At 47.1% G+C, this 121,896-nt stretch overlaps 1 protein-coding gene across 2 annotated transcripts; it reads right to left on the bottom strand.

Moving 5' to 3' along the window:
- Positions 1-2,668: 2,668 nt before the first annotated feature.
- On the bottom strand, positions 2,669-82,396 carry STEAP3 (STEAP3 metalloreductase). 2 transcript variants are annotated; one of them, XM_060151534.1, is made up of 6 exons: positions 82,362-82,396; positions 59,525-60,024; positions 57,015-57,542; positions 51,591-51,755; positions 5,373-5,429; positions 2,669-2,730 (listed from the first exon to the last, which is right to left on the bottom strand). In XM_060151534.1, exons 2-5 carry the CDS (start codon positions 60,002-60,004, stop codon positions 5,391-5,393), a joined length of 1,212 nt encoding a protein of 403 aa, XP_060007517.1. In that variant the 5' UTR covers positions 60,005-60,024; positions 82,362-82,396; the 3' UTR covers positions 2,669-2,730; positions 5,373-5,390. The 2 variants fall into 2 exon arrangements, with proteins under 2 accessions (XP_060007517.1, XP_060007516.1); XM_060151533.1 differs by lacking the exons at positions 2,669-2,730; positions 5,373-5,429 and adding an exon at positions 40,394-43,097.
- Between the last annotated feature and the right edge of the window lie 39,500 nt (positions 82,397-121,896).

Genomic DNA, 121,896 nt, shown 5'->3' with positions numbered 1-121,896 from the left:
CCACAGCAGTGAGAGGCCCGCGTACAGCAAAAAAACAAACAAACAAACAAACAAACAAAAAAACCAATCAGGCAATTGCCATTAATATTTCAGCCTATTCCATCTAGGTTATTTTTTCTATGTATTTTTTTAATGTTTCTGATCTTTTGAGTGTGTTTTAAGTTATACAAGTAATATATGCTTGTTAAAAACAACTCAGGTAAAAGTAAAAATCCCCTTCAAAGGTCATTTTTTTGCATAACTTGGTGTTTATACTTTAGGAGCTTTTTCTTCTGCACACGTATCATTATTTAAATGTGCATTTTAAAGCATTATCATTTGATTATTTTAAAATATCATTCTCTTATATATAGAAGTCTCATTTTCTTTTTGAATCATCATTGTTTACCAGATATTGCATGTGTTTTATCCATTATTCAAGTTCTCGAGTTGGGTAGAGCTGTGAGTAGCCCCATCTGTGAAGTGGAGATGATGATGCCCACCTCACAGAGTCTTGGGGATCAAGTGAGACACTGCCTACATGGGACTTAGTAGGCAGGGCCTGGCATGAGGTAAGTGCTCATCAGATGTCTTATGATACTTATTATGAGCAGTGCAGCAGCATCAACTTCAATTTGGAGCCCCAAACCCTGATGCTCTCAGATGTTAAGCCACTTTCCCAAGGCCTAAAATCTGGAAAGTCAAAGAACGTTCTGCCACTCACTGAAAACAAGGGGTGTCGGGCACTTGGAGAAGCATGGTATGAAGGTTGTCAACCACGGGCCGAGAGACTGTATCCAATTTTTGTTGATTGTCACCCCTTCTCCAAGCATTTTTGCCATTCTCAGTTGAACTTACTTTCTCTTCTTGTGCCAAAGGAACATACAGGCCCTAGCCCCACTTAATAATCACCTAGTTTTATGGGAATCTGAGGAGCTTTTTGCCACAGCAAAGGTGTTTCATTCCCTTCCCTTTCTGCCTGTTCCAGATGCATGCGGGAGAGGTGGTGATGCTCCTGCCTATGCGGAACACTCAGAGAGATGGCCTGGCCTGGGCCGCTTGGGAAAACTGCTGCTCACTGCTGAGGAGGGTGGGCGAGGGGAGAGTGAGGCTTTCCCACTTCCTGCATGTGGTGGCAGGGGCTGGAGGAGCCTGAGGTTGCTGAGCTACATCTCTAGAGCACAGAGAAGTCCAAGTATGACGGTGTCCAAGGATCCAGACTCTGGTCCTCTTTTCTTTGCTGCGTGGGCATGCATGTGTGTTGGGGGAGGGGCTCTGATTATTGGTTACAGGTTGCTTCCCTTCATTTTACTCTTAAAAGGCTCTCATGGTTAATCAGATTAGCAAAGGTAACTGAAGTACGTGGCATAGTTTCTTACTTGGATTGAGGTGAACATTTTGAACTCCACTGTCGTGATGGGGGGGTCTTGGGTATCTGTGGCCCTGGAAAGTACCCATCTCTCATGTTGAACCCCCAGCATGAAGCTCATGGTCACTATCGACCTTTTCCCTCTGTACCTTCAGCATTTATGGGAAGTGAGGACATGGTAGAGGAGAGCACGGCTTTTGTCATTTCCCTCCGTCAAAGGAGATGTATTTATTCAATGAATCGGACTTGAGACCAGTCCCCCATCCCCAAGTGTGCATTTTGGGTTATAATACTAACACTGATTTTGTATAATGGCCTTTGGAGACTCATTTTTTGGTTGTTAGTGAGAGGATCATATAATGTATAATGATTTAAAAGAAACATACAGGGCTTCCCTGGTGGTCCAGTGGTTGAGACTCTGTGCTTCCACTGCCGGGGGCACAGGTTCGATCCCTGATTGGCATAGTTCCTTTTAAAGGAACTTCTCTAGGCGGGAAACACAAGAGAAGAAAAAGACCTACAAAAACAAACCCAAAACAGGGACTTCCCTGTGGAGGTCCAGTGGTTAAGACTTCACCTTCCAATGCAGGGGGTGGGTTCAATCCCTGGTTGGGGAGCTAATATCCCCCATGCCTTGTGGCCAAAAAACATAAAATGGAAGCAATACTGTAAGAAGTTCAATAAAGACTTTAAAAATGGTCTACATTAAAAAATCTTAAAAAAAAAGAAACCCAAAACAATTAAGAAAGTGGCAGTAGGAACATACATATCGATAGTTACCTTAAATGTAAATGGATTAAATGCTCCAACCAACAGACACAGACTGGCTGAATGGATACAAAAACAAGACCCGTGTATATGCTGTCTACAAGAGACCACTTCAGACCTAGGGACACATACAGACTAAGAGTGAGGGGATGGAAAAAGATATTCCATGCAAATGGAAATCAAAAGAAAGCTGGGGTAGCAATACTCATATCAGACAAAAAAAAAAATTAGACTTTAAAGACTGTTCCAAGAGACAAGCACACTACATGATGATCAATGGATCAATCCAAGAAGAAAACATAACAATTGTAAATATATATGCACCCAACATAGGTGCATCTCAATATACAAGGTAAATATTAACAGCCATAAAAGGGGAAATTGACAGTAACACAATAATAGTGGGGGACTTTGACACCCCACTTACACCAATGGATAGATCATCCAGACAGAAAATTAATAAGGGAACACAAGCCTTAAATAACACATTAGACCAGATAGACTTAATTGATACTTAATGGACATTCCATCCGAAAGCAGCCGAATACACTTTCTTCTCCAGTGCACGTGGAGCATTCTCCAAGATAGATCACAACTTGGGTCACAAATCAAGCCTAGGTAAATTTAAGAAAATTGAAATCATATCAAGCGTCTTTTCCAACCACAACGCTATGAGATTAGAAATCAGTTACAGGAAAAAAAACTGTAAAAAACACAAACACATGGAGGCTAAACAATATGTTACTAAATAATCAATGGATCACTGAAAAAATCAAAGAGGAAATTAAGAAATACCTAGAGAAAAGTGACAATGAAAACACAACAATCCAAAACCTATGGGACACAGCAAAAGCAGTTCTAAGAGGGAAGTTTATAGCAATACAATCCTATCTCAAGAAACAAGAAAAATCTCAAACAACCTATCCTTACACCTAAAGCAACTAGAGAGAGAAGAACAAACAAAACCCAAAGTTAGTAGAAGGAAAGAAATTGTAAAAATCAGAGCAGAAATAAATGAAATAGAGATGAAGAAAATAGCAAAGATCAATGAAACTAAAAGCTGGTTCTTTGAGAAGATAAACAAAATTGATAAACCATTAGCCAGACTCATCAAGAAAAAAAGGGAGAGGATTCAAATCAATAAAATTAGAAATGAAAAAGGAGAAGTTGCAATGGACACCACAGAAATGCAAAGAATCATAAGAGATTACTACAAGCAACTTTACACCAATAAAATGGACAACCTAGAAGAAATGGACAAATTCTTTGAAAGATGCAGCCTTCCAAGACTGAGCCAGGAAGAAATAGAAAATATGAACAGCTCAGTCACAAGTACTGAAGTTGAAACTGTGATTAAAAATCTTCCAACAGGAACCTCCCTGGTGGTGCAGGGAGGTTAAGAATCTGCCTGCCAATTCAGGGGACATGGGTTTGATCCCTGGTCCAGGAAGATCCCACATGACACCGAGCAACTAAGCCCATGTGCCACAACTACTGAGTCCGTGTGCCACACTACTGTAGGCCATGCGCCCTAGAGCCCATGCGCCACAACTACTGAGCCCATGTGCTGCAACTACTGAAGCCCACACGCATAGAGCCCGTGGCAAGAGAAGCCACTGCAATGAGAAAGCCCGTGCACAGCAATGAAGAGTAGCCCCTACTCGCCGCAACTAGAGCAATCCTGCGTGCAGCAACGAAGACCCAACGCAGCCAAAAAAATTTTTTTAAATCAATAAAAAAATAAAAATCTTCCAACAAACAGAAGTCCAGGGCCAGGTCGTTTCACAGGTGAATTCTATCAAACATTTAGAGAAGAGTTAATACCTACCCTTCTGAAACTCTTCCAAAGAATTACAGAGGAAGGAAGACTCCCAAACTCATTCTACAAGGCCACCATCGCCCTGATGCCAAAACCAGACAAAGATATCACGAAAAAAGAAAATTACAGGGCAATATCACTGATGAACATAGATGTGAAAATCCTCAACAAAATACTAGCAAACCAAATCCAACAGCACATTAAAAGGATCATACACCATGATCAAGTGGGATTTATCCCAGGGATATAAGGATTCTTCAATATCTGCAAATCAACCAATGTGATACACCACATTAACAAACTGAAGAATAAAAACTGTATGATCATCTCAATAGATGCAGAAAAAGCTTTTGACAAAGTTCAACACCCATTTATGATAAAAACTACGTCCAGAAAGTGGGCATAGAGGGAACCTACCTCAACATAATAAAGGCCATATAGGACAAACCTACAGCAAACATCAAAATAAGCAAATGGGACCTAATTAAACTTAAAAGCTTTTGCACAGCAAAGGAAAACATAAGAAAATGAAAAGACAGCCCTCAGAATGGGAGAAGATTTATGCAAATGAAGCAACCAACAAGTGATTAATCTCCAAAATATACAAACAGCTCATGCAGCTCAATATCAAAAAAACAACAAAAAAAAACAACCCAATCAAAAAATGGGCAGAAGACCTAAATAGACATTTCTCCAAAGAAGACATACAGATGGCCAACAAACACATGAAAGGATGCTTAATATCACTAATTATTAGAGAAATGCAAATCAAAACTACAATGAGGTATCACCTCACACTGGTCAGAATGGCCATCATCAAAAAAATCTACAAACAATAAATGCTGGAGAGGGTGCAGAGAAAAGGGAACCCTCTTGCACTGTTGGTGGGAAAGTAAATTGATAACAGCCACTATGGAGAACAGTATGGAAGTTCCTTAAAAAATGAAAAATAGAGCTACCATATGACCCAGAAATCCCACTCCTAGGCATATATGCAGAGAAAACCATAATTCAAAAAGATGCTTGCACCCCAATGTTCATTGCAGCACTATTTACAATAGCCAGGACATGGAAGCAACCTACATGTCCATCGACAGAGGAATGGATAAAGAAGATGTGGTACATATATACAATGGAATATTACTCAGCCATAAAAAGGAATAAAATAGTGCCCTTTGCAGACACGTGGATGGACCTAGAGATTGTCATACAGAGTGAAGTAAGAAAGAGAAAAACAAGTATCGTATAATATCGCTTATATGTGGAATCTAGAAAAATGGTACAGATGAACTTATTTGCAAAGCAGAAATAGAGTCACAGAGGTAGAGAACAAATTTATCGTTACTAAGGGGAGAAGAGGGGGTGGGAAGAATTGGGAGATTGGGATTGACATACATACACTACTATGTATAGCACAGATAACTAATGAGAACCTACTGTATAGCACAGGAAACTCTACTCAGTGCTCTGTGGTGACCTAAATGGGAAGGAAATCTAAAAAAAGAGTGAATATATGTATATGTATAACATTCACTTAGCTGTACAGCAGAAATGAACACAACATTGTAAAGCAACTATACTCCAATAAAAATTAAGAAATAAAAGGAATATGCAGGGTGTGTGTCATGGTGCTCTGCAATGTGGGTTTTTAGAGAGCAGTGACCCGACTCTATTCTGTGCTTCTGGTTCTTCACGTGAGTATTCAGTAAGTAATGTCATTCATAGGCAGCGAGATTTAAGATGGAGAAAATCCATTTCAGGTCCCAGGTGATGTCATACGACTCCTGAAATATGTGAAGGCAAACCGTTTGGAAAATGCTGGGAGTGTTGCCTTAGAGATTCAAGGCTTTGGTTTTAGCCTCCTTCCTATTAAGTCCAGTACACAGGAAAAACGCCACCCCCAACAATCATATTCTTGTGGTCCATGAGTGAGTAGAGTACGCTTGAGGCTCTGATTCTTTAACAGGACTAAGGCAAGTGATAAGGATAAGACTGTGGGTGCTTCTTCCCCCCATTTCTCACTTCTTGGGAAATGAGAGCCAGAAAGATCAAGGACTGTCATGTTCAATCCTTTTGTTGTTAAATCCTATGTAGTGAAATACAAGAATCCCATTTAATTTCCTGATCATTGCCCCTTCCTCCTCCACGTAACCCCCAGTTTTGTGCCTTATGCCATCAGACTGTACATCACCTGCCTCCCCGCCCCCTTGTTGTAGGGCCAGTGCCAGTCCCCCTTGTTCCTTGCAGACTCAGATCAGCTCCTGGCTTATGCCAATACTACTCCTGGCGTCATTTGGTATAGGCAAGCCTTCCAGTACCAGGGGCCTCGCAGTCACTGGCCAGCTCAGCGGTCTCAGCCACCTGCTCCTACAGTCAAACTTTAGCCATAGTTATCATCAGTAACCACATCCTCGTCCACGACTTCGTCTCGGCATCATGCCTCTCGTTCATCAACCACTGCTTACTGCCGTTCCCTTTCTCTCCCTCTGGTGCCCTCTCCCACAGCCCCTCAACCTCACAAGACTCCACCATCGTTGACTCCACTGTCTTCTCACTGTCCCTCCCCTAACCTAATTGAGATTTTCTGGTCCTCCATTATCATGCCTTTGTAGGACCCTCACCACCCCCAAGCCCCCAGGTTTAATTCCACGCTCTTCCTTTTCCACACCTGCCCTGAATAGCTGAATGACTGCCTGAGAACATGTTGACTGACAAAGCTTTAGTTCATGACTACTGAGCTCAAGTGAGTTCCTAACGCTGCCCTGCGGTTCTTAACCCTTCCCTGGTTCCATCGCTGTCCTTGGCCCTCAGTTCTAACACCTCCTCTCTTTCTAACTCTGAGCTGTTATCCTTGCTTCGTATTTCACTGAGAAAACAGTGGTCATCAGAAGATAGCTTGCTTCTGTTCCACCACAGTGACGGTGGTGAATGAGTCTGTCCTCTACTCGTGCATCCATCCTGCCTCTCGAGCTCCACCGTAGCAGTCAGCCTCTCCCTCTCCTGTGTCGTCTCACCTCCCCTCTCCACTGGATCATTCTCAGCAGCATGTAAACGTGCTGTAACGTCTCCCATCTTGACCATCCCACAGCAGTGGTCCCATTTTCCCTTTACAGCAAAGTTCCTTAACAGGGTTATACATACCCTCTTTTTTTTCCTGCTTTCTCTCTTCCCATTTTCCCTTGAACTCTCTCCAGTTGGGCTTCCATCCCCATTATTCTACTGAAACGGGTCTGGTCAGGATCACCAATGGTTTCCCTGTTGCCAAAGGAATATGATTCTCTGTCTTCAAATTACTTAACCTATCAGAAGCATTTGACACAGAGATTGACTTGGCACTCCTACTTGCAAACATGGTCTTCATTTAGCTTCCTCATGAGCCCCTGGCAACTCATCCTGATTTCCTTTGCTGATCCTTCCTCATCTTCTCAACCCTTCTACTCCCTCAATGACCTCATGCATCTCACAACTTTAAATGACTACTAGATGCTGTGGACTCCTGACTTTATACAACAGCCCAGATCTCGCCCATGAATCCTGCATGTGTACATCTAACTGGCTACTCTCCATTAAGATGGTTAATAGGCATCAACTAATAGATATCTCAGACTTTAACATGTCAGAAACCAAGCTTCTGAGCTTTCTCCCCAAACCTGGTCCCTCCTCAGTCTTCCCCAGCAAAGGAAAGAACTCTAGTTGTCCATGTGTTCGGGCCAAAAACTTTGGAGTCATCTCTCTTTCTCCTCTTATACTCCACATCCAGTCCATCAGCCAGCCCTGTTTGTTCCACCTTTAAGGTATATCCAGTGTCCAGTAGTAGCCTTTTTTGTTTTTTGGGGTTTTTTTTGTGGTATGTGGGCCTCTCACTGCTGTGGCCTCTCCCGTTGTGGAGCACAGGCTCCGGACGCGCAGGCTCAGCGGCCATGGCTCACGGGCCCAGCCGCTCCGCGGCATGTGGGATCTTCCTGGACCAGGGCACGAACCCGTGTCCCCTGCATCGGGAGGCGGACTCCCAACCACTGCGCCACCAGGGAAGCCCAGTAGTAGCCTTTTTCACTACTACCACCTGGTCCGAGGCACCAGCATCCCTCACCTGGATTATTGCAGTAGCCATCTAACTGGGTTCCCTGTTCCCACTCCTACCCCACTACAATTCTCCACCCAGCAGTCACAGTGATTCTTCTAGAACATAAGTCAAATCCTGTCATGCTTCAGCTTAAAAACCTCACTCAGAGAAAAAGCCAGTTTCCTGCTGAGGCATACAAGGCCCTAAGTGATCAGCCCCTGCCACCTCTGTGGCTTTATCTAACATCTCCCCTCATTCTGCAATAGCCACCTTGGTCTTGATTCTCTTCCTGATACATGCCAAACATACACCTCAGGGCCTTTGCACTTGCTCTTCCCACTGCTTGCAATGCCTTTTCTCCCAGTTATTTTTATGGGCTGCCCCCTCATTTTTGTCAGATATCTGCTCAAAAGCCATTAAAGAAGCCTTCTCTGCTCACCCTGTATAAAATAGCAAATGCCTGCCCCCTGCAGCACTCCCTGTCTCTCTAACTCTACTCTTAAAAAATCCTTTTCTAGTCAGTCTCCTAACAGGCTATCGGCAGTATGTAGAATTGTGCTGACACCTAATAGGCCAGCACAAATATTTCTTGAATGAAAGAATGACTTTAGGATTATATTTGAATCTTAAAGCAAAACTTTATAGATTCTTGAAGCTTATCCCTTAGCAAAGTAGACCAGATAAATTCTAGACGCTCTTTTACTTGAAGGGCAGTCATGTAGATTTGTCTACTAATATGGACTGGGCCCTGCGGTAATTGGCCAGCAGTCCTGAATGCATATGTGCTTCTAATGCAGTTGAGGAAATGAGATTAAAACTCTTGTTACAGTTGGTGTTTATTCGTCTGAAGCTGGTTGCTGCCACACCTGCCTAGGCATGCAGCTGACAGCTCTCTTCTCCGTGCAGTCCCTGTGTGTGCCTGGAGGCCATTGTGTACCTCGTGTGACGGCTTTTTTACCAGCTGGAAAAAAACGCGGTGGTGGGTATTCGCAATAGGCAAGATAAGTGTCCTAGATTGTCATCTGTTTCTGTTTGAACTGTCCCTGGAAAGCTGAGTAGAAAACTGCACAGCAAATTCTACAACTGTACAAATTACAGCAGGGCTTTTTCCCCACTTGCCTTAAAACAAAGTTAGTTGTTTTAAAAGTGATTTAGAAGTGAACTTGTGGTGACATTTAAAATTATACAAATCGAAAAAGGCAAATGGTGCACTTTTGCCTGCATCGGAATTATTTATCTTTCAATGTTTGCTTTAGGAAAGCATGAGGAGGAGGAAAGAGCATTGGCTCTGAAGTCAGACAGCCCTGGGTTGGAAGGACACACACACACTGTCACTGGCATGAAGGTGTAACCTTGGGCAAGCGGTTCGGCCTCTCCGAGTCTCAGTCTCTTGTCCTGTTAAATGGGGATAATAACACAGGATCGCTCTGAGCTTCGGTAAGATGGCCTAGCTCTGTGCCTGGCACACACATACTCTATTTTGGGAAGAACTATTGTGTTGCTATTTTCACAAAGGAGACTATTCGTCCCAATTAGGGACAATTTAGACAGATGAGATTATCCCGCATCAAACGTTGGGCAGTAGAGCCAAGCCTTTACAAGCCAGCTATTTCCTGCTGCTTGCCAATTCTCTCTGCTTGGCCTGTTGCTTCTAACAACACAGCCCAGCAATGTTCTTGGACCCAGGGAAGAATTCATTTTTCTTTTTTCCAAGAAATCTTCCCATCCCATTTCCTTTCCTGAGGAGCGTTGTCCCCGGATGCAGCTCACCCTTCGCACATTACCTGTCAAGAGTTTCGTGTGCATGTCCCCTTTCTTCTGGTTGGCATTGTTCCCAATTAGGACTGAGTTAATTAACAACAGCAGAACAATTTAAATTCCCTTTTGAAGAGAATGAGGCCAGCCCTTTCTCTGTTCTCTGGGTATAACTTGCTTAAAATGGGGAGGAGATCGGGAGTGGTAGAATGAATGGGTTCCACAGAGATGGATATAGATGATTTTCAAACAAATATCCTGTTTGGGAAAAGCAATCTTGCAAAAGCTGGTTTCACCATTTGAATTTTCTAGATACCTGCCTGGGCTTCGTTATTGGTGCTGATTAATGCCTGGCCATTAATATCCAGATCTTATAGAGCAGCTCTCCCTCTACTATAACACCTTTCCTGCTGTTTTAGCCAATATCCACTACACAGACCAGAAGTCCAGGCAGCGGGTCAGGAGGAGGAAACTCTGCTATGGACACCAGCAGGTGTCAGCAGAGGCTGCTGGGCCTCAGAGCCACCAGGGCAGAGAGGGCCGAGGCATCCGTCAATGACTGTGCTTAGTGGGGAGGTTCGTACACCTGTTGAGTCGGCCCTGCAGTCCGTCAGCTGAAAGTCAAAGCCTTCAACCAGTAAATGGTATGTTGTACTCATGTACAAAGTGACTGTGTGGTTTCTACTGCCTAAAATTTTGATTTGTTTCTGAAACCAGTGCCTAATTACAAAGCCAATGCCTTACCTTTAGTCAGCTATACCTTTATAATCTTGTTTATTTCTACAACGAATACCGATAATGTGTTAACGTTTCAGAAAATGCTCCTACTTATTTGTTGAGGAGGATTATTTTTTAAAGCTAAGGACTGAAAGGTGGCAAGCAAGTTTTAATAGAGGCTTTGTTGAAAGCTTCCAAGTACAGCAAGTCCCTCACATGCGAACGAGTTCCATTCTGAGAGCACGTTCATAAGTCCAATTTGTTCTTAAGTCCAACGAAGTTCGCCTAGGTACCCAACTAACACAATCGGCTGTATAGTACTGTACTGTAATAGGTTTATAATATTTTTCACACAAATAATACATAAAAAACAAACACCAAAAATAAAAATATTTTTAATCTTACAGTACAGTACCTTGAAAAGTACAGTCGTACAGTAGGACAGCTGTCATCCAGGGGCTGGCATCGAGTGAACAGGCCAGAAGAGTTACTGACTGGAGGAGGGAGAGGAGGTGGGAGATGGTAGAGCTGAAGGGTCATCAGCAATAGGAGATGGAGGGCAGGCTGCAATGTCACTCACGCCTGACGTGGATGGCACAGGTTCTGGTTCCTTGCTGGATTCACTTCTATCTACCCTCTTGAAAAAACGATCCAGTGATGTCTGGGTAGTAGCTCTTTTTTTCTCATCATAGATGACAGGGTAGCACTGGATTGCATTCTGAACGGCTGCTGCAACCTTCGTGTACTGTTTACGTTCAGGTCCTGTGCCTCAAAAACTAACAGGGCCTCCTCAAATAAAGAAAATCCCCTTGCCACTTCCTGCATCGTGAGTCTCTTCCGTTCTTCAGTTACCTCTTCCTCTTGTCTCTCTTCGTCCTTCCTCTGGGCCTCCAATTCCTGGCGCCTCTTAGCAGCACCAGCTACATCACTGCTGCTTTTACGCCTGCTTCAGGACATCCTGGGCTTGAAATAAAGATACTGTACTACTGTACTCTATACAGTACTGTACAGTAAAGTACACAAAAGCACAACCACTTGTAGAGAATGTACGCACGTGACAACGTATGCCAGACATGGTGCCTAACTTACGTGATTTGACAAGCGAACGCACTTTCGCATCTTTGAAAGTTTGCAACTTGAAGGTTCGTATGTAGGGGACTTACTGTATACTGCATTATATACAACTTCCTTTGTTTGGCTGAGGTGAGATACTTGAACCAATTCCTTCCCAAACCAGTGAGGTTTGTGCATACATTCCACTTGGTGGAAGGCCTTGGAAGCTCTCTTTTTGCGAGCCTTAAAGCAGTGCCCACAGCTCTGGGAGCAAAGACTCCCACCTCAAGGACACAGGAATTACTTTGCACGAGGGAGGTAGTGTCTCTCTTCCTTTCTGAAGGCTGGATGTTCTCACACATGATTAGGCAATGCCATTAACCCTGAATAGTTTACCAAAAACCCTGTGGTTTTTTTCTGAATTATTTAAAAAACTTTAAAACATCACTTTAAGTTAGTGAACAGAATTAAAATCCAATCTGCCGTGGTGCAGAATTGCCTCCGTGGGTTCTCTTCATGGTTTAGCTTCAGTCTGGCTATTAGAAGAAAACTTTTTGGGCAGACAGAGGGCTGAGGTGGTGCGAGGAGTGGGGCCTGAGAGTAGGTCTGAGGTAGCAGGGTCTCTTTACAGCTTTGGGGACCCTGTTGATGTCTAATTTCAGCCTCAGTGCTGTCAACGCCACTCAGCTCTTTAATGCATGTAGCACAGCTGGTAGATGCTTCCAGACTAAGATCCTGATGAAAGACTTGGTCAAGTGTAAGATGAAACACAGAGTCTGGAAAGGAGGAGAAGATTTGATGTAGGAGCTAGTCCAACACTTCCCCAGCTCTCCCTTTTCCAAATTCTTATAGCCCTGGGCTGAATGGGACTCCACTGACCCAGTGAGCATTCTACGGTCTTAGGTCTCCTATATTTGATGGAAATATGTTGGGACCTGTTGTGCAAAGGCATGGTGACTAGCCTTCCTCAGAGTCTCCAGCTCAAGAGGACAGAGTAGTATAGAGACAGGGATTTGTGTGTGGTCCTCTGTATTCTTCCCTCCACTCATTCCAAGGTAGTCGGACTCTTTGGTGTCCTAGCCCAGGGGTGCTTGAAGGGTTGAAAGCAGAAGCAACTTGAAGATAAATTCTTTAAGTCTTTCCTGAAAGCCTTAGCTGGTCAGGCAGATTTTGGAAGGGAGGGTGGGTGAGACTGGGGAGCTGGAGTGATTCCCCAAGGCAGGCGAGGATGGAGGCCTGTGGGTTCTACCATAAACAGGTGTCTGCATTCTCGCGGGGGTCTGGCCTCAGAGGCAAAGAGCTAGCCCTAAGCAGGGGCAGCACTCCAACTCCACCCAAGACCCCAGGCCTCCACTCTTCATGTGAGGAGCCAGGTTTCTCAGCCTTTCAGAACCACAGGGATTGAGACAACAGGCATTTCTGGGAAAGCCACTGTGAACTGAAGACTAAGAGTCTCTGGAATGCTTGGCCCCAGGACCTTTGCATACCCTCAGGCAGGAAGCTCATAAGGAAGCTCAATAATGACTGAGGTTGAATTTCAAGCCGGATAGGGACTTGGAATCGGACTTCAGAAAATCAAAAAAATATGAAATTTCTTTTACACATATGTTTGCAATTGCAGATTCATACACACTATACCAAGTTGGCCCAACCTAATATTTAAGGAAGGGCAATGTAGCCTCTTGGTTACCAACCAAAATGATAATTTAATAAAAATAGAAAACAGAATTAAATTCTACTCCCAAATTATCAAAAGAAACACCTCTCTTTTTTGGAGAATTAAAAAATATATTTATTTTATTTTTACCAAGTTAAAAAATTGTCCAGTGGTACTGAAAGCCTTACACTAGCTTCCCAACCTAACTCCTCTCCCTAGTCTCAAAACCCAAGAGCAACTATTTTAAACTCTTGTATTAGTTCCTTCTGCTGTCTATCTCCACAGTTCATCTTCTATGCTCCTATTCCTTTCCTTGATTTGTCCATTTGTGGAAGAATCTATTGACTCACCTATTATAGGTAGGTGAGGATTTAACTCTTTTATGCTACTCTCACATTTCTGCCCCCTGTTTTCACACTGTATTTGAACAGTTTTTAGTTAGATCAACATTCGGTGTTTACACTGTTATGATTGTATACCATGATTGTGCCTTTTCTTGGGAATTTGTAAATGCTTTCCATCTTCACGTGTGTAGTTGTCTATATACACATACATACGTTTCCCCATCAGATTGGTCTAAGCCTTTTGTAGTTTTTCCCAACTATTGAAGCACATCAGATAACCTCTTCTCCCTGGCCTGCTGCTTTCTGAGACCTCTGTCCTGCTCCAACCAGGATGGGCTGCTCCTTGGGTCTGCTGTAAAAATATTACAGGGGGCTTCCCACTGTCATCATCTGGGACTCCACTCCCTTGCTTTCTTGTCCTCTTTGTTCCCTGAATACTTTACTGTTTTCTTGTCTCACTTGTTGCGGTGTAGCACAGCTTCTAGTAGTTTCCTAAAAATGAGCACACAGAAGGTCCATGTTTTGAAATGTTTGAAAATGTCTTTGTTTTTCTCTCAGACACTGTTTGTGGGTATTGAAATCTAGGCTGAAACACTGATGCTCAGAAATTTGAAGGCATCGTCCCATTGCTTTTGGCTTATAGGAAGCTGTTGAGAGGACCCCTGCCATTCTAAGTCTTACTTTTTGTAGGTAAACCATTTTTTTCTCTCTAAAAGCTTTTAGAACATTCTCTTTATCCCAGGTGTGATAAAATCTCGCAACCTGGTGCTTGCGTTTTAAGGCTTTGGGTTGGGCATTTGGTGGACCATTTTAATCTAGAAACTTGTGTCTTTCAGTTTGGGGAAGTTTTCTTGTATAGGTTGATGATTTGTTTTTTTCTCTGTTTTCTCTGCTTCCCGGATTTCTCCTCTAAAGCCTTTATCTTTTGTCTTCTGATTTGCCTTTCTGGGAAATTTACGAAGTTTTATCTTCCTACTTTTCTATTGATTTTTAAAGATTTCTGCTCTCATGTTTTTGATTTTCAATTTTTTGTTTTCTATTTCCTTTCTATAGTGTCCTTTTCTTATTTTATGGGTGCAATATCTTCTCTTTTCTCTCTAAAGATGTTAGGTGTAGTTTTATTGAAATGTTTTATTCTGTTCCTTACATTGTTTCTGTTTCCTCTGGGTTCCTTTTCCCAGTTTGCTTTAGTTTCTTTCTTGTGTGGTAGAGGTATTCCTCAAATGTCTGTCCATTTATATTAAGCTTGAGGTGCTAAACAGCTTCTTAAAAGCACTCTGTGGGTGGATGGGACCTGCTGAATGGTGCTGCAGGACCCAGAGTCCAGAGGATAAATTTCCAGTCTCCTGCCTGGGGACAACCCGAGGTTCCCAGGGTCCAGAAAGGTAGTAAGCCAGCTTCTTATCACTTTCTGTGAGCACTTTACTCAGAGCTTCTTCATTCTGGCAATTCCTACTCCTCTATTCACTGTCCATCTTCAAAAATTGGATGAACTTTCTTAATCTCTTTGTCTTCATAGGCTTATACCTATGCTATTCCTTTATCCTCATTTTATTGGAGTTTCCAGAGGAGATGATATAATGAATATGGTTGGTCTATCATGTTTAACTGGAAATCTGCTTGCATGCTCTTTCCCTGTTTCGTTTTTAAAAATTGAAGTATAGGGCTTCCCTGGTGGCGCAGCGGTTGGGAGCCTGCCTGCCGATGCAGGGAACACGGGTTCGTGCCCTGGTCCGGGAGGATCCCGCATGCCGCGGAGCGGCTGGGCCCGTGAGCCATGGCCGCTGAGCCTGCGCGTCCGGAGCCTGTGCTCCGCAACGGGAGAGGCCGCAACGGTGAGAGGCCTGCGTAATGCAAAAAAAAAAAAAAAAAAAAAAAAAAATTGAAGTATAATTTACATATAGTAAAATGCAAAGACCGTAAGTGTACAGTTCCATGAGGTGTGACAAATGTGCAATCTATATCCCTACCTGTATCTTTACAGAACGTGCCCATCCCCCAGCAAGTTCCTTCATGCCCCTTTTCAGTTCCCTTCCTGCCTTTCCACCATCAAAAGCCACTGTTCTGATTTCTGTCACTATAGATAAGTTTGGGATCCTCATTTTTGAATGTTTGAGGGAAGTATTTATATTGTACAAATCATTCTCCCATTATTATCATTATTATCATTATCTAACTGAAGAACAACTCTATTATTATTATTATTATTATTATTATTATTATTATTATTATTTGCGGTACGCGGGCCTCTCACTGTCGTGGCCTCTCCCGTTGCGGAGCACAGGCTCCGGACGCATAGGCTCAGTGGCCATGGCTCACGGGCCCAGCCGCTCCGCGGCACGTGGGATCTTCCCGAACCGGGACACGAACCCGTGTCCCCTGCATCGGCAGGTGGACTCTCAACCACTGCGCCACCAGGGAAGCCCAGAACAACTCTATTATTACAAGAAATCGAACTATAAGTGAGAGCAATTCTGTTTTATTTAAAAAAAAAAAAAGCACAGAATTTTGTCCAAATCTAACATCCTTCTTCAGGAGTGAAGAGAGATTTATTGTTATCTAGAAAGGCTTTTGAGGAAATCAGTTTCCTCCATAACCAACAGAACTTCATATCACATGTTTAGTTAAAAACACAAGTAGTCAAAAATGATCCTTAATATCTTTGAACAAACATCATGCCCTCTTTCCGGATCTTCAAGGTCACACTCCCCTTTGTTCTTCTAAACAAAACCCAAGATCCCCCTTGTTTCCAAATGGATATCTGACCTCTTATCAAAACATATATGATTAGCCATCCTTTCAAATACCTTCTGAAGTGTGTGCACTTGTGGCACAAGGCCCTCAGGGCACGGGTGGCAGGGAGGGTGGATCTTGGGTGGTGTATGTAGAGGGGACCTGTGATAAGGACTGCGTTGTTCTAATTGCCTAGCTTCTGCCTGGTGGTTGTTCCCTTCATGTAGGCCTTCCATGAATGACAAAAGCCATATTTTAAAATGCTAAGTCTGAGTGTCTTTCCCACAACAAGAGTCAGCAACCTCTGTAGGACAAGCTAGGCCATCCGAAGAGAGACCCAGCAGCATTTAGTGAGTGCGACTAGATTGACGCCCTTAGTTACCCTGCTAGTAAGTGAGGTAGCTGGGGCTTAGAGCCTGCTCACAAGCAGCTGTCACAGTGTCTTTGTAAGGAAGCCAGGAGGGACTCTAAGGCTAAAAGAGAGGTTCCTTAGACTCACCAGCTGTACTAGAAAAATTTTCCTAATTGTAGCTGGAGCGAATGATATCCTTCTTTGCCTTTCACTGCTTTCTGATACCTCCTCAAGACGAGTCAGCTCAGAATTCCTGGAATTAACATTTCACGAGACCGCCCTCCCCTTCTCTTTCCACTTCCAGTGCCCTGCTTTGGGCCCTCGTCATTTTTTTTTTTTTGTGGTACGCGAGCCTCTCACTGTTGTGGCCTCTCCCGCTGAGGAGCACAGGCTCCGGATGCGCAGGCTCTGCGGCCATGGCTCACGGGCCCAGCCGCTCCGTGGCATGTGGGATCTTCCCGGACCGGGGCACGAACCCATGTCCCCTGCATCGGCAGGCGGACTCTCAACCAATGCACCACCAGGGAAGCCCCCTCGTCATTTTTATCTTGACCACAGAGACACTCTCCTGTCTGGTGTCCCTACCTGCAGACTCTTCTTGTCCATCGAGTCCATCTGTCACGTATGCTACCAGGTTAATCTCTTAAAAATGTTATGTCTGACTATGTCCAAGTCCACACTCTAGTGTGGCGCTGGGGACTTCTTGATTTAATCTCGTGGCACATCTCTAGAGCCTTCAAACCACAGCTACTGAGCCCACATGCCACAACTACTGAAACCCGTGTGCCTAGAGCCCGTGCTCCACAACAAGAGAAGCCACTGCAATGAGAAGCCCGCGCACTGCACAAAGAGTAGCCCCTGCTCGCCACAACTAGAGGAAGCCAGCACGCAGCAATGAAGACCCAACACAGCCAAAAATAAATAAATAAATAAGTAAATTTATTTAAAAATATATTAAAAAAAAAAGGGAGACAGGACAGAGCCTGTGGGGAAAAAGCCCCATTAAAGCCAATTACTAAGACTTTCCTCCAACGTCCCCAAAGATGTCTGCACATAGCCACAAAGAATCCATTCCGAGTTGCATGACCCTGATGAAGGTCTTCCTTCATCATATGATTTGTTGCAATAAGAATAAGGAAGGAACTTTGAAGCAGTCACTTTGTACTGAGACTATGGCACTCTATCATGTTAAATAAAACGTCAGTTGATAGTTATTGTGTCATTCTTTTCAAATGATTTTATGCACAGTAGATGGTTTTATTATATATGTATATATAGATGAATTGGATTTGACTATTGATTTTTAAGAATTTAGTAAGAATATGCGAACAAGTGTGTATATCTTATTTAAAGAAGCCCAAGAAGGAGACTACAAGAGTACAGATGTTCAGTGAAGGCTGTGATGGGTATTTTGGACATGAATAACCTTACTCGATCTTCTCCACAATCCTGGGACAATGATATTAAATCCCTTCCTTACAGAATAAAATACTGAAGCTCATTAAATTGCTGGAGGTCTCTACAGCCACTAACACATACCACCTATAGGTAGTTAAATCTAAATTCATTCATGTGAAATTCTGGGTTAAATTCTTTAGAAAATTGTCAGCCATAAGATTCTGTTGGCAAATACAGTATATTTATTTATTTTTTTTATCCAGGTATATGTTTTCTAAATTTAATTTAAAAAAATTTTATATAATTTTTACAGGTCACTTTCCATTTACAGTTATTACAAAACGTTGGCTATCTGCCTTGTGTTGTACAATACATCCTTTCCATGTATATGTTTTAAGTTTTAAACATGAAAAATATTTTAGCCATCAGGCTTCAAAAAAAAATGCATAGTATAGAAAATGCATGTGGGCTGATGTACGTCAGTATTTCCATATGGCAAAAGCCTGAGAAAACCTGGAGCAGTATTTTTGGGGTGGAGGTAATTTGACAGCATATACCTAAATCAATGTTACACAAACCCAATGACCCACTGAGGCCTCTTTGGCGATTCTATGTGACACAGTGGCACAATAGTTAAGATCAGAGGCTCTGGGGTCCATATGACTCTGGGAAGTTTACTTTGAGCCCCATTTTCCTCATCTGTAAAATTAGGCTAATGGTGCCTACTGCATGGTCCAGTGCTTAGCACGGTGCCTCTTGGTGTTGTGACTCGGCAAGCAGTAGGTAGCTCTTGTCATTGGCTGGAGATGCACTCTCCTTCACATCCGTTAGCGAGGTGCACTCTTCTGGCTATGCAGATTGAGAGGGTATGCAGAAACTGAGGTTGCTGCTGGGTAATTATGGAAGGCTTCTAGGAACTCCAGGAGGGAGCAAAGATGTCACTTGGAGGAGAAGTGAGCATGATGTCTGAAACCATTTTCATGGGTGAGCAGAAAGGCCAGTTTCTACCAAGAAGCCAACCCTGGATGTCTTAGTTGTGCTCCCAAATGTCTGTGGTCCTTTCACTGTGTAAATAGGGCTTGTATTCTGGACTTCCTGGGAAGTCTCAGTTTCCAAGATTCAGTCCTATTGTCAAAGCCCAATTTCTGAATTTTTGGTTTTGATAATATGGAACCTAGAAGTGGAAAAATCCTCCAATGTCAGTCTTTCAACACTATCAATTAGATTTGGGACATGGCAAAGAGAAACGGGAGCAGGTGGGAGGGGTACAGGAAGGACAGAGGGAGGAGAAAGGCAGGACCAGGGCAAACCCTGGGCTGGACACCCAGGAATGTTGGGAGAAGGGGTTGCTGCACTGGGGTCGGGTGAGCACATTACATAAACCAAAGACTGGGAGGGCAGGGTGATGCCAGCAGAGACTGCTGAGTGCTGACCCTTGTACCCTCCACTTGCCCCTGCTGCCCCTTGGTGCCTCCAGGGGCATCCAGCCTGAAGCCTCGAGGGAGGAGATCATCTCTCTGGAGCCCTGGCCTCCTGTGGAGAGATTTCCCAGGTTGGGAGGTGGGCCTATTAGGGCCTCACTCGACTGTGAATGCCCCGTTAATTATTAGAGACACTCACCTAAGGTGGCCAGCTTTCTGCCCCCTCCTGTGCTCATTCACAAAGAGAGAACCTCCGAAGTGGACACTCTTTCCGAGGGACTTGGAAGAATTCTCCCAAGGGCAGGAATGCCATCTCCTACCTCAGCCTTGATGTTTTAAAAGAGTGAAATGAGAGCATTTTGTGATTCTGGGCTTCACGCTTTTACCCTCTTCCCCATTTCATCACACTGCTCAGTCTCTGAAATATGGATTATTGTTTAATCTTCCTTTCCTACTTTTGCTGTTTTGGTATTGAACTGATTATGCAGAACTGCGTGTGGATGTCTCTTAGCACCTTGCCTCCAGGGATGGAGCTCTGCTTTCTAAACATCACCTCTAATCCTTTTATGGAGGAAGCCTGTACAAGGTGCTCACCCCATCCATCAGGGCCCATTGAGACTGACACTTTACAGGCCTTTGTAACCTGGCCCACACAGAACGGGAGATTCAGAGGTGCCAAGATCCCAAATCTATTGCTGCCCCTCTAGCCATCCATCTCAGGTGACACTGGTGATTAAAAGAATAAATACATGGAAATTAAGCCCGCTGTGCCTGCGAAAGAGAAGATAAAGCAAGTTGGCTGTAGGCTGTCACCTGGCATCACCTGCTGAGAGGTGCTGAGTCACCTCAAGACTAAGGATGGAGAGGAGGCTTGAGTGACAGTCCCACTGGTGGCACCTCGTACAACGAAGCTTCAGTTCAAAGTGAAAACAGATGCTCTGCATTGGAGCCAACCCACCAGTGTAAAATGTTTTACTCCCAATACGGGGATGTTTGTGATAAATAGATTGACAAGGAATACCCGCTTTCATTGTTCATTTATATGTTCTCCTCAGGGCACCTCTCACTTTCTATCTTAATGGCCTTTCCAGAACTTTCCAGAGCATATACAGCCTATTCCTGGTGCATATGGGGATGATTTCTGGTCATGGCACAGTGAGAAAGTTACTCTTGTTTCACTTCCCCTCCTGGTTGTCCGGTGGAGTGGAGAGGAGGCCTCACTCTGGTGTTGGGATGTCCTTAAGATTTCCCACGCCTCATTCCCTCTTGTCTGTTTTATATTTTTAAAGATACTAAGGCCACCCTACTAAGCATTTTAGCAGGTAGATATCTAGCTAGGCTTTAGTAAACCTATCTTGTTTTTAAGGTTTTATTTGTTTTAAGATTTTATGGCGGGTAATACTGGTTTTCCATTTACCTTAGAGGCATTTATTTAGCAAACACTCATATAGCACTTACTCTGTGGAAGGCCTTTTTCAAACACTTGACAAAGAGACAATCCTATGATTCTCACAACTTGATTATAAACCTCTGTGATAAGAACTATAATCACCCTCATCTTATAGATGGGGAAACCGAGGACCAAGAGGGTTAAATCAGCTTAGGCAGTGGGGGAAGCAGTGTTGAAACCAGGGCAGCTTGGCTCCAGACTTTGTGTTCTTAACCTCTGTGCACTGCTGTCTCTCCAAAATGAACATTTTAAAATTTGATGTATTCAACGAAAAAAATGAGTTGATTCGAAGAAAACATGGATATGAAGAAAATGAGGTTCACACACTGTTTGGAAATGGCAGAAATTGTGAAGGTGGACTAAAATGAACACAGCTGGTAGCTCCCCTGGCCTCTGCAGGATGAGGAAATGACGGGCTGACCAAGCACTGGACCTCAGACACAGACACTGCACACTGACCCAAAGGATCCCGGGAGCTGCAGGTAAAACTTCTTGCAGGTTGATTCTGTACTAGAGATGTCCTGCTGCAGCAGAGGATGCATTTGTAATAGTATGGATATACATCCACAGATACATGCACGTACACATGCACACGTACAGGTATAGGCACACTGCTGCTTTCACTGCTGTTATGTACCAGGAATGGAGCCACACAGCTTTATCAGCACCATTCTTTCTTTTCTTTTCTAATTGAAGTATAGTTGATTTACAATGTTGTGTTACAAAGACAAACAAAACAAAACAAACAAAAAATACAGTGTTGTGTTAGTTTCTGGTATAGAGCAAAGTGATTCAGTTATATAGATAGATAGATAGATAGATAGATAGATAGATAGATATACACATATATATGTATATATATATTCTTTTCCAGATCCTTTTCCATTACAGCTTATTACAAGACATTGAACATAGTTCCCTGTGCTATACAGTAGGTCCTTGTTGTTTATTTTATATACAGTAGTGTGTATATGTTAATCCCATACTCCCAATTTATCCCTCCCCACCCCTTTCCCCTTTGGTAACCATAAGTTTGTTTTCTATGTCTGTGAGTCTGTTTCTGTTTTATAAATAAGTTCATTTGTATCATTTTTTTAGATTCCACAAATAAGTGATATCATATATTTGTCTTTGTCTGATTTACTTCACTCAGTATGATAATCTCTAGGTCCATCCATGTTACTGCAAAAGGCATTATTTCATTCCTTTTTATGGCTGAGTAATATTCCATTGTATATGTATATCACATCTTCTTTATCCATTCATCTGTTGATGGACACTTAGGTTGCTTCCATGTCCTGGCTATTGTAAATAGTGCTGCTATGAACATTGGGGTGCAGGTATCTTTTCGAATTACAGTTTTCATCTTTTCCAGATATATTGGCAGCTTAATTTTAAAATGGCCTCTTTCAAGTGATGCTAAGAAGGTATCTCCCAGTTATCCTGAAATTGATTTTTCTGAGATTGTCCTGGCTCTTAGTTCTGTAGATTTTTAAAAAGCTGCTTCACACTCAGCACCATTTCCAGTGACGTGATAAGTCCTAGGAAGTTGTGAGCTGCAAGAGGAGAACAGCAGTATCTGTTTTGTTCCCTGCGCTGTCCTAGAACTTAGCACGGTGCCTGGCATAGAGTAGGTGCACAGGAACCGTTTGTTGAGTAACTGAATGAATGAACAAATGGTGGATGAAAGGGAGAATTACATTTTTAATTTTTTATTCTTTGTGTGCAGATCTGATAAACACTTCATATAAACATATTTGTAAATTAAGAAACAGTAATGGGAAGTACACTGTTAACCCACTACATAGCTTAAGATAAAAGCTTGTGGATACCTTCCCATCCTCCTTGCTTCCCTCTAAATAAAACCCACCCTGAATTTTGTGTTTCTCATTCCCTTGCTTTTTTTTTTTTGCGGTACGCGGGCCTCTCACTGTTGTGGCCTCTCCCGTTGCGGAGCACAGGCTCTGGACGCACAGGATCAGCGGCCACGGCTCACGGGCCCAGCTGCTCCACGGCATGTGGGATCTTCCCGGACCGGGGCACGAACCCGTGTCCCCTGCATCGGCAGGCAGACTCTCAACCACTGCACCACCAGGGAAGCCCTCCTTTGCTTTTTAAAACAGTAGTTTAAAAACATCACATATGTATGTATTCCATCCTAAATCTTATGTTTACCACCCTTACTTCCTTAAAATAGTTTTTTAAAATCACATATGTATGTATCCCTAAACAGTGTATTGTTTAGTTTTTGCTTGGTTTCTGAAGTTTATAAAAATGATATCATACAGCTTATTGTTTTTTGCTACTTGCTTTTTCACTCTACATTATGTTTCAAAGTTTCACTGGAGCAATAGGTGGTTTATTTTCATTGCTGAAAAATAGGACATCATTTGAACAGTACAATTTATTCATGCAGTCCCCTGTCAATGGAATTTAGGTTGTTTCTAGTTTGGGGCAATTATGAACAATACAGCTATGAACATTCTGGGTTTTTTTTTTGTGGTAGGCGGGCCTCTCACTGAGTGGCCTCTCCCATTGTGGAGCACAGGCTCCAGATGCGCAGGGTCAGGGGCCATGGCTCACGGGCCCAGCCGCTCCGCGGCATGTGGGATCCTCCCAGACCGGGGCACGAACCCATGTCCCCTGCATCGGCAGGCGGACTCTCAACCACTGAGCCACCAGGGAAGCCCCAGCTATGAACATTCTTAAAAAAATTTTTTAACTGTTAAAATAACATTATACACACATACATGTACATATAGCATAAAAAATGAAAAGTTCATGAATTAAAAAGTGAGCCCCTCTGAATACCACATGGCAAGGAGACTTGACTCTGACCGCAAAGCCGGCAATGCTCACAGTGCCCTCCCTCCTCCAGCCTGACTTGCGTGCTAATCAGCTCTTCACTTTTCTTTGTTGTACTGTCGCCATTCCTAAACACTACAATTTAGCTTTGCTTGTTCTTTTTTTCTTTCTTCAGATGTCTTCTTTAGATCTCTGTTTTTTTTTTTTTTTTTTTTTTTGGCGGTATGTGGGCCTCTCACTGTTGTGGCCTCTCCCGTTGCGGAGCACAGGGTCCGGACGCGCAGGCTCAGCGGCCATGGCTCACGGGCCCAGCCGCTCCACGGCACGTGGGATCTTCCCGGACCGGGGCACGAACCCGCGTCCCCTGCATCGGCAGGCGGACTCTCAACCACTGCGCCACCAGGGAAGCCCTAGATCTCTTTTAATCTGTAGGCCCCCTTTCCATCTCTTCTTCCTCTTGCCATGTTGAAATATTAGGCTATTGTTCTCATCTGTGCATTTCATCTGGCATGCTTTTATTATCTGCTGGGATGTTATTCTGCTCCTTAGTTTTTCTTTAAATAACTGCATGGGATTTGACTTCAATCCTTTTCTGTTACTTATGCATACATAATATTAGATTTCCCTAACTTATAGAAAGGAGGTATAATTTAAGTTGTTCTACTTTTACAGCTTTAGAATATCCTCTTCCGCGGTTTTAAGTCTTAAAGAACTGTGGCACCTCACTTCCTGAGATCTCCTGACTACTTTTAACAGGATCCTCTTTTTTTCCCCCCTTTTCTCTATTTTCCTGACCTGCTCCCTTTGTATTCTATTCCTGGCAGTCCCTCCTCAGTTGGCATGTGTCCTAGATGGGAGCCTGAGCTTGTCAGCTCTGAGTGTTTCTCAGGTCCTGTCTCCACTGGCCCCTTCAGACTCCGCCCTTGTACCACTGCTCTGGGGGTAAGCAGACCCCTCCCTGCATCTAGTGCCCTTCTACAGTTGGCCTGCTGGATTACTTATTTGAGGTTCTTAGGTCTGTCACATGCTCTGTTGCTTCCTCTGACACAGCTGCTGGGATGTGCAGGTCTTGTAGGTGTGTCTCCACCCAGTCAGGTTTTAGGGTTTGTGGGTTCTGTGTCATTTAGTTTGTAGTAGTGATTGCCCTTGGGTTTTCAGTTTGGCCAATCCTGGCTGCTCTGTGTATCCTTATGGAGAATTTGAAGAGGTTAAACAGTTACACTACCAAGGTTACTGCCTTCCCAGAACCCCCATGAATATTTTTATAGAGTTTATTGTTGTATACCTATAAGAATTTTTCTGAGTATACTTATGGGAGAAATGACAGGTTCTTAGGGCAAATATCTGATATTACAAGGTAATTGTAAATTGTTTTCTAGCGATGTTGTATCAATTTATGCTGTCATTGTCGGAATACAAAAGTCCCTGTTGATCCACATGCTTGCCAATACTTGGTATTGTCAGACTTCTTGATTTTTCATATTTGCTAGATGGAAATGGTTCATCTTCGTTTGCATTTCCCTGAATCATAATGAGGTCAGACATCTTTTCATATGTTTATTTATCCTGCATTCATTCTTTTCAATGAATTGCCTTTCATGTCTTTTGTCCAGTTTTCTTTTGGGTAGTCATTTTTTTAAATTAATTTTAGTTCTTAGAGAATATACTTTTCTCTGTTTTTAGTTCACATATTTATGGTACCTTTTGATAAGAGTTCTTGATATTTTACTCAGGTAAAATTCATATAACATAAAATTCACCATTTTAACATGTGCAATGCAGTGACTTTAAAAATTTTACTCTAGTTGAATATATCACTATTTTCTATTATGCTTAGTGCCTTTTTTGTCTTGTTAAAGAATCTTTCTCTGCCCCTTTGTCATAAAGATGTTCTGTGCTTTCTTCTTTGAAACTTGAGTCTTTATCTGGAATTGTTTTTAGTAAGTAGTGTGAGGTGGGATTCGATTTTTCCCTATATGTGTAACCAATTATCCCAGCACAATTTATTGATAATTACCTTCTTTTTTCCAGTAACCTGTGATGCTACTTCTGTCATACCATATTTCACTGGCTCTAAGAAGCTATCCATGTAAGATGTAACATTATTTTGGTGCAGCTAAAAAAGAAAAATTGCTGTCAATTAAAAGATGACATAATGCTTTCTTATTACTTAACATGGTCTATTTTATCCTTTTTTGAAAAGCATTTTTATCATCTATCACTCTTTTGAATCCACATAAGTAAAATATATGTGAATTAAATTGGTTAAAGTAGTCCTAAAATTTATTCACATTTACTTCTGAATCACTTTCTTTTAATTGGGATATAATTCACACACCATGAAATTTACCCTTAGGGCTTCCCCTGGTGGCGCAGTGGTTGAGAGTCCGCCTGCCGATTCAGGGGACATGGGTTCGTGCCCCGGTCCGGGAAGATCCCACATGCTGTGGAGCAGCTGGGCCCGTGAGCCATGACCGCTGAGCCTGCGCGTCCGGAGCCTGTGCTCCGCAACGGGCGAGGCCACAACAGTGAGAGGCCCGAGTAACGCAAAAAAAAAAAAAAAAAAAAAATTACCCCTTAAAGGGTACAATCCAGTGGTCTTTCAGCACATCACAAGGTTGTATGACCATCACTAACATCCAATTCTAGAACATTTTCATCACCCTGAAAAGAAATCTTGTACCTATTTGCAGTCATTCCCCATTCCCACTCCCTTCAGCCTAGATTTCCATTCTGGACACATAATATAAAAGGAATCATGTGATATGTGGCATTTTGTGTCTGGCTTCTTTCACTCAGTATAATGTTTTTTAAGGTTCATCCATGTTGTAGCATGTATCAGTACTTCATTCTTTCTTATGGTTGAATAATATTCCATTGTATGGATATATCACATTTTTGTTTGTTTAGTCCATTTGATGGACATTTTGGGTGATTTCCACTTTTTTGCTATCATAATGCTGCTATAAGCATTCATATACAAATTTTTGTATAAACATGTGTTTTCAATTTTGGGGGGTATATACCTAGGAGTGGAATTGCTGGATCATATGGTAACTCTGCGTTTAACTTTTTGAAGTACTGCCAAACCGTTTTCTAGATGTCTAGGTCTTTTGCCTATTTAGATCCAAAAAACTGGGTTATTTGTCTTTTTATTGGTGAGTTGTAAGAGCTGTTTATAGGGGACTTCCCTCGTGGTCCAGTGGGTAAGACACCACACTCCCAGTGCAGGGGCCTGGGTTTGATCCCTGGTCGGGGAACTAGATCTCGCATGCATGCCTCAACTAAGAGTTCACATGCCGCAACTAAGAGTCCATACGCTGCAACTAAGAAACCTGTATGCCACAACTAAAGATTCCGTGTGCCGCAACTAAGACCCAGGGCAGCCAAAATAAATATAAATAAGTAAGTATTAAAAAAATAGAGTTCTTTATATATTCTGGATATAAGTTCCACATCAGATAAATTATTTGCAAACATTATCGCCCATACCGTGGATTGTTTTTTCACTTCTTGGTGATGTCCTTTGAAGTACAGAAGTTTTTAATTTCAATTCATCTATTGTCTTGTGTTGCTGTGCTTTACATGCCATATCAAAGAAACCATTGCCTAATCCATGGTCATGAAGATTCACATGTATGTTTTAAGAGTTTTATCGTTTAGCTCTTTTGTTTAGGTCTTTGATCCGTCTGAGTTAATTTTTATCTGTGATGTGAGGTAAAGGTCTAATTTCTTTCTTTTGTGTGTGACTATCCAGTTGTCCAAGCACCATTTGTTGAAAAGACTATTCTTTCACCATTCAATAGGCACCCTTGTTTCAAATCAATTGACCATAAGTGTATGGGTTTATTTCTGGATTCTAAATTCTATTTCACTGATCTGTATGTCTATCTTTATGCCAGTCTTGTTTACTGTAGCTTTGTAGTAAGTTTTTGAAAGTCCTCCAACTTTGTTCTTTTCAAAATTGTTTTGGCTATTCTGTGCTCTTTGCATTTGCGTATGAATTTTAGGATCTGCTTGTCAATTTCTGCAAAAAAAAAAGCTGGATGGAATTTTGATAGGGATTGCATTGAATCTGTAGATCAGTTTGGGGAATATTGTCATCTTAAAAACGTTAAGTCTCTAATCCATGAAGATGGGGCATCTTTCTGCTTATTTAGGTCTTCTTTAATTACTTTCAATGATGTTTTATAGTTTTCAGTGTACTTAAGTGTACTCACACCTTTTCGCTAAATTTATTCTGAAGTATTTTAGTCTTTTTGGTGGTATTATTAATGGAATTGTTTAATTTTTGTATTGTTCATTGCTAGGACATAGAAGTACAACTGATTTTCACATATTGATCTTATATCCTATAACTTTGCTGAATTCATTTATTAGCTCTAATTGTTTAGTGGATTCCTTAGGATTTCCTATATACAAGATCATGTCATCTGTAAACAGAGGTAGGTTTACTTCTTCCTTTCTCATCTGGATGCCTTCTATTTCTCTTCTTGCCTAATTGCCCTGGAGAGACTCCAGTACAATGTTGGTAAGAGTGAACATCCTTGTTTTCTTCCTGATCTTAGGAGAAAATCAAGTAGTCTTTCACCACTATGTTAGCTATGGGTTTTTCATAGTTTCCCTCTATCAGGTTGAGGAAGTTACCTTCTATTCCTAATCAATTGTGTGTTTTTTTTGTTTTTTGTTTTTGCGGTACACGGGCCTCTCATTGCTGTGGCCTCTCCCGTTGCAGAGCACAGGCTCCAGACACGCAGGTTCAGTGGCCATGGCTCACGGGCCCAGCCGCTCTGTGGCATGTGGGATCTTCCCAGACTGGGGCACGAACCCGTGTCCCCTGCATCGGCAGGCGGACTCCCAACCACTGCGCCACCAGGGAAGCCCAGTTGTGTGTTTTTATCATGAAAGGATGTTGGGTTTTGTCATATGCTTTTTCTTCTGTTTATATCTAGTGAGATAGTTATGTGATCTTTGTCCTTTATTAATATGGTGTATTACACTGCTTTTCCACTTGGTCATGATCTATAACTCTTTTTTATATGTTACTGGATTCAATTTTCTAGTATTTTATTGAGAATGTTTTGTGTCTATATTTATAGAAAGGATACTGGTCTGTAGTTTTCTTGTGATATCTTTGTATGGTTTTGGTATCATGGTCATACTGGCTTCACAGAATGTGTTGGGAAATATCGAAGTTTGCTAGAGCTGCTGTAACGAACTACTACCAACTGGGTGGCTTAAACAATAGACATTTATTGTCTTATAATTCTGGAGGTAGAAGTCCAAAATCGAGGTGGCAGCAGTGTTGGTTCCTTCTGAGGGCTCTGAGGGATGGGTATATACTAGGCCTATTCCTTGGCTTGTAGATGACCATGTTCTCCCTATGCCTCTTCATATTATCTTCCTCCTATGTGTATAACTATGTCCACATTTCCCCTTTTTATAAGGACACAATGATATGTTACATACAACTATAATAAGTAATCCATACATATTGGATTACGACCCACCCTAATGACCTCGCTTTAACTTATTACCTCTGTAAAGACTATATCCTAATAAGGTCATATTCTGAGGTCCTGGGGGCTTAGAAATTCAACATGTGAATTTTGGGGGGACAGAGTTCAACCCATAATAGGAAGTGTTCACATATTTTTTTATATCTGGGAAGAGTTTGTGAAGGATTATTGTTAATTTTCTTTAAACATTAGGTAGAATCCACTAATGAAGCCTCCTTGTCAGGGGCTTTTTTTAAAAAAAAACTTTTATTTATTTATTTGGCTGCATCAGGTCTTAGTTGCGGCGTGTAGGATCTTTTGTTGCGGCGTGCGGGCTCTTCATAGCGGTGCGCGGGTTTCTCTCCAGCTGTGGTGTGCAGGCTCCAGAGTGCGTGTGCTCAGTAGTTTCAGTGCGTGGGCTCTCTAGTTGTGGCGCAGGCTGTAGAGCACATGGGCTTAGTTGCCCCTCATCATGTGGGATCTTAGCTCCCCGACCAGGGATTGAATCTGCGTCCCTTGCATTGGAAGGTGGATTCTTAACTACTGGACCACCAGGGAAGTTCCAGGGGCTTTTTTTTTTTTTTTTGTAGGAAGTTGTTTTGATTACTAATTCCATCTTTTTACTTGTTACAGGTCTGTTCAGATTCTGTTCCTTCTTGACTCGGTGTCAGTAGTTTGTGACTTTCTAGGAATTTGTCCTAGAAGGCTATCTAATTTGTTGGCATACAGTTGCTTATAGTATTCCCTTATAATTTGTTTTATTTCTGTAAGATCAGTAGTAATGTCCCTGCTTTCATTTGTGATTTTAATAATTTAAGGCTTCTGTGTTTTATTTTTGATCAGTCTGTGTTTGTCGATTTTGTTGATCTTTTCAAAGAGCCAATTTTTTGGTTTTGTTGATTCTATTGTTTTTCTATTCTCTATTTCATTTATTTCCACTCTAGTCTTTATTTTTCCTTCCTTCTGCTTTGTTGGAGTTTTGTTTGCTCTTGCTCTTCTAGTTTATTTAGATTATTGATTTGAGATCTTCTTTTTAAATATAAGTATTTATAGCTATAATTTTCCTCTAAGCACTGCTTTAGCTATATCCTATAAGCTTTGGTATGTTATGTTTCTATTTTCATTCATCTCAAAATATTTTCTAATTTCCTGTGTTATTTTATTTGACTCATTGATATGTTATTTAATTTCCAGATATTTGTGAATTCCCAAAATATATTTTTGTTATTGATTTCTAATTTCTTTCCATTGTGGTTGGAGAACATACTTTGTATAATTTTAGTCTTTTAAAATTTATTGGAACTGGTTTTATAGTCTACTGTATAGTCTGTCCTGGAGAATATTCCCTGTGTACTTGAGAAGAAGGTGTACACTGCTGCTGTTGGAGTGTTCTATAGATATGTGTTAAGTCTAGTTGGTTTATAGTGTTCAAATCTTGGAGTTTCTTATTGCTCTTTTGTCAAGTTTTCTATCCATCACTGAAAGTGGGCTATTGAAGTCTCCAACTATTATTTTTGAATTGTCTATTTTTCTCTTCAATTCTGACAGGTTTTACTTCATGTATTTGAGGGGTTGTTAGGTGCAAGATTTATATATATTTGATATATTGACTCTTTTATTGTTTTAAAATGTTGTCTCCATTAACTAATTTTGTCTTAAATCTATTTGTCTTTTTTCAGAGAGTCATGCTAGTTCACTTCTGGTTACTGTTTGCATAGAATATCTTTTTCTATCCTTTTACTTTCAATCTATTTGTGGTTTTGAATCTAAAGCATTTCTCTTTCAGCCAACAGATAGTTGGGTCATTTAAAGAAAATCCAGTCTGCCTTTTAAATGGAGTGTTTGGTCTTTTTACATATAATGTAATTATTGATAAATTAGGATTTATGTCTCCATCTGGCTGTTTGTTTTCTATATATCTTCTTTTTTGTGCCTCAATTTCAGCATTATTTTTTGTTTTGTGTTAAATAGACATTTTCTAGTGTACCATTTTAATTCCCTTGTAATTTCTTTTACTATATATTATTTTCTTACTGGTTGTTTTTAGAATTGTGATTAACATATTAACTTATAACAATTTAGTTTGGGTTAATACCAACTTAATTTCAGTATTATACAAAACTTTGCCCCATATGCTCCTTTCCATCCCCCCTCCTTTGTGCTGTTATTGTTGTATAAATTACATCATTATACACTGTGTGCCCATCAACTCAGATGATAATTACTGCTTTACACATTGTCTTTTAAATCAGATGGGAGAAAATTACAAATAAAAAATACATTTATATATTTACCTCTGTAGTTACCTTTATTGGTGTTCTTTATTTTTCATCTAGGTTTGAGTTACTGTCTAGTGTCCTTTCAGTTCAGCCTGAAGAACTTCCTTTAGTATATCTTGCAGGGCTGGTCAGCTAGTGATGAATTATCTCAGCTTTTATTACCTGTGAATGTCTTCTTTTTTCCTTCATATTTGAACATATTTATAATGGGTATTTTGAGGTCTTTTCTGTAAAATCTGATATCCAGTTGTTTCCAGAGGCAGCTTTTGTTGCTTTTTTCCCATGGCGTATGGGTTACGTTTTCCTGTTTCTTGCATGCCTCATCATTTTTTGTTGGAAACTGGACATTTTAGATAATATACTGTAGCAACTCTGGGTTCTGGGTTCCCCCTTCCCGCCACCAAGATTTGTTATTTTTGTTTGTTTTTTAGTGACTAGATTATTTTAGTGACATTTATTTTCTCCCTCCCATAAAGTGTGAAGCCTCTGATGTTGCTCCTCAGGCAGTGAAACCAAGCAGGACCCTACAGGGCTCCTGGGCTCAGAAGCCTTTCTGTGTCCCCCATTCCTTGTTTGTAGGGAACAGACTCCAGCCTCCATGACCTTCCCTGAGTCCCAAAGGGCAGATTCAAACAGTTGCTAATCAGGGAAGGGAGCGGATGCAGAAACAAGGGAGGAACAGACAAGAAACAATAGTGCAGCCTTGGGGCAGGGTCCTCAAGAGATACACATAACAATATCTTTATAGAACGGAAACCCCCAACAAATGGAAGATGTCAACATTCTTCATTCCAGAGAAGACCACCTGAGGCCAGAGTAAAGGAACCAGAGAAGCTCATCAAGAGATTATCTGAGACCAGATTAAAGGAGGGCAGGCCCTGCACACACCCTAATCTTGTCAGGAACCCCACCCTTGAACTATTTCTATAACACTCCTCACCAAATCCTCCCAGGTTGGGACACACAGTTTTCAAGGGCAGGAGCCCGCTGTGTCCCCCTTTGTCTGGCAAAGCAATAAAGCTATTCTTTTCTACTTCACCCAAAACTCTGTCTCCAAGATTCAATTAGGCACTGGTGCACAGAGGCTGAGGAGGCCCAATTTGGATATTCCCACAGTCACCTTGGGATGATAGTGGTATTTGTAGGGTTCTTCTTCTCTCTTTCCCTGACCACACCCAGTTGTTAAACCCCACTCATTGCTAGCTTATTGATCTATTGTTTCCAATAATGCCCCAGGGCATAAATGTTCTACAAACTAATCCAATCAAAGTGTGGCTCCTTTGAAAGAATAGTTTCTGAGGTCTGTGTTTGATATTTGTTCTGACTCCAAGAGGGTTCCTCCCAGCAGTCTTATTCCATAGTTCTCTCATAAACTAGCCACCCTACAGTCTAGGTTGTGTTTTCTCTTAATTTTTAAAAAAATATTTATTTATTTATTTGGCTGTACCGGCTCTTAGTTGTGGCATGCAGGATCTTTTTTTTTTTTTTTTTAGCTGTGGTATGCAGGATCTTTTTTTTTTTAGTTGTGGAATGAAAGCTCTTTAGTTGCAGCATGTGGGATCTTTTTAGTTGCAGCATGTGGGATCTAGTTCCCTGACCAGGGATCGAACCCAGGCCCCCTGCATTGGGAGCACAGACTCTTAGCCATTGGACCACCAAGGAGGTCCCTAGGTTGTGTTTTCTTAAAAATCCATGAATCTCTCCCTCATTGCATTTCACCTAAACCTTCACTGTTCTTGACAGTGCTCTTAGGTTTGAAGTTTTCCATGCTCTGTTGAAAATCAGTTCCTTTGGGAAGAGATTAAGAGCTACCTATTTTACAGCCTGCTTCTCCACCCAGGCAAAATCTCTGAGCCAGGGCTCTAGAGCTGCAGGTGGGGATGATGACAAGCTTCTCTTTGATCATACCCCTTCTCTAGGAGCTGAGCGATCACTGGAATGTGATGGCGGCAGCCTGAAGTCCCTTTGTCTTGTCTCTCCTGGCATGAAGCCACCCACCTCATCAGTTGGGGCAAGGGCAGTTGGGCCCCAGTGTTCTCAGCATGCCACAACCAAGGTACAACCTCTATTCTATAAGTGGGGGCTGAACAGAAGAAGGGAGCTCCCACCTCTCAAGGACACTTGCTTGGAATCAGCCTCAGCAATAGGCAGCTGGGGATAGGCTGAGAAACACTGAAGTTCCTTCAACTGAGCTTGAGGAGAGGGGGCCCTGTGTCCTTGGCTGCAGGAGTCTGGAGTCTTTACCTCACGGAGCTGGGAGAGGGAGGGAGGGAGTGGTCTTCGTTCAAGGACTGCACATTCTTGCCTTTCTTACCAATTTTGGGGGGAAGGTTTTCTTAAACATATGCTTCTCCATTTGCTATTTGCCTTTAGGACCATTTTCAGAGGCTTTACATGCTTGTTTAAATAATTTTCACAGTTTCACTGGGGAGTGGGAGCTCTTCACACTGATGCTGGAAGTTGATCTCCTTCATTTTTCAAGGATAGTTTTATTGGATTTAGGATTCTTGGTTGACTGTCTTTATCTTCTAGCAACTTAAATATATCATCTTTCTGCCTTCTTGCCTCCATGGTTATCTCAGTAAGGTCAGGCTTCCATAACAAATACCATAGACTGGGTGGCATAAACAATAGAAACTAATTTTCTCATAGTTCTGGAGGCTGGAAAGTCCAAGATCAAAGTCCAGTATGGTCATTTTCTATCTCTTTATTGATACTATTTGGTGAGATACAATTCTCATGCTTTCTTTTAGTTATTTAGACATAGTTTCCCATTAAAAGAGAGTTAGCTATTAAAAAATAGCTAAATTCTCTTATTATAATTTGTAGATTCTTTTGGGTTTCTAGTATATGCAATTATATTATCGGTAAATAATGACAGTTTTGTGTCTTCCTTTCCTGTTCTATATACCATTTATTTCTTTTATTATTTTCTTTTTTTGCACTGGCTAGTACCTCTGGTACAATCTTAAATAGGAGTGGTGATAGCAGACATCCTTACTTCTGATTTTAAGTGAACTGCTACTAACATTTCACCATTAAGAATGATATTTGCTATAAGTTTTTAATAGATTACATTTATCAGGTTAAGAAAGTTCCCTTCTATTACTATTTTGCTAAGAAATTTAAAAATTAAATCATGAATAGGTATTGAATTTTATCTTTTTCTGTATCTATTGAGATGATAAAAATTTTAATGCAGTGAATGATATTTATAGAATTTATATTAAACTATACTTGTATTCCTGGAAAAAGTCAAACTTAGTCATGATGTATGACCTTTTTATATATCACAAGGTTAAGTTTGCTAATATTTTCATTTAGGAGTTTTGCATTTATGTTTAGGAGTGAGACTGACCTATAATTTTTCTTTCTTATATAATTCTTGTCTCTTTTTATTATTACTCATTCCCTCTTAGAATAAGTTGGGGAGTAGTTTATCTTTTTATAATATTTGGGAGGGTTTATATAAGATGGAATTATTTGTTCCTTGAAAGTTTAGTAGAATTTTGCTGATAAATCATCTGGGCCTTGGGTTTCTTGAGGGGGTGTTTTGGTGGGAAAATTTTAAACTACTGATATGAATTCTTTAATGACTTTAGGAATATTCAGACTTTCTTCTTTTGGTAAGTTATATTTTGTCCATTCTAAGTTGTCCAATTTAATCACATAAACTCTGTAGTATTCTTTTATCATCTCTTAAATTTCTGTTTCATCTATAGTTTTGTCTTTTTATACTTAAAATTATTCCTTTGAGGCTTTTCTGTTTTCTTTTTCCCATGACCAGCCTTATCAAAGATTTATCTGTTTGATTAGTTTTATCAAAAAATCAACATTTGGCTTTGTCAGTCCTCTTGAATGATCTTTGTTTTCTATTTCACCAGTTTCGGCTCTTATATGTAGTATATTTCTCTTTTTACTTTTTCTGGGTTGGATTCTTAGTGCATTATTTCCTATTGAGATTATTGATTTCCTTCTAAGTAATATTTTTTGCTGCATCCTCAAATTTTTGGTATGGAGATATTTAATTACCATTTAGTTTTAAATTTTTGAAAAATTTCCATTATAATTTCCTCTTTGATTAATGATTTATTTAGAAATGTAATTTCAAAATGTTTGGGTATTTAAAATATAGCCTTTATTCTTGATTTCTAACTTTTTTGCACAATGTTTAGAGAATATATTCTATATGATATTTATTCTTTGAAATTTATTGAGATTTGCTCAGGTCTAATATGTTTTGAATTTGTTTTCTTGAGGGGAATATAAGTTCCCTATTTTTTATATGAAGCTTGTTGTGTTGTACACACACATACACACATAATTTTTTGTATGATGATGGATTTGTCCACAGTGTTTTTCTTCTTTATGATTTTGAAGCTATATTATTAAATGCATACAATTATAAAATATTTAATTCTTCCTTTTATCATTCCATAGTGACTCTTTCTATCCCTAATAATGTCCCTTGTCATAAAGTATACTTTATGTGATTATAACCTAGCTACCTCAACTTTCATTTAGTTTGCTTTTGTCTAACATCTTTTATTATACCTTTATCTTTACCTAAAGATAAAAATAAATAGCATATAACTATATTGAAAATCCAATCTAGTCATCTCTATCTTTTAATTCAAGGGTTTAATTCATTTATATTTATTGTGATTATTGATATATATGTGGATTTGTTTCTAACACCTACTTTTTGATTTCAACATGTCCTGCCTTTTCTATGTTATTTTTCTCTTTTCTTGATTTTCAAGAATTGTTTGTTTGCTTTCTTATTTCATTTTTCCCCTTTAAGGTTTTGGATCTTATATTTTTAGCTTTTTAGTGATTTCCCCTGACATTTTTCCAGGCTTATTGAACAAAATCTAAATTAGTCCATAATTTTCCCCTGCTCCCAAATACAAGGGTCTCAGAACATTTTAACTCAATCCTTTACTCAATCAACTTACACGTCATTGTTATCTGTCTTTTAGTGTGCCCTTAAAAAAAACTACATAAATAAACATTATTATAATTTAAATAGATAAGGCTTATTTATATTTACCTTCACAGTCACCATGTCTTTACTCACCATACCTTCTTGCTTTTCAGATTCCCCCTTTAGGATCATTTTCCTTCTACATGAAGTGTACTTTTTAAAAGTTCTTTAGGTAAGAACTATTGGTAAACTCTCTAAATTTTTGTATTTTTCCTTCTTTCTTGAAAATCAGTTTTTCTAGATTTACAATTTTAAGTTGACAATTATTTCCTCTCTGTACTTTCAAGATATTAGTTTGCTATTTTCTGATTTCCATTAATTTGTTAAGAAGTCTGTTATAATTTCACAATTTTAAATGATCTGTCATTCTTCTCTGGCTACTTTTAAGGGCTCCTTAGTGTGTCTAAGTGTGGTTTTATTTTTAAAGTTTGCTTTCCTGCTTGGTGGTATGCATTGTTTTTTCTGGTTTTTTGGATTTCAGTCTTTATTACCTTTGGAAAATCCTTAGCCTTTATTTTTTAAAATTTGCCTCTCCTCCATTCTTTCTTTCTGGAGCTCCAGTTATTTTCATGTTAATCTTTTTATTTTAACCTCTGTCTTTTAACCTTTTATATTTTTTAATCCATTTGTCTCTTTTTTGCAATCTGGGTAATTTCTTCAGCTCCGTTTTAGAATTCATTAATTTTCTTTAGTCTGTTGTTAAATCTCTCAAATTAGGTTTGTTTCCAACAGTTTTTCATTTCTGAAGGTTCTATTTTTCATCATGCCTCGTCCTTTCATAGTGTCTCATTGCTTACTTATTTTCATGACTCTACTTTTTAATTCCTTAGATATTTAGTATATCATTATTCTATTTTGATAATTCTTTTCCTTGGAGCTGTGTTTCTGCTGATTCTCCCCTGTGGTTTGTGGATCTTAGATACTGAGTTCCTATTTGGTTAATCTGAACTGAGTTTGCTTTTCTCCAGAAAGGACTTAAATTTGCTTCTGCCAGGAGCCACAGAGAGCATTGTTTTGTTCATTTATTTGCATGTGCATGTGTATTCCCATTTATTTTCTGCCTGGTGATTTCCCTTACCTCCTGAGAGTTCAGCAGTGTATTAAAAAGTATGTTTTGTTTTGTTTTTTTGTCCAGGAACTAGTTGCTTTATAACAGATAGACTCTTCAGGAAGTTAAGCCCTAATAAATTCTTTAGTTGGGGAAAAGTTTCAACTGTTGGGTAAAATTAGATTTTCAAGAGTAGGCTCTGCATATGACGGATATTATAGAAATAAGCTAGGTTTCTGATCCAATAAATAAAATCAACACTCAATAAGCAAGGGGTTGATTATTCACTTTATGGGAGAATTAGCAGTGGAAGCTTTTGGTTGCCAGGTACATCAAAGGTTCCATTTATGACTGTTCATTTCTGAACAGAGAAAGCAAAAATGAAGCCAAAGCATTTTGAGTAACTATTGGAGATCAAAGTGAACTAAGATAAACTGTCTGGAACTATTACAGAAATTGGTGGGGGAAAATAGAATTTAACTGAACAAAAATTCTACTTTGCACACTCTCCAGGAAACACAATTAGTATGTTTCATCTTAGACAAAAACTGTTCTAAACAAGGTGTTTTGTTTTAGGTTAATCTTACCATGTTTCTCTGGTCAGGTCCCTTTCACTTTCTCCAACAATTACTTTTAAACTTCTCCTCCCTCTTCAACCCTCAGGGCCAAAACAACTTCCTTCCCTGTCACTCTCAACAGATGGCATTGACTACTTTTCTACGAAGGGTATAGACATCATCAGAAGAGAACTTCCACACCTTACATCACCAGGAGTAAATCCTTCCCTCATTGGCCCCTATTCTTTTCTCCTAATTTTAAAAGACAAGCTGGCACTCCTCGCTAAAGCCACCTGTTCTCTGGACCTCATCTCTTCCCATACCTTCTAGGACTTTGATCTTTCTCTCTCTCTCTCTCTCTCTCTCTCATCTTCAACCACTCCAGGTCATCTTGTTCTTTTCCAGAAACATTTAAAACAGGTTCAGGTCAGAACCATGGGAAAAAAATAACCAGCTCTCCTTCTAACCCCCTATAGCTACAATCCTCTCTTCCCCCACTTCACAGCCAAATCTCAAAAGAGTATCTAGAACTAGCCTCCATTTCCTTACTTCTCACTCATTCCCAATCTTGATTTTATCCCCAACATTCCATTGAAATTCTTACCCTAAAGTTTCCATATTTCAAATTCTGTGGACATTTTTTACTGGTCTTCACCCTACTTGACTTCTCCATAGGATTCAACACTGTTTCACACACGTGAGCGCACACACACTCTCTTACACTTCTTTAGCCTCTATTTTAAAATGTCATTTATAAAGAGGGTCAACAGTGTTTAGTTGAATATCGTTGTATTTCTCTCAATACCAACTTATTTATTGTAAGATTATTACTTATAATAATTACTACTCATTATTAGTATTATATGCATATTAGTGTAAATTAGACTTTGGATTTATTTATACTTTATATTTGAATCAAGACCTTATACTGATTAAAAAAACTACACACATAAGTAGGTTATATTATTTCTGAATTTCGTCTTAGGTTAGTAGAAAGGAATTTTCAACATATTTGTTAGAAAAAGTTGGTGCTAGTCTGGTGGGATTGAGAGTTTCCGCTCTAGTGATGCCAACTTCCTCTTTCTAAAGAGATCCAGGGCAAGTGGGCTTCTGTACTTCCAAGGGTCCCCCTTCATCGCTTTTGAAACAGATTCAGCTTTTCAAGTAGCTGAATGATAATTCTTCTCTTTAACTAATATGAGTTATTTTGGTTGTTCTTTAGTTCTTATGTGAACTACCAAAATAATGGATACTTTTTCATTGATTTTATCATTTCTTTTTAAACTTAACTCTCCCAGCATTATGCGTGGGAGGATGCAGAGTAGAAAAACAAACCTTCAAGCAGAAGATTTTTCTTTTTGAAAATTATTTGTTGTGAAGTTTTTTTCTGGCCACGTTTCTTATTTTGGAAAACTCTTTTCATGGGCTCAACATGGCAAAGCCATCTTTTGGTTATTGTTCCCAAGAAATGGTTTTTAGTCACTAGGCTGCTTTCTGCATGTAGGTTTCCTTCTTATTTCCCAGTACAGTACGACATTTCTGATTGCTTCAGTAGAAGAGCAACTGACTGCATGACAGGTGGGTGTTCTGTGAAGAGTTCCTGTTTTCCTGATGGACCCAGGGCTGATGGGTGGGTCTACCTGGAGGCATCCTACATGGAGCACACAGAGTGCAAGGCTGTGGCTCTGGTGGAGTGTTTTCTCCCTCTGCCTTTAAGAGAACAAGGGGCTTGCAGCAGCATCAGCAGTGTACAGAGGCATATCTCACCAGGGCAGCCAGGGAACCAGAGTCCAGAGGAAGCTTCATGGGGCAGAGATGCACTGGTCTGTGGGCCATAGACTATAGCACAGCAGAGACAAAGGAAGCTGTCTAAGCCCTTGTTACTCTGTCTGAGGATCAATACCATGTGTGTAACCTGGGAACTTATTAGAGATGCACAGTCTCGGGCCTCATGCCTGAGCCATGAATCCAAACCTGTGTTTGAACAAGATCCTTATGCAACTCCTGTGCGCATGACAGTTTGAGAGGCACTGCTGCTGTAACCTACATTAAAGCCACAGCCTTCAGACCACAGCACAGACGCTGCTCCCTCCAGGAAGCCTTCCTGGTACTCCTTTCACATATCCTGGCACTTCGTCACCTGGATCTCGTCCATATCCTTACTGGCCTTGTCTCTGCAGGTCTGCATGTCCCCTCCTCAGAGGTGAGCTCTAGCCCAGATCACTCTGTGCTCACTTTGCACGCTGCCTGACTCAGAGCAAACGCCCATCAGGAGGCTCACCAGGCCAACGAACGAATGAATGGGCAGGTGATCAGTGCAACAGAAATAAAAGCCTGAAACTCACGGGAAGTTAGGTGTTTATTTTTGCTGCTTCTCCGACAAGCTCTACAAGGTAAAAACAAAATACACAAACAGTTCCAGTAGCATAGATTTTCAACGTTCAACCTCAGACCATGGCATTTAGGGTTTCCAGAGCACTTTGGTTCAGGCACTTTTGTACCCAGAGGCACATAGAATGTCCCAGGCTGTAAGGGAGTGACTTGCTCTCATGGGGGTGCTGTTGCCAGCTGCCTGATGAGGTAGGGGACAGCAGCAGACACCAGGTCAAGGCCAAGCACACAGCCCACCCTGCCTCTCATGAGCTGACTGTCCAGTTTGGGGGTGGCCAGGTCCTCTGCTGCACCTGTCCCCGCCTGAGGAGCACCTGCGGCAGGGGGTGGGCGGGGAAGGGAAGGGAGCACATTAAACTTGGCTCTGTGTCAGCATCTTTGGTATAAGGAAACATCCTGGGCCTGGGGAGGGCCAGAGAAAAAGGGCAGCCAATACCGACTGGGCTTGATAATCCTTGGTGGGTCCCAGCTTCCCATGTTCTCCCTGCTTCCTATCAGCAGGAAATTGATGGACCCCCATTTTGTCAAGCAAATGCTGACATGTCTGCTTTGCCTGCCTCCTTTCCAGCAAGCCTCTCTGAGGCCAAGGCTGCCACTCCATCAGGGCCCATCTGGGAGGCAAGCTTGTGCCGCTCAGCCTTTGAGCTGCAGATGGAACGCATCTGCAGGAAGCAGGCAGCTTTGCCTGCACTGCCTCGCCTCCATCAGTCACTGGCCCAATGAGATATGCTTGCACTTGGCTCTTTTTTTCCCTTTTCGCTAAAGGACCCTAATGTGCTTCACAGCCATGAGCAAGTGCAGTCTCTGTGGGGAGGCAGGAGCATCCTCTCCTGTGGCACTCTTGGGTCAGCTTTTGCCAGCTGCCTCTATTCCATCCTAAGATGCCCTCTGGCCCAGGAGACCTAAGAACATAAGCGTGACCAACACGCCCATCCTGGGTACGTCTCACTGATGTCCTCCATCAGGGCCGCACCCCTCTGTGTTCAAAGATGACACATCATCCTGATTCTGCCATGGGCTGGGGGCCCAGCCGAGAACAGCTGATTCTCTCTACAGGGGAAATAGAAACAGTTTCAGTAGGAATCAGTGAGGGATGGCATGTGATTCAAGGATACACGTCCTGCAGCCTCTTGTGCTTTGGAGCAGCAGTGTTTCAGATTTGTGGCTTTGGAGGAAAAGGCCCTTCCAGCTGTTTTGAAACATAACCCTGCATTAGGAGGAACTTGGAGCCAGTGTGGTTTTCAGGGTGCTTGGAAGGCAGGCTCTCTGCCCGGTAGCAGCAGAAGGTATTTGAAGAGGTCCCCAGTGTCCTTCCACAGGACCAGTTCAGTGAGGACAAACCATCCTTCAGCCCTCTGGATGGGGTCCCAAGAAGGGCGGGGCTGTCACGCTCAGCGCTCTGGGTCTTGTTTTCCCCTCCCCCTGAACCAACTTTTAAAGGGTCTGCTCTAGGCCTTCCTGGGAGACATTCCAACTAATGATTTACAAGGTGAGAAGGCACAGCGGTTTAAAGAACGGGCATCACCAACTTAAAGGAAGGAAAGAAATTACACTTGTTCTCAAGACAGGGTTCATTAGTGGTTCTGGCAAGGAGGTGACTTCAACACTCCCACGGGAGGATCCATTTGCAGCTGCCGTGGTGACTTCTGACTTTCAGGAAAAGATCTCCCAGCTCCGGGAGAATTAGGGGGAGCACGCTCAGCTCCAATCCCTCCCCCTTCCGATCCCCCAACCTGGCAAAGGATGGACCTTCAGGTGGCACCCAGGACAGACACAGGCTCACCCCCAGTGCCCTCAATCCCGCCTGGCCTCCTGCTGCAGCCAAAGAAGGAGCTGCACCCCCTGCTCACTGGTGACTCGTCAGCCCTGTGCACCCAAATTGGGCTCCAGGCAGAGCTCCTGTCTGTCCTGCCACCTTGGAGCCCCAGTTCTGCAAAAGCCTTGGGAAAGTAGCAAAAAGGGGCAGGCGGGGAGGTGCACAAATGGATGGAAGCCACCAAAGTGCAAGCCTCTCACTGCCTTTTCTGTGCAAAAAGTCTGTGCATCTCTCTGTCAATGTCACAGTAGTGTGAGCTGCTGTTCTCCTAACATCTGACACTTGCTTTTAAATCTACAGGTTGAAATCTCAGGGACTCAACTTTTTAGCTAAGTAAGTATAATTGCAAATCCTGTTATATATATGAAATACATATGGACATACATATCACACACAGGTGTGTCATTCTGAATATTACCACACACGTCCCAGGAATTCAGACCTCAACCCACCAATCCGTGTGTAATTCTGCTGTCCTGCATGATCAAGGCGAGAAGTCCTGAGAGACTCTGGGCACTGTCCTGCCTGTGTCTGGCAGGTGCCTGTGTCAGGCACCTCACACATGGCTTGTCTTCTGGGCCAGGGCGCAGTCCACTGGCAGCGTGAACTTGACGGCGCCATCCTTCTCCCAGCCCCTCCGGATCCTGGAGAGTCTGCGGCTGAAGCAGGGCAGGAGAAACAGGCCTTTGGCCAGGATGACAACACAGGGCACCAGCAGGGTTAGTGTGAAGGTGGGGGGCAGGTAGAACTTGTAGCGACTCTCCTCGAAGGCGCGGGTCCAGCCGTACGTGAGCGTATGCAGGGTGCTCAGAACCAGGCCCACAAAGCCCAGAGTGGACTGCCGGAGAAAAGAAGGCTAGAATGAGGGCCAGGGTGAGGACGGACACAGCGATCCTACCAATGGCTCGTCTGTTTATCTGGCAGAGGGGAAGCAAGGAGGGCAGCTTTAGTGGGGCTCTGTGTTCAAATCCCAGCCCCGTCACTCACTCTCTGTGTGATCTTATTACTGTCTAAACTCTCTGAGCCTCAGTTTCCCCAAGAGAACAATGCTCATACGTCAAAGTATATAAGGACTCATTGATTCATAAGAATGCTATAAAATAACAATGCTTGGGGACTTCCCTGCTGGTGCAGAACCCGCCTGCCAATGCAGGGAACACGGGTTCGAGCCCTGGTCCGGGAGGATCCCACATGCCACGGAGCAACTGAGCCTGTGTGTCACAACTACTAAGCCCTCGTACCACAACTACTGAGCCCGCGCGTCTAGAGCCCGTGCTCCGCAACAAGAGAAGCCACCGCAATGAGAAGCCCGCGCACCGCAATGAAGCGTAGCCCCCGCTCGCCGCAACTAGAGAAAGCCCGCACGCAGCAACAAAGACCCAACGCAGCCAAAAATAAATAAATTTATTAAAAAACAGAAACAAAAAAACCCAATGCTTTTCTCCAAACTGTATTATTCATAACTCTGGTGGCTGCCAGAGGACTTAAGATGGAATTAAATTTAAAGAAGTTTAAAAACATGTTACTCGTTTTGTGTATCTTTTCATGTGTGCAGAGTAATGTGTCTGCTAGCATATCAAAATCATAATTTCACAGATAATATTTGGCACAAGATACAGCCAGGTAAAAAGTGAGTGGATCTTAAGTTGGTTTAAAGATAAACACAAAGGGGCTTCCCTGGTGGCGCAGTGGTTGAGAGTCCGCCTGCCGATGCAGGGGACGCGGGTTCGTGCCCCGGTCCGGGAAGATCCCACATGCCGTGGAATGGCTGGGCCCGTGAGCCATGGCCGCTGAGCCTGCGCGTCCGGAGCCTGTGCTCCGCAACGGGAGAGGCCACAACACTGAGAGGCCCGCATACCGCAAAAAATAAATAAATAAACACAAAGGAAAAATTTACTTGGCACATGGATTTGGCACCAATAGTGAAGGTGGCTCACAAGGGCTTGCAGGCTAGTTGTCCTGACGCTGTATATCAAGCCCACAGCATCACAAAGATGCTTTCTGTGGGTGCCGGTCCCTCACCTCCTGCCCATGCTCTGAGCTATGAACACCCCAGGTACAAACCCCGCCAGGATTACTCTCCTGCCCGGAAGGAGATTAGTGATGCTGGGGAGATCAAGACCGTCACAGATCCAAATGGAAATGGTCCAAGCCGTCGAGCGGCAGAGCATCTTGCCCCTTGAGCCAGGTGTGGGCTTTTGTGGGTCACTTCCAGCCATGAGCAGCTCCTTGTCACCCCAAGTGCTATACAATCATGACTTTCTATGGGAAGTGTGATGTGAAAATAGCCAGGAAGTGATGATCTGTAACTCTAGCCTCTGGGAAGCTTCTGCACGTAGGGCTTCTTGCAAACTACAAATGATGCCTTCCGGATTCTACTGTTGGCGCTAGTCTCAACTGACACTGTGACCCTCAGCAAGTTGCTTAATTAGTCTCAGTGAGAAGGAAGTGATTACAAAAGTAAAGTCAGAATTGTAGGGAAAGTGCTGTATAGATGCAGCATTCTCCAGCCCCCAGACCCGGCAGGCAGTGGTGCAGAGCAGAGGGCAGCCAGGGTTAGGACTTCGTGGAGGGTTGAGAGGAGGGGCACAGGGCACCAAGAGATTCCGGGCGGGAGAGACCTGTGTTTATTACACAAGGAATGAAGAGAGCAGTGACCCATCAGGCGGTGAACACATCCGCATTTTCTCCAACGAGACACTGCAAGGGTTTAATTGAAACGTGGCAGCATGACGATCCCTCAGGGTGCTCTTTACGGGTTGGTTTTGAGCTTTCCACAGAGAAACTGTAATCAGGCCTCCTGGATTTCCTTCCAGCCCAGCCTGTCAGCATCAATCCAGGGGCTTGGCTGGAGGACACTGTCTTGTTTGCACTCCCCCCAGACACGGCTCTAAGTGGGTCTGATTCTGCTACCATGTCTCATTCTCAGTCCTCCCTAGCAGGAGGGTCGCTTTGCTGCTTACACCTTCTCTGGTATAAACACCAGGGTGGTGAACCTCAGTAAGTGGAAGAACATGGTTCAGAAGAATTGTTTGTAATGCTTTTACTAAAAATAATAATGGCTATACATACAAGTTCATAGACAGGTTCACAAGTATAACATTTTTGACCCTAAACAAAATGCTAGCTGCCACAAGATCCCCAGTCTCTATCCTTCCTAGCCATCTCTGGTTCTCTTTGGCTTTGTGACCACTTAAGGATATGTTTATTACATCCTTAACAACTTCCTGGCTCAGCACAGCCTGTTGGGAAAGGCCATGGTTGGCTCTATGCTCCTATCCACGGCTACTTCACGTGTCATGTGCAAAAGGTCAGCCCCCAAATGGAAGCCTCTTGGACTGTGAGTCACGTGTAACCAAATCCTTGTCACCTCCAGACGTGTCTATCAAGATTCCAAATCTTGTAGCAACTTCTGAACTACACCAACTTTTTCTAAGTTCTGATCTATTGAAAATGAAGACTGGGGTTAAAAAAGTCCCCAGCATTGAGAAAATATTTGGGATTAATATCCAGACTGTATAGAGAACTCTTAAATTCAACAACAACAAAAACAAACAACCCAATTCAAAAATAGGCAAAGGACTTGAATAGAAATTTCTCCAAAGAAGATATATGAATGGCCAAGAAGCACATGAAGAGATGCTCAACATCGCTCTTCGTTAGGGAAATGCAAATCGAAATCACTTCACACCCATTAGGATGGCTACTGTTAAGAAAACAAGTGTTGGCGCAGATGTGGAGAAATTAAAACCCTTATGCACTGCTAGTGGGGATGTAGAAGGGTGCCGCTACTATGGAAAATGGTAATGGAGGATCCTCAGTGAATTAAAAATACAATCACCGTGTGCTCCCGCAATCCCACTTCTGGCATACACCCCAAAAAACTGAAAGCAGGGTCTTGAAGAGTTATTTACACACCCATGTTCACAGCAGCGTTATTCATAATAGCTCAAATGTAGAAGCAACCCCAGTGTCCACTGACAGACAGATAAGCAAAATGTAGTATCTCTATACAATGGAATACTATTCAGCCTTAAATAAGAATAAACTTCTGCCACAGGCTACAGTATGGATGAACTTTGAGGACATCATGCTAAGGGAAATAGGCCAGTCACAAAAAGACGAGTACTGGATAATTCCACTTATATAAGGTGCCTGTATGAGGTAGTAAAAATCACTGGCCCAGAATGTAGAATGGTAATTGCCAGAGGCTGGGAGAAGAGAGGAATGGGGAGTTAGTGTTTAACGGGGACAGAGTTTCAGTTCTGCAAGATGAAAAGAGCTCTGGAGATAGATGGTGGTGATGATTGCACAACAAAGTGAATATACTTAATATTACTGAACCGCACACTTCAAAACGGTTAAGGTGATAACTTTTGTTATGTTACTTTACCACAATAAAAAAAAAAACTGGGGGGCTTCCCTGGTGGCGCAGTGGTTGAGAGTCCGCCTGCCGATGCGGGTTCGTGCCCCGGTCCGGGAAGATCCCACGTGCCGCGGAGCGGCTGCGCCCGTGAGCCATGGCCGCTGAGCCTGCGCGTCCGGAGCCTGTGCTCCGCAGCGGGAGAGGCCACAACAGTGAGAGGCCCGCGTACCATAAAAAAAAAAAAAAAAAAAAAAAAAATTGGGGGGAGGAAAGGCCCCAGTTTGACCATCAGGAATAAATCTTGAACTAGCCTGACAACCACCTTGTTATTCCTCAACCAGCTTCCAAGTCCCAAACTGCTGCTCTCCTCACTCAGGCGAATTTACTGGGCCTTGCTGAGATGGCTGGGACGTGCCTTTTTACCCCTGAGAGTTTAGCGGCCTGAGGCGTGGTTTTCAAATCTGGCTACGTGGTAAAATCATCTGGGGAGCATGGGGAAAATCTTAATGCCCAGGCGCCGGTCCCAGAAAATCGGATTAAATTGGATAGCGGTGGAGCTCAGGCATGGTAGCTCTTATAGGCTCAGAGATGATGCTGACATGCAGACAGGACTAAGAACCACGAATTTAGGAGACTCTTATCACCTGAGCCCTTCTAACTTCAGGTTCAGAAGTCTTCAGGGTCCCTCTGCCCAGGCTATTTGACTGGGGTGGACCCGGTCCTTCCTGTTCCTTAGGCAAAGACCCACCGAGGGCCTGAACGGGCTCACACTCTGCATCGTGAAGCTCTCCCAGATGCTGCAGCAGTGAGAAGCCACCCAGGCCTGGGAACTGAGTCCTGGTGGCCCCAGAAAGGCCTTAGCACCTCCCTCAGTGACCTGCCCTGGGGCTCCAGTGTTTGGCCCATGTTCACCACTGTCCCCTGCCCTAATCTGGAGAGCGATGGACTGTGCTGGGCAAACAAGACCTGCCCTGCGAGAGTATGAAGACCTTCTCCCGCCCATATAACCTCTTCCCTTTGCCATCCAGAATCCCGTGTGATTCCAGATGGCAGGAGGCCCCAAAGACCAGCCAGTAACAAAGGGCCTTCTGACTTTCCAATCCCAATGGGAAGCCTGGATGATTCCAGCACGTTTGTTTCCCTAAAACTCTCTCTCCTTGGGAACAATTTTTAAAATCCCATAACAGTCAAAGGAAGCCAAAAGAAAGGGAGGCATCCTCACGGGGCAATTAATAACGCCCACAACAAGCTAGGGCCATTTTTATTATATGTAAGCTTGTTAGCAAAAAAGAAACAGCCAGGTTGTTGGTGGCCGCTGGTGGTGATCCATTACCATGGCGGGAAGGGGCTTTGGACAATTGCTCACAAAGCTGGAGTCAGCACAGGGCTCTGTTATTATCTCAGGCAGGTGGCAGGAGTGGGCAAGGCCCCAGGAAGCTCCTCTAACGATGGGGCAGAACCGAGGTGCTAAGAGCCGAACACTAATTTCTCTGTCCAGGGGAGCTGCACCGACCCGGGTATTTGGCAATCGAAGAATGTTTAACTGGCTTAATTAGGAGCAGTTAGCACAGCCGAAACCAAACCAAAACAGTAGGAACAAAAACACCCAGACAAACAAAACCCCAGATTAAAAACTTTGAAGACAGCCTCAGGAACAAAAGGATACACGTAAGCACAGGTCACGTCTGTGGAATCCACACCCTGTTTTGATGGCTTTCTAGCTCAATAAATCATTACAGACCCAGGGGTCAGGCCAGGCCCACTGAGAACCACGGTGTCTCCACAGCCACTTTCTAAGCCCTGGTGACCTGTCGCAGTCATTCGTGGCTGGGAAAGGAAATGGGGTCCAGGTAGTTCCTTGTTCTAAAGCAGCGCTCACCTTACAGGAGAAGGTTGCAGCTCACCTCAAAACCTGTACGGCCACTATTGGGTGCATGTATACATGTCGTCAGCACAAATCCTCCCAACGACTACAGGAGGTGGATACAGACAGGTCAGGATGCAGATGCTTGGAGACGCTAAGGAACTGTCTAGTGGTGCAGGGCTGGTAAGTGGTGGTCTTGGGACTGAAACCCAGGTCTGCTGGCTCCACAGCCTGCGTCCCCCACCCCAGAGATTGTCACCTACTGCATCACGTGCACTTAAGTCACCCAAGGAGCCTATAAAAATAGACTCCAGAGTCGACCCCGGGCATCTGAGTCCACAGGTCAAGGGTAGTCCTGGGTATCTGCATTTCTCCAAGAGCTCCGTGACTTCAAACTTTTCGGTGGCGGCTCACATTAAGAATCACATTTTCATTACTGCCCAGTATGCCCACATATGTATATATAACTACTGAATTGATACAACTGAAAAAATGTCTGTGCTTAGAACATGTAAAGAACTCTGACATTTTTGGAGACGTTCTACTCTATTTCATGTTTAAAAAGCTTGTTGTGGGCTTCCCTGGTGGCACAGTGGTTGAGAGTCCGCCTGCCGATGCAGGGGACACGGGTTCGTGCCCCGGTCCGGGAAGATCCCACATGCCGCGGAGCGGCTGGGCCCGTGAGCCATGGCCGCTGAGCCTGCGCGTCCCGAGCCTGTGCTCCGCAACGGGAGAGGCCACAACAGTGAGAGGCCCGTGTACCGCAAAAAAAAAAAAAAAAAAAAAAAACAAACTTGCTGTGGTCCACAAAAATTTATTTCGTAACCCAACAACAAGTGTCAACTGCAGTTTGCAAACACGGCCCCGGACCATTCTGCGGCTCTGGGTGGGAGTCTCTTGCCTGTCTCTTGCTGCCTCCTACTGACTCAGAAATGGGTGGCTTAGTCAGAGATCATGGAAATGTGGCTACATGCCCCGAGAATCACAGCAAATTGCTTTGTATGTTTCTTCTACACGTAATCTTGCACAGTGGCTCACAACACATCTGTAGGGAACTAACTCCATTTTACAAGAGTGTAAAGTGAGGCTCGGGGAGCGCACATGATCTGCTAATGGTTACAGAGCTGGGATGTGCCGGTTCCTCCTCTGTATCAGCACTCCAGGGAGATAGAGCATTTGTGGACAGAATGTGGGCATTTGATTTCCTCACGTAAAACCCTGTCTTTCTACCCATCTCTCGGCTTTCCACATCCCTCTTCTTGCAGCAGCATAAGGACTTTCCTATTTGTATTTCGACTCTTCAGTATGTAAAGTAGAACAGCTGCTGAATCCCAGTCAGCTTTCGCTAACAAAACCAAATTCTCCAGCTTTCTCTGGCAGCTGGAGCTGGAGCTTGTAATCTACAGCTGCTTAAGGGAGCAACTTTCCGGTGAGGGGAGCGAACTGCAGTCTGTTTTAGTTGTGGATAAACTATGCACCCCAGCATACTCCAGGCAGGAACACGAAAATCCCAGATTTGGGTGTGCGACACGTGAGGATTAGTGGCAGATAAATAAAATTCTTTCTTCCCCCTTTTGCCGGCATGTGTCAGGCCTGAGCACACCTCCAGAGACCTTCCGAGATGAGCAGAGCCAGTGAGATTCAGAAACAGACACACTTAAAAAAACCCCAAAAAACCCACAACTCTGTTTTGTTCTAGGGTACGCATGCATCCCCAATGAGGGATAATTAATTGGATTACATAAGAGCACTGCCCTGTTGGTGTCCCTCTTGGAATCCCGTCCTGTGTCCTTGCTGCACAGAGAAGATATGGGACAGATTTTTTGTTGACATCGGGGGTGGGTGTGATATCTGTTCCCTGCCCTGATACCATATGGATGGCAGAACCCAGTATTAGTCAGCACCCATCTATGGAGGGGATGAGTTAATCTGCCAGGACCTGGGGGCTGAGCACGTGCTCTGTGTGGAGATAAGTGGGAGATGCCAAAGGAATGTAAAAAGTGTCCCTGCCCCAGTGGTCCTTATAATTAAAGCGTGGCTATACCTGTCTCATTCCCTCTTGCATCCCAGGTCTAGCATGACGCTGGGCATGCAGTATGTGTTCAATAAACACTGAGTGAATAAATGCATAAAGAACCTTTGCCACTAGTAGCATCTTCCAAAGTGTGTTCTGTGGAGTGTAGACAGTGAAAGAAAAATGGGGGTGGGGGAGGACGCCAATACCGAAATAAGTCTGCTTAACAAGGTTTGCTTGTTGTAGACAGTACTTGATGTGCCAAAGTGCATTGTGACTCGCTGAGCGGGAAGCAAATCTTTTCCCAGATTTCTTTTATTTATTTTATTTTTTATTTTTTGCGGTGCGCGGGCCTCTCACTGCTGTGGCCTCTCCCATTGCGGAGCACAGGCTCCGGACGCGCAGGCTCAGCGGCCATGGCTCATGGGCCCAGCCGCTCCGCGGCATGTGGGATCTTCCCGGACCGGGGCACGAACCCGTGTCCCCTGCATCGGCAGGCAGACTCTCAACCACTGCACCACCAGGGAAGCCCTCCCAGATTTATTTGACTCTACATGTCCTTTTTAATATGAATGGTGTCCTTCGGGAAATGCTGTGTTTTATTTCCTATAAACTGAAGGTCCTAATCTCACCTCCCATCCACCCTGCATGAATCAAGAGGTTAAAGGAAAGAACAGGGCTGGGTTCAGCTGAGGGTGCTGGCTGGGCAGTTCGGCTCACCCAAGGGCTCCCTGACTGCCCAGACAGATCAGCGACACGTCCAGTGACTACGTATTATGGGATTTTGTTTGGGAAGCCCAAGAATTGTAGATACTGAGAATGTGTAGTCCGGGGTTCAGCATTCTGCTGTCTGACTTTTACACATGCCTAAATCTGGCGTCTCCCGGTGTCACGAGGATGAGCTCATCCCTTTATCAGGAGACGTGGGTGAGCCTGCCAGGCCTGGGGAGGCCCGGGCACCTGACTGGGCGGTTCTGTTGCACAGATTACGAAAGCCCAGGTGGCGCGTGGGTGGGAAGGTGCTTGCACAGGAGAGGCGGGGCCAGGGCCGTGCCGAGGCTCACCAGCAGAGACAGAACTACTTTACCTGAACAAAGCTGAACTCCCTCCAGTTGAGTGAGTTTGCGATGGATGGCAGTGAGGTGACAGCCAGCAGGGACAGCGTGCCGAGGGCCAGCACTCCCAGGGACAGGTAGATCTCCATCCGCCAGACTTCCTCCTCGATCCAGAGGTGACTTTTATTGGTCAAGACCTGGTGTGGATGGAAAGGAAACCATGAACACTGTGGCCAAGGTCGATGCCCTGGGATTTGGGCGAGCAAGGAATTTAGGACGGGAAAAACGCAGTAACGACCAACGTTCCCAATTTCCACTCCGTGTAACGTGTGTCTGCCTCTGTTTTAAGCACTTCTCAGGTATCAGCTCACCTGAGCCTTACAGCAACCCCGTGAGGCAGAGGTCACTATTGTCCCCATTTTCCAGATGAGGGAAATGAGGCACAGAGATCCAGTAACCTTTCCATGGTCACACACAGCTTAGGAGATGGCAGAGCTGAGATCAGGACCCAGGCAGCTGGCTCGGAAGACAAGGCTCCTCCCTCCCCACGGCTTTCACAAATCTGTCTGGGGCCAGTCGACCAGAACAGTCACAATCCAAGAGTAAGGAGCCAGAGAATTTGACAAGACATAAAGAACCTCCAAATATGACCATCTCACAAGGTTTTCTGGTGCGCAAATCCCCAGCAGGAAGGAGGCGCTCTCTTAACTCAGAATCCCTTCAGCCAGACAGGCTGCTGCCTCTGCTACCTTCAGCCTGTCTCACCCTGGATCCTTGGTCCCCCAAGCTGCCCCTGTCACTGGCTCATATTCCAGACACACATACACCAAACCCCTCAACATTTCCTAACTAGCCCCCAGCTCCCATCTTCCCACCCAGCTCCCCATTTCTGTCTGAGGAATGTAGCTTTGAGTCAACCACTGCCAGGCAACAGAGGCCGACATCCATTCGCCAAGCAGGCCCATGAACACTTACGAAGCCCCCAGCACACAGTAGGGGCTTCATAAGCACCTACTGTGTGCTAGGCCCTGGGCTGCAGACAGCAAAGATACCTGCCCTCACAGAGTTCTGGAATCCCCCAGTGAGCCCCAGGCACGCACCAATGGGGGAGCCCCTGCAGGCCCAGAGGTTTCTACCCCCTCCCTCTCCACTCAGGGACCCCTTGCACCTCAGCCCCACCTTTCCCCCTCAGCCTGGCCAACGCTCACTCGTACCGTGCACACGAGGAAGAGCTTTTATCAAGATCCTCCTGTCAGAACCATCATTTCCGAACTAGACCACATTGCAGAGTTCCTGGACGTCAAGATGTTTTCTGAGAAACACCAGGAAACGCTGCTGCTTCAATTCTACCCACACAACAAGGAACAGCATTTCCATTAGGATACGTGACTAGGCTTTAGTAGGTAGGTCTCTGCTTTGCAAAACAGAGTGACTCATACAGGTTTTTGAGAAACTATTTCAGCAGGAAAAAAATAACCCAAGTGCAGTTAGAAGGTATAATATTAAAAATGAATCTAGTGGTCTGAGCAAAAATGGTTGAAAGGCTTATGAGAGAACGTTGAAAGGAACTGAGAAAATGCCATCCACTGGGTACTTTTCCTGCAATTTGAGAGAAACGAGGGCCTCTGTTCTATTTCAGGGCAGGCTGGCTCTCACTGGTGCCTTTAAGCCACAAAAGGACCAGGAGTCTCACCCTGACCATGAGTCCTGCGAGACTCTGGGCAGCTCCATCTCTGGGCCTCCGCTTCTCCACTGACAGAGCTGGAAGAGGTCACGTCTAAAATCCTGCGATTTTGCTGTGTGCCAAGCGAATGTCAGCACTAACGAGAAAGGCGGGGCCGACGGTACCCTGCAGGGGGCAGGGGGGTCTCCCACGTAACTCGTACCTTCCCTGCACTAACAACGGCCGCTCAGTGGGTCATCCCCGAGTTGTAAGCTGTTTGTCCTTCAAATATACTTCATTAGTCGCTCCCTTCTGCATTTTGGTAAGATCAGGAAGTTAATGTCCCAAGTCAGGGCTTGGATGATTACACACACCACATCTGCTTGCGACATGTCTTGTCTTTTCCTCTAATATTTCCACTCAGCCGCGACACTGGGAGGGGGTGGGATGAGGTACCTGCATGAGCATCTGGCTCTCGGCCACCTTCGGTAGCCTGTGGGAGTCTCACCCCACTGACTGAACCACAGTGCTGTTCTCAGGGCTCCCCAGCGACCGGCGTCACAGACGGCAAACTGGGACGTGGGTGAAACAGCTCTCCACTCCCCTCCTGATGCTCTCATGTTCGGAGCTAATCAAGCTGGCTGCCTCGAGCACGGCCAGGACAGGGCTCGTCAACAAGAGATGGAACGCTGCCATCCCCGTGTGGGGTTTCCTTTCCCTGTAGGTTGCAAGCTCGAAGCTGAAGGGCCCAAGGGCAGGAGGCTCAGATGTGAGATTTCGACGGTTCTCTCTGACAGCCTGGACTAGATTTGGGGTGACAGGGCGGAGCACACAGTGTGTGGGTAAAACACTTTCTTTGATCCTTATTTGATTTCGGATTTTGATCTTGACATGCGTTTCTAAGGCACCACTGATGTACTTTTTGGCCGCCCACCCCTCTTCTGGGCTGCTCTGCTCTGTTAACCCCTCCCCCCCATTTCCACGCCCCTCCCTGACAAGCCGCATCAGCCCTGGCTCTGCCCTCCAGAACTCTGCAGAACAAGGTTCAGCCCCTTTGCCTGACAGGCCTTGCTGTCTGTCTCTGATCCTGTCCTGTGGGAGCGATGGTTGCCTGGCAACCTCCACGGGGGCCTGCAGCCTTACAGGGCTTTGGAACTCAGGGAAAATTACCTCACACGGGCCTCAACGTGCCCTGGTATTTGCATCATGGCAAAACGATATTAACGTAATATCAAGGAGAGCCTTGGCAGGGTGGAGAATTTGGAGAATGGCTGTCAGAGGGTGGGCACGGGGAGGAGAGGGCAGGGGTTTTGCCTTGTGCTCTAGTGGGGAGGGGGCATTACCTTCTTCCCCATCCACTGCCTGAAACACCCCCCACCTCCTGGGCAGCAAACATTGCTCCACTCTCCGAGGAGCCACGCAGAGCTTCCTGCCCAGCAGGCTGACTCTTCTTAGAAGTAAGAAAATATCATGAAAGAGCATCAAAAAACATTAGCACTGGGTGAGACCTCCATCTACACCAGGGCCCTGAGGACCAAAGAGGGGTTGTGACTTGCTTATTAAGGTCAAGCTCTTTGTTCCAGTCAGTGATGCTGGAGGACAAGAGTCTAGGGCTCTGGCCTGCAGGCCTCCACGCCACCCCACGCCAGCTGAGGTGAGGGACGAGACTGTCTGATTTCATCCCGTGGCCTCAGGGCCCGGTAGAGTAGAACTCAGCGAATGAATGAGTTCTGGGATCATTCATTCAACTGTTAATTTGGACTTGTTTTCCCCGTAGAAAGCAGTACGGGCATGAACACGGATTTGGAGGAGATTGGCTGGACCTGGATCCCAGCTCAGCCACTTACTGGCTGAGTGACTTTGACCAAGTTACTTAACCTCTCTGTGCCTCAGTTTTATCGTCTGTAAAATAAGGGTACTACAGCACCTGCCTTATAGGGATAAGAGTTCAATGAATTCACACTGGGTATGTAAAGCTCTTAGATGGTACCTGGAACACACTAAGCGCTTTTTAAGCGTTAGTGACTATTATTTTTTCCCTTCCTCTCTCATTTCCAGCAGGTGTCTTGCTGCTTTGCCTGAAGTCTGGGGTTCCTCCTTTCTCTTATGAAAGCCCAAGCCTACAGATGGAATGGTGCCAGGTGTCCGTGGGCGGGGAATGACGAGGGCATTTGAGGAGCTGCCAGCAAGGAAGCAGGAACTAGAGTGAACAGGGGCTGAGGTCTGTGATTCCCAGGAAGTGGCCCAGCCTTGCCTCCTGGCTCTGCTCTGGGAAGTGGTCAGGCCTCCGAGGGGATGGCCGCATGGTGGGGGCACCTGGGGAGGGCCCAGCCTCAGTAAGATCCCTGCTTCCCAAGCAAGAACAAAACGGCAGCTGGGACCAGGGGTAGAAGAGAAGCGTCTCATTGGGCGGCTGAGTGTCCTGGAGTGGGTAGGACCCTCGCACCAGGCCAGAGGCTGAGGGCTAGAGGTGGAATTAGCAGGTCGGGGAAAACAAAGGCAGGGTTGCTTGCAGACCTGAGCTTGGGACTCAGAATCAGGCCCCGTGAGCTTGTGAACCCGGAGGAAGCATCTGGGGGGACTATTTCTGTGGGTACAGGTGCCAGGGGCTGCTGCCTGCGATACCACCTGGCTTGACCCGAAGGCCCTCCATTCCCAGGAATCCTGCTGGCAAAAGAGCACCCTACGGCTTTCCTAAATGAATAATTACTGTGCCCTTCCACCCCCTCAAAATACACATGCTGGGCTTCCCCGGTGGCGCAGCGGTTGAGAGTCCGCCTGCCGATGCAGGGGACACGGGTTCGTGCCCCGGTCCGGGAAGATCCCACATGCCGCAGAGCGGCTGGGCCCGTGAGCCATGGCCGCTGAGCCTGCGCGTCCGGAGCCTGTGCTCCGCAACGGGAGAGGCCACAACAGTGAGAGGCCCGCGTACCGCAAAAACAAAAACAAAAACAAAAAAACCCACATGCTCCTGCAGCCTTTCCCGTCTCAGGGGATGGCAACTCCATCCCTCCAGGTGCTCAGGCTGAAAACCCAGAGTCGTCCTCCACCACCTCATGAATCCCATGTCTATTACAGCAATTCTGTGTGCCCTGGCTTCAGAATACGCCTTCAACACCTTCTTGCCTCTCTGCTGCTCCCAGCCCACTCCAAGCCTCCGTGGCCTCTCATCTGGGTTCCCGCACAGCCTCCTAACTGGTTTCCCAGCATGTGCGTTTGATCTTTGGTTGTCTGTTCTCCACCTGGCAGCAGAGGGAGCCAGTTAAAACCCCAGACGGCGCATCACTCCTCTACTCAAAACCTTTGCTCGGCTTCAAGTCGAAGGCCCAAGCCCTTCCTCAGCCTTTAGGGCTTCTCTGGTGTGGCTTCCGCCTCCCAGGCCCCGCCCACCACCCCGTCCCCTGGCTCCACCCAGAGGGCCTCCTTGCCGATGCTCAAAGGCGCCAGACCGCTCCTGTCCTCCTGTCCTTCCGACCTGGGCTCACATGTCCCCCGCTCAGCCAGGCCTCCCTCACCACCCTTTAATACTGCACCCCGCCCCCGCCTTGATCTTCCTCCTTAGCACTTCGCTACCTTCTACATACCCTCTGTAACTCACAGCTGCGCTTTAAGTCTCCCTGGCTTGGGGGCAGAGCGCTTTTCACGTTCTGTTCGCTGATACGCCAAACCTCGGACAGCAGGATGTGGGCGTGATCCAGTCCGGGCAGGATCCGCAGGTGACAACCGGCGGGCTGCACCCACGGGCGCCCCCACCCCGGCGCTGTGATTGGCAGGAAGCAGGCGAGCACCGTACCTGCTTGACGGCCTGGTTGACCAGCTCGTAGCGGTGGGAGCGGCGCAGCGGCAGGCAGAAGCTGTAGAGCGCGTGCAGGGCGGCGCAGAAGAAGCTGAGCAGCCCCATCTGCTTGCGGTGCTGCAGCCAGTGGTCCAGCCAGTCGGGGAAGCGGCGGTACTTGGTGCCGCGGCGCAGCTGCAGGGCCGCCGCCACCACGCCGGGCAGGTACACCAGCGACAGCAGCACATAGGCCACGCAGGGCAGCGTTGTGTTGACCACGGACACGGGCAGCTGGTAGAACTTGTTCTTGCCCTCCTGCAGGTAGGGCTGCAGCACATCCCGGATGAAGTTGTAGGTGTAGAAGAAGACGAAGAGCCCCAGGGCCAGGAGAGCAGGCACCTTCCAGCCTGGGAGGAGGCGCAGGGGCATGGCCTCCACCTCCCGGGCCGAGGCCAGGGACCCCATGTCCACGGGGGTGAAGCCCATGGCCTGCGCCAGCTCCAAGACGGCGCGTTTGGCTTCTGGCTGGTCACTGCAGATGGGCACCTGCGGGGAGGAAGGTGGGGGGGGTCAGGTGGGGTCCCCGGAGGGTTGAGCGGGGCCTCGGAGAGCATCTTGGCCAAGCTCCTCACGGAGCAGCTGAGGAAACTGAGGCCCAGCGATCTGCCAGGTAAGGGTACGGCTGGAGCACAAGGAGGCCCTGAATCCCGGCCCGGGGCCTTTCCTCGGCTCCCCGTGGGCTCCTAGTCTCTGGCCCAGCAATGCCCGCTTCTCGAGGAAAACAGCCAACGCTCACCCAACAGTGAGCATCTCGCCCAGTTCACTGCCATCGGCATCCACAAGCAAAACGCCCATCTAGGCGGCCCCCGGGGGCCCTTGGAGTAGGTGCCTCAAAGGACGGCGGCCTGCCCTGGGGGTCGTTCAGCACCTGGGCTTTGCATATGGCCCAGCAAGTGCAGCTGTGGCTGCAGCTCCGTCCCTCAGTCCAGACGTGTCCCCTCCGACCATGTCCTCTGGCCCCTCACAGCCCTCAACACAAGGCCTTCCACAAGCCAGCCCCAGCCTCGTAGCCCACTGCTCCCCTCCACGCGCCCCAACGCAGGCCCACTGGGGTCCTCTGATCCCTGAACACTCCATGGGTCTTCCTGACACCGCTGTGGTCAGGCGGTCTACCAACACTGACTCAGCACCCGCTATGTGCCAGGCGTTACACGTGTGAACCCTCAGCCTCGTCACAGGCCTGCACGTAGGTACGTAGGTTCCTCGTCACAAGCCTGCACGTAGCCTCGTCACAAGCCTGCACGTAGGTTCCCAGGGGGAACATCGTTTGGGAACACTGTTCCCCACCTCTGTGCCTCTGTGGGTTGTCCCCTCAGCTTGGAATGCCCTTCCTGTTCCCTGTGCCTGACAACGTAAGGTAGGGCAAAGGCCAAGGCTGATCTCAAAGTCTTCCCCAGCCAGCCTCTAGCTCTGCTCCCTCCCAGGCCCTGCTACCCTACACTCCCCCGCTGTTCCTTGCCTGTCCAAATGTAGGAGTCCCAAGATGCAGGCTGCATGGAGGGTCCTCCAGTCAGGGGTGGCTGGGTACCTGTGGGCTCCCCACAGCCTGGCATGGAGCTGGGCAGAGAAGGCATCTGAGCTGGACTCATTGGTGGAAGTTCTCAAACACATGTGGGGCCTAGCATGCTTCCCTGAGGCAAGTACAGGTTGCCTCTTGGCATTAAAAACCACCTTGTTGGGCTTCCCTGGTGGCGCAGTGGTCGGGAGTCCGCCTGCCGATGCAGGGGACACGGGTTCGTGCCCCGGTCCGGGAAGATCCCACATGCCGCGGAGCGGCTGGGCCCGTGAGCCATGGCCGCTGAGCCTGCGCGTCCGGAGCCTGAGCTCCGCAACGGGAGAGGCCACAGCAGTGAGAGGCCCGCGTACTGCAAAAAAACCCCACAAAAATACAAACAAAAAGACCACCTTGTCTTGGTTAGAGCTCCTCCTGCCAACAACAGTATGCAGCAATGGCTGTTTTCTGGAGCCATTTTCCACCCTCAGAAAAACCTGCTGTTGACTATTCTGAGAAATCCACACAGTTTTTGGAAGCCCCTGGAATAAATGAGATAAAGTTTGGGACATGCCTGCTTCCTTAGGACCTGGCACATGAGTGTGTTACCTTCTTCTTTCTAAGTGCAATCCTAAAAGCAAAATCTCTCCTCTTCTTGACTCCAAATAGTAAAAAGAAAACCATCAACCTTTTCCTCCTTGCCTTCTTGGAAATCAAATTACCATAGAAGAAAGAACATGATTTCAGGTTCCTAGGAACTGGGTTCAAATCCCAGTTCACCAAGCTGTGAGACCTAGTGTGAGTAAGTTCATTAACATCTCTGAGCCTCAGTTTCCTGCTCTGTAAAATGGAACTTTGCAGGGCTGTGAGATGAGCTGAGATAATGTACATAAACAGCCTGGTACACCAAGGGCCCTCAATGGAAGTTAGCCGTTTACATTTATTGTTACGTGACTGGCATTCCTCCAGCACCTACCTGCCTGTTTCCATCCCTTGGGCCAGCCTGCAGGGTCCAGGCAGAGATGACATTGAAGGCCTTGACCACTGTGCAGGTGGGGAAGAGGGAGGCCAGGTACTCAGCATTGGACTCATGGTGCCGAAGGTGCTCCTGCTGTGTGGGGTTGCTCACGTCCACCAGGATCTTGCCGGCCAGCTGGTCACTGAGACCACATAGTGTGGAGTAGTGTTCCCGGAACATAGCCACGAAGATGACCTCTGGGGACCCCACTGCCTCCTCCTGGAGAGTCACTTGTGCTGCTGAGGGGAACAGCCCAGCCGTGCGTTTGGGGTTGCGGCTCCCCACCACCACGCTGAAGCCGGAGCCCACCAGGCGTGTGGCCAGGGAGCGGGCAAAGTCCCCACTGCCCAGGATGCCCACTTTGGGAACCTCCCTGGGGGCCTCGGCAAGGCTGCCGTCACTGTCCACCAGGTGGCGGCTGATGAGTGGCTTGTCCATCTCTCCTGATGTTCTGGTGGCTAGAAGAGAAAACAGGAACTTGATCAGTGGAGGGCTTCTGGACTGCCCCTCCTACCAGCTCCCTCTCTTGTCCGCTGGAGCTGCACGGGGGTCCAACATTCACCCAACAGGGCTTTATGAGCATTAACATGTGCGAGCACGGGGGCACCAGCTGAACAAGACCCAGCCCCTTCCTGAGGAGGACACAGCCTCCAGAAAAGGAGAGGAAAGGACCTCTGCCCTCCACACTCTGTCCTTTGTCCTGAGTTATTTCCTTGGTACAAATTTGAAAGCGTGAGAGTGCTGAGAAAGAAGGGTATGGAATTTCTGTGATCGATGCTATGCAGTGCCATACGTCTTCTCAAAAGGGTTATGTAATGGCCGGTGTTACTACCCAGGAGTGACCCAACCTCAGCATCACCAGGTTTATCCGATTACCAGGAAGGGTAGACATGTTCCTGTGCTTGTTTACATTTTGCATTTTGGGATGGTGTCTCTGACGCTCTTCTTTAAGTAGATGACGGGCAGCTTAAAGGCAGGGACCTCATCTTATTTGACTTAGGATCTCACCATTTGTCCCAAGGCCTGGCACAGAGCTGGTGATCAATGTTTGCTGAATGAATGAACACTGAAATCCTACTCTCTGAGGGTGGGATTGGAGTGGGACATGACAGTGAATGGGACCCTAAGATTGGGTGGGTGCCCTGGGAGCTCCTTTACTAAGTCTGAGATATGAGGGGACATGGAGGAAACCCTGGACTTGGGCCACGAATTTATAGTAAACTTGGGTGGGAAAATTATTTGTTTTAATGGTCACCAACTTCTAACTGAAAGTTGCTATTTTCTTCAAGTATGAATGTGAGCAGCAACACAGTAGTATTAGCCTACCTGTGAGTTTGTCACCATTAATGACCAATGTCACATCACAAATTTAATTGTGAAAGAACTCTACAAATACAATTTAAACTCATCATTATTTCAAAATTATGGTACGTGCAACACTTCAATACAGAAAGCAAATATTAACATATCTGAAGGGAAAATAGACAACTTTATAAATAACAGTAGGGGACTTCCCTACCCCACTTTCAACCATGGATGGATCAGACAAAAAAAAAATCAGTATGGGAACATTGAACTTGAACTGTACTTTAGACCAAATGAACCTAACAGACATATAGAGAACGTTCTATCCAATAGCAGCACAATACACTTTCTCCTCATGTGTCACAGAATAGTCTCCAGGACAGAGCATCTGTTAGGTCATAAAACACATCTTAACAATTTTAAAAAGACTGAAATCATATCAGGTATATTTTCTGACCACAATAGTATGAAACTAGAAATCAATAACAGGAGGAAAATTAGATAATTCACAAATATGTGGAAACTAGTACACTCCTGAACAACGAATGAGCCAAAGAAGAAATCAAAAGGGAAATAAAAAAAAAACTATCTGAAACAAGCAAAAATTGAAGTACAACATACCAAAAAGTATGGGATGAAGCAAAAGCAGCTCTAAAAGGAAAGTTTATAGCTTAGTGGCAAAATGAAGAAAAAAGAAAGATCTCAAACAACTTAACTTTACACCTCAAGGAACTAGGAAAAGAACAACAAACTAAGTCCAAAGTTAACAGAAGGAAGGATATAACAAAGATCAGAGTGGAAACAATTGCAATAAAGGCTAGAAACACAAGAGAAAAAAAAAATCAATAAAACTAAGACCTGGTTTTTTGAAAAGGTAACACTGACAAACCTTTAGCTAGATTCACAAAGAAAAAAGAAGACTCATATAAGATAAAAAAAGAGAGACATTACAACGGATAACACAGAAATACAAAAGATCATGAGACTATTATGAACAATTATATGACAACAAACTGGACAACCCAGAAGAAATGGATAAATTCCTAACAACATACCATTCTACCCAGATTGACTCATGAAGAAATAAAAAATCTGAACAGGCCAGTAATGAGTAAGGAGGTTGAATCAGTGATGTAAAAAACTCCCCCAACAAAGAAGGGCTTGGACTGGGGGGCTTCACTGGTGAATTCTTCCAAACATTTCATGAAGAGTTAACGCTAATCCTTCTCCCACTCTTCCAAAAAACTGAAGAGGAGGGAACACTTCCAAGCTCATTTTATGAGGCCATCATTACTCTGATATCAAAGACAGATAAGGACACTACATGAAAAGCAAATTACAGGTCAATATCCCTGATGAACATAGATGCAAAAATCCTCAATGAAACACTAGCAAACTGAATTCAACAGCACATTAAAAGGATCCTACACCATGATCAAAGTGGGATTTATCTCTGAGATGCAAGGATGGTTCAACATAAGCAAACCATTAAATGTGAAACACCACATTAACAGAAGAGGGACGAAAATGATATGATCATCTCAATAGATGCAGAAAAAAACATTTACCAGAATTGAACATACTTTCATCATAAAAACTCTCAACAAATTAGACACAGAACTAGGAAGGTACTTCAGTATAATAAAGGCCATATATGACAAGCTCACACCTAACATCATACTCAATGATGAGAAGCTGAGAGCTTTTTCCTCTAAGATCAGGAATAACACAAGGGTGCCCACTCTTGCCGCTTCTATTCAACATAGTACTGCAAGTCCTAGCTTGAGCAATCAGACAAGAAAAAGAACAAAGGCATCCAAATTGGTAAGGAAGAAATAAAATTATCTTTGTTTGCAGTTGACGTGATCTTATATATAGAAAACTCTAAAGACTCCACCAAAAAACTGTTACAACTAAGAAATTAATCCGGTAAAGTTGCAGGATACAAAATCAACATACAGGGCTTCCCTGGTGGCACACTGCTTAAAGAATCTGCCTGCCAATGCAGGGGACACGGCTTCGAGCCCTGGTCCAGGAAGATCCCACATGCCGCGGAGCACCAAAGCCCATGCACCACAACTACCGAGCCTGCGAGCCACAACTACTGAAGCCCTCATGCCTAGAGCCCGTGCTCCGCAACAAGAGAAGCCACTGCAATGAGAAGCCAGCACACAGCAAGGAAGAGTAGCCCCCGCTCACCGCAACTAGAGAAAGTCCATGCCCGGCAACAAAGACCCAACTCAGCCAAAAAAAAAAAAAAAAAGAATCAACATACAAAAATCGGCTGTGTTTCTATATGCCAACAATTAACTATCTGAAAAAGAAATTAATAAAACAATCCCATTTACAATACCACCAAAAAGAATAAAATACTTAGGAATAAATTTAACCAAGGAGGTGAAAGAGCTGTACACTTAAAACTACGGAACACTGATGAAAGAAATTGAAGAAGACACAAATAAATGGAAAGACATTCAGATTCAAAGCAATCTCTATAAAACTCCCAATAGCATTTTTCACAGATATAGAAAAAAAGTCCTAAGATTTGTATAGAACCACAAAAGACCCCAAAGGGCTGAAGCAATCCTGAGCAAGAAGAACAAAGCTGGAAGCATCACACTTCCTAATTTCAAATTGTATTACAAAGCTATAGTAATCAAAGCAATATGGTACTGACATAAACCAACGGAACAGAATAGAGAGCCCCAGAAATAAACCCATGCATATATGGTCAATTAATCTTCAGCACAGGTGCCAAGAATACCCAGTGGGGAAATGACAATCTCTTCAATAAATGGCACTGGGGAAACTGGACATCCCCATGGAAAAGAATGAAACTGGACCCACATCTCATATCATACACAAAAATCAACTCAAAATGGATTCAAGACTTAAACTCAAAAAAAAAAAAAAAAAAAAAAAAAAGGTAAGACCTGAAACTGTATTACTGTCTTAGAAGAAAACACTGGTCTTATCAATGACTTTTTTTGGATTTGACACCAAAAGTACAGGCAACAAAAGTAAAAGCAAGCAAGTCTAGTCTGACTAAGTCAAACTAAAATGTTTTTGCACAGCAAAGGAAATAATCAACAACATGAAAAGGTAACCTATAGAATGGGAGCAAATATTTGTAAAAATATATTTTTGGGACTGTGTTTCAATATAGTAGGTATTCTTTGTAACCCTATGTAATTTTATGTATGTAAGAAGAGCGTTATTCTGAGCAGAAGTTTAGGGGCTTCACCAGTCTATGAATTCATGGGGGTCCTCGGCATAGGAGGGTTAAGAATCCCTGCCTGGAACCAGTGGAGCTGCAGGGATGGCTTTTTAACACCCTCTTCCCACTTTCCACAGAAGCCTCCTGGCACGCGCTACACACCGGGTGAGGTGGGAGGCACAAGATCTAACACAAGGGGGTGCAGGGGAACCAGGAGGCTGTGTCCTGGCTCTCCCACGAACCAGCTGTGTGTCCTGTGCCTCTCTGGGCCCCAGCTTCCACCTTTGTAAATGGAGGTCACAATCTCTGCTCCGAGATGGCAGACAATGCAATCTTAAAAGGCTTTGAAAACTGACCTGGACGTTTTACAAGGGGGCAGCAGCAGCTCCTAGCTATGGGATGGCCACCACGTGCCAGACACTGCTGTAGGTGATGTGTGACGCGTTGACGAGTGGCGGTCATCCAGTCCTCACAGAACCCCATGAAGTAGGGCCATTATTATCCCCAACTTAAAGAAGACGAAATGGAGGCTCAGAGAGGTTGAGACACCTGCTTCAGGTGGCACAGAGGGGAAGCGGAGGAAGGAAGAATGGGACACAGGTCTGTCGGCCTCTGTAGTCTGAACTTCCCCAAGAGTCTTACTGCCCAGATGGAGGACAGTGACCTGTCCAGCAAGTAGCAGAGCTGGGACCACCCTGGCTGAGAAGAGAGGGTCAGTGTGGAAGTGGACGCAGTGACCGAGAGTCAGGGACCCGTGTTGCTGTCCTGCGTCCACCAAATACAGGCAACTCCCCTAGCGTCTCGTGCCTCTGAAGTGGTTTCAGAGCATCGCCCTGTCTCTATCACAGACACCAGGGACCAGCTGAGCTAAGCCCCTTCAGGGTCATTTTTTTGGGGGACACACAAATGGAGGGGCCATGACCACACAGACATACAAGCACCAGCCAGGGCCTCCACGCTGCTCAGGCCAGGCTGACTGTGGGCTCAGACGGGGATTGCCACTCCCTGAAAAACGGGAAAGAGCGTTTTCTGCCTGGTCTGGGTACAGGATATTTTTCCAAGTGGTGATGATCTATGCTTTGTAGACGCAAATGGGCCTCCCGAGGATCCCCGGAGCCCAGGCTTAGAGTCGTGTGTCCATGGGCTGCCTTAGCACCCGTCGGGTAAGCCTGGGTTCTAATTCTCACTCTGCCACCTTGGGCCTGTCAGTGCCTCAGTTCCCCAGCTATAAAAGGGAGAGATCACAGTACCTTCCTTATGGGGAGGTTGTAGGAATGAAGCCAGTGTGGGTATAGCACTCAGAACAGAGCTCTCGGTATGTTGTAAGCACTGGGTGGATGGCTGTCGGCAATGACGCAGACACTGGTTGCCAGCACCGTCCCAGCAGCGGGGGTGAGGCAAAGTAAGGATGTACAGACCCTGTCAGCACCTCTGCAGCCCTGGGAAGAGGGGCGAGTGGTGACAGGGGCCTTGCAGGTGGCCTCAGACTCCCAGGCCAGAGCCAGGGATTTGGGCCAAGGTAACTGTAAATCCCTCCCCAGGGACTCCAGCCCTCCCTATGGGTCAGTCATGACTGGGACAGATACCCCAGGGCTTTCCCCAGTCCCTGCCTCAGCCACCTGGAGACACCAGTCCTGGGGCAGGTTTTGTCCCTACGGGGAGGGAGAGTCACCACGCTGAGGCCTTCAGGTCGTCTTCACATTTGCTAGCAATTTGGAGGATCCCAAGTAGATTCCCTCCTGGACAGAAGCCTCTCCTCCGGCTTTGCTCTCTCTCTTCTCCCTCCCATCTCCTGGGCAACTACCACGTGCTGAACACTTAGGAACATAAGGATGAACAAGATGTGCTTCCCACTTTCGGATGGTTTATAATCCTGTGCGTGTTGGGTGGCGTGTCCACCCATGAGTGGATGCAGGGAAGGAAGGGATGCGGCTGCCAAAGGGGCAGCCAGGGAGGGCTTCATGGCACACACAGCATCTGCTGGTCCTTGCAGAGCCCCGACTGATTCACAGCCTCACGGCAAACCTGAACCAGCCCAAAGAGAAAGTCAGTGAGACCTGGACTTTGCATCCTGTCCTCGTTTATCTCGAGACTTAGCATTACAACGGGGGGAGGAAGGGTTTGGGGCTGGCACTCAAGGCTCACTGCTGAGAACCTCATTCGGTCCCCTTTTGGGGACCCCAGACGAGGCAGCTGCAGCAGAGGGAAGCCACGGGCACGGGCCTGATGGCCTGGGGCTGGTCCCAGCTTTGCCCCAAACTGGCCCTGGGACATGGGAGCATCTGGGGACCCTATTAAACATCCCAGACTTATGGTCCCAAGGGGCCCTGCTTTTAGCGGCAGGGTAAATGGAAATTAAACGTAAAGCACCTCTAAAGTGCTTGCTACCAAAATTCGATCCTTGGGACAGGAAAACGCCAGGTTGTAACGCCTCCTTCCCCTCCAGCTCGGACGCAGGGACACAGCCACCTGGGCAGAGGTGCTGGGTTCTAATCATAGCCACGCCCATCACTCACTACCCAGGTGCCTCTGCACCTTAGTCCCCTCACGTTTAAAATGGGGACACGAATTGTACCTCTACCATGCCTTGTTGTGAGGATGAGACTAGTTAACGAGAGCTCAGAGCCACCTTTTCTGGCTGGTGCTATGTGTACACGTGCGTGCGTGCGTGCGTGCGTGCGTGTATTCTCTGAAGTGCTTCACGGGCCTTTCAAAATTCTTCCACCCTCCCAGTGCCCAGCACAAGGCCTGCTGCTGGCGTGATGTTGGCGAGGGTAGGACAGGTGGTAGAGTCCTGGAGGCCCCAAAGGTCCAGCAGAGTCCTTGTTGACTGTCCATGTGGCCCAAAGGTGAGAGTGCCTAATCCTGGCTGGGCCCTGGCTCCCTGGCTGTTCTATTTACAGATCTGGGGGTGGGGGGAGGAATCCAACAGCTGCTGGGCTCGGGGGGCCTGCGGCCTGCACACACAAACCTGCCCGTCTCTCCCTCCCAGGTTGTGGACAAGCAGCACGGAGGCCTGGGTGTGCAGGCGCTGGCACCAGCTGCGGTTCCCAGTCCTCTCTGGGTCTCTGCCTGCCTTGCCTGGTCTCGCCTCCTTCCCGGCAGGGCCCTGCCATGGGCTGTTTGTGGCTGGGAGCCACGCCTGGCCCACTGGCCTACCTGCCAGCTCCCGTCCGCTCTTGGGCAGGCCAGCGGGCCAGGCGTGGCCCCCAGGCACGTGGGCAGGCAGGGCGTGGACAAGCCCGCGGCCTGTTCTGCACGGGCAGCACGCAGCCCTTCAGACCCCAGTGGCCGGAGCAGGCCACGGCCGGGAAGGGATCACCATGGAGTTGGGTGTGGGTAGGTGGCGGTGGGGTGACCAGCTGGGCAGCCGGCAGCCGGATGGTCTACAAGCCAACTGGGGTGCCGCCCACCCCCTCCCAGCCAGAGGCTGACTCAGGTAGCACTTCTGGCCTCGGGGACTGACAGAGGAATATGGCCCAGTTCTTGTCCTCAAGCAGCCCACAGTTATCTTCAAACTTTAGTTTTAGATTTTAACATTAAATTTGGGGGACACATTCCTATCACTGCTCTATTTATTTATAAATATATTTAAATATGACTGGTGCACTATAATGTTATATACAGAATAAATCATATATAAACAAATATAAATGTAAAGAGATAAGTCTAAAATTTAAACACAGACAGAAGCTCTGAGCTTTCTTCCTGCTCCCAGGGATGACCCCTTACCATCCCTGGGGAGGTCCACACCCTCCTAGACATCTGGGTCCCTGCAGAGTGACAGGCGCCAAGACGCAATTGAACAAGGTCTCCTGAGAGAGGACGCTGCCTTCAGGCAGGGCAGCTGGGCGGCTTCCTGCAGGAGGTGGGCCTGAGCTGAGCCTTGAAGGATGTGAGAGGGAGCCTGGAAAAGCCTTCTAGAAAGAAGAGCCTGTGTGAGCAAAGGCCCAGGGGCCGAACAGCAGGTGTCCACAGACAGCTTGCGGCCCCAGGGGGAAACTGGTGTGCGCCTACAGCCAGCACCCGGGAGTTGGCAAGCCATAAATGAAAACACAAATTCTTGCCCAGAACTTTTTTTTAAACCTAAAAATTATAGGGATGAAAAGAGTATGGATCCGAGAGGCTGAAACTCTGGGTTCTATCCCGACGATTTCCTCACCAGTAGACACTGGACAAGTTACATCTTCCCCCTAGCTTCATCATCTGTAAAATGACCGAGGGCTGCCCGGCCTCGCTCAGTGAGCATGGGGTAGTTAAGCGCCTGGGGCTTTGCCTGTTGGCTTCTCTGTGCACTCCTGCGCCGCCCCACTCCCAGTCAGCTTTGGGAGGGTAGATAGAGATCACCATGCTTGTTCCGTGGCCCGACTCCAAAACCCAGCTCTGTGCCTGGCACACTGCAGAAGTTCCGTGCATGTCTGTGGCCAGAGATACACATCACGGGAGCTTACAGCTTCAAACCTTACTCTATTTTGTCCTTTGGGGGCAGAAATCCTTCCAAAATGCAGTGCATATTTCAAGAGAAGGCAGTCAGGTCCTCACCCAGAACCCAGAGATCAACCTGAGCTGCAAGAAGGGATGTTCTTGAGTCTCGTCTTGTTTCCATAGGAAAGTTCTATAGCCTTATACCCTCCCTCATTGTCAGGATATTTATCACAGCTGTCAGCCTGCTGGCCTCTTAATTAAAGCCCTCCCGGGTCTTGCTCACTTGCTGTGGACAAGAAATACAGATAACACACTTTCAAGAAAGTGAAAACACAACCCACAGAATGAGAGACGAATTTTACAAATCATATATCTGGTAAGGGACTTGTTTCTAAATATGTAAAGAACTCTTACAACTCAATATTAAAAAGACAACCTATATAAATATGGGCAAAGGATTTGAGTAGACATTTCTCCAATGATATACTAGCTGTCAATAAGCACATAAAAGGATGCTCAACATAATAGCCCCCAGGGAAATGCAAACTAAAACCATGGGATACCTCTTTACACCCACTAGGATGGCTTCATCAAAACAAGACAGAGAAAATAAGTGTTGGTGAGGATGCAGAGAAATCAGAACCCTCATCCACTGCTAGTGGAAAAGTAAAATGGTGTAGCCACTATAGGGAAAAGAGTCTGGAAGTTCCTCAAAAAGTTAAACACAGAGTTTCTATATGCCCCAGCAATCCCACTCCTAGGAACATATATAACCTAGAGAAATGAAAGCATATGTGCACCCGGGCTTCCCTGGTGGCGCAGTGGTTGAGAATCTGCCTGCTAACTCAGGGGACACGGTTTCGAGCCCTGGTCTGGGAAGATCCCACATGCCACGGAGCAACTAGGCCCGTGAGCCACAACTACTAAGCCTGCGCCTCTGGAGCCTGTGCTCCGCAACAAAAGAGACCAGGATAGTGAGAGGCCCGCAAACCACGATGAAGAGTGGCCCCCGCTGGCGACAATTAGGGAAAGCCCTCGCACAGAAACAAAGACCCAACACAGCCAAAAAATAAATAAATAAACACATGTGGGGTTAAAAAAAAAAAAAAAGGTTGGTCCAGTTTAAAAAAAAAAAAAAATAGGTGCATCAATATTCCTAGTAGCACATTCACAATACCCAAAGAGTGGAAACAACACAATGACCGTCAACTGACGGATGCTTCAACAACATGTAGTTTATGCAACACAATAGAATAATATTCAGTAATGAAAAGGAATGAGGTACTGATACACGCTACAACACGATGAACCCTGAAAATATTACGCTAAATGAAAGCAGCCAGTCACAAAAGGTCACCTATTGTATGATTCCATTTATATGAAATGCCTAGAAATAGGCAAATCTATAGAAACAGAAAGTAGAAGAGAGGCTGCCAGGGAGTAAGGGGAGAAGGGGTGGGGAAAATGGTACAGGGTTTCTTTTTGGAAGTGATGAAAATGTTCTAAAATTGACTGTAGTGGTGGTTGTACAGCTCTGTGCATACACGAAAAACCACTGGTTGTTTACTTTAAATGGATGAATTATATAGCATGTGACTTATAGCTCATTAAAGTTGTTACAAAAAAGCTGAGGGCTTCCCTGGTGGCGCAGTGGTTGAGAGTCCGCCTGCCGATGCAGGGGACGCGGGTTCGTGCCCCGGTCCGGGAGGATCCCACATGCCACGGAGCGGCTGGGCCCGTGAGCCATGGCCGCTGAGCCTGCGCGTCCGGAGCCTGTGCTCCGCAACGGGAGAGGCCACAACAGTGAGAGGCCCGCGTACCGCCAAAAAAAAAAAAAAAAAAAAAAAGAAAGAAAAAAGCCGAGATACCACACAGCCTGTTATTAATGTGTGTAAACTAAGAATAAACATGCTTTGGTGAGAGTTTAAGGACTCTTCAGTGAGCTTAATGCGTGAATTTTGTGACATCAATGCTGGTGATTCTGCAACCTTCCAAAGTTATTTCCTAGCTGTTTTCCAAAATTTGAGGTTTCTAAGCCCCAGGACCTCTAGCAAAGTGAGGCTTATGTTGGTGTAGGGGAGATGGTGCCATGGGCTAAACAGCCCTCTTGGCTACTGAGTGGGCCCTGCAGCTTTTGCCCACACAGCTACTTCTCTGCACTCCACCCCATGCCAGCAGACAGCTGTCCTAGAGCCACACTGGACGGCATGCGAGGAAGGGTACTGAGGCCTGCGGCCCACCCTGCCAGCTCCCAGGGTGGGTCAGTGAACAGGACAGATGTGTTCCAGTGAGAGGGGACTGGCAGGCATCATCTGCTACTCACCCAAGTGGCTGAGGGTTTATATAAAGACATGTGGCTAGAAACTGGTACACAACTGCAAATCTGCTTGCGTTAGGTCCGATCCATTCGTCTCTCCCCACCAAACTCATTCCCTCCTTAACGAGGCAGCAGATCAGCCCCCGAGAGCCATCACTGGTCATGGGGAAGCTCGTCCAGCAGAATGTGGTCTCGGGAAAACATCTGGATGCTCTGGATTTACTCAGGATCAGACGCCTTCGTAAACTGCGAGACAGGCCAGCAAGAACCCAGGCAGCTATGGGGTCACAGTTCAGCTGCGCCCCTTATGAGCTGGGTGGCTTTGGCAAGTCACTTTACCCCTCTGAGCCTCAGTTTCCTCATCTGTACAATGGAGCGATGTTACTTACCTGAATGAAATGTAGGAAGGATTGGATGAGATAAGCCAAGTGCCATGGTCTGAGCCTGTTAAGGTCACACAATTTTCAAGATGTTCCTTTCTGCCCAGGAGCTTTAAAAACCTTTGGTCTGTGTAACGCATAAATAGAAGCGCCTAAATCAATACACGGTGTTCTCTGCTGAATGGAAAAATTTACTCTGAAATTTTCTAAAAATAAGCTCTGAGATAATGGTCTGGGGATCTGCACACATTTCCCACCAAGACAACTGGAGGAAAAGACTTGCTGCTCTTTGGGACTCGGGAAGAGGTAAGAAGAGGGGGGCAGTAGAGCAGGGAGGGGTATAGTAGGGAGAGGCTGGTGGTCAGGGGCAGGGCACCAGGGTGGTCTGGGACTGGGCAGTGAGCCCTCTAGGGGTTGCTAGTCCCAACACCGGGCTCCCTAATGGCTCCTCATGCCATTGAGGTCCCCGGCCACCCTTCCTCACCAGCATCCCCAGCTCCTGGATCAAACCCTACTAGCTGCCTCTCTGCCTTCCCACCCTTTGAGAACAGCCCTTTCCCACTGACAGTATTTCTCTCCTTCCTGCCTGTCTCCTCCCGGGACTCCAAGTTCCTTGAGGGCGAGAAAAGAGTGAAACTCACTTCTGTAATCCCAGCACTTAGCCCAGGGCCATTAGGTCAAGCCTGAGCTACACTGGAGTCATCTGGGGGGCCTGTTAAAACATACTGCTGGGCTGCAGTCCCAGGATTTCTTTTTTTTTTTTTTTTGCGGTACGTGGGCCTCTCACTGTTGTGGCCTCTCCCGTGGCGGAGCACAGGCTCTGGACGCGCAGGCTCAGCGGCCATGGCTCACGGGCCCAGCCGCTCCGCGGCATGTGGGATACTCTCGGACCGGGGCACGAACCCGTGTCCCCTGCATCGGCAGGTGGACTCTCAACCACTGCGCCACCAGGGAAGCCCTTCCCCAGGATTTCTGAAGCTGCCGGTCATAGGACCCCCGGCTGAAAATCACTGCAGTAGATGTTCACAAAAGGTCTATGTGAGGGGTGAGTGAATTAATGCGTCACTTCTCAAATTCTTATAGACGGGGCCAGCTCTCCATAAAGCCCTCCCTGACCCACAGGGCCCCTGGTATCAGTATCTCCCCTTATGTTCCTCTTGGTCTTGAGGGTCAGGTGTGTGTGCCCCATTGCTGCACACCCTGGCCTCCCAAAGCTGGCTCCTTCTGGTAAGGAGAAGGTGGTCCAGGCCATGGCGGCATTGCCCACTCAGCCAACGAGGCAAACCCTCCAGGAGAGTCGCTCCCACGGTCCCCTCCCCTCCTGTACGTGGGTCACCAGGCCCACTGCAGGCTGAGGGTGAAGAGAGTAGTAGAACTGGGAGACCACACAGATCCTGGGGACCCAGGAGCCCCCAACACAACAACTGGGGTGATTATCCCAGAGTACGAGTTTCCTGGATGACCTAGAATTCAGATGGCCTGACACCATATTCATGACTTCCTTTCACTAAGATTTAATAGCCAGGCCTGGAGCAAGTGCTCACGGGCACAGAGGCAGGAGGGTGGTCAGTGCTGGTTGCGAGGGGGAGGGAGTCGGTGGTCAGCGCCAAGACCAGGGGCGCAAAGCGGGAAGATGCTAGGGTCCCCATGCTGCCCAACTCCAGGGGCGTGATTTGCACTGTGATCCGTGTGAACAGGGCCCTCTGGAGATGTACAGTGCACAGCCTGCACAGTTTAATGCAAAGGTTGGTCCTGCCAATGCTCGTCTGAAAAATGTCCTCATTTGTTGTTCCCTGAGTACCCACTGCAGGTGTTCTGGCAGGTGGCTAGAAGACGGCTTGTCCTCTTGGGACTCTTGGAAAGGCCAGCTACACCCCGCAGCCAAGAGAGAAGTGCTTGCAAGAGGGCGTGCCCAGCTCTGCGGCAGCCAGGGAGGAATGCCTGTCTCTGCCCAGGGAGGTCAGGGCGCTGGCGTGTGGAAGCAGCCAGGACCCCTTAATCCCGCCAGGCTAGAGGCTGTCGGCAGTGGCCGCTGAACCTGCAGCCTCGGCACCTGGGGTTGGGTGGCTTCTTGCTCTCCGGGGACACCCGCTGCTGCAACCCCTGGGACCAGATGGGTCTCGTGGGATGTTGCTGTCCCCACCTTCCCCCGTGCCGTGGTGTAAATCTGCGGATTCAGCAATGGGCACCCTGCTCCCGGGGAGGCTGGAGGACGGGAAAGGGGCAGAGGCAGGCAGCCGAGCCAGAGAGAGGCAGCTCCCGGGGCTCCTGCCGAGGAGCTCAGCCCGCCTCACGTGGCCAGTTTCTTGGGTTGGGGAGCCTAGGCTTCCCCAGCTCCGCCCTGCTGATGGGCCACCTTTTCCAGGTGGCCTCCGCACTCCTGTCACATTACCACTGACTGCACACACCGGTTCACTCATCTGTCACCCCGCCAGACTGGGGGCCACTTCCAACTCATTTCTGTGTCTCTAGCATCCAGCCTGGGGCCTGGCACCATGTAGGTGCTCGATCAATGTTTGTGGCTTGAATGACTTAACTGCTAGATTCTGTGCCTGAGGGCAGAGTGCGCCTGAGTGAGTCCTGGCTGTTATCCCCAGAACCTAGCTGGGGTCCTCCTGCACCCAGTGGGGATTCAATCATACAATGCGTTTCGAGTCCCTCCGGTAGCCTGGTCATACTGTTAGAACTGGCCAGACATTTCACTATTTGATGAACTTTGTAACACAGAACACCAATGCACAGCTGTGCTTAAACACTGCAAATAAACAGAATAACACAAATGCAGCTTAGCTTATGCAACTCTGGCAAAAGTAGGAAATCAAACCCCATAGCCGAGGCACATCAGGGTGCAGCCTGGTAAGTGCATACCCAGGGAAGGAGGCTTCAGGGATGCTGGGTCGATGGCTCCAGGGCCCAATGAGCCTCTGAGCCAGGGGGTAGAGCGGTCTGCCCAGTCTCCATCAGGGAGAAGCGTCTGGGGCAGGTGAGGCCCAGCTGCGGCTTCCGGCAGATGGCCTCCGTGGCTTTTCCCAACCAAGGCCCGCCTGATCTATAGTCTCGACTCTGGCCATCCCCCCTTATGCTTTTTTCCCCCCCGCTCAAGTCATAGATTTAATCTCTGTGCCTGGAAATTCCTTTTCCTCCAGAGGACAAAATTCACAGTGCAGCAGAGAGGCCACTCCTCTGTGAAGTCCTCACCCTACCTCCCCTTCAAGGCAGGATGAATGCCCCTCCCCTAGTTCCCTTGGCTCCCTGCAGCATAGGTAACAGGACAGAACCAGCACACGATGGCAGGTACTTTCCTTAGTACCTACTTGGACTTAGAGGTCCAAGGGGTGGATGGCGGTGGGGTCCCTAGCCCCCTTTAATCTCCGTCACCCCTCCCCATGTGCTAATGTTAGTATGAAAACGAATACCCTTGGTATGAATAATTTACATTTCCCAGTCAGGTAAAGTGAATAACACCTCCTACAAAATCGTTCCCATTTTATAGACCTGAAACAGATAATCTAAGTAAAAAGCCGGCTACTTGCTATGCAAATAGAAGCAGCTTTCAGGGAAGTCCCCTAGTTCCCCCTTCCCTCCACGTGACTGCCCCTGAAGCCACATCATGGAGAAATCCCGGGACTCCCCGGGGCTCTGAGGTTCGCCTGCCCTCCCCTACCGGGATGCAGCTGGGAGGCCACATCCCGGCACCCGGGGCTCTGAGGTTCGCCTGCCCTCCCCTGCCGGGATGCAGCTGGGAGGCCACATCCCGGCACCCAGCTAGTGCCTGGAAGCTGCCACATCACCGTCGATCAGGAGTCAAAGAAGAGGACTTACCGTGAGGCGGGGCCCGACTCAAACGGCGGGGAGACTCTGACTGTGGACTTGTACACTCAGGGGATCATTACTTCCATTTTACAGATGAGAAAACTGAGGTGGAGGCCCCACTGTTGGCTCTTGCCCTAGTCCCGTCCAGTCCCTGCATTCAAGCTGCCTCTGGGGCAGTGAGGCTGGGCAGCTCGTGGCCGTGGGCATGAGTCGTAGCCGGTTACCTGGTCTACGTGGGGCTCTGAGGTGGTCTTGGCTTCCTTGTGGCTCTCCCTCTGCCCTGCTGAGCTGCCCAAACTCATACTTTCCAGCCTCTCGTTCTCAGGCTGTATCTGCAAATCTGGGGCTGCCCTCTTCTCCTAGATTCTAAACCAAGGCAGCGCAGGCCCTCCCTCACTGATCTCAGGTGAATGGGTCCAGGGGGCAAGAAGGAGGTGCTACCTGAGTCCAGGTGCCCCTCACACACACACAGCCTCCCCGCCAACAGCTGACTTGAGGGGAGACAGCATAGAAGATGCTGGTCTCAAATCCAGGTTTAAAAGCTGGGTCATAGCCACACACATCTTAATTGGTGCATTTCTATTTTCTCTGTGGGCATTTTGCCTTTCTGATGGACTCTTACAAACATTTTACTGTTACATTTCTTGTAATACTGCCTGGAATCGTTATTTAGACATCATTAAAAAATCATTATAGTTTTAAAAAGAAGGCTGAGAAGCTCCTACAAAAGAGAATACGAGAAGCACGGGTGCGTACACGCTCATACAAGCCTGTACACACACAGATACACGCACGTGCAAGTGTGGTTGGACAGAAAAGAGAGGTTTATCACCACACCGCTTGCAAAATAGAAGTGAATGAATAATTTTTAGGGCTTTATGCAGACATTTCGATTTTTGAAACATTCTAGAAAAATCCGGTTTGATTACTTACACCAGTCGTTCTCTGATAAACCAACCCAGAAGTGGTTACCGATAAGTAAAATTTACAATTCCCAAATGGACCTGCCTTCCACAGAAATACATCATAAACACGAACCTTTTTTTTTTTGTAACACACCAGAACCCGCAAAGCTCTTGTTCTCATTAACTGAAGGCACTGTGTGTGATAAATCCTTAAACCCCTCATTCTGAAAAGGTTCCTGACTTAACGTGCACATGATAAGATCTCCCATCTTGGCAAGAACTTCACCAGACTGTGCTCTTTGGTGCCAGTTGCCAAACGGGGGCTCCCTGAGGTGCCGGGGTCCACTTAAGCAGGCCAGGGGCTCGTGGGGCTGGAGGGAGGGGCCCACACACTGCCCAGGCCACCTTGGCTCTCACCGGACTCACCCACGACAGGCTGACGTGAGGGTCTGAAGCACGGGTCCTTGACAGCCCCACTGTGATCTGGCCACCCGTTCCTGCTGGGGCCTCCCTCTGACCTGCGCGCAGCCTGACTTTGGTTTTGAAGACAGGCGGATGCTGAGGAGGCGTGGGACCTGCCACGGGCCAGGCTGCCGGCCCCCTCAACCTGCACTCCAGTCCCTGGCTGCAGGGAGTGGACGGGGTAGTGACTGCTGCTCGGTTTCAGAGTGCACTGCGGGAGAGTGGCTCTGTCTTCATGCTTCCTGTTTAGGGAGGAAACCTCACTGGTGGTAATTAGTAGCTCAGAGTCAAGTCTCTTTGCTACAGGAACTGAGGCGGGACAGACAGCAGAACCCAGGATACATAAAATGAATAAACGTCATCCACTGCAGGGCGGACTGCCTCACCACAGGGCTGTGTGTATGTGTGTGTGTGTGTGTGTGTGTGTGAGAGAGAGAGAGAGAGAGAGAGAGAGAGAGAAAAGGAGAAGGAGAAAGAGAAAGAGAGGGACGCCTTTACTTCTCGGATACAAAGCCGAACGTAATGGCTGCAGACAATGGCAATCTACCAGTTGCTGGGTGGGTGACGCATTGCAATAACTCTCGTTACATTTTGTACCAGCAAAGGCTTCACAGTCGTCTTTACTTGCTAGTCTGTGCCCATGGTGCGGAGAAAGACAGACAGACAGGAGGACCCACAGAAAGACAACCCTGTTCGGAGGGCAAAGCATGGATGGGGTGGGCCTGCCCGTGCCGGTGACCCTGCTCTGCCAGCGACCCTGGAGGCCACACCAACAGCACAGAGGGAGGCTAGAGGTTTGGAGGCTTTCGTATCATTGAAGTTAATTATGCCAAGTTCAGTCTCACGACAGGTGTATTTGATTGTTTTCAACTGGTTGGAAAACTGGCGATCTTGGGAAACTAGCTCTGAGTAAGCCTGGGCATCCGGGCCTTTGATGACCAGAATACATCACCCTGGGCTCCTGACAGGTTTACTCTTATTACCAGCAACAGATCGGGGCCTGCACGGTTCTCCGCTGGGGCTCCTAGGACCTGTCACTTCTACTCGAGTGCACCCGCCTGTGGGCAGGGGCATTCTGGCATCTTCTGTAGTCCAGCCTAGGCCAGCACGTGCAGACCGACTTTCCCCTACTCAGCTCACCCTGCCTCCTTCAGTCCCCGCTGCGCCCCACTTCCGCCAGGGCTGCTGCCTCCACCTGAAGTCCTGACAGCCTCATGGCCATCCAAATGCCCCTTCCCTAAAGACCCAGCCTGGGCCCTTGGGCCTGCCAGGTACCTCCCAGCCCCCCAGAGTCCTGAAACCCTCTCCCCCGCTCTGAATACAGAGGCAGCTGTTCAGGTGGGAGATCTAGTTAGACAGACCTAGGTGTGAACTCAGGTTTGGCCGTGTACCAGCAGTGTGAGCTTGGGCAGGCTATTTTCCTCCTCCGTTCTGATGGTTAAGTGAGACAGCGAACATGAAAGCCCCAAGCCCACATCTTAGCATTGCTCTTACTTACGCATGTCCTGCGTTCCACTGTGGGCCACCGGCCACAGGCAGCCCTGGCCTCTTCTCCCTCTGCCGCCTGGTAGCATTCTGTATCTTCACTCAGCTTCCCAACTGACTACAAGCTCCCTGAGGGCTCTCCACTCCTGTGTACCTACCCAGCCCCCAGCCTCAGTGAGGCTGGTAGACGCCTGCGGGCTGGGGGCTCTCAGGCAGTGCTCTAGAACAGTGAACACCAAATCGCCCAGGAGTTTCGGCAGCGGACTTCTGCGCAGCTCTGTGCGTGGAGCCGCTGCCTGATGCAGTAGCTGGGGTGGGCTCAGCACGCTCTGTTCCCATCAGAGCTACCGGGTGGTCTCCTAGCCCCTTGGAGAAGCTGCACAGTCAGGAAACCGCACTTCCTTCTGAAAGCAAACCCGCCAGGTATGAGCAGACAGGATGTCCTGGCACACCCCCATGGCTCCAGCTGTGATGTCCTGTCCCCTGGGGTTCTCCCTGAGCTCCCCCCAATCTTGGGATGCCCCCTCTCCCCTCGCTTGCCACACATAGCCACGCCGGATCAGAATGTTCAAGAAGAGTCGTAGCAAAAGTTACGGGAGGACAAAAGGCAGCCAAGCCAGAGCTTACAAAGCAGTCAGGCCTCCAGCCTCCAGGCTTCTAATCCAGCAACACCAGGAGGGCGGGGCTTCCCCGGATGGAACGCCCTGAGCCCCCATCACAACCCTTGGCCACCTGGCCCGGCACGTCTTGCTTTCTTCCCTTCCAGTTCCAGGCGCCACCTGACTTCCAGCCAGAGTGGAGCCATCTCCGCAGACCAGCCGCAAAGGGCGTGCGTGCCCTGACCTGCAGCGGCGGCTCAGGCCGCGTCCAGTGCATTACCGACCCACGTACACATCCGACTGGGCGCCCGGGCTCAGCACAGGCCCCTTGGATCCCAAAAGGCCCGTTTGGGTGACTCCACAGGCCCTGCGTTTGGCCGTCCTGTCTTTGCGCAGACTCCCCCTGGAGGGCCCGTCTCAAAGGGCCACCTGAAGCCCCCTAATATCCTCAGCTGTGAGCCCTGAGTCATTCAGCTTCAGAGAGACCTTCACCGCGACTGCAGGGCATGCTGTCGCCCTCCCAAGCCCGCCAGTCAAATCACAGGCCTACCCTTCCCACAGCTGACGGCCACCATAGGCATCGGACGCTCCAGTAACGGGAACGGTCCTCCCGTCACAGGCCCGGCACACCGGCTCTGGGAAACCGGCTGTCTACACGTGAACCAAGAAGGCTTAGGCCCACTCCCCGTGGAAAGCTTAGGAAGCCCATTCACCAGTCCCTAAATTCCTCTCCATTTACCTGTGACTGATTTGATAGTCTTGGGGCTGCATTTTTCACAGTTTAATCTCCTAATCGGAGAGCTCCAAAAGGCTGAAAACTGTGCTGTGCCCCGACCCCACCTGGCTCTCGTTAAGCAGAAGAGGGAACAAGGAGGAAGTTACTGCCTGATTGCAGGACAATCAGGGCTCACCCGTCGCACGTTCGGCCCGGTGACTGTGGTGACCGATGAGGACAGACTGATTGGAAAGAGTAATTCTCTAGTGACAGTTTTCCGCACCTGAGGAGGAGGGAAACATTTTGCTCTGGGTCGGAGTGCCAATGCAGGGGTTTAGGATCCTGCATAAAATTAGCAGCCACCGATCCCACCCTGACAGCAGGTACAGTGGTCAATACCTCCAGCTAGGCGGGAGCCGTCTCCGCTTTGGAATCCTGACTGGCATTAGCTGTGGGACCTGGGCCTCAGCTGCCCCACTTGTGTTCAGAAATAAGTGGAGGGCGTGGGTTTTTGTGGGATGATAAATGGCAACGGACACTCATCCTGCCAGAAGTGGGACTCAGCCAGGTCCTGAGTGCCTGGCACCAAGTCAGTGCTCAGTAAATGCTGAAAGAATAAACGATGAGGCAGAATTTGGACAAGCATAGAGTTAGCGGTTAGGAGCACAAATCTGGGCTCAAAAGAATGGAGTCTCGTGTTCTTGGGAAAGTTACATGGCTGGGAGAACAGCACCGTCTACTCGTAAGAGAGTCGGAAGGTTTAAGTGTGCTCACGCACATAACATGCTTGGCGTGTGGGAAGCGGGACGTTCAGTGATGGTGACAATTGCCACTTCAGGTGTGAAGGAAGAGGTGCTCACGGCACGCCAAGGATGTGAAGGGCTGACATGCAGAGGTCTGGGAACAGCGGGGCAGGTTGGACGGGCAGGTGGGTCCGGCTGCAGCGAGCAGGCAGAAGGAAGTCAGACTTGAAAACCACCTAGAGCGCCCTGTCCCCCCAACCCTTGCCTCCCCACCTCCAAGTTCTGTAATCTCCACAGCTCCCAAATTGAGGCCTGGGCCCGAGGTCAGGTCTGCGACAGAGAAGGGGAGCATGGAGGCCACGCTCTAGTGAGCCGAGGGATTCAGAGCAGAAGAGCAATGAGCCTGGAAGGTCCCCAGCCGACTTTAACACAAACTCTGGGGGAAGGGGGAGGGATCTGATATTTACTGCACTCCTAAAACCCAGCACTTCACACAGTGCACATACACCACCCCCGGCAGGCATTATTGTTCCTGTTTTACAGGAGGATTATGTCCCAAGCCCTTAGCAAGGTTTCCTAGACGAAGCGGGTTCAGAGAACTGAGGACTTGGCCAAGGCCACATGGTAAAGGGCTGTGATTCAGACTTGGGGGTCCACCTGACTGCAAAGCCAGGTGTCCTCCCCTGCAGGCAGCCTCTCCACTGCTCAGGTGTGCGGTTGGGCTTTAGTCCTTAAATTTCCCTTTTCAACTACCTGAAGCCCTGCGCAATACTCTGAGACGTCCAGCGAGGGAAGGGCCCTGAGTTAAGGACGGGAAACTTGAAGGGGAGAGGAATTTACCTGTTCGGCGTCTCTAGGCTGGAGAGGGCAAACCTATGGTCCCAGTGTGACCAGGCCTGGTCCTGGGGAGCTCAGCGGGCTTGGGGCTGGCTGTCCAACCCTCTAGTGAACAAACGGCCCGGCCTGAGCTCCCTGCGAGCTCTGAGGCCAGGGTCACCCCATGCCAACTCCAGGCCTTCCTCCCCCAGGCCTGGCTGAGGCTACCTGTCCACCATTCAAGGCCTCCTTCGGGGAAACCTTTCTACCCCAGTGATAGCCCCTGCCCCACTAGGTCCATTCATCCATCAGACATTGATTAAACACCTGCTCCAAGCTGACCCCTCTGCCGGCCACTGTGGATAGAGTGGGAATAGAGATGAGTTAGATACAGTCCCAGCCCTCCAGGCACTCCTGACTGGATGTAGGAGGGGTTCACTCTGCAGAATTGGATTCAGCCAGCTGTTGGTAGGACCTAGGCACCTGTTTTGTTTTTTTTTTTTAAGAAGCCATGCAGGTGACTGAAGGGGCACACCCAGGTGAGACTCTTTGGTCTTGTGGCTATTCTGACCCCCAGTACTGCATCCTTCAGGCTGCCACAGTCCTCTGAGAACGTGGCCTGTCTCTTCTCCCACTAGCAGGCTCCTCTGGGCTCTCAAGTCAGATAAATCCTACTTTTGCAACTTGCTACCCGGGTATCCTTGCAAAATACCCATGCTCTCTGAGGCTCAGTTTCCCCGTCTTAAACGAGATAACTGGTGCCTTCCTATGCTGAGGATTAACTGGGATATTGTGTGCAAAGCAAGATGTCTGGCACAGATGAGCGCACAATAAATGTCTGCTATTAATTATATCATCACTGCACTCTGATGGACAGAAATATTTCCCTGTGGGTATTTCCAGAATCCCTACTTCTGGAGCTGGAGAGGCGGCCCTGGAAACCCGCGAGGCCTCTCCGCGGAGTCCTCTGCCGGGGCTCCAACGAGACCTGTCTGCATTTTCCCCCGTGGACCCAGCCTCCTGGCCCTCAAAGGGAATATCAGCTTGTCGTACCCTCCCCTTCACCTATCCAGAGTGAACAAAGTTCCAACCACACCTCTCTGGGCAGCCTGCCCCCGATTTCGGGGAAACGGGCAAGGGAAATGGGGTAAGTCTGCCAGGTTCCGCGGGCAGAGCACACTGGTGCGTCCAGCCGCCTCCCGATCAAGGTCGGGAGCCCCCGCCCCTGCCGCCTGCTTAGCCCGCCCACCGCTCCCCCGCTCCTCGGAGACCGCGGGCCCGGAGCTGCGGGGAACCGGGGGCCGGAGGACTTGGCGGGTCCGCGGGCTGGGGCGCGAGAGGCAGCAGCCCGGGGGCTTAGCGTGGCCCCTTCAGTCTGGCCCCCGGCGCAGGCCGCGTCCGGCCTGCCCGGCCAGAGTGGCGCCTGAGGTTTGCGTCCCTGGGGAAGGAAGGCGCCCACGGAGTGGGGGACCCAGGACCCGGGTTCGCTGCCGCCGGGCACACGTGGCTCGGTCCCAGCGGCCCAGGTCTCCAGCACGCGCGCGGCGGCGCGCGACGAGGGCGCTCCGGGGCGGGCTCCGGGGCGGGGGGCGAGCGGGCGACGGGTCACTCACCTCTCAGGCCCGCCGCTCGGAGCAGCGGCGGCGGCAGAAGGTCCGCGGCCGAGGCGCTGGCGCTGCCCGGAGGCTCCTCCTCTCCCCCCGCCCCGCCTGCCCGCGGGGCCGGACCTGCGGGGGAGGTGGCCGCCCGCCAGGCCGCTGCTGCTTATCCGGCTCGGCCGCCTCCCCCGGGGCCACAATCGGAGAGCCGCAGGGTCCTCGGGCGGCAGGCACCGACGATCCTCCGCCCCTCAGCCCCTGGCCTGAGCTTCGGACACGTGTTGATCGGCGCCCCCTTCCCCGATTTAAAGGGTGCAGAACTCCCGGACCAACTCTTAACCGGGACGAGGGGGGCGTGTGGAGGCCAGGGTAACTTCTGGAACCCACTCGCTCCCTTCACCTGAGGGACATCTCAAATCCACGTCCATTGTATTACCGAGGTTGAGTGGCAGGCCAAGTTCACACAGGTGGCAAGAGGCCAGGGCACCAGAGTCAACCTGGCTTCCTCCCTTCCTTCCTTCCTGCAAGGGGAGCAGGCAGTACAGGCCCCTCCTGGACGAGGCTGCATCCCGGCCTTTGGTTCCTTGTTTCTCCTCTGTCCCTTGTCTACCCTTAGGACAGAACTCTGACCCTCCTGAAGTCCTCAGTTTCAGGTCCTGGGAGCTGGTGGAGGGCCCTTAGGAGCTTGTCTCTATGTCTAGACTTCCTGGGCTTCAAACCACCCCTCTGCCCCTGAGAAAGATGACCTCCGGCCCTGGGCACTGTCCTCCCCTCCCCCATGCTAGTGGCATCCCGCACAGCAGTGAGTCAGGTGCAAGTTAAGGATATCTTTTGGGTACCTTTCTAGAGGTGTGTGCCTTCACCTGAAGCCCTTTCTCACCTACAACCTCACAGCATGTGCTGCTGACAGCTCTACCTCCCCCTTTTACAGGTGAGGACATGGGGACCCCGATGGTTGTAGGGCACCAATGTCACTCATCTTCTGGGAGGCTGACGGGGGGTTACCTGAGTCCTGTGACTCTTTCTGGATTATTCCTGTAGTACATATTCCGCCAGCCCTTGATAAAGAGCTTCAAATTACTCCAGGATAACAACCTGTTCTGGAGAGATAAGTCCTAGGGAGGGGTTATCTGATCCCCGAGACCAGAGAGGCAGGGGGCTGGGCCTTGGGAATGGCCCCACAGCTAGACCACAATGGGGGAGGGGCAGACCTGGCGGGGTGGTGGCGTGAGGGGCCTCTCCTCCATCCTCCGACCCTGTGGAGACCCACCCATGAGCATCCAATGCTTCCTCACTTCCACGGGTTTCCTCCTGCCTAAAATACCTTCCTTCCCCAGCTCGCTGCTCTGCCGGGCCCCAAGGCCCAGGTCCGCTCCCACCTCCTTCGGTGACCCTCTTGCCCCACCCTGCCCCGGGACCTCTCTGAGATCCCGTGGCAGTTCTCATAGGTCTTCATGCATTCCACACTCAGGGAACCCCACCATACCAGTGTTCCAGGTGCTGGGGACACAGATGCCCCATGCCTGGTTCTGGCCCTTGGATAGCAAGTTGCCTCTGCAGTGGGTTGTAGACGTTGGGGAGACAAGAATGAGCACCTAGCCCTCTTTGGTGCCCTTAGCATGGTGCCCTGCACATAGTAGGTACTCTTTAAGTATCTGCTCTGGCTTATGGGGGAGTCTCTGAGCACCCTTCCTGCAACTCCAAAGGGAGGCACAAGGAGATAAAGCTTGGGAAACGGAGACACTGAGAGGTCTTCCAGCATTCTCAAAGGATCTGTCCAGAATCCTTCCAAAGAGACCTGGTAGGCCTCTGAGGGGCTCCCAATGAGCTGGAGAGCGAGCTGAAGGCTGGAGTGGCAGAGAGGCACCAGAGGAATGCCCTAGTAGAGCATGAACTTCTGCAAGAGAACAATCAGGGCCTTGAAAGGCACAGCGAGGGAGGCAGGTGAACACCTGCTGAGGCCAAGCACCGTTGTTGGGCTTTGGTGCTTTGCCTGTCTGTCTCCCTATCTCGCCTGGCATGGGGCCTGGTGAGGGTGAGAGTGCAATACATGTTTCCTGGGGCCAAACTCCCGGGAGGCGGACGAGCCCTCTGCTGGGCAGGGAGGGCGAGTGGCACCGACACTGGTTGAGCGCGTCCTCTGTGCGAGACTCGTGTCCTTGGCCAGGCCACGGGCAGAGCATTTGGAGCCATCTTTCTGAGACATTTGTCAGATCATGTTACTCCTCGGCTCAAAACCTGCCCTGGCTCCCTGGTCTCTCGGAGTCAAAGCAAAGTCCTGGTAATGGTGACCAGGCCCAGTGGGACCTTGTGTCCGGTTCCCCTCTCTCTGCTCTCTCAGCCCTGCGGCGCTGGCCTTTTCCCTCCCTCCTCTGGAGCCTTGCAGAATGATATCACCTCCACGAGACCCATGCCCCAATCATCCCCGTCCGTCATCTGTGTACCCTGCCCTCTTTCTTTTCTTTTCACTTAGCCTTTTTTCCTTCGAACACACTATAAAACACACCTTCTCTGTTTGCTGTTTATTAACTGTCTGCCCCCACAGAAATGTGAGCTCCCCCAGGGAAGGGAGTTTTATCTGCTTCCTTCACTTCTGTGTCCCCAGTGCGTGGATCAGAGCCTGGCACAGTGCTCTGTAAATAGTTGTTGAATGAATGCGCTGCCATTCTCAACCTTCTGCATCTCCCAGCATCTCTGGGAAGCTTCCCCAGGGCTCCTGCCCACCTCTGGTCTCCCCCCTTTGCTTGCCCCAGAGCTAGCCCACTGCAGACACACAGGAGGCGCTCAGTACACGCACGGGTGGAAATCTGGACCTGGAGCCCCTGGGTGTCAGTCTCCTGAGATTGCCCTTTTTCCTGAAGACAAGGCTACTCCTTTGGCTAAGAAAATGAGAGTATTCAGGAAGAGAATCTAGATTCGTCTCCTACTTGGGCCAGAGAGAAGGACGGAAGCTCCGCTTCTTGGATTGATCCCGCACTTATAAGCTGAGACAGAGCACATCCATTTCACAGAATAAATACTCTAAATGACTGCTAAATCAAGATGGTCACAAGTGCTGGATGTATTCTGACAGCCTGGCTGGGAGCCAGGCGACCTGAACCTAGCCCTGCCCAGGCCGGGCTGTGGGCCCAGGGAAGGTGCCCTGGCCTCCACTGCCCAGCCCAGGCCAGGTAAGACTCCTCCAACCAAGCGTCTGGGCACAGGGAGCTGCTTCTTCCTGTGAAGGACAGAGAGGGGCTGCGGCTTGGAGTAGGGATTCTGAGGGAAAATGGAGGGGTTGTCTCTTCCTCCTTGAAGACCCAGTGGATGAAGCCACGTCTAAGGCGCCCAGAGGTGAGGCAGGGCAGCGGGCGACGGGCATGGTGTGTGAGGGGCAGGCACCGGATGGGGAGGCAGGCTGCAAAAGTGTGCTCAGGGCCTGGCATTTAAGCTTAGACTCTTGCACGTGGCAGTTTACTTCGAGCCAATATTGTAAGGCGTTATAAGGCATGGCTAACAGAGCACCGGGCACCGCCCCTGCCCCTGCACCCCAGGGCTTGGTACTCTGCTTTTGCATAAGGCTCGCCCTCCTTCTTGTTCTCTATTGAAACATGAGCTCTCTCCAGAAGAAAAGCCCTCTGAGCTCAGTGGGATGAGAAACTGCGCATCCACAAGAGAGTTAACTGTGGCAGCACTAGAGTGTGGACAAGGTTTGAAAGGCAGATGCTTTCAGGGGGAGGGGTGGGCAGATAAAGGACTAGGGGAGGGGTGGGCTGCAGCAACCATTCTGCTAAGGAAGCTCTAGCACATGGTATGTACTTAATCTCTGTGTGAGACCAGGCATCTTGGCTTGTGACTGGGCATCCGTGGCCAGCGGGAACTGTGGTAGCGCCGCGTTGCCTTCAGTGGGAGATTGCACAGGTGCACACCCAGAGAAGTCTGGGCATTAGCCCCTTGCTCCAAGGGTGGTGCACGTGGTGGCCTGGGAGGTTTTTACAATGGCAGAGTCTCAGACCCACCCCAGATCTGAATCAGAAATGCATTTTCACAAGACCCGCCAGAGACGGTATGCACATTAAGGTTTGAGAAGTTAGGGTCTACAGCACAGATGAGAAAACGGACAACTCCCTGAACACCTGGGCCAGGGCAGATCATCAGAACCCTGTACTGGGCTGCCTTCACCCTCACTGGCTGGTTCTTTAATATCATCCCCTTTGCTTTCTCCAAGGTCCTTGTGAACCAAATAACCTGATTTCATGTGCTTCTGAATTCTTATAAATATGGAGTAAGTGACCTGTCCTGCACAATACTCAATGCCTATTATACAAAGCTCTGAGAAAAAAATATAAGACTAGTATGCTTATTCCTTTCCAATTGCTGATCTTATTTCCCTTTTTTTTTTTAACATCTTTATTGGGGTATAATTGCTTTACAGTGATGCTTATTTCCCTTTGTACCATGGCGACTAGGATACTCAGACTTATATTCATGACTATATTATCCTTACTAAATGTATTTAAGTTCTGCTTTATTTTCCCCCAGCCCATGATTTTCTGTGTCTAGTTTACTATTAACTGTATTGTGAAGCTCTTCGTTATAATGTGTTCTAAGCTGCTTTTGGAAAAAGCCAATTGTTTAAGCAAAATAAATAGGTAACATCTGTGTGCTACAGTGGCAAATTCTTTTTCCCCTGGGTGGCCATTACCCTTTCATGGCAAGAACAGGGTCATTCCTATCCTCCGCTGGATTTTTGAGAAGAGGACGGAGGGCTTGGGAGAAGGATGAGTCCATGGACTTCTGCCCAAAGTTACTGAGAAAAGAAAGCCCAAAAAGCTAGGCGACACTGGGGAGGTGGCGGTGGGGTATTGTGACACTCACCCTGTGCTCCTGCCTGCTCTCTCCCTGCCAGTCAGCTCCCAGCTCACCTGATTGGGGGTGCAAGGTGCTGTCCTCCATGTCAGGCGACTTTTCCCAGCCCGGGGCAGGGGCCCTGCTCACCAGGGGCCCCAGTGGCAGGCTGTCCATGTGCTGCTTCTTCTGCTGCTAGGTCCCCTATTGGGTGACCAGCGCTCACTCGGCATGGCGTGGGGGGTGGGGCGTGGGGAGAGTCAGCTGAGACTGCTCAAGGGCAGGAGGGTCAGAGCCCGGCCCAGCCCAGATGGGCGTCACTGACCTCAGGGTTATCTGCAAACACACTGTGGTCAGCAGCCCAGATAAGCCCTCCCTCCAGCCCTGGGGATGTTTTCAACCGGCTTAATTCTCCGCTTCCTGGATCTTGGCTCCCAAGGAGAGGAGGGAAGTGGCATTTTTGAAGACCCACCTTGAGCCAAAGACTGTGCTACGTTTAAATCACCTGCTTTAAGCCCCATCCAGACGTTGTGAGGTGAATGGAATCAGCCTCATTTTCAGATGAGGAAAGCATCCTGCAGTGAGGAAATGGTAGAGCTGGGACTCGAACCAGGTCTGCCTGACCACCGGGCAGGCTACCTCTGCCTCACGAGGTGGACGGCTCCTGTGGGCAGTGGCCAGCACACCTCGCACCAAGGACCGGGGCCAGCTCAGTGTGGGGGGAGAGCAGGGGCCGTCCATGCAGCGTGACCAAAGGGGAGACGGACCTGGGTCACTCCCAAACGCTTGCAGCCCTGTCCCACCTAGGTGAGAGCCTATGAGCCACACCTCTCCGGCCTCTCAGAGGCGACGGCTCCACCAATGTGTCTACCTGAGATCTGCACAGCCTGGAAGCAGGTCTGTGGAATGTGAGGTAGGATTTCAAGAGTCTGGTTCTTTCCAGTGTACTGCCTGACTTCATTGACATGCACAAGCGAGCCATCATCTCAGAGTCATGTGTAGATGTTTGCTGGTCCCTGGCAGCATGTGAGAAGCCAGGTCCCTGCAGGACAAATAAGGGAGATAGTGGGCCAAATCTGGTACATGTGCCAAGGGCCACGGCCACAGTCAGCCAGGTACTGGGGCCTCCAGGGAGGAGAGGGACCAGGCCTTGGTCTTTGGAGGAATCTACAGGGCAGAGCAGCACATTGACCTGGGTCCCAACGTGGTCTCTCCACTGAACCTTGGTTTTCTCAGCTGCAAGATGAGAGTATATACCTCCTCAGGTGGTTGTGAGAAAGAGGTGATAAACTGCCAGGAAAGTGCCTGGCGCTTAGCAGTTGCTCAATAAATGTAGTCAGCCATTAAGGAAGAGTGAGAAGCGCAGACGGCTGGAAGAGCCTTTTCCGTAAGAACTGCACCTATTGTCAGGCCCCTCTCTTCCCCCTTCGAAAAGTCTTCCTTCTGTGTCCTGATCTAAACTCTCCCTGCCTCTGAGAAGCCCTCAGGGAACTGCCTCTCCTCTGACCCCATGTCAAGGACCCCCAGGGGGGCAATGAATACCAGCTACGTCTGCCCCGTCCCGTGGTCAGCGGACACTGTGGGCCCCCTAGTCAGCCTCCGGGCCAACTGTAGAATCTTCTTCCTGGGTCTTCTGCCCCTGTCAGCTCGAGGTGTCTGAAAACATAGTGTCTGAAAGTTCCCCCACTGCCTTGAGAGTCCTGTGAACAGGCCCTGCCCTGTGCATGATCTGGGGGTCTCTGAAAAGTGCTGCAGCAGATGGGGCTGGGGACGAAGGGGACAGATGAAGAGAGGCCTGGTTTGCCTATGGGTGAAAATCGAGGCTTTATCCTGCTGGCCCCGGGGGGCCAGGAGGATTTGAAGAGGCATGAGTGTGTGTGATAATAATAGCTAACAGTTTTTGAGGCATCCTGTATACCAGGCACTGTTCTAAGCATGTTAACTGTATTAGCTCATTTAATCCTCGTATGGTCAGGCCATTCAAGATGGCTGTTCTCTTGTTCTCTGTATGTCCCCTCCTCAACCAGGCCCTGCTCCACTTACATGACTAACTAATCGTTTTAATTATGGGGCTTAATTAGTCCCTGGTAACTGATAAGCCCACCTGACTTAAATTCCCCTATAAATGGTAGCCTCCTTCTCCCCTGAGTAGCAAAGACTGCTGTCATGTCGCATCCACCGTCTGCCACATGTGGTGGGGTGTCACTCCAGGACCCTTTGTGTAAGATCCCCCTGTCCAATAAACTATCTTATTTAATTTATTTATTTAATTAATTTGTTTTTTTGGCTGCATCGGGTCTTAGTTGCAGCACGTGGTTTCTTTCATTGCGGCATAGGCTCTTCCTTGTGGCGCATAAGCTTCTCTCTAGCTGTGGCGTGTGGGTTTCCTCTCTCTAGTTGTGGCACGTGGGCTCCAGGGCGCATGGGCTCTGTAGTTGAGGCGCTCGAGCTCAGTAGTTATGGCACATGGTCTTAGTTGCCCCGCGGCATGTGGGATCTTAGTTCCCCGACCAGGGATCGAACCCACATCCCCTTCATTGGAAGGCAGATTCTTTACCACTGGACCACCACGGAAGTCCCTGTCTAATAAACGATTGATATCTCTGTTGCTGTCTCTGGGCTCTTTCTTTGGTCTCGAGGCTGGGCAGCTGCAAGGCTTGCAGGTCTGCAGGGTGCAGCCCAACAGTCTTCATGGTACATTTTCCCCATTTTCAAATGAGGAAACAGGTATGGGGAGGTTAAGTCACCTGCTTAATGGGAAACAGATAGTGGTAGAGCTGGGATTGAAACGCCATGGATGTGTTTTGTGCCCACCCCCTACCTCTACCTTCCTGTTGTCCGGAAGCTGTTCATTTCCAAAGCTCCTCTCTCTCTGGCAGCCGTGGGGCTGGATCATAAAAGGCACATGAGAGTCTCGGAGGGGCTGTGTTTTGAAGTCTACTTAGAGGACACAATAAGTCTAGTGAATCTTGTGTGTTGGGAGCTCCTCATCCAGGCCTAAGGGCTGCACATTTAATCAGAGTTCAGAGCAACTGCCCAAGTAGGCCTCTGCCTGGGGGTATAAAGGGGGTTCAGAAGGGTCATTTAGCCGAGGTCAAATCTCTTGCCTTCAGGGGTCCAGGAAGGGAAGTGACTGCAGGACCCGTGGTCCACCTCCTGACTTTGATACCTGGTGAGAACACAAGGCTTTTGAAGTGACAAGGATCTAGGTTTGATTCCTGAGCCTCAGTTTTCTCATCTGTAAAATGGAGACGATGACAGCAGGGGAGTAAACCAAGCTCAGATGGTACAATTAGGCTTGAACACAGGTTAATTCCCCACCTCCCCTCACCTATACTCCTCCGTTCCTTATTCTCCTCTGCCTCAATCAATCCCCTGGATTCCAGTGCCTGAGGGGATGGAAGGCGGATGCTAGGACGCAGGCTACACTCTGTCCCTTGGCCCCGGCCCAGTCCTGGCTGGAAGGCCTGAATTGGGTGGCTGCAAGGCCCAGTCTTCCCTCAGCTCTCCCCTCACAATCTTTCCCGAAGTTCCAGGAACCCTCATTCTCCAAGGGTGGGAAGCAGGGAGGGACCCGTCTCTCCCCTTTCTGCTCCAGGCTCAGCTGGCTACTCTGCCTCTGGAACTGCTCTCTGAAGCCTGGAGCCTCCTGGGCATGTTCTCCAGCTCTGCTGGAGAACCCAAGTTCATGGGCCCGACACACAGTGAGGCCAAGCAAATCAAAACGTCGGAGTTTGGAGCAGAGAGAGGTTTATTGCAGGGCTGAGCGAAGAGACCGGGGACTCGTGCTCAGAAGACCTGAACTCCCTGATCGTTTTCAGGGAATAGTTTTTATAGGCAACACTGGGGGGAGGGCTGCAGGGTGCGTGACTTTCTTCTGACTGATTGGCGGTGAGGTAGCAGGGTGGTGTTCCAGAATCTTGCGCTCAGCACGGAGTCACCATCCTCCACATGGAAGGGGTGAGGGCTTAGTTCCTGTAGGACACTCAAAGCTGTGTATCAGGTCGTTATCCCTTGAGGAGGAACTAGGACTCTGCTCTATCACTGCACTGTTGTTTCTCGACTGCTTTTCCTCTGATTCTGCATTCCCTTACTTCTCTAATGAGTAACTGTTTGAATCCGCCCTTTGGAACTCACAGAAGGTCTAGAAGGCTGAAGCCTTTTTCTACAAATAAGAAATGGAGGACATGGAAAGGCTTTTGTACGCGGGAGGGCCCTGCAGGGTCCTGCTCAGTTTTGCAATCCTCCCTTTTCTTTCTTTTTTTTTTTTTGCGGTACGCAGGCCTCCCCAACACCCCCCCCATCCCCCCCTTTGCAGAACGCAGGCTCAGCGGCCATGGCTCGCGGGCCCAGCCGCTCCGCGGCATGTGGGATCCTCCCGGACCGGGGCACGAACCCGTGTCCCCTGCATCGGCAGGCGGACTCTCAACCACTGCGCCACCCCCCTCCCTTTTCTTTGATACTCCTCCATCTTGAGGAGAACATGTGCAAGACAAGAAAGGGAATAAAGTCTTGGATGGAGAGGTTAATCATGAACTTGGTAGAGGAACTGGGCTTAGGGGGACTCAGTTTCAATGGGACCAGGCACGCCAGCTCCTCTGGTTCCGGTTCCGGCTCTGCTGCAGCCACTGTGACCTTGACTGAGACTCTTCCCCTCCCTGGGCCTCTGTTTGTCCAGATATAAAATGAGGGTGGGTTTCAAACGCTCTGAGGAGCTGAAGTCCCTGCAGATGCCTCTACGAGGTGAGAGACGAGTCCAAGGGTGCGACTCCAGGCTGCGCCCACCCCTCTTCTAGAGCAGGGCCACCATTACCTGTCTCTGTGTGAAATCAAGTTGAATGCCCTTGGATTAGACATCCGGAAAGTCCCCTCCACATTTAAGATTCTAAGCTGGTTAAATTAGGGCTACTGAGGAGTGGGGAATGATTGGAGTTGCCAAGTCCTGCCTTTCCCAGGTACTGGGAACTTCTGGTGGTCACAGCTAAAGGCAGTGGGTAGTAGGCCCTGATGGGGGTTCGGGGCAGCAGGTAGGTGAGGGCGAGGAGGGGAAGCGCAGGCCCGTGGGAGACATTTTCTGCTGGAGGTGGGGCAGAGACTCTGGGTACCCACTTGACATGAAGCCCAGGGGGCCACACCTCTGCTGGTGCCCTTTCCTGGAAAGCAGAGATGCAGAAATGAAATAATTGGCTGCAAGGCACAGGATATGGTGCTTATGCAAATTTATGCAAATAACACGCGTATGAAGCTGGCCTTAGGCTGCGTTCCCTGGGATGGCAGCTGGGATGGGATGCCTCCCCTTTACTTCTGACTTTGCCTCAGGCCCCTGAGGACTTCACAGGGAGAGGCCCATAGCCTTCCCTTTGCACAATCCCACTTCTCAGTGGGCTTAAGCCAAAGACAGACAACTGTGGAGTGCCTACCATGAGTAGGTCTCACTGTGTAGGAAGGCACCAGGGCCACCGAGGCGGCACCGGAGAGGAAGATTGCAGACAGTCTGATTTGGGACAATGTCTTCATTCCATAGAAAAGGACAGTGAGGCTTGGAGAGGCGGGGTGAATTTCCCCATCACCCAGCTAGAAGTGACAGGACTGGAGTTCAGTCCAAGGCTGTCTGATTCTGACTCCATGCCCCTTCACCATGACCGCAGTCTACAGTGCTGTGCTACCTGACAGCTAAATACTATTCCATGTGTGCATACATGTGGGAATGGGGTCGCGTAGAGCCTCCAGATCCCTGCACTGGGACCCAGGCCCGCCTAACTTGGTAGCCCTGGGCCACGTCCCCATTCCCAGACTCGGAGCCTGGAGCTTAGTAGGTGCTCAGTTAATGTTTTCAGGAATGCCTGAAAGCTTATCTTTAGTGTAGGTACTTAAAGTCTAGTTCAGCTACTCAAGGTATTTGTTGCCCTTAAGTCAGCCTGGTCCAGGCCTGGCCATACCAGGACGATAGCTGGGGGTGGGGTTTTCTTGCTGCAGAGAATGGATTTCTATTAGCTGGTCAGGTCATTGGCAAAGCAGCTGTGGGAAAGTAGGGGCCTTTAGAATTGGTCAAAGGAGGTCCATCCCCGGGGCTGGAGAGTGTTGACCTGAATGCTCAGAGAAGGAGGGCCAAGGGTTCCAGCCAGTGGGCGTTGAGTGGCAACTTCCCTCGTCCCCTCTCCAGCCCCTCCCCATTCCAACTTCAGTGCTAGGGGATCACACGGGCATGGGTAAGAATAGAGTGGAGTTGTAAGGTCAGTCAATTGTAAGGTTATGAACTGAGTGTGAGTTGTAAGATCTGCGTGAGCTAAGAGTGCCGGACTTGGGTTAACTCCAAACTTTGAGGGATGTTTTCCTCAGAGTCATGGTTGGGCCTAGTTGTGCTGCGGGCAATCAGGGATCCCATTCCTTCTCCAAAGCCAGTGGGGTCAGCAGTGGTCCCCAGTGAGACAGCTCTGCCCACACATGTGAACACATGGCCATCTCATATGGTCATTTGCAACGTGGTGGTCAGACCAGAGGCTGGAGGAAGGGCCTCATGGAGGAGCCCTTGGAGGCAGCTTTCTGGGAAATACTCAGAAATAATGGGGGGTGACAGCAGGTATACTTTGAGAGGGGATAACTTTCTGGGTAGATGATGGTAGAGACTTGTGGTACAAAGACTTCAGCCTAAAAAGCAAGGGTATTTTCTTTCCGGGATCGCAGGCTGATGGGCTCAGAAACCCTGTGGACTGGTCAGGCACAGCACGGATAGACACCCACGGAGGCCAGCGCGATGATGGCAGAAGGTGTGGCCAGAGCTGGCAGGGGCTGGGGAGTCCAGGCAGAACTGGTGGCAGCTCTGGGGTCCCTGGGCCCAGCGTCCAGCCCCCTTTTACTGCCAAGCTCTGAGCACTGGAATCTCCTCTCAAGCGGCATTTACTTCAGAATCTGACTGGTTCCCCAAGTGAAATAAGACACAGCTTTTCACTTTCCCAGGCTTTTCATGCAGGGACCAGGTAAGTTACTGGTAAAATAAGCTTCCAAACCACAAAGCAGGGGCTCAGGTCCTTGGCACAGGGCAAACGGCAGTGGCTGGCAGTGTGGGGAGCCCGGCTTGGGGGCAGCGCTGGGCTTCTGGCCCAAGCAGGGCAGAAGTGAGGTGCCTGAGCACTTAGGTAGGGTTGGAGGCCCAGTCCGTTTCCCAGACCATTAGCAAGGCGAGCAACTGTTGAAAAATTAACCACAGGCCTAGGTAATGCACTTTGCAGAGGAACATCCCCTTAGGGGCTCCAAGGCACGATGTGGGCCCGAGAGGCGGGCCAGTGATGGGCAGGGCTTTTGGAAAAGAAGAGTCAGTGGAAAGACATGGATTCTGCCACATAGAGCCTTTCCCAGGAGTGTGGTTGAGGCAGTGACCCTGAGGACTGGGGCATCTCTTTCATGGTCCCCACTTAAGACTCAGGTCTGGGAAGCCATCCTCGACCCTCCTCCAAGGCTCTGCTCTCTCACCTCGAGGGCGTTCCCCTGCGGCACACACTCTTAAGCAGGCCCACATTCCCCAGTCAGCCCCCAAAGGTGCTTTCTTAAGGCGAAAGTCCAGTCAGTTGGAAACTGTCTTGGGCAGAGATCCTACCTGAGCTGGGGCAGGAGAGAGCCTGGGTGGAAGGCCAGGAGGCCCTGGTGTTCCCTCTGCCTGGCGCTGGGTCCCCTCACCGGCCAGCCAGCTCTCCCGTGCGTGCACTGGCCGCTCCACTTTCATTATCTCTAACGTCTTCAGCACCCTTCTAGGCCGGCCCTCAGCATCTGCCCATTTCTCAAGCAAGAACACTGATCCTCCAGCAGTGAGAGCTGAAGAAGCCACGTGGCAGATGGTGGTACAAACAGGGCTGCACTGAGCGCGAATTTGGCCTTAACCCTTTCCTTGCCGAGGGAGACAGCACCTGAGACCCGGGGTTTCTTCCAGGCTCAGGCTCTCCCCTTTCAGTTGACAGATTTCATATTGGAAAGCTTTTGATGGGTGGTTGGTTTGTCAAATGGGTACAAGGCGATGACTTTCAGGCTCTTTCACAGGGTCGTAGAATCCACCCAGTACATATGTACTCAAATATAGGTTATAGATCCACACCTGAAGCAAAAGGGTTAGCACACAGGGCTTCCCTGGTGGCGCAGTGGTTGGGAGTCCGCCTGCCAGGGCGGGGGACGCGGGTTCGATCCCTGGTCCGGGAGGATCCCACAGGCCTCGGAGCGCCTGGGCCCCGTGCGCCGCGGCTGCTGAGCCTGCGCTCTGTCTGTGGCAACTGCGGAAGCCCGCACGCCTGGATGCCTGTGCTCCGCAAACGGGGGAGGCCACTGCAGGGAGAAGACCGCGCGCCCCGGCGAGGAGTGCCCACCGCTCGCTGCAACTGGAGAGGGCCCGCGCGCAGCAGCGAAGACCCAACGCAGCCAAAATGAATAAAAAAATAATTTAATTAATTAATTAAAAAAAGTGTTAGGAGACAAAAGTTAGCCTCACCACGTGGGATAAGACCTGATATTTAAACTTTTATTCTCTTCCGCTTCATTAAAGAAAAAGCTTGTTGTGCTCTGTGACCACCTAGAGGGGTGGGCCAGGGAGGGTGGGAGGGAGACACAAGAGGGAGGGGATACGGGGATATATGTGTATGTATAGCTGATGCACTTTGTTACACAGCAGAAACTAACACACCATTGTAAAGCAATTATACTGCAATATAAGATGTTAAAAAAATGTTTTTAAAAATAAAAACTTGTTGACCCAACCCTCTAATAAAGAGATAGACTGAATTTTCAAACACCGGCAGGCAGCCACAGGCACCTGGTCAGGAAGTGGTGCTGCCAGCACGCTGTGGTCGCTGTGGTGGCGGGTTGTGGCATTTCAGGATCCGTATGCTGGGGCCTGTGTAAGTGAGAAACAGGTGGAAGACTGTCCTAGCCACGTGACTCTCGAGCCTGTAGCCCAGGGGGTGCCTGGGGTCTGAGGCATCTACTCTGCATCTCGCAGGGACCCAGCTTCCCTAACCTGCCTGGGTGGCTTTGACTTAGTCATTCTCTCTGTTCTCAGTTTCTTATCAGGGCACTGAGACAGCTGTAGTTGATAACACCCATGGGCTGCTCCAGCCTGGATGTTCTGGGATTGCTCCAACTTGAACTTGACTTTCTAGGCTGTAAAGTTCTGCCTAGTTAGAGGTTGGAGGCACTGAGGGAAGGGCCACCAGGGGCCGAGAGGGGCTGGCAGCACTGCAGGGGCAGTTGGGCAAAGGTGAAGGATGGAGAAGTGGGTAGGCCTTGCGGGGGCTGGCAGCCAGGTCTGAGGCCTCCTGTTGCTGTTCTGGGCACTCAGGAAGCATCGCAGGTGGGGAGTCAGGCTGCCTGATATGCCCCTCTTTTCTGGGCCTCCTCCAGCCCTTCGGATGTCAGCATCCAGGAACGTAGTCACGATTACACACCCAGACACCACAGCCAAGCTTCAGACCCGCTCACCCTGTTCTCAGAGCTCTTCACCACTTAGTGGGCAATTCCATCTCTTTTGTATTGGAACAGGTGGATGTTTCTTTAATATGGAGGAGAAGTATATTATTTTTAAAGACAGGCTACAATCTGAGTGCCCTGGGCTAGAAGGAAGGCAGAATTCCTCTCAGGGGGAGAAAGAGAGAGAGGTCTGCTCCTTTGGGATGCCACCTTTACCATGAAAGGCAAACTCCTCTCTAAGCCTTCACTTCACACCTGGGAGAAGAGGGACCAGACTCGTGGGAGATACATTTTCTTGTATTTTAAATAACAGGGAGTTTGCCTTTCGGGCAACCTGGAAGACAGGGTTCGGAGCCAGAGCTCAAACTCAGGCAGAAGGCAGACCTAGAGAAAAAAAGGGTCCCTGAAACAGAGAGGAATCTAGGAGCTTCTTTCTGGAGACTGTGCTGTGGGACATTCTGCTCAGCGTTTTCCACGGCCTGTGTTCTGAGACTTCGGTGAGCGCCTGTCTCGAACACCTGCGTGTAGTTCGCAGGCTCTGGGGACTGAGGAAAGGGGAGCAGGCTATGTCCATGCCAGGCGCCTGGGACGTGGAGCCGGAGCTGTGGGAGCCCCGCTGATGGCTGGGAGCAGGCCGCTGTGCCGACTGGTCAGGACAACATAAGCCCCTGAACATTCAAGATGCTCTGGTCCCGGAACGTTTGGGTCTCATGGCCGTCTCTCCCGCCAGCCCTGCAGGGTGGCCATGCCTCGTGCAGCACCCACCAGACTCACCTGCCACTGTCCTTTGCTGGGTGTTTGCTAACTCTACCTATTTTCCTTTAAGCTGGGAAATCAGTAAGGAAAAGCCAGGATCCCCTAAAGGAATCACTTACTGTCCTATTTTGCCTTTAGGGTCCTTTCTTCTTAAGAGACAAGTAATGAGAGGTCACATTCACACAACGCTTACAGGTGCGAGACTCTGTCATATATATGTCCTGACATACGTTATTTCATCAAGTCTCACGGGCAACCCATGAACTGGGCTCCATGACTATCACCCTCATTTTATAGATGAGGAAACTGAGGCACTCCCCGGTGCCATAGACGTCACCACTCTCTAGTGAATAGCTCTCAAACTGGAGTATGTCTCTTGAATCATTTCTGATTAACCTAGTGGTTCTCATCTGGGCCAATTGTACTCCCTCCCCCCTAGCCCCCCCCCCCCAGGGAACACTTGGCAATGTCTGGAGACATCTTTGGCTGTCATGGCTGGGAGGGTGCTACTGGCATCTAGTGGGTAGAGGCCAGAGAGGCTGCAGTGCATAGGACAGCCACTCCACAACAAAACACTGTCCAGCCCAAGAAGTCAAGAAATTGAAAAAACCTGGATTAACCAAAGGCCCTCTGAACCTTTCAGAAACGCTCTTGTTTGGTTGTTTTTGTCTTGGTGTTTCTCCTCCTTCCTCGTGTCCCATCCCCTCTCTCCTGCCCAAGATCCTACGCCACATCCAGGAAGCCCTCATGGGCTGCAGCCCACAGCTGTCTTGCTCTCTGGCTCTGGCTCAGATCCCTGGGGCATGTCTCAGCCTGGAGTGCTACCCAGGGCAGAGCCTCAGGCCAGTGTGCACGTGGTGTATTTGGGGGAGAGCTCGGGGAGCAGAATGAAGGGCTGAGGGAGTGAAATGGAGGAGGAAAAGCCAAGTCAAGGGTATGTTGTTTGACATGCTTTCCATCCTGCTGGAAGCTTCTGGGGAGTTTATGTTCTTCTGCAGATGCCCCAGCCTCATGGCCACTGAGAGCTGTTCCAAGAATCCTTAGCTGTCCTGCACTTCTGAGCTGGGGGCAGACTGGGCGCCGCTGTGGTCAGAGGGGAGGTTCAGGGAGTGTGAGATGGGACACTAGAGGTACAGCAAGGGACAGACGCAGTGGGCCAGCACTGAGACCCCCATCACACCATCCACAGACATTGACACACATACCTGGTGAGTGTTGGCATAAGCCCTGCCTTCAGGCGCATCACTGTCTGGCTGGGGACGAAAGACAGGATCCTTCCAAACAGCTGGTGAGGCCAGGACTTTACATAATCCAGTTTCACAACGAGTGAGCAACAGACGACAATGTCAGAACTGGAAGGAGCTTCAAAGACCCTTTGTTAGGGCTTCCCTGGTGGCGCAGTGGTTGAGAGTCCACCTGCCGATGCAGGGGACACGGGTTCGTGCCCCGGTCCGGGAAGACCCCACATGCTGCGGAGCGGCTGGGCCCGTGAGCCATGGCCGCTGAGCCTGCGTGTCCGGAGGCTGTGCTCCGCAACGGGAGAGGCCACAACAGTGAGAGACCCGTGTACTGCAAAAAAAAAAAAAAAAAAAAAAAAAAAGACCCCTTGTTAATTCTAGCTCAATCTTCTCATTTACAGGGAAAATTGAGGTTCATGTATTCATTTGTTCAACAACTATGCCCATTTTATTACAGTAAAATGAGAGCGAAGTTACGTGTCTTCAGAAGGCAGCCTATGCGTTGAGGGATTCACCATGAAGTCCTAGAGAGCTCTGCGGGGTGGGGGGTAGGGGGTGAGGGTGGGCAGGGCCAGCTCGGAGTGCCTCTACTGACTTACTACACCACCTGGAGGGTGAGTCCCCGTTATTTTGGACACATCAAGGAAGACCTGGCCTTTGGTGGAGCCTTGGCTCATCTCCCCCAATTGTTAATGGGTATTGATCTGCAAACAAAGTCTTAAGTGCAAGAGATGAGAGCTCTGTTTAAAGAGCGAGAATCAGTTCTTACAGAATTTGGAGTCCTACAGTTATATGGATTCTCCTTTCTGTGTCTGTACTTCTGGTTCTGTTTAACCTTGGGCAATTCATCTTTCCTCTCTCTGAGCCTAAATTTCCCCATGTTTTTAACCCAGTAGAGCTCTTCCAGAAAGGCATGCTTTGTTGAAAGCATGAACTAACCCATAAAACAATCAATGGAAGCAGCCTTGGAGATAATCTTACCCCATCTCTTGTTTAAAGATAAGGAAACTAAGGAGACCTTCAAGATGGCAGAGGAGTAAGACGCGGAGATCACCTTCCTCCCCACAGATACATCAAAAATACATGTACACGTGGAACACCTCCTACAGAACACCTACTGAACGCTGGCAGAAGACCTCAGACCTCCCAAAAGGCAAGAAACTCCCCAAGTACCTGGGTAGGGCAAAAGAAGAAAGGAAAAAAAAGAGACAAAGGAATAAGGATGGGTCCTGCACCTCTGGGAGGGAGCTGTGAAGGAGGAAAGGTTTCCACATACTAGGAAGCCCCTTCGTGGGTGGAGACTGCGGGTGGCGGAGGGGGGAAGCTTCAGAGACGCGGAGGAGAGCACAGCCACAGGGATGCGGAGGGCAAAGCGGAGAGATTCCCGCACAGAGGGTCGGTGCCGACCAGCACTCACCAGCCAGAGAGGCTTGTCTGCTCACCTGCCGGGGCGGGCGGGGGCTGGGAGCTGAGGCTCGGGCTTTGGAGGTCAGACCCCAGGGAGAGGACCGGAGCTGGCGGTTTGAAGACAGCCTGAAGGGGGCTAGTGTGCCACAGCTATCTGGGAAGGAGTCTGGGAAAAATTCTGGACCTGCTGGGGAGACAAGAGACCATTGTTTCAGGGTACACGAGGAGAAGGGCTTCCTGTTCCGTGTGCCCACAGACAGCAGAGCACCACCTAAGCAAGCTCCAGAGATGGCCGCGAGCCACGGCTATCGTCTCGGACACCAGAGGTGGGCACAGACTGCTACTGGTGCCACGGCTGCCACCAAGAGTCCTGTGTGCAAATGCAGGTCGCTACCCCCACCCCCCCGGGAACATGTGCTGCGATCCAGGGCCAACTTCCCCCGCAGAACACACGGCGCGTCTCAGGCTGTTCCAACTACATGCTGACCTCTGCTGATGCAGGCATTCCCGGCAGCCCAATTATGACTACTGTATCCCTCCCTCTCCCCGGCCTGAGTGAGCAAGAGAGCCCTAATCAGCCGCTGCTTTAACCCCCTCCTGTCTGGGCAGAGAACAGATGCCTGAGGGTGGCCTACAAGCAGAGGCAGGGCCAAAACCGAAGCTGAACCCCAGGAGCTGTGCAAACAAAGAGGAGAAAAGGAAATCTCTCCGTGCAGCCTCAGGAGCAGCTGATTAAATCCCCGCAGCGGGCTTGGCAAACCCTGCATCTGTGGAATACCTGAATAGAAAACAAGTGTTCCCAAAACTGAGGTGGTAGACTTTGGGGGCAACTTTGGACTTGGGGTTTGCTTTCTGCATTTGATTTGTTTTTGGTTTTATGTTAATCTTAGTTTAGTTGTTTTTTTTTTTTTCAATTTATTTATTTTTGGCTGTGTTGGGTCTTCGTTGCTGCACACGGGTTATCTCTAGTTGCGGTGAGCGGGGCTACTCTTCATTACGGTGTACGGGCTTCTCATTGCGGTGGATTCTCTTGTTGTGGAGCATGGGCTCTAGGCGTGTGGGCTTCAGTAGTTGTGGCACACGTGTTCAGTAGTTGTGACTTGTGGGCTCCAGAGTGCAGGCTCAGTAGTTGTGGCGCATGGGCTTAGTCGCTCCACGGCATGTGGGATCTTCCCAGACTGGGGATCGAACCTGTGTCCCCTGCATTGGCAGGTGGATTCTTAACCACTGTGCCACGAGGGAAGTCCTTAGTTTAGTTTTTAGTGTTTGTTTTCATCTGTGGGTTTGTTTATTGGTATGGTTACTCTTTTTCTTTTTTTTTTTCTCTTTTTGAGAGTGTGCGTGTGTATGTTTCTTTGTGTGATTTTGTCTGTTTAGTTTTGCTTTTATCATTTGTCTTGTGGTTCTGTCTGTTTTGTTTGTTTTGTTTGGTGTTTTTCTGTTTGTTTGTTTGTTTTTCCTTTTCTTCCATGCCACACAGCTGGCAGGATCTTGGTGTTCCAGCCAGGTATCGGGCCTGAGCCTCTGAGGTGGGAAAGCCAAGTCCAGGACCCTGGACCACCAGAGACCTCCTGGCCCCATGTAATATTAATCAGCAAGAGCTCTCCCAGAGATCTTGGTTTCAACACTAAGACCCAGCTCCACCCAACAACCAGCAAGTTCCAGTGCTAGACATCCCATGTTAAACAACTAGCAAGACAGGAACACAACGCCACACATTAGCAGACAGGCTGCCTAAAGTCATACTAAGTTCACAGACACCCCAAAACACACCACTGGACACAGCCCTGCCCACCAGAAGGACAAGATCCAGTGCCACCCACAAGAACACAGGCACCAGTTCCCCCAACCAGGAAGTCTACACAAACCACTGAACCAACCTCATCCACTGGGGACAGACACCAGAACTAAGAGGAACTACGAACCTGCAGTCTGAGAAAAGGAGACCCCAAACACAGTAGGTTCAACAAAATGAGAAGACAGAGAAATATGTAGCAGATGAAGGAGCAAGGTAAAAACCCACCAGACCAAACAAATGAAGAGGAAATAGGCAGTCTACCTGGAAAAGAATTCAGAGTAATGATAGTAAAGATGATCCAACGTCTTGGAAATAGAATGGAGAAAATACAAGAAATGTGTCACAAGGACCGAGAAGAATTAAAGAGCAAACAAATAATGATGAACAACACAATAAATGCAATTAAAAATTATCTAGAAGGAATCAATAGCACAATAACTGAGGCAGAAGAACGGATAAGTGACCTGGAAGATAAAATAGTAGAAATAACTACCACAGAGCAGAATAAAGAAAAAAGAAGGAAAAGAATTGAGGAGGTCTCAGAGACCTCTGGGACAACATTAAATGCACCAATATTTGAATTATAGGGGTCCCAGAAGAAGAAGAGAAAAAGAAAGGGTCTGAGAAAATATTTGAAGAGATTATAGTAAAAAACTTCCCTAACATGGGAAAGGAAATTGTCAGTAAAGTCCAGGAAATGCAGAGTCCCATACAGGATAAATCCAAGGAGAAACACGTCAAGACACATATTATTCAAACTATCAAAAATTAAATACAAAGAAACAGTGTTAAAAGCAGCAAGGGAAAAGCAAAAAATATCATGCAAGGGAATCCCCATAAGGTTAACAGCTGATTTTCAACAGAAATTCTGCAAGCCAGAAGGGAGTGGCAGGACATATTTAAAGTGATGAAAGGGAAAAACCTACAACCAATATTACCCAGCAAGGATCTCATTCAGATTTGATGGAGAAATTAAAACCTTTACAGACAAGCAAAAGTTAAGAGAATTCAGCACCACCAAACCAGCTTTACAACAAATGCTAAAGGAACTTCTCAGGCAGGAAATGAAAGAGAAGGAAAAGACCTACAAAAACAAGCCCAAAACAATTAAGAAAATGGTAATAGGAACATATATATTGATAATTACCTTAAATGTAAATGGATTAAATGCTCCAACAAAAAGACACAGACTGGCTGAATGGATACAAAAACAAGACCCATATATATATGCTGTCTACAAGAGACCCACTTCAGACCTAGGGACACATACAGACTGAAAGTGAGGGGATGGAAAAAGATATTCCAGGCAAATGGAAATCAAAAGAATGCTGGAGTAGCCATACTCATATAAGACAAAATAGACTTTAAAATAAAGACTATTACAAGAGACAAAGAAAGGCACTACATAGTGATCAATGGATCAATCCAAGAAGAAGATATAACAATTGCAAATATTTATGCGCCCAACGTAAGAGCACCTCAATACATAAGGCAAATGCTAACAACCATAAAGGGGAAATTGACAGTAACACAATAACAGTGGGGGACTTTAACACCCCATTTACACCAATGGATAGATCATCCAAAATGAAAATAAATAAGGAAACACAAGTTTTAATTGACACGTCAGACCAGGTGGACTTAATTGATATTTACAGGACATTCCATCCAAAAACAACAGAATACACTTTCTCCTCAAGTGCTCATGGAATATTCTTCAGGATAGATTATATCTTGGGTCAGAAATCAAGCCTTGGTAAATTTAAGAATATTGAAATCATATCAAGTATCTTTTCCTAACACTATGAGACTAGGTATTGATTACAGGAAAAAAACTGTAAAAACTACAAACACATGGAGGCTAAACAATACACTACTTAATAACCAAGAGATCACTGAAGAAATCAAAGAGGAAGTCAAAAGACACCTAGAAACAAATGACAATGAAAACAAGACAACCCAAAACCTATGGGATGAAGCAAAAGCAGTTCTAAGAGGGAAGTTTATAGCAATACAATCCTACCTCAAGAAACAAGAAAAATCTCAAATAAACAACCTGGCTTTACACCTAAAGCAATTAGAGAAAGAAGAACAAAAAAACCCCAAAGTTAGCAGAAGGAAAGAAATCATAAAGATTAGAGCAGAAATAAATGAAAAAGAAATGAAGGAAATGATAGCAAAGATCAATAAAGCTAAGAGCTGGTTCTTTGAAAAGATAAACAAAATTGATAAACCATGAGCCAGACTCACAAGAAAAAAAGGGAGAAGACTCGAATCAATAGAATGAGAAATGAAAAAGAAGTAACAACTGATACAGTAGAAATACAAAGGATCATGAGAGATTACTACAAGCAACTATATGCCAATAAAATGGATGGGCAACCTGGAAGAAGTGGACAAATTCTTAGAAAAGCACAATCTTCTGAGACTGAACCAGGAATAAATAGAAAATACAAACAGACCGATCACAAGTACTGAAATTGAGACTGTGACTAAAAATCTTCCAACAAACAAAAGCCCAGGATCAGATGGCTCTACAGGCGAATTCTATCAAACATTTAGAGAAGAGATAACACCTATCCTTTTCAAACTCTTCCAAAATATAGCAGAGGGAGGAACACTCATAAACTCATTCAACAAGGCCACCATCACCCTGATACCAAAACCAGACAAAGATGTCACAAAAAAAGAAAACTACAGACCAATATCACTGATGAACATAGATGCAAAAATCCTCAACAAAATACTAGCAAACAGAATCCAACAGCATATTAAAAGGATCATACACCATGATCAAGTGGGGTTTATCCCAGGAATGCAAGGATTCTTCAATATATGCAAATCAATCAATGTGATAAACCATATTAACAGACTGAAGGAGAAAAACCATATGATCATCTCAATAGATGCAGAAAAAGATTTTGACAAAATCCAACACCCATTTATGATAAAAACCCTCCATAAATAGGCATAGAAGGAACTTACCTCAACATAATAAAGGCCATATATGACAAACCCACAGCCAACATCATCCTCAATGGTGAAAAGTTGAAAGCATTTCCACTAAGATCAGGAACAAGACAAGTTTGCCCACTCTCACCACTATTATTCAACATACTTTTGGAAGTTTTAGCCACAGCAATCAGAGAAGAAAAAGAAATAAAAGGAATCCAAATTGGAAAAGAAGAAGTAAAATTGTCACTGTTTGCAGATGACACAATACTATACATCCTAAAGATGCTACCAGAAAACTACTAGAGCTCATCAATAAATTTGGTAAAGTAGCAGGATCCAAAATTAATACACAGAAACCTCTTGCATCCCTTTACACTAACAATGAAAAATCTGAAAGAGAAATTAAGGAAACACTCCCATTTACCACTGCAACAAAAAGAATAAAATACCTAGGAATAAACCTACCTGAGGAGACAAAAGACCTGTATGTAGGAAACTATAAGACACCAATGAAAGAAATTAAAGATGATACAAACAGATGGAAAGATATACCATGTTCTTGGATTGGAAGAATCAACATTGTGAAAATGACTATACAACCCAAAGCAATCCAATGGCATTTTTCACAGAACTAGAACAAGAAATTTCACATTTGTATAGAAACACAAAAGACCCCGAATAGCCAAAGCAATCTTGAGAAAGAAAAGCAGAGCTGGAGGAATCAGGCTTCCTGACTTCAGACTATACTACAAAGCTACAGTCATCAAGACAGTATGCTACTGGCACAAAAACAGAAATATAGATCAAAGAAAGAGGATAGAAAGCCCAGAGATAAAGCTGTGCACATATGTTCACCTCATCTTTGATAAATGAAGCGAGAAGATACAATAGAGAAAAGACAGCCTCTTCAATAAGTGGTGCTGGGAAAACTGGACAGCTACATGTAAGAGAATGAAATTAGAGCACTCCCTAACACCATACACAAAAATAAACTCAAAATGGATTAAATACCTAAATGTAAGGCCAGACACTATAAAACTCTTAGAAGAAAATGTAGGTAGAATACTCTATGACATAAATCACAGCAAGATCCTTTTTGACCCACCTGCTAAAGAAATGGAAATAAAAACAAAAACAAACAAATGGAATCTAATGAAACTTCAAAGCTTTTGCACAGCAAAGGAAACCATAAACAAGATGAAAAGACAACCCTCAGCATGAGAGAAAATATTTTCAAATGAAGCAACTGACAAAGGATTAATCTCCAAAATATGCAAGCAGTTCATGCAGCTCAATATCAAAAAACCAAACCACCCAATCCACAAATGGGCAGAAGACCTAAATAGACATTTCTCCAAAGAAGGCATACAGATGGCCAAGAAGCACATGAAAAGCTGCTCAACATCACTAATTATTAGAGAAATGCAAATCAAAACTACAGTGAGGTATCACCTCACACCAGTCAGAATGGCCATTATCAAAAAATCTACAAAAAATAAATGCTGGCAAGGGTGTGGAGAAAAGGGAGCCCTCCTACACTGTTGGTTGGAATGTAAATTGATACAGCCACTATGGAGAACAATATGGGGGTTCCTTAAAAAACTAAAAATAGAACTACCATATGACCCAGCGATCCCGCTACTAGGCACATACCTTGCCTAGCACAGAAAAACCATGTATTAAGGTTAGTCCAGGTGCTATCAGAGTCCAGAGGAGAAAGTGCCCAGTTAAGAGGGGTGGCTTCCAGGTGGAGGTGACTCCTGAGCCAAGTCCAGTGCTAGCCCTCTGTGTGCCAACTTGACTGGCAAGAAAGGCACAGAGGTCTCGGCTCAGACGAGGGGTTCCAGGACTGGTACCCATGAGTACACTGCAGGTTCCTGAAGAGGGTGGAGATTACAAGCTCCCAATGGCTTCCAAGGGACACCTAAGCTGCAGGATGAAGGATGAGAATTCACAGGGAGAGAAATGTGGGCAGCCGATTTCATTAGTGCAGAGTACGGCAAGATGGAGGGAGGCAAAGCTGACCCTGGAGTCTCAAGCCCACGTGGGCAGGAAGAAGGCGGCCCAGGTATCTCTGACACAGCTTCTGGCAAAGAGAGTATGGGGAGGAAGGGTGAATCCTTTGCAAACACACATATAGAGCTGAGAAGTTTGGGGAGAGCTCTTCACACAGATTGGACAGGCATTTGGTAAAGAGTTGGAACTTGGAGTCAACTGGATAAAGTAGAGGGAGAAGAGAAGAAGGCTGAAGATCTGACCTGGGGTGGGGGAAGGGATGGGGCACTGATGGCCGAGAGGGGAGGGTCGAGGGGAAGAGACACAGAGGAGGACAGCAAAGGAGATCTCAGAAGTCAGAGGAGTCAAATGTTACTTGAACGTCAAGGAGGCTGAGGCCAAGGGGAGCCACAGGTTGGTTTGGGGAGGCCCCTGGTGGCCTTGGGGGGCCTGGTTGGGGCACTGATTGAGAGCACAGGTTTTACAATCAGAGCTGGGTTCAGGTTGTAGCTCCTTTACTTCCTGCCTGTGTGACCTTGGGCAAATCACTTAACATCTCTGGTCTACTAACGGACACAATGGTTAGAAAAGCACTTGGCACAGTGCCTTGCCATGGATAGTGCCAGTCACCGGCAGCTTCTGTGCAAGGTGCGGGCAAGGAGGTGAGGATGCTTAAGAGAGAGCCAGGGCGAGAAGAGCTTTGCAAGGCTGGGGGTGGGGTTTGCTGCTTCGTGGACTGACCCAGGAATGGACAGAGCTGAAGCTTCAAATGTGGGCAGGGGTAGGTGCTCCTGGAGGCGTGGCAGGTGCACAGGTGCAGAGAAAGAGGAGTAGCAACCTTGCGTCCCTCCAGGCTCTCAGGAGGCAGGCCCCCCATTGGCAGTGACATGAAGCCAGTTCCCCTTATCATGGGTCTGCTCATGGCCATAAAAATATGGGATGACACTAGATTTGGTCATCAAGTAAATGGGATAAAGAAATAATTGGAAAATGGATCCCTGCCCAGAAGGAGTGGAATTTTTCCCTGTGCTATTATTGTCTGTGCCCTGCTCTCTGAGTGATCTGCAGAACCAGGCAAGTAAGTATGTCCGGCTTAGGTGTGATGAGAAACTCTGCCTTGAAAAGAGCCTGAAATTACCCGTGACAGTGGAAGAGCCTTTGTCTCCTGAAGGGAAGGAGGAAGAAAGACCCTGAGTGTTCCCTGGGGGTGGGAGGGGAGGGAAGGAAGGAGCCCCTGAATGTTAAATGGCCACCATGGTGCCTTCGCTGGTCAGGCAAGGCTCACAGCCCCACCTGGGGAGGGGCCAGGGGGCTGGGACGGGGAGACGCTTAGGCTTGGCGGAGGAGGTGGCCGCTATGAGGCGCACACGCTTTTGCTTGCAGGTCAATTCATCCCTCTTTTGACCCCTGCAACTGATGTCCTCATACTGCACCCTTGGCACATGCTGCAACCCAAAGCTCTTCCTTGGGCTCTTGGGAGGTTAGAGAGTTGGGGTGACGATTATCCAAGACAGCCCTGGGAGGAAGAGCTGGCTTTCTAGTGGATGGAGTATGCGGAGGATAGGTGGGAACCCTCCCTTCCCATACCCCCAAATCTTTTACAAAGAACCCAAAGTGTTGTATGGAAATGTCACTCTGATGTGCCTCTCTGTGGCTTCAGACCTGGTCTCCAGCCATCCCTCATCCCGCCACACCCAGGGGCTCACAGCCCAGACTCCCACTCACCCCTCCCACGGTCCATTGTCAAAGGCACCCAAGTAGAAACCATGCTTTCTTCTTCTGCTATGCCTTCTGGGCAGCAAGCGCTGTATTAGGCACCGCTGGTGTTTAAACCATTTTCTCTTCCTGCCTCCAAAAGCGAGTCAGGAGCATCCTCACACAGAGCGTCCCAACTTCAGTCAAACACACGGGACAGGACCCCAGTTTTTCCATCTCTAGATGAGAACAGTGTGCCCCACAGGCTGGTGGACGTCGATAGCATCAGTCTCACTTCCGGCACTTGTTCAGACTACAGAGTCCTGGGTCTCGCTCCAGAGCCACAGAGCCAGAACCTCAGAATCAGAAAACCCAGATACTTGACATGAAGGAAAAAGTCTCTACTTAGAGTGTCATATTCCCAGCTAAGATAGATTGCCTTACATGAAATGGTTACATGCCAAAAAGTTACAAAACAGTCCTTTCTTTACAAAAAATGGAAAACATTGAAATTCTCCAAATAAGATACGCAAGGATTTGTTGCTGCTAAACATGGAGAACAAAAAAAATTTACTAGAAGATGAAGATAAAAGTAGAATGAGCAATTTGGTAATGAAGCAAGGAGGGATTTTAACAAAATTCATTTTTCATCTGCATTTGATGTCCATGAAAATGAATCATTGGCCATGTAGCAAAAAATAAAAAAACAAAAATGCAATACACTTTTGCACATGCATTAGTGGCTTTTTGTGCAATAAAGGAAATGGAAGGAGAGAGAAAACTGGATTAGAGTCATCAGGATGTGGTAGATCCCTCCTGCCTGCTGCCGGAGCACATAATTCTATGTCCATCCTCCCTCGACAGCTGTGTGAGCTGTGTCTCTTTTGCTGGGATGGCCCATCGAGTTTGCATCTGTGCTCGTGAAAGATTTTACTGAGTAACACGTGCCTCTTCATTGAAAACCTCACTGTAGGAGCATCCCACCCTGCCCTCATCACATTAATGTGAAAGTTGTTCTCAGCGCTGACCACATCCTTTGGCTTCTCAGGGCACATGGCCAGTGTGGGGACCTCCTCAACTGCCCTCACAAAAGAGGTACCCACGTTGCACCTGGGAGCACGTGGACTGCACTGGCAGGAATCTGTCTGATGCATTCTCCAAATGATTCTCGTACACATCAAGTGGGGGAAGGCATGGACGAGATGTCTGAGATCTGTGGCAGTCTTGTAGTTGCCACTGCCTTGCTGGCTGGAGCCCTTATGGGTCCTCCCACCTGCTCCTTGTCCGTCCCTAGCCCTCTCTCCAATGCTCCTGCAGAGGCTGTCCCGTCACATTATCTCTAACCATCACTCTAACCCCAGTTCGAAATCCAGCTACAGCCGTGACCCAGCCCCTGCCCCACTGCAGCCAGGTCCCGCATTCCCTTTTCTAAATTACAGGAAAATTCACACTTTATTGGTGTCTGAATTTTAACAAATGCATGTAGTCATGTAATCATCCCATAATCAAGATACAGAACAGTTCCAATTCACCCCAGGATGACCTGGCGCTGTCCCTTGGTAGTCATGTTCCCCCTTAGCCTCTAGCCCCTGACAACTGCTGATTTGTTCCTATAATTTGGCCTTTTCAGAACGTCATAATGTCTATGACATTTTCCAAACTGTCATAGCATCATACAATGTGTACCTCTTTGAGCCTGGCTTCTTTTCCTCAGCATAAGGCACTGAATTTCATCAGGTTGTTGAATCTCTCAGTTGTTCATTTCTCTTTATCGCTGAGTCGTATTTCACCGTGTGGATGCACCACAAGGTGCTCATTCCTTCGTCAGATGAAAGACACGTTGGGTTGTTTCCAGTTTGGGGTGATATACACACACACACACACAAAGCAATGAGAGAATCATTTTGTTTGCATGTGTGTGTGTATACACAAGTATTTATGTATAGAACACATATATTTGTACCCGTGTGTTTATACACACAGCAATGTACCAGAGTTGCAGTGCCTCCCCAGCAGTTGTATTTTTTTTTTTTTTGTCGTTCTATTAGGGCATAGTCATCTCCCACTGTGGTCTTGGTCTTGCATTTCCCTAAGGACTAATGATGTTAAGCATCTTTTCATATGCTTACTTGCCATCCATATATTTTCTTTCATGAAGTATCCGAATCTTTTGCCTATATAAAATTGGATTGCTTGTTTTCTTACACTGAGTTTTGAGTTCTTTTTATATTCTGAAACAAAAGATTTTTCAGAAATGTGTTTTGCAAACATTTTCTCATATCCTGGATTTGTTCTTTCATTCTCCGAACAGTGTCTTTCACTGAGCAGAGGTTCTTAATTTTAATGATGTCCGATGTATCAAAAAAATTTTTTTTGGATGAATCATCTTTTGGTTGTCATATTAAGAAATCTTCGCTAACCCAGGGTCATGCATATTTTCTCTTATGTTTTCTTCTGGAAATTTTATAGTTTTAGTTGTTATATTTAGGCCTCTGTTCCATTTTCCTTGAGATTTTCTATGTAGACAGTCATGTCATCTGACAATAAGACTATAAGACAATAAGTTCTCTTTCAACTTTTCCAATCTCTATGCCTTTTATTTCTTTATCTCACCTTACTGCACTGGCTAGGAACTCCAAACAATGTTAAATACGAGTGGTGAGAGTGGACATCTTTTCCTTGTTATTAATCTCAGAGGAAAGCTTCCCATTTTTCACCTTTAAGCAAGATGTTTGTTCTTTGTAGATGTCCTTAATCAGGTTAAGGATGTCCCTTTCTGTTCCTAGTTTGCTGAGAGTTTTCTTTTTATTATGAATGGGTATTGAAACTTGTTACATGCTTGTCCTGCATCTATTTTGATTATCATACTTGTTTTCTTCTTTAGTCTCTTGATTTAGTGAATAACTTTGATTGATTTTTTAAATACTGAACAAACCTTGCGTTCCTGGGATAAATCCCAAATGGTTATAATATAGTATCCTTTTAATATTGTGTTGAATTCACTTTGTTATTGGAGGATTTTTGCATCTATGCTCATTTTTTCATTCCTGATATTGGAAATTTCTGTCTTTTATTCTCTTGGTCAGTTTGGCTAGAGATTTATCAATTTTATTGATCTTCTCAAAGAAATAGCTTTTGGTTTAATCAATTCTGTTATTTTCAATTTGTTGTTTCAGTGAAACAATTTGATTGTTTTCTGATTTTATCTTTATTATTTTCTTCCTTCTACTTGATATGGGTTTAATTTGCTCCAATTTTTCTAGGTTCTTAAGGTGGAAGCTTAGATTATTTATTTGAGACATTTTCTTCTAATATAACCATTTAATGCTATAAATTTCCCTAGAAAGGTTACTTTTGCTGCATCTCATAAGTTTTTGATATATTATGTTTTCATGAAATTAAAAATATTTTCAAATTTCCTTAGTGATATCATCTATGACCTATAAATTGCTTTAGAAGTACATTGTTTAATTTCCAAATATTTAGGGTTTTCCTAGATATTTTTCTGTTATTGATTTCTAATTTAATTTTGTTAGGACAGAGAAAATACTTTGTATAATTTCAATTCGGTTAAAAATCTTAAGCTTTTTTCCTCCCAAATGGTCCAGAATATGTTTTATTGTGATAAGTGTTCCATGTGCAAACCAAAAGAATGTATATTATGCTGTTTTAGGTCAATTAAGTCAAGCTTTTTTTTTTAATTAATTAATTTATTTTTGCTGTCTTGGGTCTTCGTTTCTGTGCGAGGGCTTTCTCTAGTTGTGGCAAGCGGGGGCCACTCTTCATCATGGTGCACGGGCCTCTCACTATCGCGACCTCTCTTGTTGCAGAGCACAGGCTCCAGACGCGCAGGCTCAGTAATTGTGGCTCACGGGCCCAGTTGCTCCGCGGCATGTGGGATCTTCCCAGACCAGGGCACAAACCCGCGTCCCCTGCATTGGCAGGCGGACTCCCAACCACTGTGCCACCAGGGGAGCCCAATTAAGTCAGGCTTTTTAATAGTGTTATTCAGGTCTTCCATGTCCTTACTAATTTTCTATCCACTTTTTCTATTAATTACTGTGAGAGCAGTGTGAAGTCTTCAAGTACAATTGTGTATTTCTCTGTTCAGTCCAATCAGTTTTCCTTGCATGTGTTTTGAAGCTTTGTTGTTAGGTACATACATAGTTAAGGTTTAATTGATCCTTTTATCATTATATTATGTCATGCTTTATGCATGATAATATTCCTTGTTCTGAAGACTACTTTGATATTAATGTAATCATTCCAGTTTTCTTTTGATTAATATTTGCATGGCATATCTTTTTCCATTCTTTTACTTTCAACATACTTATGTCTTTTACCTAAAGTATTTTTTTTCTTGAAGACAGTATATGGTTGGGTCTTTTAAAAAATTCAATCTGACAACCTCTGCTATTTAACTGGGATTTAGATCATTCATATTTAGTGTCACTCTTGACATGGTTAGATTTAGTTCTACCATTTTATTATTGGTTTTCTGTTTGTTTCTCTTTTTCCCTTCCCTACTTTCTGCTTTTTGCATTCTGTTGATTATTTGAATATTTTTTAGTATTCAATTTTAACATATTGGCTTTTTACCTATGTCTGTATTTTTTTTCTCTTCTTTTGGTGGTTGCTCTAGAGAATATAATGCACATAACTGTTATTAGTTTCCTGGGGTTTCTGTAACAAACTACTGCAATCTGGGTAGCTTTAACAACAGAGATTTATTTTCCCACAGTTCTGAAGGCTTGAAGCCCAAGATCAAGGTGTTGGCAGGGCCATGCTCCCTCTGAAAGCAGTATGGAAGGATCTCTTCCAGCCTCTCTCTTAGCTTGGTGGTTCCTGGGCTCTAGGCAGCACAACTCTGATCTTTACATGGCATTCTCCCTGTGTCTGTCTTTGTGTCCAAATTTCTACTTTCTTTTTTAAGGACACAGTCATATCAGATTAGGGCCCACCCTGATGCCCTCATTTTAACTTGATTACCTCTATAAAGATCTTATCTGTAAATAGGGTCACATCTGAGGACTTCAAACAAATTCTAGGGAGACACAGTTCAACCCACAACAATCACTAACCTTTTGTAGTTTATTGAGAGTTAATATTTTACCACTTCAAACAAAATGCAGAACTAACTATACAGGTCATTTACCCTCCCCCACTGGCCTTCATGTTATAGTTGTCATATGTTTTACATGTCTTACATGAAAACTACTCCAGATACCATTGTATTTTTTGCTTTGAGCAGTCATAAATATTTTAAAGAACTTAAGAGGGGAAAATATTTTCTATTTATACAGATATTTGCATTTGTTTTGCTCTTCCTTCATTCCTGAAGTCCCCAGTTTCTCTTTGGTATCATTTCCCTTCAGCCCAAAGAACTTCCTTTATCATTTCCTTTAAAGCAGGGCTGCTGGTGATAAATTCTCTTAGCTTTCCATTATCTGAGAATATCTTTATTTTGTCTTCATTCCTTAAGGGTATTTTCACTGAATATAGAATTCTGGGTTGGAAGGTCTTTGCACTTTAAAGATATTGTCTTACTGTCCTTTGACTTCTGTGATCATTCAAATCATTGTTCTCCTGTAAATAATGTGTAATTATTTTCTGACTACTTTCAAGATTTTTTCTTAGTCTTTGACTTTTAGTAGTTTTAGTTTGATGTGTCTGGGATGGTTTTCTTTGAGTTTATCCAGTTTATGTGTTTCTTTTCATTTATGTCTTTTCCCAATTTGAGACATTTTGACCATTATTCCTTTAAATTTGTTGTGCACTAATACGTTTCTCCTCTTCTTCTAGGACTTCAGTGACACAAACATTAGAACTTTAATATTGTTCCTCAGGTCCTTAAGGTTCTGTTTATCTTTTCAATCTTTTTTCCTCTTTTCTGTTCTGCAGATAGTATAATTTTAATTGACATTTTCAAGTTCATTAACTTCTTCCTCTATCACTTCCATCTTGCTTATTGAAATTTGTCCAGTGAGTGTTTTACGTCTGCTATCACATTTTAATTTTTTATAGTCTCTATTTCTCTGATGAGCATTTTCCATTAATTTTAAGTGTGTTTACCACTCAGTGTTGTTATTATACTTGCTTTAATATCTTTGTCTGATAATCCAATATGGGCATCGTCTATTGCCTCACTCCAAATAGAGCAGCACAGAACTCACCTCAGTATCCTCACCATCCCCAATTCCAGAAGTTTTCCAGTCTTTAAAAAAGGTTTTAACAGCCCAAGTCTCAGCCCCAGTCAAAGAGTTCCTATCAAGAGCTTCCCACAGAGCTGACTCAATGCCCCGTACAATCATCGTCTGGCCCTTAGGCCTGTAAATATCATTGTCCAGGAAGGCTCTGTTCTTGTTCTGAAGTTCCTGTTCCAACTTCTCCATATTCTGGGGCTTCCTCAAGGTCTGAGAGAGTCTTACCAAGATGGCCAGTGGCTAGGTTGAAAACAGTTTTGCCTGGCATCAGGGCACGTGAGAGAATTCTCCTGGCAGTGTGGACTGGAAGACCTCAGGCAGCCACATCCCGTCCAGCCCTTGCCTGTCACCCCTTCGCTCTCTTCTGAGAGTCCAGCCTCCCAAGTTCAGGCCCCACTTCAGCCGGATCCGTTTCTGCGGCTCTGCGTCATCTTCAACCTCCTTCCTGGCAGCTTCTGTTCTCCTCAGAACAGCCGGGGAGGTTGCCGCCTCCCATGTTAACTTGCAGAGAGATCACAACCCCTGCCCTGAATCCTCACTCTGTGAAGCCAGGAGATCTGGGTCTCTGCCCTCTCTGGAACTCAGTCCCAGCTTGGTTAGAACGTATCTCAGCAGTCGAGGAGACTGTGAAACTTTCTTCCTCTCTGCCTGTGAGAGCCCAGCAGAGAGGAAAGGGGCTGGTGAGGGACCAGGTGAGAGACGGATCTGGGTCTAGTGGGCTTGGCTCTGGGAAGTCTGCTCACCCCCTTCTTCAATGGTAACTGCGCTCTTGTGAGCAGAGAGCCATATGCTGACACATCCATGTGGAAAGCCAAGCAAGTCATGTGGACATATCCACAAGACCCTGACTCTCTGAGGCCCCCAGGACCCTCACCTTCTGAGTCACCCTTCTGCTGCTGTTTATCTTCTGTTTTCCGGGGTAAGGCAGGAGGTAGCAGGTGGCTTCTTCCTTGAGCTGCTTTTCTGAAACCTGAGATATTTGTCAGAGATTTTGAGGGGAGTCAAAGCAATGTCTTGTGGTAGACAAGAGCTCTGTGTAGAGGCCACCCACCTGGGGCCCTCTCCCTCCTGGCAGCCCGTTCCCAACCTTTTCAATGCCCAGTTGCTGCTTACTTCCCATGCCAATTCAGTCCCGTACTCACACGGCAGCTTCGGGGCCAGGCCCTCGGTGCAGAGGGCAATCAGTCTTGGTCTCTGCTCTCAGGGATCACACGCCCTGACTCACTTTGGTGAGGGCCCTCAGGTGGTTCTGTGCTTCCAACTTTCTGTCTGGAGCAGTGACTCTCAGAGTGTTCTCCCAGGACCAGCAGTATCAGCATCATCCGGACCCTGGTCAGAAATGCAAATTCTTGGGCCCGACCCCAGACCTAGGAATAAGGAGATCACGGGGTAGAGCGCAGCAAGATGTGTTTTAACAAGCCCTCCAGGTGAAGCACTGCTCAAGGACTGAAGAGAAGGTGAAGGGACAGAACTAGGAGATGGCTGGGGCAGAGGCCTCAGGGCAAAGTGTGTCAACTGGAAGGGCTCCATCTCATAATGCCATCCTGTGTCTCTGCACATGAACCGCTGCACAGTTAAGGTACATTCACTACAGGTCCCCTCTGGAGCCTCGTCTCCCTGCCTGTAGCCTGGGTCTAGGGACAAATCAGGACTTCTAGGCTCCACGTACTGCACTTCTCACCTCTGAAGCCCAGATCTGTTCCCCATGGCCTGTCAGATATGAGAGACCTAGATCTCCTGGTCCAAACATCCAGAGAAGGAAAGGCAGTTAGTCCTGGCCTCACAGAAGTTTCATGATTCAGCTGCCTAGAGAGTCCTAATCTTCTTTCTTGTCTCGAACTCACCCCCTGAAGTGAGGACATCCTGGAGCCTCTGGACCCAAGTCCTTCTGCATAATCTGGGCGTTGAGAATCTAGGCAAGGAGAGTGAATGGGGGTGGGGAGGGATGGTGAGAAGGAAGACAGGGAAGATGACATGGGGGAACTTATAATCACTTGGCCAGCCCCCTGCAGAGACCATCTCAGTCTGCGTGGACAGTCCAGCCTCGAGGCTCAGAGAGCAGGTTAAGGTAGAATCTGATGCAACCCGGAGTCCAAAGCCTGCCAGGGGGTCTCATTGGCTTAGCCCGTGACTGGATGATGTCTTGGAGAAACCTGGGCAGACTGAAGACAGCTTGAGAGGTTAGAACCTACGAAGGACTGGGAGAATCATCAGATCTGAGCACAGAGAACTGAAGGGCAGGTCCCACAGAGCAGAAACGTGGTGGATCAGGGAGGAAGAATCCCTGGGTCCCGAGTCCCGGAGCTCCTCTGCTAGAAGTTGAGCAGCTTGCTGAGGATGTTAGTTGGCCTTCCTGTCTTGTCCTGGATCCATGGTGCCCTGTGTCCATCAGGAGCATAGCCTCCTACACAGACAGCTAGGAACTATGCTTGAACGCTGATTCAAATACAGCCAATCAGGGGCGCTGATCATCATCACATAGCTGTGGTATTTCCCAGAACTGATACATTATCAGACAACAATAAAGAACTTGAACTTTGTGAACTTTGAGAACTTATTGTGGACACGGTCTCCATGTAGCTTCCTGAAATGTTGAAAATAAGCTGTGGACATTCCCTCACTGGCGTCTCGGAGCTATAAGTACTGGAAACTACTACAGTAAGGGAGAAGTCAGGAATGACTCTAAGATTCCTAGTCTGGAAGACAGACTCGTGCCCTGAGAGACGGGTGTAGGGCACAAACAGGACTGGGGAAGTGCTGAGTTTAGCTTTAGATATGGAAAAGTAGAGATGAAGGAGGAACCTTCAGAAGGAAGCCTGCAGGAGGCAATTGGGAAAGATTTTTATCTTCTAAAATCTAAGTGGCTAGGTTCGCGAGATGATATCAGGCTGGGAAATAGAGATTATGGAGTCATTGCGTGCAGGTGGAGCCCTTAAAAATGGATGAACTCCCCAGGGCAGTTTGGGAAGCCTTCTAGGAATTGGCGGTGGTGGTGGCAGGGGGATGTCAATGTTGAAAATGAAAGAGTTGTTTGTTTTCTCAGTCCAGGCCTCCATCCAAATTCACCTGGTGGTAGCAATCTGGGTGCCAAGAAGATGAATATTAAAAAATTGGGGGGCTTCCCTGGTGGCGCAGTGGTTGAGAGTCCACCTGCCGATGCAGGGGACATGGGTTCGTGCCCCGGTCCGCGCGGGTCCCACATGCCGCGGAGCAGCTGGACCCGTGAGCCATGGTCGCTGAGCCTGCACGTCTGGAGCTTGTGCTCCGCAACGGGAGAGGCCACAACAGTGAGAGGCCCGCGTACCGCCAAAAAAAAAAGAAAAAAATTGGAGAGTGTTATGGGTTGAATCATATTCCCTCAAAAGATACATTAAGCCATAAACACTGGTACCTGTTAATATGACCTTATTTGAAAATAGGGTCTTTTGTAGATGAAATCAAGTTCAGATGAGATCATTAGAATGGGTCCTAATCCAACATTACTGGTGTCCTTGAAAGAAGAGAAAAATTTGGGGAGTTCCCTGGTGGTCCAGTGGGTAAGACACAGAGCTCCCAATGCAGGGCGCCTGGATTGGGGAACTAGATCCCATATGCATGCCACAACTAAGAGTTTGCATGCCGCAATTAAGCAGCCTCCGCACTGCAATGAAAGATCCCGCATGCCGCAACTAAGACCAGGTACAGCCAAAATAAATAAATAAATACATATTAAAAAAAAAAAAAGGAAGAAGAGAGCAATTTGGACACAGATACACAGGGAGAATGCCATGTAACAATGGAGGCAGAGATTGAGGTGAGGCTTCAAGCCAAGAAACGACAACCAGAAAGTAGGAAGAAGCAAGGAAGAATTCTCTCTTACAGGTTTCAGATGGAGTATGGCCTTGCCAACACTTTGATTTTGGACTTCTAGCCTCCAGAACTGTGAGATAATAAATTTCTGTTGATTTAAGCCACCCAGTTTGTGGTACTTGGTTATGATAGACTTAAAATTCTAATATAGAAGGAGGGACTTCCTTTTTCTGAAAAGTGCTCTAGTCTGCCCCCGTGCAGAGTGAAATAACAATGGCTAACATTTATTGATCACTTAGAATGTACTAGGCCCTGCTCTGAGCATTTCACATGATTAACTCAATCCTATGATGAGACTATTCTTATTATCCCCACTTTACAGATGTTAAATGTAAGTGGCTTGCCTAAGGTCACCCAGCTAGTACCTGGAAGAGCTGGAGTTTGAACTTAGTGCCCTGTGGTTCCAAAACCCTTGCTGTTTCTAGACCAGACTGGCTTTCCATTAGTCCCAGCCTGCCTTTAATCCCTGGACATTATGCTTGACCCCATATCAGCTCAGTTCCAGTGTGGAGACAACCTTGAGCAAGCAGGATAGTAAAAGCCAGAGGAAAGATGCAAGATAGAAGTAAGGGGAAGATGAAGGAGGAAGGAGAAGGAAGAACGAGAGGGGGAAACAGAACCTCTCACCCAGCTTCCGCAGAATCAGAAAATAAACCATCAAGGAGTGCTTGGAGACTGACTCGGAAAAACAAAATCAAGGGGTCATGGTGGAGCATACCTGTGAATCCTGAAGCAGGGATAGGGAGAAGAGCTGAGAGGAGAAGGACCAGCTCAGCAGGAGAGGGCACAGGAAGAAGAAAGGTCTTAGGTGATGCAGAGAAGGGCGAGAACTGTCCCCAAGCCCTCATTCTCTCTAGATAGTTTGAAGTCTATCCCAGCCTTTACAGGTGGCAAGGTATCTTCTCTACAAAGTCCAATAAACATTCACTGATATATTCAACAAACACCTGCATTTTTTGTTCCTGAGACCTGGCTGATGAGGTAAGAACAGATCTCACATTGGTCCCTTCAGGTTTCTCTAGAGTAGGAGTCTCCAAGGGATAGACTGTGTCTGTGTCAGCTCCCTATATGCCTGTTACTTCTTCCCTCTTTAGTTCCAGACTCTGCCGTGGCAATGGTCCCAGTCTTGCTCAGAATAAATCTCTGCTTCTCGATCTACTGAAGCCACCTCTTGCTGGAAGTGTGCTGTTGGCACTAGGAACTCCAGTGGCCAAGTTAAAGGCATTCAGTTCTGCACTGCCTGGACCACCATTGCTTTGTCAAGATAATAATATCCTCTATCACTACTATGAATGAATATTGTTCAAGTCATGCAATAAGACACAGAATAAAGGAATACAAGAATAAAGAAATTAAAAAAAGACAAAGAATTATAATCTATAGGTGATCTTATCAACTTCAGAAAATTCACAACAAATATAGGGTTTAAGATTAACAGAATGATTAGATATAAAATCAACATACAAGAACCAATAGCATTTCTATATACCAGCAATAATCAGTTAATAATACAATAGGAAAGAAGACAATCAAAACTATAGTAAAAAAAAAAAAAAGCAAACAGCGAATAACAAACAAAAACTATAATGTATCTTGGAGTTAACCTAGCCAAAAATGTATAATAAACTTATGTAAAAAATTTTAAAAATTTATTGAAGAAATTGAAAGAAGATTCAAATAAACGAATTAGCCCAATATTGTAAAAAATAATTATTATTCCCAAATTAATATATAAATTTAATGCAATCCTAATGAGATTGCCAACAAAATTTTTAATGCAACTTGGCAAATTGATATTAAAATTAATCTGGAAGACTAAGTGGGCAAGAAGCATTAAGATAATTCTGAAAAATAAGAATAATGAGGAAAAGTAACTGTATCAGATAAGAAGACATGTTACAGAAAAGTAACTGTATCGGATAAGAAGACATGTTACGAAGTTATTTAACTCTAAAAGTACAGTATTGAGCAGATTTTGGTAAATGGATAAATGGCATAGGATAGAGAACATATGTATACATGGGAATTTATTATGTGTTGGAGCTTCGCATCATAAATCAATGAGGTAAAGATAGACTCCTAATAAATGATATTGGGATAATTGACTAGCCATATGGAAAAAAAATAAATCAGATTTTAACTTCATACTGTAAACAAACAAAACATTCCAAGTAGATTAAGGACTTAGTTGTAAAATAATAGTATTAATTAGAAATGGTGGAATGGGTAAAGGGAGTCAAAAGGTATAAACTTCTGGTTATAAAATAAATAAGTCATGGGGATGTAATGTACAGCATGGCAAATATATAATAATACTGTATTGCATATTTGATAGTTGCTAATAGAGTAGATCTTGAAAGTTCTCATCACAATAAAAAAATTCTATAACTATGTATGGTGATGGTGATGGATGTTAACTAGACATTATGGTAATCATTTTGCAATATATGCAAATACCAAATCATTATATTATACATTTGAAACTAATATAATGTTATATGTCAATTATACTGCAATAAAAAATATTAGAAAATAATACAGGAAAATATTTTTATGGTTTAAGGCAGGGGTCTCCAACCCCCAGCCCACAGACCGGTACTGGTCCGTGGCCTGTTAGGAACCGGGCTGCACAGCAGGAGGTGAGCGGCGGAAGAGCGAGCGAAGCTTCATCTGTATTTACAGCCGCTCCCCATCCCTCGCATTACCGCCTGAGCTCCATCTCCTGTCAGATCAGAGGCGGCATTAGATTCTCACAAGAGCGCGGACCCTACTGTGTACTGCGTATGCGAGGGATCCAGGTTGCGCACTCCTTATGAGAATCTAATGCCTGATGATATGAGGTGGAGCTGAGGCAGTGATGCAGCACTGGGGAGCAGCTGCAAATACAGATTATCATTAGCAGAGAGATTTGACTGCACAGAGACCATAATAAATCAGTTGCTTGCAGACTCACATCAAAACCCTATCAGTGAGTGGCAAGTGACAGTTAAGCTGCATCTTATGGAGTAGACTGGACATAAGCAACACACTTCGGGTGTCACTGTCTCCCATCACCCCCGGTTGGGACCATCTAGCTGCAGGGAAACAAGCGCAGGGCTCCCACTGATTCTACATTATGGTGAGTTGTATAATTATTTCATTATAAATTACAATGTAATAATAATAGAAATAAAGAACACAATAAACGTAATGTTCTTTAATCATCCTGAAACCATCCCCCCAGCCCTGGTCTGAGGAAAAATTTTCTTCCACAAAACAGGTCCCTGGTGCTAAAAAATTTGGGGACCGCTGGTTTAGGGGTGGGAAAGACTTTTAAATAAAACACATGAAGAAAAATTTACAGGAATAAACTGATAAATTTGACATGAAAATGAACAACT

The sequence above is a fragment of the Lagenorhynchus albirostris genome, chromosome 6 (genome assembly GCF_949774975.1).
Source record: "Lagenorhynchus albirostris chromosome 6, mLagAlb1.1, whole genome shotgun sequence".
Lineage (NCBI taxonomy): Eukaryota > Metazoa > Chordata > Mammalia > Artiodactyla > Delphinidae > Lagenorhynchus > Lagenorhynchus albirostris.
The sequence above is the reverse complement of the archived record's forward strand: the minus strand, read 5'-3'. Positions and strand labels throughout refer to the sequence as shown.

Bases quoted from the DNA above. Each gene is read 5' to 3' on its own strand.
- STEAP3 (XM_060151533.1), bottom strand. From the start codon at position 60,004: ATGGACAAGCCACTCATCAGCCGCCACCTGGTGGACAGTGACGGCAGC. The intron at 51,756-57,014 runs GTACGGTGCTCG...CATCCACACCAG, and splicing joins TCAACCAGGCCGTCAAGCAG to GTCTTGACCAATAAAAGTCA. The intron at 43,098-51,590 runs GTAAAGTAGTTC...TTTCTCCGGCAG, and splicing joins GGGAGTTCAGCTTTGTTCAG to TCCACTCTGGGCTTTGTGGG.